This window comes from Cydia splendana, chromosome 2 (genome assembly GCF_910591565.1).
Source record: "Cydia splendana chromosome 2, ilCydSple1.2, whole genome shotgun sequence".
In the NCBI taxonomy this organism is placed as follows: Eukaryota; Metazoa; Arthropoda; class Insecta; order Lepidoptera; family Tortricidae; genus Cydia; species Cydia splendana.
Genome location: NC_085961.1, coordinates 31,178,302 through 31,322,480, shown reverse-complemented (window position 1 = coordinate 31,322,480; position 144,179 = coordinate 31,178,302). Strand labels below are relative to the sequence as shown.

The 144,179-nt window shown below is 40.0% G+C and overlaps 7 protein-coding genes across 7 annotated transcripts; 2 read left to right on the top strand and 5 right to left on the bottom strand.

Moving 5' to 3' along the window:
* Window positions 1-66,856: 66,856 nt before the first annotated feature.
* Window positions 66,857-84,851, bottom strand: LOC134806153 (uncharacterized). Its single transcript, XM_063779439.1, has 9 exons — window positions 84,514-84,851; window positions 81,465-84,311; window positions 79,886-79,986; window positions 79,365-79,600; window positions 78,861-79,003; window positions 70,823-70,962; window positions 70,111-70,248; window positions 69,098-69,353; window positions 66,857-67,377 (listed from the first exon to the last, which is right to left on the bottom strand). The coding sequence occupies exons 2-9, from the start codon at window positions 84,168-84,170 to the stop codon at window positions 66,871-66,873; spliced, it is 4,227 nt and encodes a 1,408-aa protein (XP_063635509.1). The 5' UTR covers window positions 84,171-84,311; window positions 84,514-84,851; the 3' UTR covers window positions 66,857-66,870.
* A 221-nt stretch (window positions 84,852-85,072) lies between these two features.
* On the top strand, window positions 85,073-105,807 carry LOC134806169 (ER membrane protein complex subunit 2-like). The gene is made up of 8 exons (XM_063779459.1): window positions 85,073-85,229; window positions 85,710-85,820; window positions 87,195-87,345; window positions 87,975-88,118; window positions 89,069-89,225; window positions 91,824-91,919; window positions 92,103-92,189; window positions 105,675-105,807. Exons 1-8 carry the CDS (start codon window positions 85,196-85,198, stop codon window positions 105,789-105,791), a joined length of 897 nt encoding a protein of 298 aa, XP_063635529.1. The 5' UTR covers window positions 85,073-85,195; the 3' UTR covers window positions 105,792-105,807.
* On the bottom strand, window positions 98,576-104,976 carry LOC134806164 (tRNA (guanine(10)-N2)-methyltransferase homolog). Its single transcript, XM_063779454.1, has 9 exons — window positions 104,787-104,976; window positions 104,322-104,708; window positions 103,770-103,904; window positions 103,070-103,259; window positions 102,404-102,477; window positions 101,877-102,015; window positions 101,350-101,548; window positions 99,940-100,104; window positions 98,576-99,052 (listed from the first exon to the last, which is right to left on the bottom strand). Exons 1-9 carry the CDS (start codon window positions 104,856-104,858, stop codon window positions 98,938-98,940), a joined length of 1,476 nt encoding a protein of 491 aa, XP_063635524.1. The 5' UTR covers window positions 104,859-104,976; the 3' UTR covers window positions 98,576-98,937.
* Window positions 105,808-106,776: 969 nt separating the features above from the next.
* On the bottom strand, window positions 106,777-110,201 carry LOC134805869 (esterase AGAP003155). Its single transcript, XM_063779070.1, has 3 exons — window positions 109,952-110,201; window positions 107,217-107,414; window positions 106,777-106,943 (listed from the first exon to the last, which is right to left on the bottom strand). Exons 1-3 carry the CDS (start codon window positions 110,199-110,201, stop codon window positions 106,777-106,779), a joined length of 615 nt encoding a protein of 204 aa, XP_063635140.1.
* Window positions 110,202-110,713: 512 nt separating this feature from the next.
* Window positions 110,714-124,209, top strand: LOC134806152 (DNA replication licensing factor Mcm3). Its single transcript, XM_063779438.1, has 14 exons — window positions 110,714-110,888; window positions 110,971-111,248; window positions 113,631-113,805; window positions 113,994-114,232; window positions 114,439-114,678; window positions 115,089-115,253; window positions 115,444-115,642; window positions 116,774-116,922; window positions 117,168-117,258; window positions 117,510-117,725; window positions 119,768-119,908; window positions 120,177-120,278; window positions 123,417-123,565; window positions 123,868-124,209. The coding sequence occupies exons 1-14, from the start codon at window positions 110,817-110,819 to the stop codon at window positions 124,067-124,069; spliced, it is 2,418 nt and encodes an 805-aa protein (XP_063635508.1). The 5' UTR covers window positions 110,714-110,816; the 3' UTR covers window positions 124,070-124,209.
* A 1,149-nt stretch (window positions 124,210-125,358) lies between these two features.
* LOC134806151 (protein Peter pan) lies at window positions 125,359-131,155 on the bottom strand. The gene is made up of 9 exons (XM_063779436.1): window positions 130,821-131,155; window positions 130,060-130,212; window positions 129,432-129,602; window positions 128,846-128,968; window positions 128,659-128,720; window positions 128,420-128,573; window positions 128,031-128,186; window positions 127,182-127,365; window positions 125,359-125,802 (listed from the first exon to the last, which is right to left on the bottom strand). Exons 1-9 carry the CDS (start codon window positions 131,004-131,006, stop codon window positions 125,378-125,380), a joined length of 1,614 nt encoding a protein of 537 aa, XP_063635506.1. The 5' UTR covers window positions 131,007-131,155; the 3' UTR covers window positions 125,359-125,377.
* Window positions 131,156-134,084: 2,929 nt separating this feature from the next.
* On the bottom strand, window positions 134,085-143,880 carry LOC134806150 (elongin-B). The gene is made up of 5 exons (XM_063779435.1): window positions 143,739-143,880; window positions 143,540-143,633; window positions 142,375-142,519; window positions 140,300-140,402; window positions 134,085-137,078 (listed from the first exon to the last, which is right to left on the bottom strand). The coding sequence occupies exons 1-5, from the start codon at window positions 143,739-143,741 to the stop codon at window positions 137,064-137,066; spliced, it is 360 nt and encodes a 119-aa protein (XP_063635505.1). The 5' UTR covers window positions 143,742-143,880; the 3' UTR covers window positions 134,085-137,063.
* Window positions 143,881-144,179: the final 299 nt, after the last annotated feature.

Sequence of the window (144,179 nt, the reverse complement as noted above, 5' to 3'; positions counted from 1 at the left end):
ATCGCCAAATCGAATTAAGTAAGTACCTAAGTATTATTAATATTTTATCAAAATATTTTTGACGATATAAATATTAGTAATTTTATAACCCAAAACTGCTTAGGAAAGAAAATTAAAAGAATAAAAACGATTATCGTTTTAAAAACTTGTTATTTAAATGTACAGCGAATAAAATAATTAAAAAAAAAATTCCGTTACTGATGAAGTTAAAGTGACGTCACAAAGTTTGTGTCTCCCCCCTCCCCCATGTCACAATATGTCACATGTTCTTGACCCCCTCCCTCCCCCTAAACGTGTGACGTAATTAATGGATGACCCCTTAAAATGGGGTTTGAAATTTGGTAATAATTTACTGTTTTTGGGTTAATAATGGTGTCATTTCCTTTAATAGGATAGTAAAATGTAATAAAATTCGTAATCATTTCACATTAAAATGGTGTTATAATTTTGGTGATCATTTATTATTTTAGGGTGGTAAAATAGATTTTTTTGGTAAGTATAAAATTTTACTAAATAGTTAAAACTTTATATGTCAAACAGCTTATCGAGCTATCGCCTCTGTCTGTAACAGTAATCAAATGCACCACGTACGGCACGTATCACCAGATGGAGTAAAATGATTAACTATTATTGCAATACGCAGGTCGTGCTAATGTAATGTGTTACCCAACCAGCGGAAAATTAGCGTAAATCATTTTTTTTTACTGACTGACGCAATATAGGTGCTGCTCAATGTCAGCTCGCTGGAAAAGGTCCGCGGGACGGGGAGGGAGGGGTGGGGTTCGCTTTACTATGGCGGGCTCAGCGGGCTGACATTGAGCAGTCATCGAACCTGGCTTATCGAATTGGGAGGCTATCGGCCACGCGCCAGATAAACCCCGCACCTATATAAGGCGAGATGCTCGCCCACATCTCTAGTACTCATCTAAGAGCCACACTGTTGCAATCACAGCTCAATCGTGCATTCGGCAGATTACCTTAGTGTGTACATTTACAATCCTGCAGCGGGTTGCTTTCATCATCAAAGTGTGTCAACAATAAACAGTATGCGTGCCCTGCATTTCCTCCTGCTGGTGCTGGCAGCCGTGCTGCTGGCGGCGCCGGCCGCGGCGCGCCCCCCCGCGCCGGCCGACACCCACCACGTCCACAAGCGGTCCTCCCTCTGCCTGCTGAAGCTGTGCAGCTTCTCGCTGCCCACCACGAGCAGGAGGGTCTACAAGGTTGGGAAACTGCGGTAGGAGCCACGGGAACGAGCCTGAGCTTTCCAGGAGCGGCGGCTGAGAAGAAAGTACCTGCTGCCAACATCATGACTATCGCCAAAGATACGTCACGCCAGATCTGCGGTAGCAGCCTCCGGCGAGCAAGCTAGTGCCGCGTCACCGCTTGAGAGGCTACACTGGAAAATTGTCAAGCAGCAAGATTGATCAAGAACGCGTCGCGTCGCAAGGGTGACTTTGCAGAAGATGCGACGCCGGCCTGCTGCTAAATTTATACTTATGGAACCTTTTGAAGATAAGGAATAGAAGATTGTGCTATTAGAATATTCTTCGCAGCACTGGCTTACATTAGGCTGCCGCCTAGCAGAAGTATCTGTACTTCATTTATTAGGAAACCTCTAGAGTTGAGCGCCACGTCACCGCGCGCGCAGCTGTTGTGACATTAGATGCGTGCGCAAGGGCATAGCGCTCATTTATTGGTTACCTACTGTAAAACAATATATTAAAACAGCCAATAGTATTCTTATGGAATTAAGTGACTGTCATGGGTTAACATTGTTATAATATTTAAATTACACAAAAAAAAACTTTTTTCTATAAGTACTACCTTAACCTACGTGTATTTCATTTGAGCTCCAATGTTTCCTTTCCTTGTGGCCCTTGTAGGTGCTCAGTAAAAACCTTTTATTTATTCACAGACGAAGATGCAGATAACACTTACTTTTATAAGGAGTTATCAGTTTAAATACTATTATTTAAACAGGTGAAGCTTGTCTCTCTCTTCAATCGGTCCCTCGTTGCTGAGGATCGTGACTCCGTTTGATTCCGTCAACTAGTTGTCTCCATCGGTCCCGTTCTGTAGCTTGGTGGAGTGCGTCGCTGACAGGTATTTTTAGTTCCTCCGCTATTTGGTCCGACCATCGTTTGGGACTTCTACCCCTAGGCCTTTTCCCCTCTATTTTACCGGTCACGATAAGGCGTTCCAAATTGCTGGTATCCCTGCGTGCAACATGGCCAAAGTACCGCAATATTCGTTGCAAACAGGTTGTGGATAGACGTTGAGTCTTTTCTATTTTTAATTGTTTTAGAATAGATATGTTGGTGCGGCGGGCCATCCATGGTATTCTTATTCACAGACGAAGATGCAGATAACACTTACTTTTATAAGGAGTTATCAGTTTAATACTATTATTTAAACAGGTGAAGGCTTGTAAAACACCTAAATTATTACAATAGTAGTAGGTATTATTACAATACAAATAAAATAGGGGAATTAAGGACATCCATATTGCAGTTCAGAGAGCACCGAAATCTCGCAAAATGATTTTAGAAAACATACCTACGCTAGTGTGTTACCGTAGCCCTGCCTACCTGCCACACAGCCTACCCAGTACCCACCAAAACCAGCCAACAGCAAGCCGAGCCACAGTGTTTCGTCTAGAACAAGCTAGGTGGACAAAATTATTTTTTTGTGTTTTTGGGTAGTATTATGGTTAGTATTGTTCAATTAAATATAATTTACTAAAATTTTTAAAATACCATGAAAAAAAGTAAAAAAATTTAAATAAAGTATATATTTAATTTTTATATATATATATTTTACAAATAATTTATTAACACAATAATAAACAAAATTTTACAGTTGATTAGATACATTATTTTTTATACTATTTACTTAAAAATGTACAAAAAAATAAAAATATAATATAGAAAATTAATTTAAACTTAGCTTATTAGGTATTCATAATAAATTAATTATTAATCTGTTAATTATTAATAACCTAATAATCTGTTCTAACTCATGTATTATATCAGAATAATAATTGTTTTCCTTGTTTTGCAAGTTTTTTGAAGTTCTTTGAAGGACAAATAATAATAAGGGCAAATAATGATATGATGAATATTTATGATAATCAGCCTTCATTGACCACTTTTTAGTCTGCTTGTAAGTTTGTATTTGTCGATTTTGACTCAATATAATATGCTAATGCCTCATTAATACTTAGCTGCCTAGAATTTGTGACTGGCCATATGCCTATTACGTAATATTAAGCTCATTTATCAATATAAAACTTACATTTTAGCGGTGAAGGAAAGTTTCCGGGAGCTTCCTTGCCGGTCGTGCGTTTACGTTCCTGATTTTCATTGAAATCTCTAAAAATGGGAACTCGAAGCACTTGATTTCATAGTCTAATCTTTATCACATGTATCCACGTTTAAAATAATTGCTAAATAACTTAGTAAAAACAAAAGAATAACAAGAATTTGCTTAGGAAAACAAATATTGTAAGGTTATTTACGTTGACTTTGACAGGTATGGGCGAGGAGCCATTTAGGTATCGTTTTAAACCGTAAAATTCAAAAAGCATGAGGTAGTTAAAAGGTTACGATAATTAAATAATTAATCTCTTTTATATGTTTAGAAAACATTATTATAAAGGTAAACATGAAATACTTCAGTATGAACGCAATATTTGGAATCATAAAGGGAAAAATGTTAACTCAAACGTACTTTGGTTGTGCATGCGATTACGTAAATACGATTTAAAACTACCCTCATCAGCATTTTATTATTAAAATATGGATCTTAACATGTAGGACATAAGGGTTATGTAGTTGTGTAAGAGATTCATAGATGGCTCAGATTGAGAGCATCATGGTTAATCAAGAGTAAACCTTAAAGTATGAGGAATAGGGACTACATGCGGAAACATGTCATGAGTCGGTATTAAACGTTTCTATTAAATTATCAAACCGAAAATAAGCTTTAAGTCAAGTATGTAAGACTTATACTTTGATAGAGCGAGTGGGTATATTATGGGATGATGGGGTGTCGTCACTGACGTCATTTTTGTCCTTGCCAAGGTCAAAAGTGACAGCACTGACGACAGGGTGAATGACCGAGGACAATGGGATGTCGTCACTGACGCCATCCGTGACAGCAGTGACGACATGGGTAATAGTATATAAGGACTGATGGGGCCGGTCGCGAGTTAGTCTTTTACTGGCGTCCGGACCGACAACTGACTTTGGTTTTAATATAGTACGCGGAGATTATTGGTGAGGGGTGGGAATATTCTGTCCAATTTTTTCTGAGTCGCTGGGTTTTATCGAGATTAAGACGCAAGTCCCAAATCTCATAAGATAGCACTCGGAATTGTGTCTTTGTTTTGGCATAGCGGAAATATGTGTTTCCGTTATGATGAAACTTAGGCATCTTTGGTTAGAGTGTGCCCATTTTACCAATGATTTTCTAAAGGAGATTTTCAATAGAAATGTAGTTGTTTGGAAAGTGCTTACTTGTCCTAAATCTGAAAACTCCTAATTTTTATTTGATTCAAAACCAAATCAGTGCCTAGACATATAGTTTTGTCTAGCCTTTCATCCGCTATCCTAACGGTGACAAACAGCGGATGGAAGGAGGTCTAACTTGTTCCAAGATGAGGGTTGTCTTGGGGTCTGCTTTATATCAACATAGCAGACTTAAAACGTCTCCCTCCCTAGCTTTTCGATGTCCAACTGTAGATGAATAGCAAGGACGTCACGTGCGCGTCATCCGGGGTAACCTGGGCTTGCTTGAAATCTACAGTATTCGAAGGCTTTGTATTTGAAATATATTTATTTATACCAATTATATACACAATAGGGACCTGTCCTATCCATGTGCATCCCTGCCTTTGTGCAAAACGCCATGGAGGGGGGCAATAACTCGAGTTGATAGGTTGCAATCTCGGAGTCACTCGCCGAATGCTTAGCTTATATCTAATAGGGACACACTTGCGTATATTCCAAAGTACCAGGGTCGATGGTAAGTACGAACTGTGCTTTGGTTATACTAAAGTAGGGACAGAGGATAGGGTTAATAGGGTTGAATCGCACACTATTACTAGGGAATTAGGGTTTCTTTAGAGATTTAGGGTCTAAGATTGAAACGGTTGATATTTTTCCTCGTTTAAAACCTTCGAATATGGTTTCTTCATTATAAAATTATGTGGAGTTATCTGTTACTGCTAATGAACTTATAATTTATCTGGGTAAAAGAGTATTCTCTATCTTATTCTAATTTTATCTATTAAAATTCTGGTCGCCTGGAGTAGAGATGAAGTACTGAGTAACATAATCCGGTTTCCAAGGTATTTATAAACAAATTCTAAAATATCAAATTGAGTTGCTAGGAAACGCAGTCTATTCTGAGATGGAATATCAAAGATTAGCTGTTTTAGGGGACCTTTGGCAAGACAAGAGTAAACCAGAGGATACTTTGAGTGGAATAATACTCATTTTGATATTCATAATTCGTTTTCAGTTTCATAGTAGATTTAGTACTTCGTTTATACTACTAAGAGACCAGAAATGTAGCTTATATTTTAGTTTGGGGAATGGAAATGGGATTAATATCCCTTAGCTTTTGAATGTAAAAAAAGATTAATTTTGATGACTGATGAATATTTGGCACTTCTCTTCATAGTCATCTAGATACGCTTAGGTTCCGAAGTGTTGGTAAAAGCCCGTCTGGCTAACAAGTTAGAGTAGGTGTTCCGACTAACCTTGTTGACTGGACTAGGAGCCCCCAATCCTGCATCGAACGTGTGAGTAGCATCTTCGCAAGAAGCTGGTAGTTAATTATAATCTTGAAAGGATAGGGAGTAAATGGGCTTATCCCAGGAATGCTACTCATATGTTATCCCGGAGGCTTAATAGGTGTGGCAGGTTTTTACCAACAAAATTTTTTAAACTCATTTTATCAAGAATATATTACTTTCTTAATATATACTGCATTACCATACCATTCTAATATTTTTAGCTATACCATTCATATTTTACCTTAGAATACGTTGAATATGCTGCGACAATAACTTAATAAAATATTCCTGAAAATTTTCTTTAATAACATAATAAAAATCATTCTCAGTAATAGCATCTCTATTTTATGAACTAGGTAATAATAAAATAAAACAGAGTCCAAAATTTAGCTAGTATTCATTAAAGAACTTAGGTTTCTGCGGTACATTTCGAGGGGTCCTAACTCTAGACTAGACGATCACGTGGCCAAATTTTCTGGAGATAATTTTCAGTAAGGGGGGGTAGAGCTTTAGTTTAAGTGTTATTAAGGGGGGAAGTTACAAATTCATTGAAGTAGGTACCTACTGTTGTCGTAAGAACAAGACTACGTTGGCTTATGTGGACTTTCTCTAATATTTATTAACATTTTTGCCGTGTTCTATTTCCTGCCGATCACGAATCAATCGGGATTTCGGCAGCACTTAAAACATAGGTACGTAATTGTACCAGATCTTTAACTCAGCGTTGTTTTGTTTTAAAAGAGGAACTTTAGAAGTTTAATTTGGCTCTTCCTGCAGGATTAACATTTTCAGACGACGTTGATGCACTTGGTCTAGTTATGTACACTCGTAATTCTATATTTTGGCCATCCAGACCATCACTTTTAAACTTTTCCACAAATTGCTTATTTAATCTTGACGCACTATTCCACTTGGTATTCAGTTTTGATGAATAACTGGTTAAAATATTTTTCAACCGTCTCTCAGACTCTTCTGTGAAATCTCGTAACTCATATTTTACCAATATAAACTGATACAGGTGGACATTTTCGTAATTTTTTCCCTTATTTGTCCATTCTTCAAAAACCCCTTCCTTAAAATAGAGAAAACGTGTTCTGCAAAAAAAAAGAAAAAAAAATGTTATGCAAATTTCTGCAAAATTCAATATATACCATCATAAAATAGAATTATGCAAGTAAATAATATCAAAAATCTAGACCGGTGTCAAGCGGTGTCAAGTATTTGCTAGTCTATCAAAGTTCTAAAATGAAGAAAAAAAACACCACGTTTTTAAGTGCATATTTATTGCTCTATACGAGCATTATTACAACTGATATGAACATGTTTTTAAGAAAAATATAAAGTGCTTACCTTCAGTTATAAGATCCATCACCAAAACTTTTCACAAAATAAAAAAATAAAAAATAAAAATAGTTTTATTTGCCAAAAAGTTTACAAGATATTCTTAACCTATGACTACCACACTAGGCTACGCCTGTCTTGTGGAGTCAGATTGAAAACAATGCTAAATTGAGTTACTTCCTACGCTGAAGTTTTAGTTTTCTAATAAATATCTAGTACTAAATAATATGTTTAATTATAATAACAGGCTTAATCTAACAGGAACAATCACAATTTAGGTAGAGTAAAAAGTTTACATCAATTTATACCATTACCTATCGTAGACAGCAATCATGTGAAGTGAGTGTGTTTGTGGTGTGAGTGTGTGTGTTATATGACGGAGCGAAAATGACGGTTAAATTTCCATTATTAAAAGCCTACCGAGAGGTTAGACCATTGATTTTACCAGTTACCAATCATTTGTCTTCATTAGTTGTTCTGTTTCAATATAAGTAAGTTTTCTATCCAAGAAGTTACTATTATTTTAGCTTACAAAATAACGTTTTACTTGTAAGAGATGTTGTGGAACGCATCACAAAATTGCAACTGATTTAATTGTGCAATTGCACTTACCTCATTAGCTGACTTCTGCACCCTATGACTCATAAAATTAGAAAGTTAGACATAATCTATTAATGGGTTTGGGGGTTTAAACATGTTGTTTATCTTATTTAATGACTCATTAGAGATAATTTGATAACGACTTTTGTCCACCTAGCTTGTTCTAGACAAAACACTGGAGCCATGCCATCCTGCCCCTTCACTCTACCTGCTGCGCAGGTGGGGCGAACTTATATAAAGCCAGCGGACCTCATTGTGGCATTCTCTGTTCGATTACATTAATATAATTGTTAAAATTGAATTAAGTACATAATTAATAAAACTAGTTCAATTATATCTTCAGTTTTATTTTTTGGACGCCGTGTCTGAACTGCACTGCACTGCACACAGTGTCTGAGAGTAATTCTCAAAAAAGTGGCATCTTAACCAGTCATCGAGTTTTTGAATTGAATGTATGTTTATTTGCTCTTTTTCATATGAAACAAAAATGTATCTAGATAAACTAAAACAATGTTAATCGAGGCCAAGTCATTATTTTTATTTAAATTTAATACTTATATTTATAAAAAATAAAGAATAGCACTTTTCACTGTAACCTGTCGAGCTGTCTTGTCCAAAAGCATCGCTTTTCCAGTTTTAGTTATTTCGATTTTATAAGCACCAATTTATGTAAATTAAATTATCATGCTATATAATAACATAAACAATACCTTTTAAAATGTACATTGCACAGGCTTTGTATATATTTTTTACAACAATATTCACGCACGAAGTTTGTCCAAGGATATTTTCACTGTAACCTGTACATCCGCGGTATTGCATCTGACTCATACACAGAACATTTTATATATCATAACTATGGCAAAATATTAGGTATGTATCAAGCTAACCACCGTAGGGTACCATCATGACCCAAGTATCGTAGTTTCATAGAGACAAGTGGTTAAAGGCAGGAATCTGGGGTTTGTAACGGAATGTTAACTTTAACTTGTCTCGATTATTTTGCGAATTTGGTATGGGGCCTAATGTACTCGTAATAATGTCATTTTAATATTGTATGAAGGTTTATTGAGAATTTTTTTCTTGAGAATCACTCTGAATCTGAATGTGAAACCGTCAAAACCCTGCACTCGAGAGCTGCAAGGTGAACGTATTATGCGTACCTATTATGTCACTCTCTATTGACCATTGAATCAATAATCATAATCATAATATCGTTTATTGCACCATGGTAAGAAGTTGTTACAAAAAATACAAAGTATATATATAAGTATCACATGGACCCCAGAAGGGTGTTGCTAACATTTTCTTAATCTAAGTATTAATGAGATTACATACTACTATACGTACTAACTTTGTAACATGAACAAGCCTTATTATAACGCTAGGTATATCAAATAATTTCCATAACGAAAAACACGAGTGCAAAATGTAGAGTTTCTGCTGTGATCAGGATATATTGCACTAACTAAATGACACACTCGAGCGATTATGACTTGGTTCCTAAACCTTATTGCTAGGTAATATGGCCTAGTACTTATAAGAACTAGTAGTAAGTATATAACTATCAATACTCAAAGCACTTTAGCTTGTCACTACTATCCATGTTTGTAATAACCTTTGCTTCAGTTTACATCAATAAAATAAACAGAGCATCTAATCTGAAACAATAAAACATCATCGACATCGTACGATACGCCAAACGTGCTTTGATTTCGCTCTGCACAATCTGCACAATCTGCACAATCTGAAAACGATCTAATTACAAATGCAAAAAGTCGAAACTTAATTGTTGACACTATTAAATAATAAAGCAATGATCAAGATGACTTGTAATTCACATGACGCCCCACCCTCTTTTAAATAGGTACATATAATAATAAGTATATTGTTTTATTACTTATAGCATGTTTCAAAATAATTTACGGGCTTATCTATTTAATTGACCCATCCCATAATTCCCATAACATGTGAAAAGTCTGAAAAGCAGTATGTGTCACACGGTATCAAGATTATTTCGTCTTGGGCGTTAACACTTGAATCCCTCATTACGCTCAGGATTCTACTGTAGAATCCATTTTGTCCCTGTTGTAGAATCCATCGCTTCATTCAGGATTCAATGTACGCCCTTGACGGAAATATATCATTTTGATCCCTTGTAACACAAACTACTATTTCTTATCATCAACATCGTTGGGAAATTGTGCAAGTTTTTCCTTACAAAGATTATTATTTAAATGATCGCTCCTAGCAGGGAAGAAAAGTGCCACTTTGATCCCTCCAAGCGGGGAAGAAAAAGCCCTTTTTCGAATAGGTGATGTGAAAAGAAAGTTGTAACATCTTATAGACTGGCTAAGTAAAACAAGAAAGTCCTTCTTGGGAAATTGTATAAAATTATATCCCAACAAAAACATAAATGTGAAATAAGAGCCAAGTTGAATATTAAGAATATGTGTCATTGTTGACTCGCCGACAAAGGAATTGAGATCTATATGGGTGCCAAATTCTGTGCTGTGTAGAAAATCCTGAAATTATAAAGGATTTGACTTGGCTAGTTTTTGCCAACAAACCCCAGGTTTAGATAAGTAACAACAGACAAATATAATATAGCATAATATACTTATTTGACTTTTTTTTTTACTTTTTTTATTTACATGGAGAACCAACAGCTATAACTATGCTAATAACAACATCAATAGTGACACAGAGCCAATTATAGGATCTCACATATAGCAACATGTTAATATTTAACATTAAGTTAAATAGCACGCACAATGTTACATGGGCACATGCAATAATATGTTGGCAACATTATGTATTAAATACTAAAACTAATTACTTAAGTTGGATCAACTTACACAATACGTAAAAACTAGCCAAGATGAAATATTATGAATTCTATTCACATAGGTGTTTATAGAAACAGAATTAATTTTAGTATAAGGTTTCAATAACTGGCCAGCCTTCAATAACTAATAGCCGCCTTATACTAAAATGAATTAGCTGTTTTATAGGTGAATAGAATTCATTTTTAGTTTAGGGTGACCAATTACTAACAGTGCCCAGTTACTGGCGAATTACCCCATATGCCCTTTATTTAACATAAAAAAAAATAAAGCCCAAATTTACTAAAAAATAAGCGAAACCGAACCCATGGGTAGGGATGTTTGGCAATGATAACTTCCTGCATTAGCAATTTTAGTCTAATGTATCAAATCTCTATATTTATTTATTTATAAAGCTAGCTGCCTATAAAGAAAGTACCTGCTGTAGATAATGTTATTATGATTTTTTTCTAATTCCATATTATTAATCTAAATTGTATTTTTTTTTATTTAATGCATGTTAATTATATTATGTTTTGAAAGATGGTGTCTCACCGAGTTTCTTGCACCGCCTATTTTGGAAATATTGGGTTATCCTTCTACAATTTAGGAGAGATTTAAATCTTCTCGGGTCAGAGGTGTAGAGTTAGATTTAGTTAGACGGCGTAGCTTTATTTGACACAGGTTTATCTCTGCTCTCTTCATAAGCACAAACTGCTTGACCACTGGTTAGGGTGGAGTGCATATTGCCTTTGCACTTAACGCACTCACAAATGCATTACCGTTTGACCTCAGAGTTGGAGTGCAAACCTATTAACCTGGAACTGAATGCACTCAGCAACCACAAATAGCTTTTCGGTGGAGGAAAACATCGTGTGGAAACCGGACTAATCCCAATAAGGCCTAATAGTACTATGTAGTATTAGGTCGCCCCGAACTGAGAACTCGCGGTTCGCCAAAATGATCCATAATTCCGGGACAACGCGAGGAAGAAGAACCACAAATAGCTCCGTGACATGACGTGCATAAATTGCATTTAGATACCATAACAAGTGTCTTCCCCGCCCCGCCCCGCCCCGCCCCGCGCATCTTCTGCATAGAACTACAGAAAAGACGCTTACAACAAGGAGTTTAGTACATTGACCCGCCAGTTGTTATCTCTATAAATTGCACGCGCATAATTATATTGCTGTCATGCTCATAGTGACATTGAGAGCCAGCATCATGGGCTGAGTTGTGCCGTTCTCGAGAACGTTCTCCGATTCCTATGGGAAATATTTTCGAGAGAGAACATTTCCCATACAAAACAGAGAACGTACTCAAGAAAGGCAACCCTGGCCTACAAGGCGGAGGCCTAGAGAGTGCAGATGCAGGTTGGCGGGTGCGCGCGCCCTGGGCCTACGCCATCTGTGTCGGTGCACGAGTACTGCGGTTCGTTTCTAAATAAATAGGTACAGCAGCAGTTTAGAGACCAGTGCAAGTGAACTCGTGTGTTATTATAATTCCAGCGAACGTCATACAACAACAATAATAATAATTTTGACTTAGGTACTTACATTTCACAGAACAGTTAACGTAATGTACCCTACATTTACTTCGTAATCATTAATCGTAATCAATCTAGAAATGGCATTTCCATCCATTAATGAACTTGCGTACATAATTACATAGGTACATGATGCGCCAAGGCAGCGTTGTTTATGCTGCATTGTTTTACATTTATTGGTGCATATTTGAAAAGTTCGCGGTTATCAAAAAGCAGGATTTGTACACCTGCAGCCTGTGGGCCATGCAGCTATACTCAGCGAGCGTACAATGCTCTACGAATACAATTAAACAACGTTTTCAGGATGCTGATGGGGCTGCCACGTCACTGTAGTGCATCCGGAATGTTCGCGGAGGCGCACACGGATAACTTTTTTGCAATTATATGCAACAGATCGGCGTCACTTATGCAGAGACTGTGTGGCAGCAGTACCAATAGAATCCTGAAAACGTTGGCAGGTAAGATAGATGCACCACTGCTCATGCACTGGAATGGACTGCATGTGGCAGCCACAGATGCTGAGAAGTGGTGCATCTAGGTTGCCTAGTTACGCTACGTCTTACGTAGGCGAACAACGCGCGAACGCGGCGCGGCGCGGCGCGGCGCGGTGCGGCTAAATCAATCCTTTGATGCCCTTAGAAGTGTCCTACATAAGCGATCTCGTTGCGAACGCGGCGCGGCGCGATTTGCACGCGAATGTCGGGCGGCGCGGCGCGGCGGCGGCGCGGCGAAACGCGGCACGGAAAAAACAAACCGTTGTTGCATATGGAAGTGTCCTAGGTGAGCGATTTTGACGCGATGGCCAAGCGGCGCGGCGGCGGCGTGGCGCAGCGCGGACCGGGCGCGATCAATCCATTTGATTTTTAGCCGCGAATATGACACGGCTAGAGGCGAGGCGTATATAGAATTACCGGCTTTGATTTGATTAGTCGACTCCCGTTTGATTTATTTATAGGTTTTCCTTAGGCGTCACAAACCCGGTTTCACCGAAATCGAAAAAATCGGAAAAACTGGGTTTACAGCCAATTGAAAAAACCGGGTTTTAACTTTGATAAAACCGGGTTTTTCGAGTTTTTCGATTTTACAGTTTCATATAAATGGTTTAATTATTTTGATGAGCAAAAAGCACTTCAAAGTTTACTATTATATTTAGAACAATACAATACATTATAAGTATGTACGCACTAATTGTATTATACGTAAACAGCTTACTATTTTCACTAAATATCCCTTAATTTCCCTAGTTTAACGTTGTAGTAGTAACGCTCATTGATCTCTAGTTAAAAATGTTTATTGGAGTAATTATAATAAAAGTCAATCTCGCGATATTTACCATGTACAGTTTTCTTCTTCTTTGTCGTATCATCATGCCTGAGGGACGTGAAGACTGTGGACACGATCACCAGTGATTTCTTAGGCGCTCTATCTCGCTTGGGCCCGGTGTCTTTTTGCCCAGTTTTGCAGATAAATAGGCAGGATTTGGTTAGACCGAGCAATCTCCAAAAAAACCAAGATTGGACTGGTGAAGACTTTGGTGTTCTCGATCTTCACTTACGGCGCGGAAACTTGGACCCTGAAAAAGGCCGACAGAGCTCGCATTGATGCGTTTGAGATGTGGTGCTGGAGGCGAATGATTCGAGTGCCATGGACAGCCCACCGCACAAATGTGTCCATCCTACAAGAAGTGGGAGTTACTGTCAGGCTGTCAACCATCTGTCTTCGCAGAATTTTTGAATTCTTTGGACACATAGCCAGAAAGAAAAATGACAACCTGGAAATGCTTCTGGTAACGGGGAAAGTCCAAGGAAGGCGACCACGTGGAAGAAGCCCAATGCGATGGACAGATCAGATCCGCGAAGGCACTAAATCCAAAATCCACGATGCACTGCACACTGCTGAAGATCGCAACAAGTGGAAGGAGTTAGTCCACAAAATAATTCGTGGAGGCCACGACCCTCAGCAATGGGGAACACGACACAAGGAGGGAGGCTGCTTAAGTGCTCCTGGAAGTTGAGGCTTCTATCCTCCGGCTTCGGAGGTATTTAGAAAGGAAGTTGTGGTGGAGAAGATTGCCTCTGAATTTTACTCTCAGCTCCTTAACAGTTTTGAATGATTCCCGGTTATTTTCACTAGACTTATATCGACCGGAATCCCCAGGCTACCCGTGAACAAGATGCATGTAACATGCGTCGAAATATCGGGAGCTCGAAAACAGTGCAAAAGGTAATCACGGTCCATATCCCGGTCGATATAAGTCTCAGCTCCTTGTTGGCCAGTTTCTCGCACAGGTGAAAGCAGGACACTTCGGTCTTGGAAGTGCTGGGGCATAAACGCCACCGACAGAAATAGTCATCTAATAGATATTAGGATTTGGGTCCTTTTCCAGGGTATTTTGTCCCATTTCCAAGCTGCTTCTTGTGTCACAAGGGTCAGGTCATCAGCATAAGCAAACACCCGCGAGGTGGTGTTAGGCGGGATACGACTCAACTATCGGTATTTTCAGACCTATGACAACTAATACTGGGCGGTGTTGAGAATGTGGGAAATCCGCTAGCACGTACCGCTCGGCAGCCACTGGGGTACCGTCTATTGCATTTGTTGTGAAGACTAGATCCGGGTCGTGGTCACTTCTCCATCGACCTCATTTGAACGTTCCTTTGCATTTGTTAGAAACAGCTAAACAAGTGTTGTTCCTATCTGCCCAGTCCATGATCGCCTCCCCGCTGGTATCAGATTTCCTATATCCCCAGCTGGTATGGTAGCTATTCAAGTCTCAAATGTAAAGGGATGGATGTTCCAAGTAAGGAAGGCGTGGAGTAGGCCAGCAGCTACGTGGAGACTTATATATGTTACATATCCTCGTTTCGCCGATTTGAATAATCGTGGTGGCGATGTTGTTGCCATCGATGTCATTTGAAATCACGTTGACCAGGGCAGTTAGAGAAGACTGGGCGTATGTTGTAGTTCTATATTGTTTATGGTGTAATGATTAATACCGCCAAATCAAATCCCGGTATTTTACCTCGTTTAGCGAGTTGGGCATCATCAGCGGTGTGTGTTTCCAGAAGGAGGACTGTGTCAACACCATTGTTATGTCATATTTTACTTAGGCATTCCGTTTTAGAATTGCTTCAAAAACTTTATTGATGGACTTTGATGCTCTTGGTAAAGATAAAGTAAATAGGTACCTAATATTAAAGCATTCATCCTAAAAATACTTGCTTATTTTACAAATTAATACGTAAAATCGAATTCACCGAAAAAACCGGAAACCCGGTTTTGCTGTTCCACAAAAACCGAAAAACCGGTTTTCTAAAATACGCACGGTTTTGTGACCCCTAGTTTTCCTGTAATCTATAGGCACAAAACTAAAAAATATTCAAATTCGCGGAAATTGGCATAAAAGACTTAACTCCAGTAGGTAGCGTCTATGGCACTTACGACTATTCTGAGTTCGCTGTGATAAAGATTCGGCAAAGTAATTATTTTAATTTTTTTTAAGCTAATTGCGAAGTCTACAGCTCACAGAAAAGAGCAACTACTTTTGTTTTTAACCGCCTTAAAAAAGGAGGTTCTCAGTTTGACCCGTATGTATGTATGTAGGTATGTATGTATGTTTGTCCGTGATTTTGATGCGGTTTTCAGTGAGATTGAGAGTGCGAGTGGGAGAGGGAGTGGGAGTGCGAGTGCGAGTGCGAGTGGGTGGGAGTGAGAGTGGGAGTGGGAGTGCGTCCCTGTATTACATGCGCGCAGCAAGATCAACAAATCGTCATAATGAAACAAAAATAAATAAAACCAAAAAAAAGAGTAAAAAATTAAATAAAGTAAATCTATTTAAATAAATAAACATAAAAGCAAAATAACTTAATATAATTTCTTTAAAAAAACCGGCCAAGTGCGAGTCAGACTCGCGTTTCTAGGGTTCCGTACATAATTCCGACTCACGCTTGACTTCACATTTCTAATAGGTTTTCCTGTCATCTATAGATAAATAACTTTTTTGTATTTTTTTTTTCAAAATTTTAGACCCAGTAGTTTTGGAGATAAAGGGGGAGAATGGTCATTTTATGGCTATTTTCTTAAATAACTTCGAACCTATGTATTTTAAAATTATAATAAAAACATGTCCATCTTTAGGTTACTAATGTACATATGTGTACCAAATTTCAACTTAATTGGTCCAGTAGTTTCCGAGAAAATAGGCTGTGACAGACGGACAGCCAAGCCAGACGCACGCGAGTGCATGATCCTATAAGGGTTCCGTTTTTTCCTTTTCAGGTACTTTCAAAAACCCAACCCACTGAAAAGCACAAAATATTTTTTTATATACCCAGACCCCACCCCTATCCTTGTCCAGTCCCTATCCCGTCGTAAAGCCAATTTCTGCCAAAACGTAATTAATACCTAATAATAAGCAAATTAATAACCACCCAGGTAATTGTGTACTTAGTTTTTCAAGGCGGTGCCAAATCAAAATGCCAGTAAACCAAAATTTTAGACAACGAAGAACGCTGCACTTACTTGCATAAAAAGACATAGTTTAATCATAATTTAAATAAGAATTTTCTAATAAACCGTGTCTGCGTGCGGCCATGGCGATCGCGGAGTGTCTCCCTAGTCTAGGGTTGCCATACGTCCCGGTACGCCGGGACATGTCCCGGTTTGAAGCATGGTGTCCCGGTGTCCCGGCCGATAAGCAAATTGTCCCGGTTTTAAAGATCATAGTAACTATTTACTTATCTAGTAGGGGGCTGGACTTGGTAAATATACATATACCAACAGTCCAACAATAAACACGACTAGTCTAACTAGCTAGGCTAATCGTACGTGGATAGAACGATGTAAGCGCTGACACCTGTCCGCTCGAGAAACTGAAATCGGTGAAAAATAGAGATACTACTCCTAAAAATACGTGTGATACCTCATTAGATTCGTAATGTTGTCTAGAAAAATGTATTGGATGCGTTTATTAGCACACAAAAAATATCAAAAGTTATTAAACAAAAAAAGGGGAAAAAAGCAGATATTTCTTATTTCCCCAATATCTCAAAAAGTATTCATATTTAAGAAACCAAATTAATATTATAAAAGTGGAGGATATTCCCTATTAAAAAAGTCTATACTTGCAGAACTCTATCTCCATTATTTATACTTTTTATTCAACGCTGAACACAGACCTCCGCGCCTCATTTTCGGACAACGCGCGCGGCGTGAAAAAGCGCGTACGTAACATTAATAGTTATTTGTACAACAAGAGATCAAAGTTTGATATTTCTTCGAGAGCTTATTTTGAGTCCCGTGCAAGCGAAAGATTCTATAGTAGATCTAATCTAGAATCTAATTTAGAATCTTGAGCGTAGTAAGGGACTCAAAAGTGCACGAGATGTAAATAACTTTGATCTCGTGTAGTACACAAAATTTTTCATCTCAGCAGTGAGAACATACCTATTAGGCAACTTGAAAAATGTAATCCTTCTTCATCACTGCACTTATGTTTTCTAAAGATATATAAACAATTAAGTTTAATTACCGCAATCGAACACAAAAACAAAATTTATAAAACATTTCAGTAAAATAATATGGAAATAACCACCAACTGACACTTCAAACGACAACTTTTTTTTGTAAAAAAAATTGTAGGATACGGTCCGAATTGCGGATACGTACTATTTGTCAACTATGGTAGAAATACTTAAAAGTAAAATAATTAATTTTGCATGATAATCTGTATATTTATTGAGTTAATTATTTTAACTGTACAATAAAATACCTAAAATATAGTATTTTATTAGTTTTTATCAAATCTACAACTTTATTTTTATTAATTTATTATTAAGAATTCATACTCGTACGTGGTTTGGAACGATGCGGTCTGAAGTTTTTCGGGGGTCTATTATAAACCGTCAATATAGCGTTGAATGTCGTTTTAACTTTTTTTGTCTGTTTCTTTTTGCTAACAGTGTGAAAGGGACAGAGATAATAGAACCCAAGTATTTTGATCTTGTATTAGACCCCGCATGTTGAAATGACATTTGACTATAAAGGTCACTTGAATGTCATTTTGTCTCACTCAGAGAGCAAAATCGCATTTTGCTTACTGTTTTTACGAAGCAAAGTACCCTTGTTCGAGCTGCTGAGGTGAAAATATAATTTCAAAGATATTAAATAAGCATAAAAAAAATTGAAAAAAAATATGGTGTATTTTAAACATGTCAGAAAATGTATACCTGTAGAAATTTTTCTTAGTTATTTTTTTAACAAGTTAGGCAATTGTTAAATAACTCTTTATTGAAAACTAAACAAAAATGGTAAAATAAGTATCATATTTTTTTTACTTTCTAAAGCCTTTCTCCCGTAATAAGATCAAAATAAATTTTAGAATAATATTGAAAATCAACAAAAAACTAATAATCAAGGTAAAATATAAAAAATATAACGTGCATTTTCCGCTTTGTAGCGAAAAGCGACTACAAACAGAGAACCCGACTGGCGGGCTGCTGGCATTTGATGACTGTGTTAAAAGTTGTTTCATTGTGTTCAGGCAAGGGCTAAACCTTGTATGTTACCTATTGTTGTTGTAAAAGTTCCTTTTTTTCTACATTTACTACTTTTTAGGGTTTCTTAGTCACCTAGAAACCCTTATAGTTTCGCCATGTCTGTCTGTCTGTCTGTCCGAGGCTTTGCTCCGTGGTCGTTAGTGCTAGAAAGCTGCAATTTGGCATGGCATGGATACATTATTCATGCATTGTGACAGAACGGTAAAAGAAAAACTAAATAAAAAAATTTTTTGGGGTGGGCGCCTCTCATACAAAATGCTTCTTTGAAATTTTATTTTGCTTTGTCCCAATAGTGTGGGGTATCGTTGGATAGGTGTTTCAAAACGAATAAGGGTCTTCAAAAACCATTTTTTGATATAGTAAATATTTTCGGAAATAATCGCTCCGAAAGAAAAAAAAATGTGTGTCCCCCCTCTCTAACTTTTGAGCAATGGGTCCAAAAAATATGAAAAAAAAACGTGAAACAAAAGTTTAATAAATATGTACTTTCAATGAAAACTATATATAAAAATCTTCTTTTCTTAGTAAAAGTACTCCCTTATGCTTGTAATGTACTTACATGATACTTACCTACTATTAGCCCCTATTTGGCTTATTTTGACAGAATGGAAACTACGAAATCCTACACTGAGCATAGCCCGACATGCTCTTGGCCGATTATTCTTTAAATGTCCCGGTCTGAGTCCCCACACTTATGGCAACCCTACCCTAGTCGGACAAGGCCGACGCGCCGCCGCCGCACCGCGCCGCGCCGCTTCGCGTCTAAATCCCAGCCCAGCTGGATCCTCCTCTTGGCCTCCTTCTCGAAAGTGTTTAACTGCAGAATCTGCCCGAGGTACGTGTATTCGGAAACGATTTCAAGAAGGTGACCATTTACGACTATCGGTATTGGATCAATGTGGCCATTGATCATGACTTTGGTTTTATCCAAATTCATGCCAAGACTGATGCGTCGCGAGGCCGCAGCTAGGCCGTCCAGCATCCGTTTCAGCTCCTCTAGCGACTCCGCCATTACGACAATGTCATCTGCGATTCGTAGGTGTGAGATGTAGTCGCCGTTTATTTTTTATTTTTTTTTCAATTTAATTATTAATAAAAGAGAAGTTACATTAATTATTGTTACTTATCTGCCAAACTGCATAGCAGTTTGTTGGCAGAAAACTTATTCTACCCTCCACCATTGTAAAGTAAGTTAATTCTTACTTAATTTATAGCTGTGCGAGTGCGATTTCTTACAAACAGTTGTATACGTAACAGACAGACTTTAATTAAAAACATTTAGATTAGAATAACCATTAATACCATTAACCAGCTAACTAACTAGGTTTACCTATTTAGTCACTCCGTTACTGCATTATCATGTGTAAAAGGTAATTAGGTTTCGTTATGTTAATGCCCTTACCTTTCCAGTCCAGCGTCTTAAACATATCTTCCAACGCGCTTGTGAACAGTTTCGGGGATATAACATCCCCCTGTCTCACTCCTCTGCGCAATTGGATGGGTTTAGACTGCTGACCCTGTACTTGGACACTCATGGTGGCGGCTTCGTAAAGACATCTCAACACCTCGATATAACGATAGTCTATTTGGCATCGCTGTAAGGATTCTAGAACAGCCCAGGTCTCGACAGAGTCAAAGGCCTTCTCATGACGACGTGACCAGCAAGTAATTACCCGGATGATTATTAATTTTCTTATTATTAGGTATTAATTACTTTTAGGCAGAAATTTGCTTTACGACGGGATAGGGACTGGACACGTACAGGGGTGCCATATAAAAAATATTTTGTGCTTTTCAGTGGGCTGGTTTTATGAAGGCGGTTCCCTTTTTTTAAATCATTATTATTATTATTAATATTTGGAGCCTTGCGTGTCCCACTGCTGGGCAAAGGCCTCCCCCCCAATTTTCCACAGATCTCTTTCCGATCCTGTGTCTGGCCACTCCTTCAAAAAGGAGTCTAGTTCATCCCGCCATCGCCGGCGGGGTCTGCCAACTCCCCGATTTGAGTTTTCGGGCTCCCACTCTGTAGCGATTTTGACCCACAACTCATTCGGCATTCGGCAGACGTGACCAGCCCAGTCCTATTTTAGCTTGGCCGCTTTCCGAGCTACATCAACGATTTGGGTTTTAGAGCGCAACGTGGTGTTTTTTAAAAAAAGACATTATTTTAAGTTATTTTATTTTGGTTTTCTTTTTGTTTATTTTTTTTTATTCTTGTTTTTTCTAAATTTGACGAATTTATGTATACAGTTTGTAACAGTGCACAAAAAAGGTAACACTGTCCGCGTAAAGGTGTAGACCCACAAGAATATGCAGGGGCAAACACCCTCAGCACGAACTTAACCACCGGTGTTACTAGGTAATTAGTCTCCAAGCATCTCTAGACAGAAAGTACACAGAGTAGCTGATACTTCGTATAAACAATATTAATAATTAATTACATGCATGCAGCATCATTCCGTGCATGTTGAGTAAGTAGCTGAATTACATTGGCGTTAGGCGAGCTTTTGTAAGATTCATTAAAGAGGATATTTCTTAAGTTAAGATTAAAATCGCGATTTTAATACCCTAAATGGAATCATTTTCCGAATTTTTTTTATTGAATGCCTACAATCCGAAAAAAAAGTATCACTTGCATCGTGGTTGCATAAAACCACACAATTACTTTTTTATATTGGAGCGTCGTCGTCGTATTATGGTATAGGTATGGTCCAAGTATGGTATACTTAGAGGATATAACCAACGGAGACGCCAAGTCTAAAATTTTCGGTACAAAATAGTCTGCCGTTTTTTGCGGGGGAGGGGCAAATCAAATGTATAGGTATTACTGAATCGCGATTAGAAAGGGATTGAGATAGCTGTCAATCCATATTGATTTTGACGTAAGTGTATGGAAATCTGTTATTTCTAATCCCTTTCTGATCGCGGCATGATAATACCTCATGTCAGATAAACGTCAGTCCATACATATGGTTGACCATTGGCCGCCTATTTTCGACAGAGGGGAACGCCTGTTAATGGCGGTTCCATTGTTAATTACTCCGAGATGGTATAAGATAAAATAATAGACATAGGTAAGTATTATGTATCCCCATGTGTAAAGAGGAAGGCGCGAAGGCGGCGGCTCGGGGGGCTCGCATTTACCAAACAAGAGCAATTACCTACAACCGCGCTATTTAGGTACAGTCATCTACTAAATTAATTTATTCTGATATCTAACCAACCCTACCGCCTATACCATGCTGCAAATAAATATTTATATTTCTATATTGATAGAGTCTGTGCGGAAAGCGAAGAGTCGTGAAATGTATGGGATCCAATACATTCTTCGACTTTTCTCTTTCCGTATCAAAGGAAGGTATCAAAGGGACATTTGGTTTGAATAAATATAAGCATTTATGGTTGTTAAAAATGTTTTATCAAAACAATAAAATTTACATTCAATATAATTTATATTCTTGGTTACGACCAATACACAAGTAAAACTCATGTACCTACAGCTTGGTAAAAAAGAGTAGTAATTAAAAAGTGGCAGCACTGTAGTGTCGTCCCTTTCAAACCTATTTATATAAGTAAACGGGACGACACTACAGTGTTGCCACACTTTTTTAATTTCTACTCTTTTTTGCCAAGCTGTACCTACTCAAATATGGAATATTACGCGAAACTCTGCGTAGGAGGCGCCACTACCACTATCCGTCACAATCTGGAGGTCTACCGCGAAACAAGAAAATCGAAATTTCGTTATCTAACCTCTCATGCTTATTCGAGTAATAAAGAGGCAGATAACTAAATTTAGATTTTCGCGTTTCCCGGTAGACCCTTGTTAACAAACCGCCTTGATGCATCAATGTCATATTTTATTGTCTGTGAACACTTGTCAAAAAACAGTTTAAGGCACAGTGTGTATAAGTTACTCTATGGTTTACTAGAGGAGCTAGTGCTGCACTCTGGCGGCAGAACATTGCAGTAATACCCCCTATTGGCAGCAAACTTCAGAAATGGTGGAAAGTGCATCTGGTGGCGTGCGTCCAATCGTGCGTCGCGTGCTGTGCCCTTCAGCCGCGGAATGTCACACAACGCGTATGCGTGACGTCTGCGTTGACGACTCTATATACATGCACCCTACTTTACTATAAGTACCTAACACTACCTATGTACCAATAATACTACATTAATTACAACTTTTTAAGTACGAATAATATGTGCCGTTAGTAAAAATACTACAATAAATAATACATCTTGTAGATATTTCTTAAATAAATACTATTAAACAAAAAACACTTCTCAGCTCTGGCTAAACAGCTCAAGAAGATCAGCAAACTCTGTTGTATCACTAGTACGCGCCAACCACTGTTGTCTCGATGGTTTGTAAAATATTGCAGCTCGTTTGCCACACGTTGACACGACGTCGTTATTTCTCATTATCCTCTCTCCGCCGTGATCTTGTCAAAGGTACTTCTTCCGCCGGACGCAGAGCTCGGGACGCTACGGCTCGCTACCTGAGCCGCTCCACCTTCGGCTCCCAGTTCCAGGTGGGCCAGGAGAAGCCGCACAGCTTGAAGAAGCACGGAGAGGAGCGCTTGCGAATGGGGCCCCCGTTGGCCGGCCGCGCCGCCGCCGACCCAGCCAGCAGCACCATCGACACCAACACCACCAGCAAATGCAGGAGACGCATTGTGACTTAGATAGGTACTGTTGCACAAATTTACTGAAGTGAATGTGTCTACGTAAAAGTCGTGTTTGATGAAAGCGTAGGCTTGGGAGTAGTTGTTAATTGTTTGACGCTCCGATGTATACTGGAGGGTTCGTTGACGTTGCTCGGCTTATATAGAGTCGCGAGATAATCGCGCGCGTGCGATAGCCCCCGAAATTGATAAGGCGCTCGCAGTTCGATGACTGGTCAATGTCAGGTTCTTGCGGAGGAGCGCGCGATGCCGCCGCAGCGCCGGCCGGCGAGCTGTCCACTTCGCTGTTGCGTCAGACACCGGTTAGGTACCGCTCAATTGGGACTTGCGACCACACCTTCGGCAGATGAGATGATACGGTCGGGTAACCCTTATTTACGATAACATTAACTGTCGTAATATTAAATTAATTCGCATAACAGATTTGGCATAACATAATTGTTCATAACATTGAACAGGCAAAGTAATACACACTTATTGCGCATAATTGAAATATGCATAACATTAGAATATGTATAACTTTAACTGTCACAAAATGAATTAGCATAATTTTAGAAAGCGAGCGAATTAGATTGATCAGAGCAAAACCAACTTTGTTAGGTTAGGTTTAGAAGGCTAAGGCGGGAGCAAAGCGAGGTGAAGCTTTTTTTTCTACCAGACAGATATGTAATTAATAGGGTAATTCACATCGTAATTAACTCCTCAGATCTAATTAAATAAATAAAACAATATACTTATATGTACAATCAAAATTAAGTACATTTGTCAGTATTTTATACCTATAACTGCTGAATAGAACCAATACCTATAAGTCGGTAGGATGGAAAAAACCGTCCAAACTAAATTTAAATTAGCTACAATTGCTTCCAAATACCGCTTTTTGTTGACGTTACAATATTTTTTCATCCTTTTATATTTATAACATTCAATAATTATGCAAAGTACCTAACGTTATGCTTATTACATTTATCCCAAGTCATCGTTTAATGTATTTGTGTTATGCGTGTTAACATTATGCGTACCTACTCAGTTTTGCAAAATAATGTTATGCGATTTAAGTAAACGTTATGCGTAATATATGATATGCCAATTTGAATTAGGAGTACTATTTTATGCGAATTAATATAGAGCCGATACAGTCGTCTTACCTTACCCAACTGAAAAATTACTGAGAATCTTACCACAGAAATTTACAATGAGGCAATCCAGATTACTGAAAAGTGGGGCAAATAGGGCTTTCTTCTGAATTATCCTCAGTGCTTGAACTTGTAGGTAGATATAGTTCATAATTTTAGCGATATAATATATATTAGTTAATACTTACTAACTAGCAAGAGCAGCGGAAACGCGACCAGTTTGCCGCTTTGTCACCGACATGCCTGCTGTAAGCCTATTAGAGTTTGTGCGGAAAGAGAAAAGTCGTGGCAGAAACGGGAACTATGTAATGGCTCCTCTACACGATGACCAAGGGACGCATTTATGCGTAGAGGGAGCAAGTGATATTGCTATCTCATTCTACCGCATGGCTGCGTCCCTTGGAGTGGCCGGCGCTGGCCCTTCGTGTAGAGGAGCCATAACATTATCAATTTTATCTGGAAATCAAACCTTTGACACCTGTCTTGTAAAAAAGTAAACAAATTTCTGTCATTATGTATTTTTATTACAAAAACTACAGGTTTTATGTATTAAATACTTTAAAAATATGGTTTTAACCACAAGGAAAATTATAGGTAAAAGCCCACTATCGACTTACTTAATTAGTTCACGTAACGTGTTTCCGCTAAGTATGACGGGTATTTAAGTTGTACATATTTAATATAAAATAATTACCTATTTAATAGGGGGACCCCTTATTCCGGCACATAATCGGTGAGTATATTCATTCAAAATATATTAATTTAATTAAATATGAAGGTCATTCATGATCTTAAAATAACTGACAAATAGTTTTGAAACTTTGCCATTTTAGTCATATTGATATGTATAATTTATTTTCAGGACTGAGTTAAAGTAACCGTAACTCGAATAAAATACTATTTTATTAAATGATTATGCAATTATTTGTAATCCACATGTCAGATTCAAGCACATCCATGCAGCTTAGATGAAGATAGTTCGATGAGTGTCTCTGGTTACTTTGAATCTAGCTCCAATGAGTGTCTCTGGTTATTTTGAATCTAGCTCCAGCATAAGTTAAGTTGAATATTTTGGATTCAGACTTCGATTTTAATGAATAAAAGATTTCAATTAAAATAATTCCTCACTTTTAAATTCGTATTGGCACTAGGTTTTGTTAGCTGCGAAATGTTATTTTATATTTACCAGTGACTATTGACGAAGTATAATACCGTAATCGTAAGAGATCCGAACAATCCTAATAACTAATAAGGCCTACCTACGAGTATGCGCTGCTTTAGGTAGTTAATTAGACCCTAACTTGTTTTGTACTAATACGACTGTTGGTATGGGCAGATTCTTAACCTTTGGGTAGAAGGTGAAATGGCAGTCACTAGTGCCTGTACTAATAATTCATAGGATTAGGTTGCCGAGCCGTCACTGGGCTCCCTTTAGTGAGCCGTGGCAAAAAGCCGAAACAAAGGGATTCAAGTATCATGGTTTTTAGTGTCTTACTATAATTACTTACATCACAGTGTTGTCAGCGTAACAAAAACCATAAAATAGCACTGGCACGCCCTCAAATCCCACGACTCTTCTCTTTCCGCACAGACTCTAGCCTTTCATTACACTCCGTATATTTTTCGTTTCTATAATCATTAACGCTTCGTTGTAATTATTTCGCTATTTGACTTTTGTTCCGCTGGGAACCATCCTCATTTATATACCTACCCGATGACGCCCCCGATATTCGTTAGGATTAAAAGCTAACGCAGTACCTATTCTATGTTAATTTATGCATTTTTGGACGTCTCACTAATTACTATTACTAGACATATTATACTGGTCAGGTAGGTACCTATGCTACCTATAATGAGTCTAATTACCTAGGTAAACATGCCTAAGTATGGTCATAGAGAAAGAAATACATAGAGTGCTAATCCATACATCATGCAGTTTAGTACTTACCTACCAAAACGACTATTATTTTCGTAGTCGACAACTAGCATCGACTAGCGGAATTATTACTTAAGCGGCTATGTGCGAGTCGGACTCGCGTTCCAAGGGAACGCGCATACGGAAGTACATTACCTAATTTTACACAATATGTGAAACGCGAGTGAATTGCCTTTAAAAAACCCGTAAGGGTCGGATCAAAAACTAAGTAATTAGTCCGACTCACGCTTGCCTGCATATTTCTAATAGGTTTTCCTGTCATATTTATGGAAATAACTATTTTGTATATTTTTTTCAAAATTTTAGACCCAGTAGTTTCGGAGATAAAAGGGGGGAATGGTCATTTATTGGATATTTTATTAAATAACTTCTAAATGATTTATTTAAAAAAAAAATTGAGATTCTCAACATGAGCATGTTGATTTAATATGTAACACGATATAGTTTAAAAGACATTATTTTTTAATTTTCTCATTTAACCCCCAAAAGTGACCTTCATGTTTAAAATTCATTTGTTTACGTATAAGATGTCCGTCTTTGGGTCACAAATTTACATATGTGTTCCAAATTTCAACTTAATTGGCCCTGTACTTTTGGAGAAAATGGGCTGTGACAGACGGACCGACAGTCTGTACGCACGAGTGATCCTATAAGGGTTTCGTTTTTTCCTTTTGAAGTACAGAACACTAAAAAGGCCTAAAGTTGCAGGGACCGGCGTAAAATGCCGAATTATGCGGGAAATCGTATTAAACGTGGTCGTATTAAGCAGGTTCTACTGTATTTATTTCTCTATGGTATAGTTTGGTAGATATATTATTACCTACATGTATGATTCGGTCAAGTTATGTTGTAATGTACGGGGAAGACACAAAAATCATAGCCAGCATGAAATGCAGTATAATACCTTTGAGTATGGTGCTTTACGCACACTGGCGTCCCCTCCTCTCCTGACGCAGCTGAAAGGCTTGAATATATTTTTTTAATTTGTAATTTTTTTTTTATACTTGAGAGATAGCGACAACCTCAATTTTTAGTTATACTTATAATGCAGAATATAATATTGCAGTAAACATTTTTTTTTGTAAAATAAATCCATTCGGATAACAACGTAAAAAAAATGTCTCACTAATGCATAAAGGCCGTCCTTATTAAGAATTTTTAGAAGAATTTAAGAAGAATTAAAAAAATATAATTTTTGAAAAATTATAAAAAATATATGTAAATAAATATGTTTGTTTAATACTTAATAACTTATAAATCACACTTACAAATAATGTGAAAATAATTATGTAGGCATGTACTTATATAAAAATCAAAAAAAAAATATTTTTTTGCGGATTTCATACAACGCTGTAGTTGAGAACTACACACTAGTTTAGCTACAACAAAATAAAAACTATATTTTTCCCCGCGTTTGAGTTTAACTTAGACTTCACCCACGGGCAGTATTTCACTATAGGATTGCGGCCAAACCCTTTTAAACAAAAAAGGTTACTTGTATGCATCTTTTTGGTAAGACTCGATATTCGAGTATTAACTTGTTGAAGTTCAATATATATAACTGTAGGTATAACATAGTTATAGGAAGTACTAACAGATATCGTATAGGAAGAACCAGCTCGTTTAACGGCTAAATTTTGTTAAAGTTCATCTAGCTATGCTATAACATAATATGGTGCACCATATAAAAAAAAGTAACCTTTTTTGTTAAAAAAACATACGGATTATTTCTTTAATTGACACTTTTTTTCTAAAATGTATACTTTACGAAATAAAAACTGTCAATCGGGACATATTTTATGCTAAAACAGGGGTTGCGTCAGGGGGAGGGGATGGGATGCTAGTGTGCGTAAAGCACCATACCCTAACCTAAGGTATCGTATCATACAACATTTATTTCAAGCTGGCTATAATTTGATTTTCAAAAAACACACATACATACTTACAGGTACTTAATAAAGAAACTGTAGATAACATTCGAATTAAGTAAGTACATCGAAACGAAAACATATTTCAAACATCAAACAACATTAATTTGATTCTATGATAGGTATCTACTTTGATTTTAATTCTTTTGCGATCGCTGTAGGTTTATCAAACACCAACTATATATATATATATATATATATATAACAGGATGATGCAATGTTGAAAAAAATGTCAAATCATTATAATGAGCCAACGGTGATACTGATTGGTAGTGAAGGTCACACCCTTGGCTTGGCGGGCACCGGGCACCTGCTGACTATCACGGCCCTGGATATTCACGTCGAAAGCCGCATCTAACGGCCTCGGGCAGTTAAGCCGTTTCTAAGCTTTTTGCAAAGGTACCTTTTATTCACTATTTTACTGTTGCTTACAATAATCCAATAGAATAATGAAGGACATAAGTGCTGCTGGTGTTACAGTTTATTTTAATTTGCACTGTTACATTTTATCCGTCGAGAAAAAGAATAATGAGTTCAGAGGTCAGAAAATGTTCAGAGATTCGAGCTGGATCCGGCGCGCTAATTGCGCACTTACTGCGCCGTACTCGCATGTTTTAAATGTTGTCATTTTCGACCGCTGAAATACCTATAGCTCGTGTATAGGATCACAAATTACTTACAGCTACGTTATTAGCTTCTAACGCTGCTCTGTTATGGCAAGACAGCGTACCTAGGTATCTTATTACAGTTATTACATAATATTTCCTATCTAAGAAACGCTACTGTGTTGCCGTAACAGGACAATCCGGTATAAACTTTAAATGCAAGGTGTGTGCGGGTGGTATTCCACTTGTCCAATTTCTTTGTGCAATGTACATTGCGTCTCACTAACTCATTAAGCAAAATGTGAGACGAAAATACACATGAAACATTAAGGAACAAATAAATATTGTATAAAAAGTATAAAAACTAAACGTAACTAAATTATAGTGTTTATCCTAAATTAATAAAAATAAAACATCCCTAAACCTAAACTACGATAAAACTTCACCCTCGCCAAGGGCTTGTGCACAAATCACGCGAGATGTTTTCGGCTACTTTTTGACCCGCCCTCCCCCTTGGTGATATTTGGTGAGGTTTTTGGCTACCCCCCTCCCCCCACACAACGTCACGTGTATTTTTTTGATATTTTTGCATTCGACCTAATTTTAAGATAAATAGTATTGTATATAGAAAATCTAGTTTATTTTTCTATTTTCGTTAAATAGACTCGCTATTTTGAAGTGCAGAGTGAAGATTAATGTTTAACGAAACTGAGAAAAACTATCTACTCATGTGGTAGGTTTTTTTTCTTAGTTTCGTTTCCTGTAGAAAAATACACGTGAGGTTTTCTTAGACCCCCCCTCCCCCAACGTGATCTATCGTGATGTTTTCGTGATCCCCCCTCCCTCTATCGAACCTCACGTGATCTGTGCACAAGCCCCAAGCTGCCGTAGATGCTGTACACTGTACACACAATACACATTAGATACCTATATGGAATACCAACCTAACTTAAAACCTATCGCACGGCTAGAGGAGGCCTATGTGGAGAGCATGAGCATGTATACATACAATGGGCCCTACCTATAGGCTGGTGTGAGGTAATTATGAGGTAAGCCATCAGCCAGCCAGGAGCTAGGTGGTCACAAGTATAGCCATACTGTAATTGCTCTCAAATACTTTTGGGCGATTCTCAGAGATGACCTTCGGTGCCTGACTAGTGACTTCGGGGCCAATTTTTGTTTTAACTTATTTGATATGCGACTTTAGTCCTAAAATCTGGCCTTAATATAAAAAAAATATTGGTAGTGGAGGCCTCCATTAGAACCTTATAGTTTTTAATATATTTGAGATTTAAAAAAAAACACGGAAATCATGTGCAGGCACTGAAATCAATTTGCGTCACCGAATTCAATAATGCTTACTTACTACTAAAATCACATTTCAATTTTATATCTCAATTATTACAATTTAATCATATTTTTCATTCTTATTTGATGATAAGCGATCTAATGATCTCGAAAGCTTACATAAATTTAATAGATATAGACTCAAGATTTTAAAATAACCAAATTACGGCTTGTAAAACATCTCTAGAAGTTATCCCACACTATTTGACTGTCCTCATATAATAGGGCGATATATGGTCCTGGAACGAGTTTCAGCCATATCGACCACAAATTCGCACATTAGTGCCATGAAGGAGAAGATGTTTGTTTCACACAATGCGACCGCACACGCATGAAAAAGAAACTTATGTTACCTACACCCGATAAACAAGAAACTTTCGAGTGGTGTTCAATGCTCAAAAAATATTTAATGCACTTATAAAGCAATGTGATGCAATACGGAAAACAAGTATTTTTGAATAACAGAGTTTTAAAGCGTGAACTCCATCAATTTAAAACTATTTGAAGCGGTTGACTAATGCTTGAAGATCTAACTACCTATTAATTATGATCTCCAGCACCCTCAAACACTTGACCTAAATTGTAACTCCTATATTTAGACATGTAGACATAAGACATTGAGGATTGTTAAAACATTTGCTATGTTCAATTTGTGCCTATGGCTATCCTTTAGAAATATCGATCAGTAGGTACACTCAGTGCCTTTGAAGCGATCTCGACATTAGAAGGCCACTTTATTTTTAATCCCTTGTTCTGTACACCCTGCACCTTACATAGTACTTACATACATAAGTTATTTTATTATCGACGTTATCGACGATTGTTATCGACGACCGGTCTGGCCTAGTGGGTAGTGACCCTGCCTATGAAGCCGATAGTCCCGGGTTCGATACTGGTAAGGGCATTTATTTGTATGATGATACAGATATTTGTTCCTGAGTCATGGTTGTTTTCTATGTATTTAAGTATTTATATATTATATATATCATTATCTGAGTACCCACAACACAAGCTTTCTGAGCTTACCGTGGGGCTTAGTCAATTTGTGTAAGAATGTCCCTATAATATTTATTTATTATTATTTATTTATTTATTATTTTAAAAGAAGTGGGATCTAATTGACTGCATTCATTTAACATGGCTGACGCGTTTAAAGGTATCGAGGTGTAGGGGCTCAGGTGATACAGAGGACAATTAATATAATTTACTTCATTGGTTTGAAGAGAATATCAAGACAGAGAAAGAAACATTGGGTGTACAAGTTTCAACACACGGTCTGATTTAAAAAAACTACTCATAGTAAACTAGTGATTTTGTGTACCTACTATGACTTAATTTACTTCCAAACATAATTTTACGTTTATACAACGTATCTTGCACTTTTTAGGTATGATAAATTCTGCCCTCCTAAGCCGAATAGCGGCATCTCAAAAACAAATGACGTTGAAAATTGAATTTTCAGATAAAGAATGTAAGGTATATGTTTGCATTAAATTTTTATTTGAGATACCGCTAATTGGCTTAGCAGGGCAGAATTAGTACAACAAACTAGTTTACAAAGGAGGCTTTGAATTCAGTGATCACTTTTTTGATATCGGTGGTCAAAAAATCAACCGAAACCAAGCAAATCAACACCAGCGATGTCAAAATTTATTGCTTTTTAGCAATTACAGAAATAGCATGAATGATACAGAGGAGATGTATAATAATGATGGATTTACGTACTTTCGAGGATTTCTTAATCATTTGCATAACGGTAAATACACTAAAAGTTTCGAAGTAAATTGCACCACCGATCTCAAAAAAACATAGGACCAAACCCACCGAAGGACGGAGAAACGTTTAAAAAATCACTATATATTATACCTTTACTTTATTCAACTATGTTTGAGACACTGAGGTCCAGGGCCCCATTTCTCGAACGATATTAGACTAATATTATTAGTTCACGAACTGTCAAATCGTATGGGTTGCCATGACAACACACTAATAATATTAGACTAATATCGTTTGAGAAATGAAATAATGCAAATTACACCGAAATCAGTCACTAGCCCGGGACACATCGTAAATTTGGTTTTATTCAAATGAGTTGAGCAAACACATTATTTTGATATAAGAATAAGAATTGTTTATTGCCACATATTCAATACAAGTACATAGGAAAATAAAATAAAATTACATAACAGAAGAAAAGAAAAACAATTATTAATTTATAAGAGATCTACTAACAACTTATGCTGAGGCGAGCCCATTTCGTGGTAAACAATTTGTAATTATGTTTGTATTAAGCATGTTACTTCTGTATGTACACTAAGTTTATCACAAAAAATAAATAAATAAATGAAATGAATGAACTAAGAATTATATAAGTAAAGACTATAAATAAGTTAACTAATTAATGCGTGAATACCCATAATAACTCCGATATTATGCCCCATCTTGAGTAATAATTTTTTGTTTCATAAAATCTGGGTGCGGGACACTCCCACCGAACATCATTTTTCGCATTTGATTTTTTTTTTCTTGTACTATATAAATAATAAATAAATAATTTGATAGTGTCCCAGACAGAATATAGGCTAAAGATCATGCCTAAATTAATAGAACTGTAAATTCAATGGACACGTAAAAATGGCCCTCCTGAGAAATGCCCTTTTTCAGTTAAAAAGGTGTCAGTTAGTTGTATGTAAGTGAAAGTGTGTATGTGAAGGTATGTGTGTATCATCATAACTCCAATAAAATAATAGGGGTTCAATATGGTTTTTTTCTACAATGGCTAACTTGGTGGCACCTGCCAGTTTCCCGCAACCACTCACAGGTCCACGGAACCCTCGCGTGGTGATAACGCGCGACCGTCTGGGAATGTAACGCGCAATGATAACGCTTGCTTCTTTCATTCAACTGTCAAAATGTAAACCCGTTTACTACGGTGTGTAGGTACCTACTCCTACTCGCCGCGCCGCACGGGCGTGATAACCCGGCTTACGTATCTTCTGGTAGGTATACCTATTATACTTACGTAAGGCTGTTGTAACCGCCACGAACAGGATTCGCTTCAATCATTGATTGCGCTGAAATAATCATCTAATTTGTAGTGCTGAACCCCTCTAGTGTAAATTTCATTCGATACTAGCGTTCGTATTTGCGTTATGTCTATTTTTGTATGGGATTTTGAACAGCGCGCCAAGCGGGACGTTTTGGAAACTCAAAATCCCATACAAAATGACACTTAACACAAACGCGTGCGTCACGTCCACGTCACGACGCTATCGAATGAAATTTACACTACTAGGGGTACCGACTCCAATAGTTTAAAACTAAATAGGTAAGTACACTACTATGTAACAGGCCAATTATTGTAACGTACACTGACATAGTCGAATTTAAACTGTTGAGACATACTATAATATTGAATAATTTTACGGTTTAGACTCACTTTGTTTTTAGACACTAACCGTAAACCGTAAAATTATTCAATGCTACACTGACATAAACATATTTTTATGTCAGTGTACGTTAGAATTGGCCTGTTAGTTAGTGTTTGTTTTGTGGGTAGGTAGAGATTGAATAGGTACTTACTTAGTTTACTTCTGCTCGGACACGAAGAGACTGATAAATAAATAGTACATTGTTAACCAAGGGATGAAAGGCACTCATTTCTGTCGAGATAGTTTGTAATCCGAGGCTGAAATTATGCCTTTCACCCGAGTTAAACACTCTACTTTTCATTTCGAATACGAGGAAAGTAAAATGCTTGTGTTTTTTTAAAAACATGACTACGTATACATTTTTGAGGGTACTTTCAATTAACAATTTAGGCAAAAGTATTGTTATTTATGGAATGGGGAGTCAAATATCAGAATGGAAATTGTATAACAAATCCCATTTATATCCAAATTTCAATTGCCTATCGTAAAACAAATAATAAAATCGTACTTGGAACCTAAAATGCTCTAGTGCAGAAACGTATAATTTTCTGCACACCTTTTAGAACAACAATGACCCTCTTTAAGAGCATGAGCATCTACCTACGTTGTTTTATAATATTTGTCAAGGTTTTTTTTTAAATATATTATGTATGTAGTTTATTTAGTACAAGTTGGCATGAAGAGATGCAATTTAACCGACTAAAAACAATCTCCAATGTTGAGTTCTTGATGTGAGCGAGCGCATTCAAACATGTAATATAGGTACACTTCGTATACAGCTACAATATGGATAACACATTAACCGCATAAAGGATGACTCACGTTAGACCGGGCCGTGTCCGGGCCGGAGCTTCCGTCGCTTACTTTTCTATGAAATGACAGGTGATCACGTGATGCTTTCCATAGAAAACGATGCGCTTGAAGCTCCGGCCCGGACACGGCCCGGTCTAACGTGAGTCATCCTTTAATCGTTTATTAATAAACTATAATTATTTATAAACTTATCACCGTTAATTGTTTTGCCTAATTATAATTACATTAAGTAATTAGCAGCGTTAGGTAAGCCGCCGCCGCCGCCGCGCCGGTTATCGCGCACGCCAAGTCGCCAACATATAATGAGGGGTGTCGTGATGTATTATACATACTAATGTAGAAATGTGCCATGTGCTCAGGCATTAAGATCTACAATTTAGTGGCAGGCTAGGTGATACGTATAATAGTGAGCGGTCGCGTGCTATTCTGATAAAAGTCCTTGTAAAATTTTGGGATGACGTAAAAATGGCACCGATTAAAACAGGTCTAGTGTCACACGTGTTGGACTTATTCAAAATGTGCGTCATGGGTATTTGGTTATTTTGGTTGTAGTAAAACTGATGCGCATTTTGTTTTAGCAAGCGAGGAACTGGCTAGTGGTTTTCCTCAACCTTTTAGAAGCTTGTTAGTAAGTATGTAGTAAGTTAAGTAGAGTCTGTACGGAAAGAGAAGAGTCGTGGAATGTAAATATGGGGCCCAATACATTCCACGACTCTTCTCTTTCCGCACAGACTATACCTATGTAAATGCGCTCTTAACATTGAGCGCCAAAAACCCTAAAAAGCATTAAGAATTTGAGTAGTAATTGTCCATAAAACTCCTTAAGAGCGTTTACACATTGTCCGATCCGATATCGGATCGGATGTCGGAAGGAAGTAAAATGTAAGAAATATGTGTTTCTCTGTATTTATTTACTTATTATTTATTATACATTTAATAAATCATTTATTACATTGAATTTTAAACATGGAGGCCACTTTTGGCGGGTAAATAAGAAAATTAAAAATAATGTTTTTTAAACTATATCGTGTTACATATCAAATGAAAGAGCACATTTTGAGAATCTCAAATATATGAATATATTTTTTGTAATTTAAAATTTTATTAAATAGTTTAGAAGTTATTTAAATTTATATGATTTTCACCAAATTTTAATGAAGTACCTACCTATATGTTAAATTATTTTTTTATTCAAATTCAAATTCAAATTATTAGATATAAGATATAGTTAATTATATATAGATAGATTGCTATGGCCTATTGCCCTAACAGGGTTCATGTCTGATCCAGAAATGAAATACTTTAACACCTTGTAAAAACAAACATGATGATGCAATAAATATACTTAAAACCAAGGACCGGAAAACCCCTCTTTACGCTTAATCCTATCCATTCGGTAACCCAATCGATTCGGTTACCGTATCATTCGGTAACCCTATCATGCTGTTACCTGATTGTAATGGTAAGCTTATTGAAACGGTAACCCTAACCTTTAACCGAGTTAATCTCAAAACCCCATCGCGATAGGGTTTTTGTTAGGGGTTTTTAACAGGTTTTTATTCAGTTATGGTAACCTTTATTATCGGTTGCTTATAGGTTTGCTACATCCGTATTTAGTGATGTGCCGTCAGTAAAATACAAAAAAAAATAGTTCATTTATTAATTGTTAACTTTGTTAATTTTCTTAATTTAGTTTTTTTTTTACTTTTTTTATTAATATTATTTATTTTATTAATGTTATTTATTTTATCAATAATATTCATTTTATTAATGTAGTTTATTTGATTAATAATATTCATTTTATTAATGTTATTTACATTATTTATTTTGTTTATTTTGTTTATTTTGTTTATTTTGTTTATTTTGTTTATTTTGTTTATTTTGTTTATTTTGTTTATTTTGTTTATTTTGTTTATTTTGTTTATTTTGTTTATTTTGTTTATTTTGTTTATTTTGTTTATTTTGTTTATTTTGTTTATTTTGTTTATTTTGTTTATTTTGTTTATTTTGTTTATTTTGTTTATTTTGTTTATTTTGTTTATTTTGTTTATTTTGTTTATTTTGTTTATTTTGTTTATTTTGTTTATTTTGTTTATTTTGTTTATTTTGTTTATTTTGTTTATTTTGTTTATTTTGTTTATTTTGTTTATTTTGTTTATTTTATTTTGTTTATTTTGTTTATTTTGTTTATTTTGTTTATTTTGTTTATTTTGTTTATTTTGTTTATTTTTTTTATTTTGTTTATTTTGTTTATTTTGTTTATTTTGTTTATTTTGTTTATTTTGTTTATTTTGTTTATTTTGTTTATTTTGTTTATTTTGTTTATTTTGTTTATTTTGTTTATTTTGTTTATTTTGTTTATTTTGTTTATTTTGTTTATTTTGTTTATTTTGTTTATTTTGTTTATTTTGTTTATTTTGTTTATTTTGTTTATTTTGTTTATTTTGTTTATTTTGTTTATTTTGTGTATTTTGTTTATTTTGTTTATTTTGTTTATTTTGTTTATTTTGCTTATTTTATTTCTTTTGTTTCTTTTGTTTATTTTATTTATTTTGTTTATTTTATTTTTTATTTTTTTAAATATATTTTTTTTATTTAATTTATTTATTATATTCTGTTTTTAGTATTTGTTGTAACAGCAGCAACAGAAATACATAATCTATGAAAATTTCAACTGCCTAGCTATCACGGTTCATGAGATACAGCCTGGTGACAGACAGACGGACAGCGGAGTCTAAAAAAATACTACATACATTACTACCTACTACTACCTATTTCCTTTTACTCTTTCGGGTTTAAAAAAAATCCCGTGAATTGTAGAAGAAAGTTTTGTTGGAATGTAGAAAGCATACTAAGTTGGGCTAAAATTTACTTGAATACGAAGAAGAATAAACACAGGAATTTTATTCTTAATCCAATAGATTTGAATTAGAATAGTTCTTGCACTCGTTATTTTAGAATAAAATGAAAGTTAATAAATCATGTCACTTTTATTTAAATGAAAAATAAAAAACGGAATATTTATTCCTAATGTAGGATTATTCTAAATAACGTCTTATTAAATTAGAATGTTATACTCAATTAATTTAACTTTTGTAGTACAATGTATAAAATTAGTAAAATGAATTTCACCCCTCTTTTCAACGGTCGGATTGATTTGAATTTTTTTTAGCGTAATAGATTATATTGTGATAGATATGTACATTTTTTTGGAGCCTTCGAAACGGCGATGATAATTTGATAATGAAACTACATATAAAGTAAACTGCGAAATTATAATTATGATGGTTCAATGTATATTCCTTTGCCAATTAAGTATGTCGTATTTTGTTTATTATTCTTATCAGCCTTGAGGTCTTTACGTATGCTATCTCTTTCACACCTACGGAAAGTGAATGAGATAGCAAATTACATCAGGTAAGAAAATAGTCCTACGCTTATCACTAGATTTGCTGAATGTCGCAGATCGCAGCATGAATTGTATTGTATTATTTGCTGTGTTTCCACTTGAGACGGTCATTTATTACTCATTGGCAATAACAATAAGATTAAGTCGTGGCGTGGTGAATTTTTTGTCAGCATTTGATAAACACGTGCGGTAGGCAGTGTGTCAAACGATATTAATACCTATTCATTTCCGTCTAATAATGAGTACAAAAATTTTAAATATCATCAATATCAGCTGAACTTTTAAAAACACAATGAGTCTCGGTAGTAACGCGGACACTGAAACTACATACTAAACATAATTCGAAAACAAAAAATCATGAATACTTTCCCCATTTGTTCCTGCCCAACGTGACCGCCGCGATACATGAGGTGGGGACATATGGGAATGATTTAAATGAAGTGCGTATTCCCATCTGTGCCCGGCGGAGAGAAATAGGAATACACCATATCGAGCTATTCCTTATCATACCTTTAAAAACATATTTTTTAGGGTTCCGTACCCAAAGGGTAAAAACGGGATCCTATTACTAAGACTCGGCTGTCCGTCTGCCTGTCACTAAGCTGTATCTCATGAAGCGTGATAGCTAGGCAGTTGACATTTTCACAGATTATGTATTGCTGTTGCCCCTATTACAACAAATACTAAAAACAGAATATTATAAATATATAAGTTGGGCTCCCATACAACAATCATGATTTATTTGCTGTTTTTTGCGTAATGGTACAGAACCCTTCCTGCGCGAGTCCGACTCTCACTTGGCCGGTATTTTATTTTTTTACATTAAATTAGGCACAGTGAGCCATTGAAGTGTTTCGCTATCCACCATCCGAGCAGATCAGCTGAATTGTACCTGATGATTTAGTTATCAATCATAGTACAAAGACTATGCGGCAGTAAATTAAATTCTTAAGATTTTATTGAATAAAATTAGGTATAAATTAGACAACTATTATTATTTACTTCTATCTATACGGCACCCAGACTACATTTTAATCCAGGAATATTATTAAGAATATAAAATCAAGATTTCATTAACTTGATTAAGAATGAGATTATTCTTATTAAATTTTTTATTTGAATAATTTTGACGGGAATAAATCAACATGATTTTATTCTTAGGAATTCTTATTCAAATAATGATTTTATTCTTGAATGCCCAACACTGCTTACTAAGTATGTATCTATTTAATTTAATCAAAATTATTTCACCTTTCCAATGTTACAGATACTTAATAAATATAATGAATTCTGGTATTAATGAAAGATTTGAAGTATTAAAATAAGGTTATCACTGCTATAGATAATATATATATTTTCTGCTCGCTGCATTAAGCAAAACAAGGTAAATTACGACTTTTAGCTGACACAACTTACCGCATCTGAAAACGTTTAAAAGTAATTGCTTATTATAAAATAAGCTCATTATTAGGTATTATGTCATTTGTCAACAATGGTTAAATATCTACCACAATCCGCTAACACATGTATCTTTATCACAACGACATTTTTTTAATCACTCTATCTAAAGATAAACTATAACTACCAGTAAAATTACTAGTTAGGTTAAATTTTTTCCTTAAATCAATCTTTAATCTGTAGGTACATACCAAGTTTGAACCCGAAAATAGAAAAATAATATCTAAGTAGCATTAAAAATATAACTAAACAATAACAGATATTGCTAGGATAGGATGGTGTTTACTCGCAGGAAGCCCATTTCTAAAAATTCCAAACTAGAACTGCTCCGAAATGAGCAAAAACAATAGGAACACACAGGTATAAAAGTATAAAGATAAACAAAGGAATGGCCGCGCTGCGGCTGTCGCTCCAAAATAATACTGTAATCGCCCAATAATGTTTTCAATTTTAGCTTAAGGAGTCAAAGTACAATATTGTTTGAATTGACAATAAGCGAAGTTACCGACAAAGAAACATGTTTGTGCTGGAGACTTAATAGACCGCCCATGCCAACCACGGTTATTCAATAATAAGTTCAATTTAAGTGTGCGTAAAGATTACAATCGTTTGAACTGGTTCAAAACCTTATTATGAGGTAACTGAATCGACTGGGTTCTTATTTCGGTTACCGGTAACCGAGGTTAACTCGATCTGATACGGTTACCGAATCAAAGTGTTACCTTATCAGACGGTTACCGTTATGGTAGGGGTTTTTATAACCACTTCTAAAATAACCCTATGAAAAACCCCGGTTAAGGTAACCGGTTCCGGTCCCTGCTTAAAACTAAGAAAATAACCATAAAATTACCCTCCCCCCCCCCCCCTTTATCTCCGAAACTACTGGGACAAAAATAAAAAAACTATAGACAAAACAAATAAGCCCCCGAAATACCCGAAAACCCGAAATAGGTAGGTACTATGCGGGAAACATAATACCTATACATATCCCTCAGCCTAGTAAAGGGTTAATATTCATAATAACACTAATAATTACAACATTCATGAAATATTTCGACCATTTCTGGGGTGAACCCCTAAAACCTGGCTACGATGACCGTGCAGGACTCCTAGGTAAATTAAATCATTTTCTACTCATGCTTTTATTAGGTACCGACTGTACCCTTCCTTGTATAAAACTATCCTAACACTTTCGCTGTAGCATTATTGCGTCGATTCGCCCTACGCAAGAATGGTTAAATGCAATAATTAATTTCTATAACGAAAGTGTTGTCAAGTCCAAACTCAATGACATACTTATTTTTATTTTACAAAGCTCCCATGGCTACCTTCGGCCGCCCTTCCGAACTGTAAATAAAAAGAGTGTCATAAGCGCCCTAACCCTCATAAACATATATTTGAAGGAGCCGCGCCGCATGTGACATGACCGCGCTTATCACCTTCACTTCAATGACGCCGCTTATCGCTTATCGCGCCATCCCGCGGGTCACCGTGGGCGACCTAAACTCATCAGCTCATCACCAATAACGCGTCTATAAACAGTATCTTTATGAGATTAACTAAGTACAATAACACAACTATATCACTGATACACTACACAGGGTGAATGTTGCTCGCGCAATCGGTTTCTCGGAATAACTCTGCATGAAGCTGAACATCTTAAATAACAATAGCTTATCAATTCAAGACTGCCTGTTCAATTAAATATGCCTTTAACTTTTTAACAAATAGCTCTTACTTTCAACTTAGAATAAATTTAAAAGTGGAAAAATTACTGTCTTGGGTGAGACTTGAACGCACGGCCTCTGGATCGATACTCCAGCGCTCTGCCATCTGAGCCACCGAGACCTCATCCATAGCTAGCAAATCTTTCCACCATATATGGGTCAAGGGGACCCTAGCAATCTTTATGGCCTAGCTATCGTTTGCAGACGTTTCAGCTGGTTTAAATTAAATCTCTTACTTTCATTACTGAATTGTATGAAAAGTTTGACGGCATACCCAATTCTACTAGACTTTTTCTACTTTAGTGAACAGTGATTCGACGGATCAAAGAGTGACCATGCTCTACTCTACTGTATGCTACGCGGTGAAGAGTGGCACCCCTGCGCGCGCACGTGGAGCTGCGCGGGCGCAGGTGCCGGCGCGGGGGTACGCGCGGTATCGCCTGCGCGTTTCCGGAGGTGTGTCCGCTGACCCGTGGCGTTCGCGCGCGGCGCTGCTGCGGCAGGGCCACTCTCAGAAGTCTCACATACTCTATGAACAAATTAAATTACCATCTATGAAAATATTTTAAGTACAGTACACACTACTATTCCACTATGTAGGGCCACTCTCACAAGTCTCACATACTTTATGAACAAATTAAATTACTTTCTATGAAAATATTTCAATTTGTGTTATTTCAAGTACAGTACACACTACTACTAGTGGCTCTGTGAGCTGTAGACCTCGCGAGCATAGCTTATTGGGACCGTGCACGATGACAGCGCCACACAGCGGTTTGATCAATCAACAATACAAAATTTTTAATTTAATAAAAAAAACGAAGTTTAAGTGAAAAAAAATACAAAAAGTTATGTCTTACTGGGGATCGAACCGAGACTTTCTGTGTGCAAACAAAATAAGCGAATGTTTGCAAAATGCGCCATGATAGTTCTTAGCTAAGCTGACGAAATTCGGATACTCATTCTCGAGTAAAAACTAAATATCTAAATACCGTCTAAACCAGCAATAAATTTTTTCTGCATTTTTTGCCATTTACTATGTAAACAATTAAACATGTCTCAAAAAGAATACACTCTTATGATACCGATACGACTATTTGTATAATCGCGAGCTATCACAACTTTTCCATTTTGAAAAATTTTCAAAAACCGGCTCGACAATAAAATTTTATTGGTTCATAGAATTCGGTTACAAAATTTCACGAGAATCGGTTAAGAATTGCGACCTGTAGAGGAGAACATCCGGACATACAAAACTAAATATCTTAATACCTCCAAAACCAGCGAAATAAATTTTCTGAATTTTTTGACATTTAATCTGTAAACATGTCTCAAAACGAATACACTCTTATAATACCAATACGACTATTTGTATAAGCGCGAGCTATCACAACTTTTCCATTTTGAAACTTTTTTAAAAACCGGCTCGACAAAAAAATTTTATCGGTTCATAGAATTCGGTTACAAAATTTCACGAGAATCGGTTAAGAATTGCGACCTGTAGAGGAGAACATCCGGACATACAAAACTAAATATCTTAATACCTCCAAAACCAGCGAAATAAATTTTCTGAATTTTTTGACATTTAATCTGTAAATATGTGTCAAAAAGAATACACTCTTATGATACCGATACGACTATTTGTATAAGCGCGAGCTATCACAACTTTTCCATTTTGAAAAATATTCAAAAACCGGCTTGACAAAAAAAAATTATCGGTTCATAGAATTCGGTTCCAAAATTTCACGAAAATCGGTTCAGAATTGCGACCTGTAGAGGAGAACATCCGGACATACGAAAGCAAAACGCCCGAGTCAAAACGTAGACCTTCGCTTCGCTTCGGTCAATTATAGCAATGTTTGTAATTTGAAAAACAGACATATGTTATGTATGTATGTATATATATATATATATATATATATGCTCTGCGTATATCTATATATATATAAGGGACCAGGCTAAAATCAGCGCTGGATATATGTATATCACATAACTAGCACAGGCTGAGACTGGTACCCATTGCCTATAACAATGTGAAATTTAAATTAATGTTAGTACCTACCTACCTACTATGTTTAAGGTGTTTATTTACTTCGTACTAATTGTAAGTTTTCTAGTTGTAAGAATGTAAGATTTCTAGTTGTGGCAATAAACTTTTTTTATCTTTATCTTATCTTTATTTAGGCAGTGCAATCTCTCTTCGCTAGCCCGTAATCACCTGAGTTGATTAGGTTAGAATTCATTAGGAGGTCGAAACGCATACTGTTCTAACTTAGGGATGGCCAGGGGGCGCCACAAACCTTCAGGAAATTGTCAAGTACCTACATAAGTACATATACTTGTAAATTTCGACCCAAACGACCGAACGAAGCCTTACATTGCTTAGATTGCTATGCCCTAACAGGTCATGTTTGATCCAGAAATGAAATACCTTAATCCCTTGTAAAAACAACATGAAGATGCAATAAATATACTGAATACTGAATACAAAAGGAGCGGTTTGGGCATCGCATCTGTCGCGTAAACAGAGGACGTTGGTTCGAATCCAGCTCTGCGCACTTCCCTTTGTAGTTATGATATTTATTTAGGTTTAAAGTCTCACATACGACGACACTAGAGATGGGCCGAATATGGACTTTGCTGAATACAAATATTCGGTTCAGCTCATACCGAATATTCGTTTGGACTAAAACGCTCCAAACAAGTTCATTCAGGTCCGCGGTCTGCACTCAACGTGTTTTGACCCTTCTCCTCCCGACCGACCGGGAATGTTTATGAAAAGAAACTGAAACGTCTCATACCTGATCGCGAAGTGCATCCGGGCTAACTAGCGGACACCCTTAAAAAATAGTTTATTCGGTAAATATTCGGCAGTTATGGTGAATTGGGCCTATCTCTAGACGACACACATATTTATTATTTACGCATGTGACTATTAAGACTGTAAGGCCTGCGCAAACCGGCGGAGAGCAGCGCAGATCACTGTTGGTGGCCTCTTTAGAGCTCTTTTGGCCCTGCTGCCCTTGAAAGGGCAGTGCCCTAATAGGATTTCTATAAAGCCAGTCTATGAATTAAATTTTACCCTCACGTTTTTCATTTGAAAAGCATTTTAACCTCTCAGGAGGTTAGGTATAGGCATAAGTAGGTATATTATTTGGAGAATGACCTGGTGTGCGAGAGCAGCGTTTCCAACAGACGTTTCCAACAGACGTCCACGGTCCACGGTTATCTAGATCTTCGTCGTTGATGGTAACGGAATGCTTGTTGCGTTCGCCTCGTTCAACGATTCAGCTAAATTGCGATCTAGCGTTGTTTGCTTATAATTAAAACCCGCTAAGTCGGATAAAACTCCTCGACACAATTGTGCTATATTAAACATCTTATTATATTTGCTAAAATAAAACAGTTAAAAACTTGCTGTAAGTACTTACTTGGGAAAAAATAATAAGTAGAAAAGACAGTAAGTAAGTACATAGGTACCTATTCTAAATTCATGCAGTAATTTCGTTGTACAGTCAGCGTCGTACATAGTAAGTAGGTAATATGTACCATCCAAAGTATTCAAAGAGTTCTATAGTTCTAGTTCCATAGGTACCTCTATTACAAATTATAAGAGATGCCACGAATATTCGGCAACTATTCGGTATTCGGCCTATTCAGCCATTTTGCCGAATATTCGGTATTGGGCCGAATGTTGCCTACTATGGCATATATGTATGGGTCTGATTTGATTGACTCAAACTACAATTACTAGTTCTGAGCAACAAAAGTTAAATTTAGCAAACGTTTTTATACCGAATATTCGTCGCTACGGCCGAGAGAGCTGCCGAATATTCGGTGTTTGGTATTCGGCCAAAACCACTATTCGGGGCATCTCTACAAATTATATCGTGTACCGAATTATTTGAAGTCAATGCGGCCAAATCCTGAAACTAAAAGCGATTGCTGAAAATAAAAGCTATCGCTGCTTTGTCGAGGAAATTACCAATAGTGTACTATTTAGAGAAAAACGCTTGTTGACGGAATTTCCCGTATGACCTGCTAACTACTATATGACGCTGACTGTAGGTAGGTACCTAGTTATTAGCCGAATTCCAAACAAAATTGATCATGCAAGGGTCTTTAAATCTTTTTGTATCAAGGATTGTACCGGTCTGTTTGTGTCGTGTGGTCCACCGTACCGTCGGACGAAGTGTCAATCGGATGATTTTTATTTACAGCTCAAGAGTTACGAGTTTTTTTCAGAATTTGCCTTTGTTTTTTCCTACCAAAAACACAAATGTGAAAGAATGCCGTTAACGGTTTCACTATTAATCTAATAAAAGAAGTGAGATGTAATTGGAATCCAAGTTATTTTAAAGCCCCTCAGACACACAGCTCCTGTCATGCATAACGTTTTTCAATTGCCTAAACTTATTTGTGTGATAATACTCTCTCTTCTTCCTCGCGCTATCCCGGCATTTTGCCACGGCTCATGGGAGCCTGGGGTCCGCTTGACAACTAATCCCAAGAATTGACGTAGGCACTAGTTTTTACGGAAGCGACTGCCATCTGACCTTCCAACCCAGAGGGGAAACTAGGCCTTATTGGGATTAGTCCGGTTTCCTCACGATGTTTGTGTGATAATACTCTATGTAGTCTTTTGTACCGTCAGACCAGAGTCACGCTCCGCCATTTATAGTCCATGGGCCAGCTGGTCAAATTTTTGAAAATGGTATAAATTGGGGGTACCAAGTTTCCTTTTCACAGCAGTTAGATAGGCTTATTATGATGTTAAAAAACCATGATTGCCATCTCAAAATGGTAGCTAACAAAAATGGCCGCCAATCCAAGATGGCGGATATTGAGTTTAAAAAATCAACCGTAACTCGAGAAGTATTCGTCCGATTTCATTGCAATTTTTTTTAAACAAAAGCTCTATATGTGAGCTTAAAATTATGTTTACATATTATATCGATAAAGTCGACCGTGAATTAGTAATTAAAGAAATATTGTAAATTTTCTTTTTTTTTTGTGATACTTTTTTTTTTAATTCAGTTTTTACGAAGTATCTCGTACATTACAAAAAAGTTTTAAATGAGACAAAATAGTGTGTTAAATTAGCTTTAATTTGACGTATTATTTGTATGGAACTGATGACTGAAAACACATGGAAACATGAATTAAATTTTACTTCTGTTGAAATTCACCGTTGACTAAATAACTGCGTACAGAACAAAAAGCTTCAGATAGAAGTTGTAGAGTACAAAAAACATGTTTTTAGTATAGTTTAATAATAATAGCAATCATTTATAATAAAAGTAAAATTATAGTAATAATGGTTTTATTTTTTACAAGTAAAAACTACTTTAAACTCTCGCGTTTTGTATACTTAATTAAATTCATTAATGTTACTAACGGGTCAAACGGGATTAAATTTAATTATTCGCTGAAACGTCGGAAAAAAGGTAAAATAATGAAATTATATCGCGTTAGACCCGTTAGTGACATTAATTAGGTAAAAACTAGTATTCGATTGAAATAGTAATTTCTTCAGTGAACTGCGTACAGAACAAAAAGCGTCAGATAGAAGTTGTAGAGTACAAAAATGATATTTATAGTATAATTTAATAATTTATAATAATAGTAGCAGGGCTCGGAAACCGTTTTATTTTTCAAACCGGTTTCGTTCATAAACCCGGGAACGAAAAGGATTTCGTTTCGGTTACCAGTTAAAGAACTGTTCTATTGAGATACCGTTGAGATGCGTTCGCCTTTCGTTTTTGTGGAACTAAATTAACCGATTAAATTGAAAATGTCGAATTGATCCAAGTAAAAACTGGTATTCGGTATAAATAGAAATGTCTTCAGTGAAAATGTGTTCGGCTACAAATAAAGTGAACTATATATGTGTATAATATGTGGCGAGATAGGCCCTAAAAGACGGACAATCGTGGGCATTGTTATTTAATGCAGCATTAATAAGGAGTTTTGAGGCTATTAGTAACCGACGTGACATACCGGATGAATTTTTAGGTATATAGGTACTGTGAAATATCACTGCCAATATAGAGTCCATTTCACCAATATCACGTCTTTAATAAAATTACAGACAAAAAGACTCCCTACGCTCGTGGTTCGAAAAATGGAATCTTGAGCGTAGCGAGGTTTTCACTACACCAACACGAGGAAAATACTAACTGTAAAATATCAAACAAAATCAAAGCGAATCGATTCAAAATGAATGTTATTAAATGTTAATATTCAAAATCATCATTTAAAAGCCAATTCTACCAGCAAACATAAGAAAACAAATCAAAATTTGCATTTGATTACTTTGCCTCACATGTGAATAAAATGCAACTATCTTATCAGCTTGGAACAATCAAGAGAGCCTTTATCTTTATAGTGAAATGATATTGTAACTGCAGAAGCATGTTATCATAAACCCAAGAGTAAAATCTCAAAATTCTCTATTTACTTGCGAAACTTATTTCTTACTTAGACGACCGGTCTGGCCTAGTGGATAGTGACCCTGTCTGCTAAGCTGATGGTCCTGGGTTCGAATCCCAGTAAGGGCATTTATTTGTGTGATGAACACTAATATTTGTTCCTGAGTCATGGTTGTTTTCTATGTATATAAGTATGTATTTATACGCCTAGTACCCATAGTACAAGCTTTGCTTAGTTTGGGGCTAGGTTTGATCTGTGTAAGATGTCCCCTAATATTTATATTTATTTACTTAATAGAGGATGTCGTCAGCGTAACAGATTCTTCAAATAATTTTTCTTAAATATAACTTAAGTAAAGAGTTTTTATCCGGTACCTATGTCACGTCGTTTAGTAATAGACTCTAGTGGACTCTAGACTGGTATACAATGGCGTCCAAGCTCTGAACCAGCTTGGAAGGCAAAACAGAGTGCAACTGGTATGTATCCCAGGGCACGAGGGATTCATAGGCAATGAAAATGCAGATGAACTTGCCAGAGCTGGATCTTTAGGTAACCTTATAGGTCCGGAACGATTCGTGGGGCTCTCACAGGGAACCATCATAACGGCTATTAAAGACCATACTAAGATCAAACATCAGGAAGAATGGGACAGTCTGACGGGTCTAAAGCACGCAAAGCTCTTTATGCAAGGAGTAGACTCCGGTTGGAGCAAAAAGCTTTGGAAACTTAGCAAAAGACAACTCCAAATCATAACAAGGTGTTTACTGGACATTACGGGGTCAAAGGAATTCTGGCCAAGATGGGACACTCTGACAACACCGATTGTCGTATGTGTGGCGAAGAGAGACAGTAAAACACCTAATTTGTGAATGTCACCCCCTGGCCAGAAAAATAATTAAGGACTTTGGAGCAGGATATCTTGAACCAAAGGACTTTAAAACGCTAACCATGAGCTCTATCATCCGGCACAGGGATATATGGTGGGAAAAGCTCTTGAGTAGTTGACGGATCTTTTCTAGGGGGTAATTGCGCAAAAGATCCCTATGGATCGAAGTGTATCCAAGCAAGGGCCCCCGAAAACAATAAGATAAGAATAGACTCAAAATTCCTTATTAATGCTGCATTAAAATTGAATAATACTGCCTACTGTCCATCTTTTGGGGGAATTGGGGGGGTACTTTACAAAATGGTCTTATTTCACTACATATTATACAAATATCTAGTTCACTTTGCATCATCTTGATTTGTAGCTGAAAAGATTTTCACTGAATAACTAGGTTTTAGCTAATTAATGTTACTAACGGGTCAAACGCGATTAAATTTCATTTTTAACCTTTTTTCCGACGTTTCAATGAATAATGAAATTTAATCGCGTTAGATCTGTTAGTAACATTAATTATGTATACAAAACGCAAGATTTTAAAGTAGTTTTTACTTGTAACAAATAAAACTAATAATACTATCGTTCTAATATTATTATGATCAATTTCTAAAGTTATTAAAATATACTAAAAACATGATTTTTGTACTCTACAACATCTATCCGAAGCTTTTTGTTCTGTATGCAGTGATTTAGTCAACGGTGAATTTCAACGGAAGTAAAACCAAATTTATGTTTCCATGTGTTTTCAGTCATCAGTCCCATACAAATTGTACGTCAAATTAAAGTTAATTTAATACACTATATTGCCTCATTTAAAACTTTTTTGTAATGTTTGAGATATTTTGTAAAAACTTAATTTAGAAAAAAGTATCACAAAAAAATGAGAAGATTTTCAATATTTCTTTAATTACTAATTAATGGTTGACTTTATCGATATAATATATAAACATAATTTTAAGCTCACTTATAGAGCTTTGGTTAAAAAAAAACAGCAACGAAATCGGACGTATATTTCTCGAATTATGGTTGATTTCTTAAAACTCAATATCCGCCATCTTGGATTGGCGGCCATTTTTGTTAGCTACCATTTTGAGATGGCAATCATGGTTTTTTAACATCATAATAAGCCTATCTAACTGCTGTGAAAAGGAAACTTGGTACCCCCAAATTATACCGAAATCTTGCCTGGCCCATGGACTATTAGGGTCCTAGCTAAATTGGTTGTTCAATACTTACCTACTCTATAGAATTTCCTATTTAGCAAGAACCCTTAAATGGCATAGCAATCCCTGTGGTGACTGTACTTAGGTAGGTACACCTACTAGTGGAGTTACCTATGTTGTCATACAATTATGGAATTGTTAATAGTTATTGCTATTGATGCTATATGTGACGTTATCAATAAAAAGGGACCTTATTGTCGATGGCGCTTACGTCATTATTAACGATGCTCCGATATAAATACAACACCGCGCAACGCTGTGCGGCGTAAGCGCCATCGACAATAAGGTCCCTATTCATAGATAATGCCCCATATACACTCCACAGATCAAGTACTTCAAACAAATTACGTTGCATGTCATTGACGTAAGAAGATAGCTTGACCTGAAGATGTGAGTACGTCGCGACACGATCTCGTGAAAGAGCTATAAGTAATAGATGGATGCCCCACACAAACTACTTACTGTCACAGATCTTGTGATCTATTCTGGGCATTCTGGGCATACTGGCCGAACAACTATCGAGACTGAGGCCCGATTTGACTTGAGATAGTGTTAGAAGTGACTTAGCCATAGGTACATTATAGTTACCGTAATGCTACTATCGAAATCAAACTACAATTCCACGGCGTGCAGTCCTGACGATCTACCGCGAACATCCAAAGTCGAAATTACGTTATCTATATAAGTAACCTACCTAAACGTAATGTAGAACGTCGTTGACGTGGATCACTTATGATTCACCAATTATAAACAAAAAAGCGTCCAAGTGAGAGTCGGACTCGCGTTCCAAGGGTTCCGTACATTACACAATTGTTAACAAAGTATTTTTTTATGTGAAACGTGAGTGAAATGTCTTTAAATATAACCGCCGAAAAAAAACTAAAAGGAAATAAAAAAACCGGCACTAACACGAAACGAGTCGACCAACAAAAACAATAGCGCACTGAAAAGAAAAAAATAATTATTTGGCTTCAATAACGCAAGTAAATACCTATGAACTATGTATATACATACTTCTGAAATCAATCACACAAATCTGCGTATTTATATATTTACAATCTGTTATTTTTGGAGTCGGTGCCAGCCTCAAACAAACTTGAGCACCTTAGTGAAGCACCTGCACCGACTCCAAAAATAACAGATTGTAAATATATAAATACGCAGATTTGTGTGATTGATTTCAGAAGTATGTATATACATAGTTCATAGGTATTTACTTGCGTTATTGAAGCCAAATAATTATTTTTTTCTTTTCAGTGCGCTATTGTTTTTGTTGGTCGACTCGTTTCGTGTTAGTGCCGGTTTTTTTATTTCCTTTTAGTTTTTTTTCGGCGGTTATTTTTTTTGTTAAAAAGTTTTTATTTTATAATTTTCTGTGGCTATAATTTATACAAATTATTACATGCTTAATTTTTATTACTTTTAAAATAGCTACCTACCTTGCTTTAGCTATTAACTGTTATATTAATAATCCTACTTTAACTATTATTTTGTTTTGTAATATAAATAAATTACCCCTATTTTCCCACCCTTAGGGTAGGATTTTTTTCCAAATTTTTATTATTATTACGACTACTCTGTAAAAAGTTATGCGTGGTCATACGTTACAATCGGTGAGTGAAAAAATCAATCATCCCCTATTTTCCTTCCCTTAAGGTTGGATTTTTTTTTCCAAATTTATATGGGACCAACTTCGGGGTATACCCTTTCTAATAAAAAAATAATTATCAAAATCGAACATCTCTGTAAAAAGTTATGCGTGGTCATACATAAAAAAAAAAAAAAAAAAATATATATATATATACGCGTCGACTTGTGAACCTCCTCCGTTTTTTTCGTCGGTTGAAAAACCAGTAGGGGTTGGATAAAAAACTGTAATTAAGTCCGACTTACGCTTGACTGCGCATTTCTATAGATTTCCCTGTGAAGGTAAAGAAACTATTTTGTGTATATTTTCTTAATTTTAGACCCAGTAGTTTCGAAGATAATTGGGGGGGGGTCATTTATTGGTTATTTTCTTAAATAACTTCTAAACTATTTATTTTAAAATTACAAATAATTACATCCGAGTTTCTCACATGATTTTCACAATGAGCTCTTTCATTTGATATGTATTGGAACTCGCACGTTGCCTATAATTTTAAAACTTTGTTTTTAATTTTCTCAATAACCTCCCAAAAGTGGCCCCTATGTTTAAAAATCATTTGTTTGAGTTACATGTCCTTCTTTGGGTCACAAACTTACATGTGTGTGTGTACCAAATTTCAAGTTAATTGGTCTAGGTGATCATTTATATACTGGGTCAAGCAGATCTTGTCAGTAGAAAAAGACGGCAAATTTTAAAAATGTATTAGGCGCGAAAGGATATCGTCCCATAGAAAATTTGAATTTCGCGCCTTTTTCTACTGAGAAGATTTGCTTGACCATCAAAGTATAGTAGGTTAGTTTCGGAGAAAATCGGCTGTGACAGACGGACAGACAGACGCACGAGTGATCCTATAAGGGTTCCGTTTTTTCCTTTTGAGGTAAGTACCTACGGAACCCTAAAATATAAATATTTACAATTATTAATAGCTCGATCACGTGCCGCCCATCGGTATATCACCTTGGCGGATCCGGAGCAGACCGGTTGCCCAAACCGAAACCGTGTCACAACTCGTAAGTACGAGTACATATTAGTACATACAGGGTGGCCACATAACAGGTACTTTAGTTTTTGTAATTTTATTCCATGAAATATAAAAATTATTAAGTAGGTATTTCTTGTTAAATATAGTACCTATTTAGGGGGAACGCAGCCAGCTTTATGGGAACCACATGGGAACCTTTCCACAGGGATCGGACCGGACCTGGGTGATCTAGCCTAATATATACCATATTAGATCTTCAATCGTTGTTATACTTGTTAATATTCATCCAACTGTTACAAGAATAATCATAATAATACAATATTAAAACTCAAGTTAAAACTAGAAATAAAATAGAAATACAAACTATAAAATATACTTACCTACAAAACACCAAACCAATTACAGAAAGAACACCCCGTCCAACAGGTCGGACTGCGGCATGGACCCCATGACACTGGCGGCGTTACCTCTCTGTATCGCAAGGGAAATACGTTGAGAGAGGTACGCGCCAGCCCTGGGGTCGCCTGTGGTGTCAACCAGCCGCGCCGACAGCGCTCCCATTAATATTTTCATGTCGATATATACCTAAACCTATTCATATATAAGGTTTACTCGGGTAATTCCGAATGTCGAAAACTGTCGGATAATTCCGATAAGAGACTTTTATTATGATGGAATTAAGGGTGATTTTCATCTGAATTTCGGAATTATCCGACATTCGGTATTACCCGAATACACCTTACCTACATATTGGGCTAGATCGCCCATGTTGTTTTATTGATTTTTTAGGTATTAGTTTTAGTTTTGTAGGTACTTTTAATTTTAGGTTACCTTTTATTGTAAGTTTGATATTAATTATGTTTATGGTCTTATCTTATTGGAAACAATACCTACGAGCGTAAAGTCCGGGCACGAAGGATGGCAACCTGGATAGAAACAACGAATAGGGATGTTTCCTGTACTTAAAATAAATTATTTCAAACCGTGCAGGAAATAAAGCACCAGATAATTATTAGAAAAACATAGATAGCAGCTATTTTTGAACACAATTTGTATTTAATAAATCGGATTGAAATATAAAAAGTAGGTGAGTTTACCGTGACGTCACTATATTTGTTTTCATATAAATTCCATACTAAAAAATCGTTTTGACAGTTCTAAAAAAGAAGCTGATTTGACTAGTAGGAATGTAGATTATTAAAAAAATATAACAAAGAGCAATGTTAAACGGATCATTTTGTAATAGTAGGAGATCCCAAATATGGTCGACCTTCACCAATCTGTCTGACGGATGAAACTATGAAAATATGAAAGAAAATATGTTCCAGAACATAAATAAATAGGGTTGCCTAAAGAAATATGGTCAAGGCTATTTTTAAGAAATTTTTGAAACAAAAATTTTTTCGGCAAATTTCACCGATTTATCTGACGAACGAAATAAGTTTCAATGGAAAGTATACAACTTGTACAACATAAATCAACTAGGTTGCCTATCTTTTTCCGGTCACTATTATGTGGTTGCCGTGTTTAAAGAGGTGATTTTATATCGATAATTGCACTCATCTGTCTGACGCTTGAATTATACATCAAAATGATGGTAATTTTATTGCAAGTACAATGGTATAGGGTTGCCTGCGAAAATCCGGTCACAAATAAGGGTTGCCAGGCTTTTAATTAAAATAAGAAGGGAAGACTTTTAGCGATAACTCATAAACGGCTTAACTGATCAAGTTTGTTTTAATTTTATTTGATTGAGTTTTTTAAGCACTATTTCCATGATTTTTTTTTGTATTTTTTGGACACATGGTTCAAAAGTTAGAAGGAAAAACCTTTTTTTCTTCTTTCTAAACGATTGTCACACATTTTGTTTCTTTCAAAGCGATTATTTCCGAAAATATTCACTTTATCAAAAAATGTTCTTCTAAAACCCCTATTCACTTTGAAAGTCCTTTTCAACAACATCCCACACCATAGGGTAGACACGAAAAAAAAAACTCACGTACATTTTGTTTCTTTCGAGGCGATTATTTCCTAAAATATTCACTTTATCAAAAAATGTTTTTTTGAAAAACCCTATTTATTTTAAAACTCATATCAAATGACATCTTACAACATAGATATCAAACGAACAAAAAGAAAAAAAATGTATGTGACCTTTTTTTTTGCTTCAACCCTATAGTGTGACATGTCGTTGGATAGAACTTTTGAAATAAATACGGTTTTTAGAAAACATTTTTTTGTAAAGTAAATATTTTAGGAAATAATCGGCTCGAAAGAAACAAAATGTACGTGAGGATGTTTTTTTCGTATCAACCCTATAATGTGGGATGTTGTTAGAATGGTCTTTCAAAATGAATAGGGGTTTTAGAAGAACATTTTTTGATAAAGTGAATATTTACGGAAATACTCGCTTTGAAAGAAACAAAATGTGTGTGACAATTTTTTATCGTTTCAACCTTATAGTGTGGAGTGTCGTTGGATAGGCCTTTTAAAATAAATAGGGGTCTTTAAACAACATTTCTTGATAAAGTGAATCATTTCGGAAATAATCGTTTAGAAAGCAAAAAAAATAAGTTTTCCCTTCTAACTTTTGAACCATGTGTCCAAAAAATACAAAATAAATCATGAAAATAGTGCTTAAAAACTCAATCAAATAAAATTAAAACAAACTTGATCAGTTAAGCCGTTTATGAGTTATCGCTAAAAGTCTTCCCTTCTTATTTTAATTAAAAGCCTGGCAACCCTTATTTGTGACCGGATTTTCGCAGGCAACCCTATACCATTGTACTTGCAATAAAATTACCATCATTTTGATGTATAATTCAAGCGTCAGACAGATGAGTGCAATTATCGATATAAAATCACCTCTTTAAACACGGCAACCACATAATAGTGACCGGAAAAAGATAGGCAACCTAGTTGATTTATGTTGTACAAGTTGTATACTTTCCATTGAATCTTATTTCGTTCGTCAGACAAATCGGTGAAATTTGCCGAAAAAAATTTTTTTCAAAAATTTCTTAAAAATAGCCTTGACCATATTTCTTTAGGCAACCCTATTTATTTATGTTCTGGAACATATGTTCTTTCATATGTTCATAGTTTCATCCGTCAGATAGATTGGTGAAGTAGACCATATATGAGGGATCTCCTACTATAAGGTTAATAGGCGCACACGAGCAACTTTTGTCTCGGCAAGTATTTTATCACTTACATCATTAAGTCTATGGGTAGAGTTAGAATTCTACTTTGAAAGTTAAAAAAATAATTGCGGAGATTAAAGTTGCTCGTGCGCGCCTAGCCTAACATACAATTTCTACACTTACACATATTAATGGCAAGTATATACGCGTACTGGCCTGACAGATCGTAAGTAGACGAGACGCTAGCAACATCAGAGTTGTCACATGCGTGTTGTCAAACCTTTAAAGATCTGTAGGTACGTGTACCTAGGTACATATTCTATACTGTATATTATATACACACTCTTTTCTTGTGGAACCCCCTACGTGGTTTGTTAAGACGAAACGGGAGCTGAGCTAAAAGTCAATTTTGAGATTTCAAGCTGAATATACCCGTCGCTCTGACGGGGCGTGAGAGACTGTATTTGTGTGTGTAATGCACGCACACAGATGCGTACGCTTGCACCCGCGCGCGCCTCATTGCCGACAATTTGCAATGTTATTTTTCGTGCGTTACTGCCACGAGGCGTTCACTTATTACTTACTGTGTTGCGATTGAATTTTTTGACCCGGCTTACGTTTACGGAACTCGATAATATTTCTACTACTGTGACTTGGCTTTGTTTACTTGACTTTGCTGATTAGCTTATTGTTTTGGACTCCGTGAGTTGTGGTTACCTATTGGACCGCACGCAAATCATCTACCTTTATTCAAGTAATTAAGCGTAATTAGCCGAAACCTTTATAAGAGTGTAATTCATAAGAAGTACATAAGATATAATTTATGTACTGGTTTGCTGTTAGCTTTTAATTGTATCACTTTACATATATGTTACTCAAATAACTAACACGGTTACACTGTTGTAAGAACATTATTTTTCAGGTAGGCCTTATTATACCTACTATAGGCCTTATTACCTCCTAGTACCTTAGTAGTAGTAGTACTACTACGGAAATTGATTCAAAGACTCAAGACTGACTTAAGTGGCAGTAGGGTGTAGGGTTTTTTCTAGGCTTAATGAGTTCGCTGAAGCTTATTTTTTATACTTAGCGCACAGAACCACTAGTTTAACAGTATCAGCTCTAACCACATGTCACCATTTTGTCCTTTACGTAACAAACTCAGGGGCCCAGAATATCCGATGTACCTATCAAATCAAGGTTCTGTACCAAATAAGGCCCGGTTATTATAGTTCGTTATTTTTTAGCATTAGAAAGAAGGTAAACAATCATGACGTGTCGTTTTATTAATAATTATTGAAAAACGCTTTCAAAAATTAGTTTATATTACTTATGAAAGCAAAAGAATATAAAAAAGTATATGATTAATACATACATACATACATACATACAATCACGCCTATTTCCCGGAGGGGTAGGCAGAGACCACGGATTTCCACTTGCTACGATCCTGACATACCACTTTCGCTTCCTTCACATTCATAACATTCCTCATACACGCTCGCCGGTTTAGGGTGCTCTTGCTCATTAATATGATTAATATGATTTATAATTCTAACATATTTGCTATGACTTATTTTTCAATGGTAATTTTTAATAAGACATGTCAAAATCTGTTACCTTAATGCAAAAAAAACGAACTTTAAGCGTGCTAACTTTCAAAATTTCATTTTTTATAAGATAGTATAAGTAGATGGGCAAAAATTTTGCGTCCATGTCCACCAGTGAGTAAGTGATTGAGATACCTAAACATTTAACTTTATAATGTAAAATGATATAATTTACTAACCTACTCGTTTAATTTCAGGTAGGTTGAATAAGGAACCAAGTAACCATGGGGAGGAGCAGTATTTACTAACATTTTCTTTTTGGGTCTTCAGAGTGTATCGTTTCCTTTTTTTTGCACATATTACACTTAAATATATATTCTCTGTGTAAACCCTTACGTCTTTCAATGACAAAGGCAAGATCAGCAAATGTACAATTTGTATGATCGTGCCTGATATTTGAGATCACAGAAAATAAATATTTTAAATCCACTATTCTGCGACCTTCTAAAATTTTGTTTTATCATGATTCATGATCAAAAAGCTCGGATTCAATAGTCATATCAAACGTCGATTATGCAGTTGATGATGAGCTTGCATTTTCTACCATTGGTGCTGCAAATGCATCAACCGGTGGCGATAAACTTTGCCCTCTTGTAAAACAAATTACTATTGTGATTGTGTCCAGCAAAAGGCCAAAATTCGGTTTACTTTCCTGTTTAAAATATTACTAATTTATTCATATTTCAGATTAGGTACATAGGTAACTGTCTGAATGTTACAATGCCAGCTGGCAAATTCTATCACATTTGTTTGTTTGGTAGTCATGGTAACATTCACTTACATTGATATCCTTATTAAGATCTGTATCTTATTATCCAGACCTAAAAATATTGCCACCGTTGCCCTTTAAAAAAATACTGTTTAAATAATTGGCTACTCAAACAATGCTTCTATAGTATAAATAATGACTACACAAAAATGGGTAGTATTGTACATGACACCGTAAAATTGTGAACCCGTTAGTTTATAATCTAACGTAGGTTAGGTTAGGTTAGATTGTAATCTCCCTACCGTCAGTTTATAATTTAACTAGCGATATTATAAACTGACGAGTGTTTACAATTTTACGGTGACATATATAATGCACGAAATAAGGCCCGATTCTTAAGCGGGTTTAAATTTTGAGGCCATGTCCGCTAATACTATAGACAAAATATCAAGTTTAATAAACACAAAAAAAAACATTGATGGGCCTTATTTTATAATTTAGGCCTTACTTTGTAATTTAAAGTAGAGTTAGGCCAAGAAAAATCTATAGCGATTTTGATAGAACACGCAGTGCAAGTATTATTTCAAACGTCGCTTCTATGAAATTATGACATATAAATAACACTTGCACTGCGTGTGCTATCAAAATTGCTGTAGACTTTTCTTGGTCTGACTCTAAAATATTCTTTATTACACCACAAACATAAAACCAATTAAAAAAAAACCGGCGAAGTGCAAGTCGGACTCGCACACGGAGGGTTCCGTACCATTATTTATAAAAACGGTCACCCATCCAAGTACTGACCCCGCCCGACGTTGCTTAACTTCGGTCAAAAATCACGTTTGTTGTATGGGAGGCCCCACTAAAATTTTTATTTTATCCTGTTTTTAGTATTTGTTGTTATAGCGGCAACAGAAATAAATCATCTGTGAAAATTTCAACTGTACTAACTGTACAACTAGCTATCACGGTTCGTGAGATACAGAGATACAGACGGACGGACGGACAGCGGAATCTTAGTAATAGGGTCCCGTGTTTTACCCTTTGGGTACGGAACCCTAAAACCGATTTACAATGTAGATAAAGGTAGCAACAGGCGGTCTTATCGCTGTTAGTTCTTATTCTTCGTTTGTTTAGCATTAGAGTGAAGGTGACGTGTCTTTTTTAAGCATGCAATCGTATAATTATTATTTACCTTTTTTTGTAATAGTTATGTACTTAGTGGTTAATATTAGTATTTACTATTTTTTTTTTCAATAATGCTTAAAAACGAAGTATAGACATGACAACCAAATATTAACGCCATTGTAGGGCAGGATATACAGAACATGAATCATTTGTACTGTCACGCTCCGTGATTGTTGAGCCATTTAGGGTTCTAGCTAAATTGGACATTCCATAGAGCACGAGTAGGTATGGAACAACCAATTCAGCTAGGACCCTAAATTGCTCGACAATTACGAAGCGTGCCTGTAGGTACCTAAAAATTTTGTTAACCCATTTTAAACATATTTTTGATTTTGATTTCTAATTTGAAATATTAGAATCAAAAAGTTCATAATCGATTGTATATCATAACTACAAAAATGTGTTCCCTACTCTCAACCCAAAACCCCTTGTATCTTAGGATCTAGATATTTTCACACAAGACGGTTTATCGATAACTTCTTACATCACTAGATTATCGACATTAAATGTCGACTATTGCCCATCACTTTTCTGGCTGTGTACGTATTTAGAAACTTGACTCCGCCCCTAAAATTAGTGCGATAGGGACAACTGCAGCTGAGGCGAAAAATCCTGCGTAAAAATGACAAAAATCGAGGTTTCGTAGTCCTCTTTTTCCTCCCCCAAAACTTAACCAATCGTAACCAAATTTGGAAATCTAAATGATTATGAAATTATCTGTGTCGGACCGTTTTGCTTTTTTGGCTAATTGATATCAGTTTTGAATACCACGCCTCTCATTGCGGCATAGTCTATTAGGCCATTTTGGCCGTTTTTGAAGGGCTCTAGCGCCTTAAAAAACAAAAATATCAAAAAAAGCAAAACGGTCCGACACAGATATTGACAATATTAATCTGTGTTGAAAAAATCATTGCTCTAGCTTCAAAAACCACGGAGGAAAACGAGGACTACGTTTGTATGGAGGAATGACCACTCCTGTTGGCTCTTAAAATTACATAATTATTTTTTACAACTTTCCCGGTTGCATCACTTTTGCATCCGAATTATCCGAAAAAGTTCCAGCGATCTTTGAACTACACATATATAATACTATAATACGCCATGGTATAATAAATATACTCCGCCTGTACTCTCTTCCGACCACGTGACTGGCACAAGCTTACGTCATCATGCGACAGCGCTATATGATAATATGCGATAGCGCTATACAAAGTGGTAATGTTATTGTGACGTAGGCTTGTGTCACTCTGGGAAGAGAAGACCATGTTTTATTAGACTATGATCTACGCCCAAGAATTGGCATACCTACACGAGTATTTTTAGGGTTCCGTAGCCAAATGGCAAAAAACGGAACCCTTATGGATTCGTCATGTCTGTCTGTCTGTCTGTCCGTGTATGTCACAGCCACTTTTTTCCGAAACTATAAGAACTATATTGTTGAAACTTGGTAAGTAGATGTATTCTGTGAACCGCATTAAGATTTTCACACAAAAATAGAAAAAAAAAACAATAAATTTTGGGGGTTCCCCATACTTAGAACTGAAACTCAAAAACATTTTTTTCATCAAACCCATACGTGTGGGGTATCTATGGATAGGTATTCAAAGTGATGTTGAGGTTTCTATTATAATTTTTTTCTAAACTGAATAGTTTGCGAGAGACACTTCCAAAGTGGTAAAATGTGTGTCGTTGTCGTCGTCGTCCTCCCCCCCCCTGTAACCTCTAAAATAAGAGAATGATAAAGCGAATAAAAATATACTATGATGTACATTACCATGCAAACTTCCACCGAAAATTGGTTTGAACGAGATCTAGTATAAGTAGTTTTTTTTAATACGTCATAAATCGTAAACCGCAATTTTATTATGTTACTTGCTGCTACGGAACCCTTCATGTGCGAGTCCGACTCGCACTTGGCCGCTTTTTATGAAAGCCACACACATGCCTGCAAGGACGTGAAGGCCATGCCAGAGGTAAGAAATCGGTTTGTAGGTACAAACCTATAAAGGTACCCATATACACTACCTATATTGTTTTAAGTGTTCGTAATGATTGAAGGAGCACAGACCAGAGACCAGTACAGAGAAGAATATGAGCAGACCATTTACACTCCTCCCGGTAAGCTTCTGCTGCTGTCTGCACAAGGCAGGAATTGAACCCATCGGGTACTATAATAATTAAACAGTATTTATTTGAGATATTAATTCCATTGTCCAATTCGCCCATTGTTGAAGATAGCTAAGGCCACGTCATTTCATTTAAGTTATCATACGAGGGAGCGTAGTATCTCGGGGCGAAAGGTGAAAGTCACACAGATTGAGCTGTGCTCCACTTTTTTTTACTCTTACATAGTATTATTAAACAATTTTATTGTTCTAGAAAATAATATGGAAATTGGGATTTAGGTTAAAGGCTGGCTAGTTTCAGCACAGATCAAATGATCGTTATTCTATTGTCATACTTCATGTAATTGTTATCGCAACGATTTTGTTCCATTTTCTTTGATAACGGACACGTGATTTCTGTGAAATTAAATCTTGCTTTACCATGTGATGCGGCAAATTACAAACGGCGCTGTTAAGAGCCAACGGGAGTGGTCATTTCTCCATACAAACGTACTCCTCGTTTGCCTCCGTGGTTTTTGAAGCTAGAGCAATGATTTTTTCAACACAGATTAATATTGCCAATATCTGTGTCGGACCGTTTTGCTTTTTTTGATATTTTTGTTTTTTAAGGCGCTAGAGCCCTTCAAAAATGGCCAAAATGGCCTAATTGACTATGCCGCAATGAGAGGCGTGGCATTCAAAACTGATATCAATTAGCCAAAAAAGCAAAACGGTCCGACACAGATAATTTCATAATCATTTAGATTTCCAAATTTGGTTACGATTGGTTCAGTTTTGGAGGAGGAAACAGAGGAGTACGAAACCTCGATTTTTGAGATTTTTACGCAGGATTTTTCGCCTTGTCCTTATCGCACTACTTTTAGGTGCCGCTTCCGTTAATGAGACGGGTATATTTACCTAAAATATTTAAAACTCAGCTCCTGTTTCGTCTTAATGGCATAAGGTATTTTACATAATGCGGACCACTTATATTATTATACTCTTTGATGCGGACCGTTTACATAGTGCAACGTGGGGGGTAAGTGAGATTTTGTAAGCGAGGTTTTAAACATAAACAAAAATATTACATATAATAATCGTCGGTATTTTAAAAGTAAAACTCCTTTATACCTTGACATTCAACAAAGTATTTTACTTACAACCTACATGGTTCGTATAAATTAGTGACATAATTAAAAAGGAGTTATAGCTTTTTTTTCACAATCCATAACTCTCGCGGAAACAATATAGATAGGCCTTTGTCCCTCAGGACACCTGCTGCGTGGAATAAGGTCTTTTTCTAGCAAGTGTGATGAAAATGCATTTGCGATATGAGTAATTAATGTCGTAATAAGCTAAGCAACAATATAGTTTTCACCTCAGCAGCAAGCACAAGGGTACTTTGCTTCTTAAAAACTAAGTCACTTTGTCTCACTCAGTGAGCAAAATCGCATTTTGCTCACTGAGTGAGACAAAATTAGTGAGCAAAATCGCATTTTGCTCACTGGGTGAGACAAAATGTCATTCAAGTGATCTTTATAGTCAAATGTCATTTCAACATGCGGGGTCTAATACAAGTTCGATATACTTGGGTTCTATTATCTCTGTCCCTCTAGGTATGTTCTCACTGCTTAGGGTGAAAAATTTTGTGTACTACACGAGATCAAAGTTATTTACATCTCGTGCGCTTTTGAATCCCTTACTACGCTCAAGATTCTAAATTAGATTCACTCGCTACGCTCCTGAATCTATTATAGAATCTTTCGCTTGCACGGGACTCAAAATAAGCACTCGAAGAAATATCAAACTTTGATCTCTTGTTGTACAAATAACTATTAAATAAAAGTCTCATATAAGTCCTTACGATAATTTATTGCAGACACAAACCTTTCAGTCCAGTGACCCCGCCCCGCCGAACCGAGTTTTGGTGTACGACCCACGTTACAAAATACACTATATTATTTACAACAATTAAACTATAATTACCATTAACTTACATAAAATAAATAACCAATTTCTCTAAGAACCGAGTACAGAGCGAGTTACAGCTAAATGCTTAATTCAAATTAGAATAATAAAAAAAACATTAACGTTTTATGTAGTTTAAAAAAATACGAGATCATTGTTTTACATGAAATGAAAGAATATGGTGGTGTTTTGACTGAACACAGCTGGCGTGGTGCGCGGCGGGGCCTCGACGTGTCAGCGGCGGCCCCGCCCGTGCCCGGGTACTAGCTACGCGGTTGGCAAACAATTGTATTGAGGTAAGCGAAATTTCTAAATAATTCAATGAATAATGAACATAACATAATTCACCATGAAAATAGGTACTTATCAAAACACCTTAAATAATGTTTACAGTAGGTACAATATGGTCCTACTTTCCGCGCGTATGTCAGAAGTTGAAAGGGCCATATGTACCTTACCTACTGTAAACGTTGTACGATACACGTGCTAATAGGTCATTCGCAACTCGTATCGATTTCCAACACTCTCTTCGGTCGTGTTTTATTTTATCGCCACTCGTTTCGAATTCCCTCTATTCCGCACTTGTATCGTAAATAACTATTGTATCACATAGTGTAATATGACTTATACCTATAACAATTAGGTTAAGGATCTTTGCATTCCGTTATTGTTGGCGCACGTACCTACTTTCTTTAAATTGTGTAAAACTTTTTAACATCTTATATAACCATGTCTCTGGCAAAATAAATAATTTCAATTACAATTTCATTAAATTAAATAAACCGTAATGGATGGGGCATAAAAAAATGCCAACAGGAAAAGTCGATATTTGAGCAATAATGGTTCGAATGAATTATTCATTCGAACAAAATTCATCTCAGTTAATTTATAAATGCAGTGTTCGCTGAGCGCAATACAACTGCCTGCCTCCACCAGTTCAATTTAGGGGGGAAATGTTTGACACGTACATAAAATCGTCAATCGATTGTGATGTTATGGAACTAAAAAAAATAAGATGCCTACTTTAGAGCTCGCTAGGATTCCTCTACCAATCTCTTCAATTACCTACCTATAGCGCATCTTTCTGTTCGAAACTACACGAAATCATTTGTTACTTTTAACTTTAAAGGGCTGTGCATACCGGATGCGTGCAGATGCGTGTTGTACAGACACATCACTTGCGAGACGTGTGCGCATGCGTGGAGCCAACATTATAGCGCAGCCGCACGTCTAGGTATATACGCACTAGCAGCCGGTGTGCCGTGACCTTATAGCTCAAAAATAGGTATGCTATTGATAGTAAGTTTTCAATGTAATTTCAGACTGTGTAATTTAAAATTTTAAACATAACCACATGTTGTAATGTGAAATTTATATCAAATTGAAGTGAAAAACAACAATAAGATCAACAATCATTGCACTTGGCTCCTGCCGGCCGCGGTGCTCTCGCTCGCACTCGCCAACTATCCCGATACCTGTCCCTGTCCCACGTTACATTTATGGGACAAGGAAATATAATACAGTATAAGTACTCCGTATATGTTATCTAAAGGCTTGCTTAAGGCGTAGTTGTATTTATCACATTTGTGTCTTGAATCGCGGTGAGTAAAACACCCGCCATGCATGTCACCGCTGCGCGGGGCTATTCGAACCTCCTTCGGACTATTTGGAAGTATAGGAATCATCATGGGAGTTTCGAATAGCCCCTAGCGACGCTCTCATGTCATGTATGTTTTCACACAACAAAGACACACCATATAACACCTGTTTTTCAACTACCTTTCAAAAAGTATTTTTTTATTATTATGGCGAGTGCAAGAGAGGTGACACATTTATAACCGACTTATAGTGAAAACGAAGGTGTAAATCTAGATCAATCAACTTTTGGCAGCTTCCTTAGAGGATTAAAATAACTTTTAAGAAAAAAGAAGATTTATGTACTTTTAACTGGTACAATTACATGATAGATATTATTATATTTTTTACGGCAGCGCAAGAAATGCAATGCCGACTTGTTTTTGAAGCTCACCAACATATTAGTTGTAATGTTCGCCCACAATCTCACTACTAGTCGGTTTGCATCCGCGGCTTCAATCATACATACAATACTCGAACATGTGTTAACTCTTTCAAAATATCATTATTGAACTAAACAATAAGTAAATTATAATATGACAAAATTAGATAGTATGTACAGTAAATAAAGGTTTGTGCTCCGGCCGGGCCTAGCCTACTTCTGTGAACAGTTTGGGAGGGTGATGTACAAAATGAAGCTTCACAATCGAAAACTACCTATTTACAATATGTCTGAGCTGAGGTATGCTACAGGCAGGAGCGATACAAGCCTTGTTCTACATGCGTCTCATTGCTACGGCAACATTCGTAATATGTACCACACTTGTATCATATCCTCCCTCGTGAGTAATATGATTGTCTCACAGGAGATACAGTCATATTTACTGATATATTTTGGCAAGTATGTTCGTTTCGATAATTCTGCAATGTCATAACTTGAGGTAAATGAACTTCATTTGTCTAAAGTCATTGCTAAAGTCATCATCAGCAATGACTTGATCCTTAAATAAATAACGTTAGTACGAGCGGGGTACCTTACCGAAATGCCCTGATCGGACTAAACATGCCCTACACACGGTCGTCGCACGAGACCGCGGCCGCGCGACGCGACACGACACGACACGACATATGACATAATACAACTGACAACAGTCAGCGCGCGTCGTATCAAGCAACATTCTCCACATTGTTAGTGGCTGACAGGCTATTTGTAATTGCATCTTTATTGCAGCACCACCTTGTTCACAACACAACCGACAATGTGCAGTAAACGTCACAATAATATAACAACTATTAAGATCATTCAACAGTAGTATAGGGTATACCAATAATAAACACAGGTGTAACACACGATAGCCTTCTTTATGATGACATAATTTTTTCCATGACACTTTCATTCTACTTTTTCATAGCTTATTTACTTGGTACACATAAACATAGTACACTCGGATATGTGTCGCGTGATACGTCGCGCGGCCGCTGCGGTGGACTGTACCTACGTAAGTAAAATGCTCCGCCCATGTACACTTGGTCCTGTATTTACAGTTTACAATTCAAATTCAATTTTAACTAGATATTTACAAGCGGCCGGACGTCGCGTCGGTCGGGGGGGGGGACGGTGCTTCAGCGGAGGAACGATCACAAACAACATCGTTACGTCGCGTCGCGTCGGAGCAAAACTCCGCATAAATAGGCAAGAAATGCATACTTTGAGGTAAATCACACCTTAAAAGAATCTGAAAGTGTAATCAACTAAAATAAGGCCACTCTAGCTGGTTCGGTTGATACTGAGCAAAACGTATTTGAGCTCATTCTGTTTTAGAGGTAGCAACCAACAACCAACTGGTAGGTTTTATAAGAATTATTATATTTATTAAATGGAGTCGATATCTACCTACAGACAGGCAGACGAGCCCAACAGCCCAGCATTTCAAGTGTCTCGACTACAACTTATGAATGCGTATTAGTATTTGAGAATATTTTTTTATCTGCGCCGGAAGTTACTTTGACTACAGCATGAACTAACCGATTACTATTTTACTGATTTTGCAACGGAAAAGTTTGACTGATTGATATGATTTATTCCAAAATCAACGCTGAAATCGACTCCTTCTGAGACAGAACATGGGTTCAAAACACTCCTACTTAGTACAAGTTCATCCGTTTGCAAAGCAACGAACCCTGCACTGAAGCAGGTCCCCGTTCCGTGCCGGACGTGTCCGTGGCTCGGCCCCTCGGCCCCTAGGCCCCTAGGCCCCTAGGCCTCGCTGGCGACGGGCTCGCGCGCGTGGTGTATGCGCACGTGCTTGTTGTGGTTGGACTTGTTGCCGGAGAGCTTGCCGCAGACGCCGCACGCGAACGGCCGGGCTCCGCTGTGCACCTTCATGTGCTCGGAGAGGTAGTAGGAGCGGTGGAAGGACTTGCCGCACTCGGCCACCTTGCACACGTACCGCTTGGCGGTCTCGTGCTCGCGCACGTGCCGCTGGCAGTTGTACTTGCGGATGAACTGGCAGCCGCAGTAGTTGCAGGTGTAGGGGCGCACGGCCTTGTGCGCGTTCATGTGGGACACGTACTCCGAGTGGCGGATGAAGGCGCCCTTGCAGAGCGTGCACTTGTACGGCTTGGCGGAGCGCGAGGCGTGCGTCCAGCGGTGCAGCTTCAGGTTCCACTTGGTGGTGAACGCCTTCGAGCACACCACGCACGAGTACGGCCGCTTGCCCGAGTGCGTCAGCAGGTGCGCGCGCAGGTTCGACCGCAGGTACACCTGCACACACACACACACACACATCACTCAACCTTCATGCACATCAATATATTATGTACTTATGGGGATTTCAGTTTCGGTAATTAAAGCAAGTTTTAATTATTTTTTGTTGAATTTATGCTGTCGTGTCATGTTAACTAAATTACTTATAAGTTAATTTTACGGTTTGACTCACGTATTTTTTAGTCCCGAGATATGAAAAGACAGACAAATAATAATAAATATTCTTAAAAAAATGGTTGACGACGCCTGACCTGCTAGCACGAGTTGGGTTCTAGCGCTCGACTCCATACGCTACTCATGCTAGCCGGTCCGGTGCAGGAGCTCGTCGCTCGTGTACGTCACATGCTTGCAGACGGGGCAGGGCACGTTGTGCTGGCGCGGGCGGCGGGTGTCGGTGTAGGCGGGGTCGTGCGCGCGCCGCACGTGGCGGGTGAGGCTGGCCTGGTGCAGGAACTTGTCTATGTTACCTGCTTGCAGACGGGGCAGGGCACGTTGTGCTGGCGCGGGCGGCGGGTGTCGGTGTAGGCGGGGTCGTGCGCGCGCCGCACGTGGCGGGTGAGGCTGGCCTGGTGCAGGAACTTGTCTATGTTACCTGCTTGCAGACGGGGCAGGGCACGTTGTGCTGGCGCGGGCGGCGGGTGTCGGTGTAGGCGGGGTCGTGCGCGCGCCGCACGTGGCGGGTGAGGCTGGCCTGGTGCAGGAACTTGTCTATGTTACCTGCTTGCAGACGGGGCAGGGCACGTTGTGCTGGCGCGGGCGGCGGGTGTCGGTGTAGGCGGGGTCGTGCGCGCGCCGCACGTGGCGGGTGAGGCTGGCCTGGTGCAGGAACTTGTCTATGTTACCTGCTTGCAGACGGGGCAGGGCACGTTGTGCTGGCGCGGGCGGCGGGTGTCGGTGTAGGCGGGGTCGTGCGCGCGCCGCACGTGGCGGGTGAGGCTGGCCTGGTGCAGGAACTTGTCTATGTTACCTGCTTGCAGACGGGGCAGGGCACGTTGTGCTGGCGCGGGCGGCGGGTGTCGGTGTAGGCGGGGTCGTGCGCGCGCCGCACGTGGCGGGTGAGGCTGGCCTGGTGCAGGAACTTGTCTATGTTACCTGCTTGCAGACGGGGCAGGGCACGTTGTGCTGGCGCGGGCGGCGGGTGTCGGTGTAGGCGGGGTCGTGCGCGCGCCGCACGTGGCGGGTGAGGCTGGCCTGGTGCAGGAACTTGTCTATGTTACCTGCTTGCAGACGGGGCAGGGCACGTTGTGCTGGCGCGGGCGGCGGGTGTCGGTGTAGGCGGGGTCGTGCGCGCGCCGCACGTGGCGGGTGAGGCTGGCCTGGTGCAGGAACTTGTCTATGTTACCTGCTTGCAGACGGGGCAGGGCACGTTGTGCTGGCGCGGGCGGCGGGTGTCGGTGTAGGCGGGGTCGTGCGCGCGCCGCACGTGGCGGGTGAGGCTGGCCTGGTGCAGGAACTTGTCTATGTTACCTGCTTGCAGACGGGGCAGGGCACGTTGTGCTGGCGCGGGCGGCGGGTGTCGGTGTAGGCGGGGTCGTGCGCGCGCCGCACGTGGCGGGTGAGGCTGGCCTGGTGCAGGAACTTGTCTATGTTACCTGCTTGCAGACGGGGCAGGGCACGTTGTGCTGGCGCGGGCGGCGGGTGTCGGTGTAGGCGGGGTCGTGCGCGCGCCGCACGTGGCGGGTGAGGCTGGCCTGGTGCAGGAACTTGTCTATGTTACCTGCTTGCAGACGGGGCAGGGCACGTTGTGCTGGCGCGGGCGGCGGGTGTCGGTGTAGGCGGGGTCGTGCGCGCGCCGCACGTGGCGGGTGAGGCTGGCCTGGTGCAGGAACTTGTCGCCGCACGTGGGGCACGCGTGCGGCCGTGCAGCGTGCGTCTCCGCGTGCCAGCGCAGCTTGGCGCGCGAGTGGAACACGGCGCCGCACGCGCACACGAAGTCGCGCACCAGCCGCTTCTTGTGCAGGTGGTGCCGGTCCCTGCGGGGGAGGGGGGAGGGGGTTCAGTCGCGTGCCCGATAATACGAGCGACGAGTGATAATAAGATAGAGAACGAACGCGACTGCTACGAAATAAGTGCATTCAAAACGATACATTTAAAGGTGACGGCTATAATTTTTTGAAGCAAATCGTAATGTTAGTGATAGTTATTTTTAACATTTTTAGAGATGCAGATTACGTACTAAAAACGTTCCAGCCGTGCCCTTCTCATAATAGAAATGTTCGAGGTCGATTTCGAGGTGTTCAGTGGTACAAATGTCGAAAATATGTCCTTTAGGATTCCAAAATGACGAACCTGGATTTTTTTTATGAAAGTCATCACAGTTGTTGAGACTCGAGACGTTATACCGACGGCGGACACAGACGGATCAGCATGCGGTACAGTCACGTTCCGTGATTGTTGAGGTATATTGGGACCTAGCTAAATTGGTTGTTCAATACTTACGAACTACGAAATGTCCAATTTAGGTAGAACCCTAAATTACTCAACAATCACGGAGCGTGACTGTACCAGTGCTGCACCATGTTGGAGCCCCATGGTGTTGTGGTGTTCTTGCAGTTTGATGTGTGTGTGTGTGTGTGTGTGTGTGTGTGTGTGTGTGTGTGTGTGTGTGTGTGTGTGTGTGTGTGTGTGCCTGCGTGCGCGTGCGTGTGTGTGTGTGTGTGTGTGTGTGTGTGTGTGGGTGGGTGGGTGGGTGTGCGTGTGCGTGTGCGTGTGCGTGTGTACAATAATTACCTGTGCTGCACCATGTTGGAGTAGCGGCGGAAGGTCTCGTCGCAGACGGTGCACTTGTAGGGCGCGCGGCCCGTGTGGGTGTTGTGGTGTTCTTGCAGTTTCTGGCGCGTCAGGAAACGCTTCTCACACACCTCGCATCTGTACAATGTCAGATAATTACTACACATAATGATCTTTAGAAATTCAAAGGTGTATGTGAAGTCCCCAATCCGCATTGGGCTAGCGTGGGGACTATAACCCAAGCCCTCTCGCGCATGAGAGGAGGCCTGTGCCCAGCAGTGGGACGTATATAGGCTGAATTATTATTATTTAATGATCTTTAACATATTCAGTACCCGCGCGAGCTACGCGCTACGAGCGTAGCCGATAATACGGGAAAAACTGTATGTAGCGAAAAGCGCCTCATCATCATCATATCAGCCAGAGGACGTCCACTGCTGGACATAGGCCTCCCCCAAAGAGTGCCACAATGACCGGTCTTGCGCCACCCGCATCCAGCGGACTCCCGCGACCTTTACCAGGTCGTCAGTCCACATTGTGGGGGGGTCTACCCACGCTGCGCCTTCCGGTACGTCCAACGGGATTTTATTGGGCAAAATCTGAATTTGTGCCTATGGAACACCACCGGTATCTATGAAGTTGGCAACTACCCAGTTTGCTCAATCCAACTACCTTTTAGTTAAAAATCAGTCAGATCGGAGGGGGGACTCACTTGAAGTTCTTAATGCCCTGGTGAGTCTTGAGATGTAAAGCGAGGTTGGCGCGCCGGAAGAAGCACTTGCCGCACTGCAGGCACTCCAGCGGGTGCTGCTTCAGGTGCGCCGTGAACGCTGCCTCCGAGCCCTGGTCCACCTAGCAAAACATAAAATAAATTAGTGTCATTCTTACAGACATATGTACCTCACCTCAGCTCGTCTCAGGCGAGGTGTCGTTGTGTAGCGCTCATTCGGGCACAAACCGCGCTCGCGTCAACACTTTCATTCTAAATTTAAAACTTCAAGCCCGTTCATATTGTCTTCGTTTACCGCTATAGTTATTATTTTTTTTGTTTATTTAGAAACAAACAGTCTCTTATAGTAATAAATTATTACAATAAAGGGTTATCAGACTTCTAGACCTACAGTTTCCTTAATAAGAATATATAAACCATACAACTTAAATAAGTAGTACTTAAACTAAATGGAATTACAGAGTTGAAATGAAATTAAACTTACAAAAATACTCGATGGAATTTCAAAATTGAAATGAAACTGAAGTTACAAAAAAAATAAAACCGACTTCAAAAAGGATGAAATAAAATATTATCCTTTTTTAAGTCTATGCGTTACCAACTGATATGTTTGAAGTCGGTGCCAAGCCAAATTTTGAAGCATACCATTTTGGTGCGTTTCGATAAGGATGTACCTACGTTGGATTGCCTTACACGACAACAATGAACGTACTTTCTGTAGGTACAGTCGACGTTAAAAATATGTTTACACTTTCCGCCTTATTACAAAGGAGTAAGGTCATCGTCGTCATCATCATCATATCAGCCAGAGGACGTCCACTGCTGGATATAGGCCTCCCCCAAAGAGTGCCACAATGACCGGTCTTGCAATGACAAGGTGCAAAAGTGTAAACATATTATCATTGACAACGACTGTACCTAAGAACACACGATCAAACCTTCTTGGCGCAGTCCGTACCATGTTTGTCGGCACATTAGTGTAAATCCAATGCATTTTTTTGCCGTCGTATTTTTTAAAGAGCATTTCTTACTAATGCACGAACAGTCTATAGCACGCAAGTGTGGGATTGGGACTGAGTTATTTCCCGTTCCTTATCCAGAGGACTACATTTCAAAATATGAATCAATTCAAGGATGTTACCTTCTTACCAAATTTCACCTAAAGCAGTTCAGTTGTTTAGCCATGAAAAGGCGACTAAGAGGCAGACAGAATTACTTACACATTTATAATAGTTATTAGTACAGTTCTAATGGGATTTAAAGCCATAAAGCTGATTATTTTTGACTGGTATTGTTACTACTTGGCTTGGCACCGACTTCAAACATATCAGTTGGTAACGCATAGACTTAAAAAAGGATCATATTTTATTTCATCCTTTTTGAAGTCGGTTTTATTTTTTTTGTAAAAAGTTTATATTTTTGCATTTTTAGTTTTAACGCATTGTTAAGAGCGCGACGCATGAATGAAAAACAAGATCATGTTTAACACTAAATTCGTGTAGTTATTACTTTAATAAATATTAAATATGAAATCAGGAATTTTCTCTATTCCGTCTGGGAAATTATAATTCCTGTCACTACACTAAATCCATCCTCCGCCCCACCACTGACCCAATCCCTCAACCCCCGATCACTCAACCTCACAGCGCATCAACCCCTGATAAAGGAACCCCTCGACCCTGAACCAGCAACCCTTCAACCCCCATTCCCCTCCTTAATCCCTGACCCCTTAACTCCTAACCCCCGATCAGTAGCCTTACCAGCTTACCACGAGTTTGACATTGATATATTCGCTAGCGTGTGTGTAATTTACTTTCTATACATCTCGCTCGTACTAACATATTAGTGCGAGCGAGATGCATAAAAAGTAAGTTACGAAGACGTTAGCGAATATGTCAATGTCAAACTCGTGGTAAGGCTACTGATCGGGGGTAGTGTCAAACTCATAGTAAGGCACTACAAGGTACAGTTGCACTACATCCAATTGGTGGTTTTCGGAAGCAAATGCTCGAGTTACTTTAGAAAACACCGAAATCACTTTACACGGGCCTTTAAAAATTGAGGAGTTCCCTCAATTCCTCATGGATTTCATCATCAGATCAGAACCAAAAATAATACGGAAACACCTTGGAGGTAACTTCTTCCAAACAAAAAAAGAATTACTCAAATCGGATCACAGGTGCCGGAGTAATCGCTGAACATACTACATTAAAAATCATCATCATTATCATCAAAACAATCATCATCATCAGGTCTACTTCATCAAATTGGTGGTTTTCGGGAGAAAATGCTCGAGTTGCTTAAGAAAACACCCAAATCACCATGCATGTGCCTTTAAAAATTGAGGAGTTCCCTCAATTCCTCATGGATCCCATCATCAGAACAGAACCAAATTAATATGGAACCAACTTGGAGGTAGCTCCTTTCAAACAAAAAAAGAATTACTCAAATCGGACTACGGATGTCGGAGTAATCGGTGAACGTACATAGAAAAAAAAAAAGATAGCCACAACCGAATACAGAACCTCCTCCTTCTATGAAATTGAAGTCGGTTAAAAATACTCGTACATCCTAACAAAAACGGATAAATTTTAATAACAAACAAAAAGTGCACTTAGAGTTATAACTATCTAATTAAAGCCTATTAATACACTTCAAGGTCAGTCGTTTGAAACTATATAACTTTTCATTGAAAATATCTAAATTTTGAAAGGCCATAGTCGGTTTTCCATAGTAAGTTGGCCCTTAAATCAATTTGATTCGGGTATTTTTTTGTGAGTACCTCTTATGGTGAAGGATATTTTTGCTGAGTATCAACATCCTACTAGTGACAGTTTTTGACTTATGATTTTTTTTTTTCTTTAATGTATTGGTTTTCGGGATGTATTCAAGCGATTTGCTTAATTTTTTTAAATGGTGTTCTTTATTTAGGTATGCACCGATACTCAAAAAACGAATACCAGTTGTCATATAAAAAAAAAGAAAAATGAAGTAAAAAAAAATAAAACATTTTTTTAATGTCGTTGTGAAGTCGCGACACCTCTAATTTTTTTTCTAATTGTAGGCCAGACATTGGTCTACTACTTGCCTAAATATCAAAATTTTCCAAACGGTACTTCCTGTCAAAAATTAGGAATGTGTGTGGTCAAGTCCTGTACTCAATCGGTGTTTTTCAATGTAGTATACAAACTCTTCGATTATGTTTGCGTTTTCTTATCAGATCTTCGAGCAACACGGAAGGGAGGCGGCATTCGCACTATTTCCCCTCTGCCGAGGTACAAGATTAGCGCGTCAATCTAATCTAGCGCGGGTAATAAAACTAGTTGCACTTGGATTTTTCACTAGACCGAGTCTAGACGCGCGCGTGAACACTGCTGCACAAAAATGCCTGTTTGCTCGGTTTTTTGTTATAAAAAGAGGTCGGGGACATCAAATTTACAAAAAGAAAGTGTTACATTTCACATGTAATATTTTTTTTTACATATCATACGTTTAATTACATTCAAACACAATTATTATACTTTAGTCTCATGTAATTGTTGGATTTATCGATTTTGCTCGCTCAGTACAAATTGCGGATCGGTCGAGCGACAAATCCGACTTCTCATCTCTCAGAATACAATAACATACTTCAACGAAAATGTGTTAGTGTGCGTGTTGTGACACTTGTCACTCGTCCGTACACAAAAACAGATCGAGGTTTGCAAGATTTTGTCTTTGACGTGTGTCATTTTCTATGTATTTGTGTCGTCATTACAGATTGGATTTTGTATGTAAGTGTGTGAGAAGTGCGACTGTGTGCACCTTTCCCCCCACGAAAAATGGCAGAAAGATTTGTACGGTAAGATATCGCTTGGGCCCCTCCCTTCCGATGTGTCGGAAGCCGGTGTTGCTCGAAGTATCAGATTGACGTATCATATATATAAAATTGAAAAACCAGAACGGGATAAAAACGAGAGAAGAAGCGAGATGGCGCCTTACAAATTTCTAAAAAAGTTTTTGACACGTTTCTCAAATACGACAAATGTATGATAAGAAAAAATTGTTCAAATCAATTATCTAAATATGGGAATAGAACTAGAACGTAAAAACTACCGCTTTCGACGCGTATTTAATTTACAAAAAGGAAAATAAATTTTCATAACAATCTTTATTGTATGAACATCGGCTATTTCTCGGCAACTCTCGGTTCGTTTCGTTTCGGCGTAAAGTAATCTAAATTATGTTTGTCATGTTGGTATACAGTTATTCCTACGTGTTTTTATACGAAGTAATATAAAAAGTGATGTCAACCTCAACCTTAGTGTACGCCCATACGAGTGACTTATGCCAAATATGACATCAATCAAATTAATATAATCATATTATTAATAATTTGTATTTTGTTGTTTTAAATTTATTTTGAGTTATATTATTCGGAGTCAATTTGAATTCACAGTCAATCAAGTCAAAAAGAAATTCGACTTCGGCAAACATTGCCATCCGTCCGGAGAACGGGCTGCCGAGATAGGCCAGAAATACAAAGTGGATACGTTAATATGAAGTCCATCAGTTCAAGGGATGACTTTAGAGATAGGTATACTTAATCAATTTGGAAACTGTTTTCTCGCGTAATACGATACGACTCGACCAGGTAAGATTTTTCTTCTTGCTGAAAGTCACCATCAGATATATCGGAGTGGATGAGGTATTCACAAATATCTGAAGTCTGAACAATGTAAATTACAATGTAACTTTAAAGTGCATGTTCAAATATTTTTGAGCGACCTTGGTGGCTACGATATATATCTAATGGCAACTACACTACACATTCATGAAGCCAATGTACAGTCAGTATGAAATAGATCAGGCTAAAGTAGCCAAATATATCGTAATATAACTTTGTTGCCATATAAGGATGTGTTCCGATATATTTGAGTATTGGAGAGACCAAAGCGGCTTAGCTTCAGTGGCTCGGACACAGAGAGAATGGGAGAGGATCTTGCCGTGAAGAGAGTGTACTTGGGACAACGAAATGGGAGACACCCGATTGGACGTCCTAGGTACCGCAGAAACGACGACGTTGCTCAAGATCTGCTGAACCTCGGCCATAGCGACTGGCGAGAGCTATCGCAAGACCGAGAAACATGGCGTGATCTGGTATCGGAGCCCAGAACTCTTTTTGGATCGTTGCGTCACCGTAGTAAGTATTGTTATGTCCAGAAAGGAAAATGGGGACTACCTACGTTTGTATGAAAAGGCGATATATGGGCGGTGGTCGTCCGAATTCGTCTTAAGGCGGAAATTAATCTAATCTAAACATTTTTGCTGACTGGACTGGGCTTATAAAAATAAATCATAATTTAAAAAAAAACAATCTTGCCATCATTTTATCTTATCAAATGACATCATTTATTGAGAAATTTGCGAATTAATTTATCCAAATAACGGTTACAAATAAGAAGTCCCTATCACAGAGTTATGAACACTGGCAGGGTTGAATAGGTACATAATAATGTCGGTAATTAACGAAACATAAGACAAACTCTTTATTTCATTCACGCGAGCGGAGCCGCGGGCCCGCCTAGTTTAAGAATAAAATGCCAATGACAACTTAATGTTTGTATACTACATTGAAAAACACCGGTTGAGTATAGGACTTGACCACACATATTGCAAATTTTTGACAGGAAGTACCGTTTGGAAAAATTTGATATTTAGGCAAGTAGTAGGCCAATGTTTGGCCTACAACTAGAAAAAAAATTAGAGGTGTGACTACTTCACAACGACATTTAAAAAAAAATTTTTTTTTACTTCATTTTTCTTTTTTTTCATATGACAACTGGTATTCGTTTTTTTAGTATCGGTGCATACCTAAATAAAGAACACTATTTAAAAAATTAAAGCAAATCGCTTGAATACATCGCGAAAAACAATACATTCAAGAAAAACATTAATAAAATCATAAGTCAAAAACTGTCACTAGTAGGATGTTGATACTCAGCAAAAATATCCTTCACCATAAGAGGTACTCATTGATATAGAATAAGAACTGGATACCCAATCAGCCGCAAAAAATGGCCCCGCAAAAGTAACGTTAAAACAGATCACGCGTTACTTTTTCGTTTAGTCTTGTATGGACCGCTCAAATGTGAAGTTGTCAACAATGTCGTAAAAATATGCAAAAATAACAATGATAAAACAAGGAAAAAGCATGGAATGTATTTCTTTCGGTTAGTGCTTTGGATAGCATTACATAATTTATGTAATCTGGTGGTAATTTCATGGTTTTGAATAAATTATTTTGTTAGTACCAAAGAAGGGATGTGTAGGAACAAAAATCTAATGAGTCGACGTGAGGTTAATACTTTTTTTTTTTTATGGAATTCGTAACATATAATATTATGTTTAAATTCAAGATTTCCAAGAAAACCTATGCGACGTGCAGAGTGGACTGCTATTATAGCAAGAGATAGGGGTGACGCAGTTTTAAACAAAGGCAAAACGGCACTTGTGTGTTCAGCCCATTTCCTTGTTTCCGACATATACACGACCAATAAGGTCATCGACTAACTGTAAATGCTAAACCTGTCTGAACACAGTGACAACCACAGGATTTTTTGATAAAGACCATAACCAATCAGTACCAGTAGCGACCTAAATGTCCCCGTGCACTATATTGCAAAGAACTAAAGCGCGAAGATTATTATGTAGATCTAAAATACACAGTTATTTAATAAGTTGAATTTATTTCAAGGAAAATAGTATTTAAAGACGAATGCTTACTTATTAAAAATAAATTTGTTTTATGATAACTTACAAGGGTTGTTACCATGAATTAATTTTATTTGAACTCCCGATCAAATTAAATTTGTTTCATTTATTACTTTGATTTTTCTGTACAGTAATACCTATTAAAATGTACCAAAGGGACTCTATTCGTTCATTATTCTCGTTTGACGTTGTTTGACGTAAATACAATGGTGACGTTACGTTTAGTGCCATCGGACTTAAAAGTTTTAACAGTGTTGGTACTAATGTTTACAAATTTGACACTTAATGCTTACGACAGTAAGTTCTTTTCCGTACAAAATATTTATCTTGACTCAAAATTTACGTAAGCGTTTTTATCATCAATGCAAATTTTCCGCTAATGTCATTCTGACCCACATTTTGTTGACGTTTTTGTTCCGCTCTGTGTGTCTATTTCTAATATTAAGTCAGTGGAGGTACTCATAAAAAAAACCGAATCGAATTGATTTAAGGGCCAACTTACTATGGAAAACCGACTATGGCCTTTATTATCGTACGTCCTGCATGCTCTTCCGTTTCTCACGTATGAAGTTCGGCTACGAGGAATATAAAAAAGGTTCTTCTTTCTACATGCTCGCTCACAACGACGGGGTACTCTAAAGGAAAGAGATTTTAACAACTCAGGGGCGTCGATAAAGTTGTTTATGATTTTATAAAGAATTATAGCATCAGTGCATTCACGACGCATGCACAAGGGTTAAATATTATATCTCTTCATAGCGGTAGAGTAATTCTATGTATTTATTTCCAGTGCGATAATCAATTGTTTTTACTAACTTTTTTTTGCACTTTCTCTATTCTATCGCTATGAATTTTATATAGCGGATTCCACACCGCGCTGGCGAATTCCAACCGACTACGGACATAACTATTATACAATATCCTATAAGTCGAAGGTCTCCTGAAATCTTTACCTACGCGCAAGATGAAACCCAACTGAACTATTTATGTTATGAAATGATCACTATTTAAACGGATTAGTGAATTGAGAATACATCCCAACGTTTCAAACCCTTTACAGCGTCCGTGGTCCGTGGTTACAGGGCTTGTAACGTGGCCATTACAAGCCCTGCGAGCTGAGAAGTTATTTACTATTTATTATACGATATTTCTTTGTCGCTTTGCCAATAAAGAGAGACAGGTTAAGCTAGTTACTTTTACTTTTACAAACTTATGATCGATGAAATAGTCTGCAACTGTGTGGCGCCTTACGGCACGGCGACAATACCTTGCACGTGGGGCACGTGTGGTCTCTCCGCCGCCGCCGGGGCTCCTGCTTGATGATGACGGGCTTGGTCTCCAGCCCGCCCGGGTATAAGATGCTCGATGTTAGGGCTTCTTTAGAGTCCGGTAGCAAAAGCGTGTCTGTTTCTGAAAACATTCATATTTGTTTGGCTACTTAATATTGATAAAATGTCAGACAAGAGTCCTCAAGCATCATGTGCTCTGATGGAAAGCCAAGGTCATCCATTATTTACATCACACAAAATTTCGATTTTATAAATCTTCCTTCCTCCTCGTCACATTATTTCAGGGGAAAGAGATCGGTTTTTAATACGTACTGTCACACTCGGCATGACCCCCTCTGTTGCTGTGACGTATTATGCGGTTGAAGCCTAATGCAAGGAGGTGTAGTGAATTTGACATTTGAGGAATAATTTGTTCGTTATCTATTAGTTGCATAGGTATAGGCGGTAGGTGGTACACCACACTACCTTGCCTGGGTGGGTACCTGTCGGCGGCGCGACTGCCGGCTTGTCCTCCTGCTTAATGTTGGGCGCGCGGCGGTAGACGGCGCCGCGCGAGCTGCCCGGCTGCTGGTGCTGGTGCTGGTGCTGGTGCTGGTGCTGGTGCTGGTGCTGGTGCTGGTGCAGCAGCACGCGGTGCGCGCGCAGCTCGGCGCGCGACGCGAACACCGCGCGGCACAGCGCGCACGTCACCGGCCGCGGCGCACTCCGCCCCGTCTCCCTGTCGTAACAGACTAATGTTAAAACCACACCCGACCAACTCCTTACAGAGGTCCATCCGGCGGTCCCGTGCCAATTTACATACTTGCATTTTTAAGCAGAAGTGTCTGTAATTAACTGAATCGTAAAGAAGCGTCCCTTTGTAATATCGGTTACAATTTTATGTACCTAGCTCAGTTTCTTCCCGGTTCCAATCGTGTTTCCTCCTTGAGAGAGTACCCTTGTCCGGTAGCGAACTATTGCAAATATTTAATTTTAATGTAAAGAATACAGAATAAGTACTAACAAACAATCCGTCTTCTCTGCAGAGTGTGTATCCTCGGCATCGGACAGCCAGCTCTCGCGGGCCAGCAGGTCGTAGCCCTCGGCCGCCACCTCGCGGTACATCTGCAATACGACCAGCATTCTGTTACTCCAACTGGACTCCAACGCCTCGATCACGAAGCCGAGGCACCCTGTCTAGTAAAACTCAGGTAGCTCAGTCATGTTATAATTACAGCGAGATCTTGCTTGCCATTCCAGTCCAAAAGGAGCCGATCTTATATAAAAACTTCGCACTGCACCATGATGTCAAATATATGACGGAAGCCTCGCGCTCCATCTTTTAATATGTATACTAAATCTATGCACACAACGACCTTATTACCAAATATATACCATTACGATGACTTAATAGCTGTATTCGCTATTAGAATCATAACAAAAAATACTTATTATGGAACTAACAATGCTCCAGCAAATCAAGTTTACAACATTGAGAAATTAAAACTCAGTTTTAGGGTTCCGTACCCAAAGGGTAAGAACGGGACCCTTTTACTAAGACTCCGCTGTCCGTCCGTCTGTCTGTCACCAGGCTGTATCTAACCACCATGATAGCTAGACAGTTGAAATTTTCAGATGATGTATTTCTGTTGCTGCTACAACAACAAATACTAAAAATAAAATAAAATAAATAATTTATTTAAGTGTATTTATTTATTATTAATTTATTTAATCCCATACAACAAACGTGAATTAGGGTAGATCTGAACGCTGTTTTTTATTTTTTTGGGCATTGGCTATTTAAAATGGAACATTGACTTAATAAAGAAGAGTCTCTAGCAACAACCCTGTCGGAGTTCAGGGACAATTGATACTAGGTATGTAAACTCGATACAGTCGTATCGTATAGGAAGACGGTGAATTGCCATAATAAGGAAATCTGAGAACTGAGAGTGCGTCAGTAACCGCTGACTAATTTTATTCGATGTGGTTGTCCTGGTCCACATTTCGCGGAGCGGCAGCCAGTCTAAATCTCTAAATAACTAGGAAAAAATAAGTTTTTAACTAGCCCAAAGTTTGGGTACTTGGCCAACTTGGGACAAATATCCATGTAACAATTTTTTGTATACTAAAAGTTCAAAATAAATTAAGTTAATAAAGGTACAGTTTGCCATTTAAAATAATTCGATACACGAGCAGTTTACGTAACTACGTTCATTATTATTCAATGCTTTCTCTCGGCCATTGTGGCAGACCCAAAACTTAATGACTGTCTGAGGCCTCGACCCACTTTAGATTCGACTGACTTGAAATGAGACCTAAGGAGAGTTCAACGTGAGAGGCTAGTGTACGGTTTTTAAAGAGTATAAGTACATTTTCAAGTAAGAAACATATTTACGGTGAACGTGTCTAAACTGATTTCGCTTAGGTAATATAAATATGCAGATATGATGTCCTTACAACAGTCTCTATACGTGGCGATATGTTCTAAAGGAACAATGGATTCTGGATTCACTTATCACATGTATTTAATAGCAAAGTGGGGTCCTGCATTTCAAGAGAAGCTCAAATTGTATATAAATGAAGAATGAATGTGTCCTTACCCCAGTCCACGGCGACTCCATGTCGGGGTTGTCGTGCGCGGCGCGACGCTCGTCGCCGACGGCGGCCGGCTTGGCGTCGCGCTCGCGCAGCTCCGCGTAGTCGGCGCCGCTGTCCGCGATCTTGTAGCTCTCGTGGATGAAGGTGGGCAGCACGAACTCGCCGTCACGCTGCCCGGAGCCCCACAGGTACGCGTCCTTCTCGCGCGCCTCGAACGCCTCCCGCTCCGGCGTGAAGTAGTCCGCGTAGATGTTGTCCCCGAAGTAGTTGTCGTTCATCATGCTCACGAACTGCTTGTTCTTCGAGGACGCCTCGAGCTCCAGCAGCTCCTTGTGGTTGGACTCGTCGTCGAACTCGGCCATGGCACCGTAAGCGATCACGTTGATGGGGCGCATGGCTTCGAGCGGCGCGAGCCCGCGGTCGTTGCTGAAGCCACCCTCGTTGCTGGAGTTGATCTCCTCCTTCACCTGCACGGACGAGTGCTGGCTCGAGTCGCGGATGCTGGAGCACGCCACGGGCTCCAGGTCCATCGACTGCTCCTCCGTGTCCGCGTCGAACTCGTGCTGGCTGTCGTTGTCATTATCGTTGCAGACTTCTACAGTGATGGTCTGCAAGGTCTCGGCTCTTTCTTTTTCGCTCGTGTCGATGCTATGAATTTTATTCATGGTGAAGTTCTCGGGCGGGCGCGCCGGCGACGACGGCCCCACTTGCAGGTCTTTACTGCTACACGGCGTCACGGTAAAACACTTGGAATTCTTAATTTCTAAAATCTTTTTATGCTTCTTGACAAAGATATTGTTCAGTCTTAGAGGTGTGTGTCTGAAGGAAGGCTTCAGAGGTGGTTTAGTGGTCTCTATGGGCGGTTCTACGGGAGCTGGCGGCGTTTCAGGCTTCGGTGAAATGGAAATTCTGTCGGTGGAGTTATCCCCGCTCTCCGAGAGCTCGCTGCACGGCGATATCGACGGCTTTTCGTTGCAAATGAGATCGGGCATGGGGCAGCTATCAGAAAATTCGTTATCAATTTTATTATCTACAACAGAAGACTTGGAAACTGAGTCTTTGTACGAGGGAGGGTTCCCAACGTTTTTTATCACAGAGAATGTATTTGAAACTATGCTATCGTTACTAGTGGTGGGCTGCAGACAGTCCCCGGACAGGCTATGGTGGTTGTCCTCAAAGTCAGGCAGGATCCGCTCGGGAGAGGCGGCTCGCTCAGAGTATTCAGGCTCCTGGGTTCCTGTGAGGTCTACAATGGTATTGAGCAAATTTTTGTGATGCTGTACTGGTACTTCCACCTTAATATTGCTAAGAATTTTTAGTCCTTTAGTAGATCCAGGTGTGTCATTCCTTTCTACTTGTTTCTCTGGGCCAGGTGTGGTGGCAATGTCTGTAACTGTCTGAGAAGCTTGCGAGGTGCTCGTGTTAGTGCTGGTGGTGCACACTTCTACCGGCGGCCCCACTATGGGGCCCACTTCAATTATCAATGTTTTATTGGATTCATTATTAATATTGCTAGGATTAGACAGTGATTTCTCCAGGTTATTCATGGACACTTCGCTATACACTGGTGGATTGCATTGCTTGGACAGAATCTGCTGAGGTGTGGTGTACATACAAGATGTGTTGCCAAACTGATCCACAACCATGACATTCTGGTACATAGAGCTAGTGGCGGCTACATTAGTCACATTGTCATGGCCGCTGAGCACTGCGGGCATGCTAGAAATGAAAGGTTTCCCATCTATATTGTGTACCATTTCCCTGTAGATAATCTGTGAGTTCTGGGTGACCACTGTAGTGCCTGGAGTAAAAGTGCCCGTTGACAACTGGTTAAATGTACTAGTGCTGCTGGCTAGTGGTGGCGCTACAGACTTGGGCTCCATGATCTGGCTGGTGGGTATACTGCCTGACACAATCATATTGTTTTGAACACTCTTCTGTACAAATGTAGGTGCAGTGGGCACTACCAGGTGCATGGGCTTCACTCCAGGTGTAATATATTGCACTCCTCCCACATTGGCCTTAACAAGTATATTATTAGGTTTAGGAAGTAACTTTACAAGGTCATTATTTCTGCGGCAGCCTGAGCCTGCAGGCATCAGGGCCGCCTGTAGCTTAGGCGCCGGGGCCACAGATGGCATGTTATATGTAAACACATTACTAGTGTTGTCTATGGCACTGTACTCAGCACTGCGTGAATACTTGATCTCCTTGTCCTCCTGCTGGTCCGGGTAGTACACATATTGTGGATCAAACTCTGGCCCGGGTACATTCTGCAAGAAGGGCTGACTAGACTTGTCAGGCTTCATAAATGACATAGCTGGGTAAGGGCTAGATGTTGCATTATTGGAATTATTTTCAAAGTTGATGTCACCCATTTGCATATCTGATGGTGTTGCATTTCTAGCAATACTGGATGCAGGGGTCTTGGAACTCCTGCTGGGGGTCCGTCGCCAGTATCTCTCATTGTCGATGCTGCGGCCACTCCACCGAGGGCTGTCCTCCGCGGGAGTCCTTGACCTGCTCCTGTAGGAGCGTTCCGAGTGAGCGGGTGTGGAAGTCCGGCTTCCAAACCCGACATTGTTAGCAGATAGGTTGCACAGGGCTTTGATAACTTGGTCTTTAGGGTGGGTATCGAGGTGAGACTCCAGGGACATGCCATTGTGGAGAAAGAGGGTGCACACGGGGCACTGCACGAGTTGCTCCATGTTGTCAGACGCGCGCTCGCGGCGGGGGCTCGCGCGCTGTCAGACCGTCGCGGCGGCCTTCACGCGCATCGCCCACTACACGCGAGCCGAGCATACGGCCGAGACCTTCTCCAATCTCGCACAGCTCTTCTTCTTATCGATCTGTCACAAAATAACTTTATATAAATACCACGATCGCGATCACCGATTTCGGGTTACACAAACTCGTTTAAAGTGCAAACAGAGGACAAAAGAAAACAAAACCCCGAGATAAAGGCCACTGAGACATAAAAAGTCGAGCATTATGAACGAGGAAGAAAGAAATGAATACATTGTATTGTTAACGCGCAGTAACGGGACTTACCTCGGATTATTGATTGTCAAATATCTTGCATACTGTCGATTATACTAAAATAAACCTTTGAATTAGTTTTATACACGAGTACTAAGCTAAGCTTAATCTAAAAATATTTCCAAATAGTCCGACATATTGCAGACGTCTCGTTCTATTGCTTGCAGTCACAAAACTTTTGTATTCCGATGTACGTATTCAAACGTCGATAACACGCTTCGTGGCATAGTCCTATAATCGGATTTCTATACATTCTCGACAGATAAAAAAAACTGTATTGAACGCAATATGCGTTGAATGAATTTATTTTCTATCATAGACAAGAAAATATTTGCTTGTGTTACCATACCACCCAGCAATGGCAATATCACACAATATAAAGTAGTGATATTAAATATAAAATTTAAATGAGCAGCGTTTTGTTTATTTTTCATTTCAATGAATGTATGATTTTCTTATGTATATCTTCTTCAATTCAATGAGACTCTTGACTTATTTTCATCTATTGTCTTTGACAACCAATCATCAATCATCGAATTTTCTGACAATGACAACTGTCTGACGTGACTTAACTATAAATGACTGCATGAGTTTTCCGAGTTTTCCGACAACATTACTGAAATTATATATATTTTATTACTTATTTGGTTAATATAAGATTGTTTATTGCTTTAGTAAATAAAACAAGATAAATATGTCTTACAATTACGAAGATCTCAGCATTGGAGGTTTGTTTGTATACATACATCAAAATTATTTTCATATATATATATACCATGAGAAAAGTTTCTCTTGTAGTTAACTGAATAAAGAAAAACCTATGTTAATGCTACATATTCAGGATTAAATAAAAATATCTTGCCTTGAATATATATTCACACCAAATATAATTTTTGCTTATGATCGTTTACAATGTTTTAAATCCTTTTATTTTCAATGATAACTTCACGTTTCAAGCAAACAACGAAAGAACAGTTGGTAATAAACACTACCTTTAGCAAATGTTCACTAAAACTTGTTTGGATTTACATGATTTGTTGTAGTATTATATGTATTAGGGTGTATTCCACCTATCCAATTTCTTTGTCCAATGTTGTATTGCGTCTCACATTTTGCTTTAATGAGAGAGTGAGACGCACTGACATTGGACAGGTGGAATACGACCCTTAACTATTCATTAGTATATTATAAGCTCAAGCTTCTTTCAGAAATAAAAGACTTGATGCGGCAATGGCGGGAGAACAACGAGCGGCGCAGCGAGGACGTGATGGAGTTCTGGGTCACCATCATGGACGACATCAACAAGCTCGGCAATGAGAGTGAGCACTCAACTCATCATACTAAAATTAATTGTTATTTAATACAAAAGTAACATGTAACACAACACTTGCCGAATAGTGGAGTAAATAAAGGTAGTGGACCCCGCAGTAATTCCTCAGCCAGAAAAAACTTTACAGTACGATAAAGTATCAATAAATAAAAAGTATTGTATAAATTTCCAAAGAATAATAATAATAGAATTAAAGTAAATACCTAAAGTCTTAAATCGTTAATATCTTTTTACGGAAAAATGCTCCGTTCAAACTTTCTTCACCAGACATATTCATGTAACGTATTGCAACAATATATGAAATATCAAAAAAATATCCCAGCAGAAATACCAGTATTAATAAAATAAAATTTTTTGGCGTGTCTTGGACCGGAAAATTGCTCAGTCTAATTTTTTCACTGGAATGCCATTTTATTGCCGTTTTATACCTACAAAATGAAAATCTAAAAATTTTCCACTCTCAGTTTTTAATAGTTCTATAATACATTACATTTCGATACGCATTTTTTTTTGGATTTTTTTACCCACTGCGACAAATTATATTCTAAGATCATATAAGAAGAAAAAAATGACAGAGCAATTTTCCGATGAAAATGAGCGTCAAAAAAAGGAAGTATCATAAAAAAATATTCTCATGTTTGACAAAACTTTTAGATTTTTTCTAGTATCACATACTGATACAAATAACTTATTTTGTAAAATAATTTTGGACTGAGGTATTACTCGGTTCAATATATAATCAGATTTGTGTTTTTACCTAACTTAGGAGTGTTTTTTTTTTGGATATTTATAATGTTAGTCTCGGCTCATACTATACAATAACCAAGCTTTTCATCGACTGAGAAATTAATGCATGGGTCTCCATACAACAACTTGCTTCATTTACTACACTAGAATACCAAAACTTATTGCTAATACATGAATAGTGCGAGACCGAGCTTTACTCTGGAAACATATAAAAACTTAAAAAATGCGCTAAATTGTTAGAGCCGTTTCCAAGATCGCCGAAATATATACATTCATATGCAAGAATTGCTTGTTTAAAGTTATAAGAATAATAGGGGATAGATGCCTGACAGAGGTCTGTCATGCATATTCAAGCGATTTTTGTGGTAGGCCTCTGTAAACAAACTGCCTTGATGTATCAATGTCATAAGGGTCAATGCACTAGATAATTTTCGTCCACTTGATGCAGTAGCAAATAATATTTTAATTTGCTACTTTATACTATATTAAATACTATTTGAAATATAATTTTTATGTAAATAAATAGATATTTTATTATGTTAACTAAATATTATCCAATAAGATGGCCATTTTCATAGTTGGTTTGCACAACTTACACAGCATGTTTACTGCACAGAGTACGTGATCCTGGAGCAAGTGCTGTACGCGGCCCTGGACACCCACACGTACAGCGTATCCAAGCAGTGCATCTCCCTGTTGAAGCAGGAGTTCCCGGGCAGCATGCGGGTCCTGCGCTACAAGGCGGCACAGCTGGAGGCGGAGGAGAGGTCACTTCTAGTCCTAGTGGCCTTTATGCCATCTCTCTTTGCCTTGTAAAGGGTGGTTGTTTAGTTAGGTTATCCTCTTATGCAATGGGACTGCATGTAACAGAAAAGAAGAAGCCTCTTCTTCTTCTTCTTCTTCGCGTTATCCCAGCATTTTGCCACGGCTCATGGGAGCCTAGGGTCCGCTGGACAACGAATCCGAATAATTGACGTAGGTTAAAGAAGAAGCCAAGCAACAATATATTCATTGTCTATTTGTGTAACAGTGGGCCCCTGGCAACTATGCTGGGTGAACAAATTTCAATTTTTACATCCACAATTATTACAATTGGTTAAATCAGAATAAAATTCATATTTCCATGCCTGCTTAATATGATCATTGTAATTGTAAACTAAAGTAATGGTCACCGTGTGGCGGATAGGTACGCAACTACCCACTTTGAGTTGAATGTCATGTAATACAGTTTCACTATTTAACCTAATATCTTTCAGCAGACAAAGAATTTAACAAGATTTGTTTTTTGGTTTAATGAATTGTATTTATTTTTTAAGTCAACAAAAAAAACATAGAAAGACATTAATGCCATCATCATTATCTGCCATCAATGTTTGGGATTATTTTGATGCTGCAGGTATGAGGAAGCCCTGGAGCTGCTGGACGTGATCATCAAGGCGGACGAGACGAACGCGGCCGCGCGCAAGCGCAGAGTCGCCATCCTCAAGGCGCAGGGGCTTATAGTCGAGGCCATCAAGGAGCTCGTCGACTACCTGAAGAAGTAAGTCCTTGTGCTGCTAGATGTTAACTGCTGGATGTTCAGTGAGGAGTCGCCATCCTCAAGGCGCAGGGACTTATAGTCGAGGCCATCAAGGAGCTCGTCGACTACCTGAAGAATTAAGTCCTTGTGCTGCTAGATGTTAACTGCTGGACGGTTAGTGAGGAGTCGCCATCCTCAAGGCGCAGGGACTTATAGTCGAGGCCATCAAGGAGCTCGTCGACTACCTGAAGAAGTAAGTCCTTGTGCTGCTAGATGTTAACTGCTGGATGTTCAGTGAGGAGTCGCCATCCTCAAGGCGCAGGGACTTATAGTCGAGGCCATCAAGGAGCTCGTCGACTACCTGAAGAATTAAGTCCTTGTGCTGCTAGATGTTCACTGCTGGACGGTCAGTGAGGAGTCGCCATCCTCAAGGCGCAGGGACTTATAGTCGAGGCCATCAAGGAGCTCGTCGACTACCTGAAGAAGTAAGTCCTTGTGCTGCTAGATGTTAACTGCTGGACGGTCAGTGAGGAGTCGCCATCCTCAAGGCGCAGGGACTTATAGTCGAGGCCATCAAGGAGCTCGTCGACTACATGAAGAAGTAAGTCCTTGTTCCACTACTGCTGGATGCTAACTGCTGGACGGTCAGTGAGGAGTCGCCATCCTCAAGGCGCAGGTTCTTATAGTCCAGGCCATCAAGGAGCTGGTCGGCGACTACCTGAAGAAGTAAGTCCTCGTTCCACTACTGCTGGATGCTAACTGCTGGACGCTAACTGCTGGACGGTCAGTGAGGAGTGGCCATCCTCAAGGCGCAGGGACTTATAGTCGAGGCCATCAAGGAGCTCGTCGTCGACTACCTGAAGAAGTAAGTAGGTAGCTTTGTAGTATATTGCCTGCGATTATTTAATAATTTTAAGTTTACTTAGTGCAACTGTAGTGAGTGAAGCTAACTTATCTGAATGTCCTTCCAGGTTCATGTCAGATGTGGAGGCGTGGCAGGAGCTATGCGAGCTGTACCTGCAGAGCGGCGAGTACGCGCGGGCGGCCTTCTGTGGCGAGGAGCTGCTGCTGCACCAGCCGCACAGCCACCTGCACCTGCAGCGGCTGGCCGATATCCGGTACACCATGGTGAGCTCACAGTGTGGCGAGTACGCGCGGGCGGCGTTCTGCGCGGAGGAGCTGCTGCTGCACCAGCCGCACAGCCACCTGCACCTGCAGCGGCTGGCCGACGTCCGGTACACCATGGTGATGGTGAGCTCACAGTGTGGCAAGTACGCGCGGGCGGCGTTCTGCGCGGAGGAGCTGCTGCTGCACCAGCCGCACAGCCACCTGCACCTGCAGCGGCTGGCCGACATCCGGTACACCATGGTGATGGTGAGCTCACAGTGTGGCGAGTACGCGCGGGCGGCGTTCTGCGCGGAGGAGCTGCTGCTGCACCAGCCGCACAGCCACCTGCACCTGCAGCGGCTGGCCGACATCCGGTACACCATGGTGATGGTGAGCTCACAGTGTGGCGAGTACGCGCGGGCGGCGTTCTGCGCGGAGGAGCTGCTGCTGCACCAGCCGCACAGCCACCTGCACCTGCAGCGGCTGGCCGACATCCGGTACACCATGGTGATGGTGAGCTCACAGTGTGGCGAGTACGCGCGGGCGGCGTTCTGCGCGGAGGAGCTGCTGCTGCACCAGCCGCACAGCCACCTGCACCTGCAGCGGGTGGCCGACATCCGGTACACCATGGTGAGCTCACAGTGTGGCGAGTACGCGCGGGCGGCGTTCTGCGCGGAGGAGCTGCTGCTGCACCAGCCGCACAGCCACCTGCACCTGCAGCGGCTGGCCGACATCCGGTACACCATGGTGAGCTCACAGTGTGGCGAGTACGCGCGGGCGGCCTTCTGCGCGGAGGAGCTGCTGCTGCACCAGCCGCACAGCCACCTGCACCTGCAGCGGGTGGCCGACATCCGGTACACCATGGTGAGCTCACAGTGTGGCGAGTACGCGCGGGCGGCCTTCTGCGCGGAGGAGCTGCTGCTGCACCAGCCGCACAGCCACCTGCACCTGCAGCGGCTGGCCGACATCCGGTACACCATGATGAGCTCACAGTGTGGCGAGTACGCGCGGGCGGCCTTCTGCGCGGAGGAGCTGCTGCTGCACCAGCCGCACAGCCACCTGCACCTGCAGCGGCTGGCCGACATCCGGTACACCATGGTGAGCTCACAGTGTGGCGAGTACGCGCGGGCGGCCTTCTGCGCGGAGGAGCTGCTGCTGCACCAGCCGCACAGCCACCTGCACCTGCAGCGGCTGGCCGACATCCGGTACACCATGGTGAGCTCACAGTGTGGCGAGTACGCGCGGGCGGCCTTCTGCGCGGAGGAGCTGCTGCTGCACCAGCCGCACAGCCACCTGCACCTGCAGCGGCTGGCCGACATCCGGTACACCATGGTGAGCTGTTTGTTAAACGTTTTCTGAATCGGTGGTGTGTTGCCATCTGTCTCGAGTCGGGGATAGATAGAGTCAGACCAAGCTAAGTTGGCAGCGATTTTGATAGCACAGGCTGTGCAAATGTTAATTTAAACGTCAAACTTCTATGAAATTATGATGTTTATAGGTGAACCAGGATCTATTGAGGGTGCGCCATGTTACGGAAATTTGTTGGTACTAATTTCTAGCAATGGCAACAACTTTAATAATAGACAACATCTACCCTCTATGATAGTTGTCAATATTGACAATGTAAACATTGCTTTGTCTAGTTTCGTGTGAATTATTATTAGACTGCAATAATCATGCCGAAAGTTTTAGATTTTACAGAGAAAAAGTTGTAAACAGTGTAATTTATATAGTTATTTATTGAAGAAAAAAAACGTGCGGGAGAGAAATTTCTTCCATTAGAAAACATAACAAAGTTACCACCTGAATTGACGGGTAAGTTTCGAACTTATGGACAAATGTCACTATAGTCAGGTCGTCACGATTTGGTTGGTGTCTTGTAATAATTTGATTTGTGTATTAGGTGTATCGCATGCATCGGTATCACGGATTGCTAGCGAAGGGCGTAAGGGCGGAATTAAACGACCAAACCTAAAAAAAAGAAAATAGATTTGGATGATTTTGATTTATGTGTCATACGTCGTAAAATTCACAAATTTTATAGCGTAAAAACCGAAGAAATATCCAAACATCAAACTTCGCACTTATTAAAGTTGTCGGAATAAAACAAAAATCATCTGCCAATTTCCATTGTCCCCACTATACAAATTGTTGCTATATAAAATTCAAAACGAGCGCCCTCTTGACAATACTCCCAAAGTTCTGGTTTACCTATACTTAGCACTTGCCCTGTCTGTCTAAAATCGCTACCAACTTAGCTTGTTCTGACTAGATACCAGATTGACAGAATACTTTTTATTGCACACCTCAGTTGTCTCAGTAAAAGATACAGCTTCAGGAAATACAATTCTCAAAAGATAGGAATATTTTCTTTTATATTTTTTTGCATTAGGTCATTGGCCTCATTGAGTACCTATGAGCTAATGACCAATATACATTAAATTGTTGCTACAACACCAAAAACTTTTTTAGCAAACATGGAATGTTTCTTCGTGTCTTCATTGACTGTTTGTTACTACTAATTCCAATGACAAAACGTTTACATTTGACTAACATAGTTTACACAGTAGGTACATATGTTGTTTGTGTATTGTTGTATGTATAAGATGTTTGTTCCAGGGCGGCATGGAGAACATGGAGCTGGCCAAGACGTATTACTGCCAGGCCGTGAAGCTCAACCCGGACAACATGCGGGCGCTGCTTGGACTGTTTCTGGTACGCCACCAAAAACATTTACCTATAGCGGGCGACTAAAATAGATTTATTTTAATCGAGGGCATACAATAATTATAATTAAGGGTGTTACAAGACACAAAGATCAGTTTTCAATTGTCTCATGTCTTACTTGGGTTACATGTCCTTACAGTGCCGTAAGAATAATTAGTTTATTTTTGGCAGGCGACCAACAACTTACTGAACTGCTACAAGTCCTCCGGTAATAGCAGCAAGCGGCAGGAGGTGCTCAAGCTGTGCCAGTGGTCGCAGGTGTGTTGGAACTTTGATTATTAATGCCCACGTGGATTCATTATTTCTTGTCGTTATTCTGTCCCGTTAGGTTTATAGGGGGGAATATAGTTGCATATGCATAGTTTGTTACAAGAAATTATACCAAGATGTTATATTATACCAAGTTCTATTAACATGATCGTTCTTTTTTCGGTCTACCCTCGTTTTAAAGTGCACTTGTGTTTTACTAACGATCTCTTAGAATATTAGATTAAAATACAATAAGTGCTGTTGTTTTGCAGTATGTTAGGAGTATTGTGTTTGGTATAATACAAAAACGAAGTGGAAGTGTTATCTCGCAAATATTTTCGTCCTAAAATAACTAATTGACAATTTTTTAATATCTAACCTCAAAGTGCATTGTTTAACTGTGTCCAAAATGCCGATGTGTCTTAAATGCGACAAGGAAATACCAAAAGTGGATGAAAAAAACCCGAGAATTAAATGTCATGGTTGTGAAAGATTTATATGTGTTAAATGTAGTGGGTTGTTAGCCACGGAGTTGAGAGTTGTAGTGCTACAATCTCCTACACTTAAATATTTGTGTCCTGACTGTGAACTAGGGGTACGGCAGTTGCCAGCTTTAATGAATATAGTGACCCAGCTGAAAACTGAAATTGAGGCCCTGAAAAGCAAACAAAGTGAAGGTTCAAGCATGGAGTGCATTTTGGCAGAGTTAGCAGAGAGGAAAAAACGCAGTGCGAACGTTATTATGTTTGGTATTGGTGAGTGTTCGCGACAGACTGGCGACGTCGCCCGGGACAAGGAGGTACGTGTTGCACATGATTTATCGCAGGTCCAAGCAGCTCTCTCAGGCGTGCCGGAGGCAGAGGTGCCGGTGGCCGTAATCCGTCTAGGCAAACCCAGAGCTGACGCCGTGGCTCGCCCACTCAAAGTCGTTTTCACCAATAAAAGAGCTGCCCTTAAGGTTTTGAAAAATAACAGTAAGCTTCCGAGTAACGTGTCCGCCAAAAATGATCAAACACCATATCAGCGGGCTATTTGAAAAAGTTGCGTGAAGAATTACAACGCAGAATCGATAGTGGTGAAACCGACTTGACTTTGAAATATGTGAATAATTCCCCAAAGATTGTTAGTTCAAAAAAGTTATAACTAACGATACTGGGATATTAGAATTTACATTCTTATACACGAACTTGGCATCCCTAACGGCTAAACGAGATTTGCTTATTATAGAAGTTAACAGATTGAAACCAACTTGTATCATCATTACTGAAACACACTTAAAACCATCGATAGGTGATAGTTTAGTAGATATTAAAGGATATGCTTTATACAGACATGACAGAATTAAAGGAACGGGCTGGGGAGGAGTCGCTATATACATATCTCATATGCTTTACGGCAGACCTATACAAGTAATCCCGCACCCGATTTATAACTCTCACCCCCAGGTCGAGGCATTGTGGCTAAACTTGAAATATGAAAGTTATACAATTACAATTGCAGGAATATATCGCCCAACACATTACACGTTTGAAGATACTGATAGAATATTATTTGAAACAATTAATAAAGCTGCTATGGATCCCAACCCCCTGATAATAATGGGTGATTTTAACTTGCCTGACCTCAAGTGGCCGTTGGATGACGTTGATACCGATAAGTACAACACACTTCATGCTAGCTTTCTCGATATGTTTGTAAACAGTAACCTAAACCAACTAGTGACTGAAATAACAAGGAAGCGGAATAGTGAGGAATCTTTACTTGACCTAATTATGTGCAACGAAGAAAACCTTTGTACTAAAGTACAATACTACCCTAACATAGGAAAAAGCGACCACCTAGTACTCCTAGCAACATTACAGACTGAGCTAAAATCAAACAGAAGTACCTGTACGCAAGAAGTAAGAAGAAACTTTTTTAAAGCTGATTTTCAGGAAATTATGAACACCATTTCAACAAACACAACCGATTTCACAGACACCGTTAACATTGATGAAGCTTGGAAACTATTTAAGACGAAATCACACACTGCTATCGAGACCCATGTACCATTGACAACTAAAAATAAAAAGTTAAATGTAAATAAACCATGGATAACAAAACAAGTACTAGAAAAGGTAGAAAATAAATTAAAACTTTGGAAAGAGTATAAATCAAATGGCTGTGAAAAATCATATAAAGCATATAGAACTGAAAATAATAAACTGGTGACACTAGTCAGAAAATTAAGAGCTGAATTTGAAAGAGGAATAGTGAACTGCGGTCCAAAATCGTTTTATAGTTACATTCGTAAGCAGCTATCCTCTGAGGTATCCGTACCTCCTTCACTGAGAGATGAGAAGGGGGATATCACGAACGATCAGAAAAATGTCGCCGAACTTTTTGCTCATCAATTTGAGAAATCCTTTGTTTGTGAACCAGCACACACGAACATTCCGGACGTTCAGATGCCTCGTGTAGAAAATTCAATCGAATCAGTATGCTTCACTCCTGAGAACGTGGCAAAAACGTTAGCAGCATTTAGCGACTCCACCTCAATGGGACCGGATACTCTTCCCTCTGTTTTTCTTAAAAAGTGCAGTAGCGTGCTTGTCCATGACCTGGCTCCAATTTCACCACGGTGACAGGTGCGACAATTGTAAAACATCACTGTTGCTGACGTCACAGGCATCCATGGGCTACGGTTACCGCTTACCATCGGGCGGGCCGTATTCCTGTTTGCCACCATCATTGTTTTATTAAAAAAAAACTTTATTATATCGGAAAAAAAACAGATATTTCTTTTGCGAAGTTTCTGACAATTGTCAAGATTTAGAAGAATTGTAGGTAATTCTTGACAGGTAATGAGTTATATGTCGGAATTTCGTGACAATTGTAGTGTTTCTTGTGACAATTGTCATAAACTTAGAAAGAGAAATATCTGTTTTTTTCCGATATAATAAAGTTTTTTTTAATAAAACAATGATGGTGGCAAACAGGAATACGGCCCGCCCGATGGTAAGCGGTAACCGTAGCCCATGGATGCCTGTGACGTCAGCAACAGTGATGTTTTACAATTGTCGCACCTGTCACCGTGGTGAAATTGGGCACTGGCTTTTATAATGAATTTATCCCTCAAGAATGGAACCCTACCTCGAGAATGACTGACATATATAAAAAAGGTGATAAGTTTGTTGCTGCTAACTATCGTCCAATCAGCCTCACAAGTATAGTCTGCAAAACTATGGAAAAAATTATAGTCACTGAATTGCGAAATTTCATAAGTAGGGAGAATGTAATTATCAATGAGCAGCATGGCTTCATACCGAAAAGATCCACAGTGACGAATCTTCTTGTGTGTCTTGAGAAGTGGACACGTGACTGGGACAATCGTCAGCCTACGGACGTCATATACCTAGACTACGAAAAGGCATTTGATCGTGTACCTATTCGAAGGCTTATTGCTAAATTGGAGCACTTTGGAATTAGTGGTCAGCTCCTTGAATGGATATCGGACTTTCTAACCCACAGGATATTTAAAGTAAGAGTAGGGAAAACTCTATCGAATGCACACAACGTCTATAGTGGTGTTCCTCAGGGATCAGTCCTTGGACCAATCCTGTTTGGCATATTTATAACAGATCTGAAGAGTGTAGTACATTCGGAACTGTCAATATTTGCTGATGATACCAAAGTTATGGGTAATCCATTAGTAACTCATAATATTATCCAAAGTGATTTAGATCGCATAATTCAGTGGACTAAAGACTGGCTCATATCACTAAATGCTGACAAGTGCACAGTTCTACACATAGGGAAAACAAACCCTAAACTAAATTACCACATTGACTCTGTTCCCCTACAAGCTGTAGCTAGTCAAAGAGACCTGGGCATCACTGTTTCACATAACTTGAAATGGGACACACATATCACCAAAATCACCAAGAGAGCAAATTCTATGCTGTATATGATCCGGAAAGCATTCCATGTTATTACTAAGGAACTATTTATTAGAATATACAAGTCATATCTTCGTCCTTTACTTGAGTATGCTTTTCAGATATGGTCCCCCTACTTTAAAAAGGATATCACATTACTGGAAAAAGTTCAGCGAAGAGCAACTAAAATGGTTGCTTCATTGAAAGACATACCATATGAAGAACGGCTTCAAGAATTAGGTCTTACAACATTGGAGGACAGAAGGAAGCGAGGCGATCTTATTGAGACTTACAAAATCTTGTCCGGTCACTACAATGTTCCAAATATTAAAGACCTATACACATCGAGTCAGAATGTAAGGTTGAGAGGACACTCTAAAAAACTTGTCAAACCTCCGTGTGCTAGTAACCCTAGAAAACACTTCTTGCCGAATCGTGTGGTAAATGTGTGGAACTCTCTACCAGAAACTGTTGTTAGTGCACCGTCGGTCAACACTTTTAAAAATAGACTGGATACACATTTTAGAACTTTAAAAAGTGCAAAATAAAATACAAGTGCTTCGATATACACGCATCAGCTCTAAGAGCTGCTAGTGTATCAAATAAAATAATAAAATAATAATAATAAATGATTAGTTAATTTCCCATTACGGAAAGGGCTCGTAATCATGATAAAAATGCGTGTTTTGTTAATTCATTTGCTTTAAAACCAGGTTTTTAAGAGTGACCCAAGAAAACTTAATCAAGGCAAGTCACAAGAGAGAGTCGAATTTACGATAAAATAGTCGGAACGGTTAAAAGATGAATGAAACAGATAAAAAGCATTCGTTTCGTTCACCACGTCGGCGGGAAGTGGTGTACGTGGGAGGTACGGTCGGTCGGGAAGGAATGTCATGAGCCATTGTTCAGAATCCGTGATGTGTTGTTGCAGAGTGAAGCCGCCAGGAGGCAGAAGGAAGCCCTCGGCGCCGCGCCCGCGCACGCGCACGCGCCGCTCGCGTGCATGCTCGCCGCGCTCGCCATCGCCGACTAGCTCCACACACACACACACACACACACACACACACACACACACACACGGCTGCACAATCTACTCGATCAAACTGCCATATTACTATGTGCAATATACCAGTTTACGAGCTAAAACATACTATACTCAGGCTCATCTTTGTACAGTCGATGTTTAATTATATACGTTTGTACATTGCGAGCGGATTTACATAGTCTCATGTTTTACTAAAATTAACAAATGTGCTTGCAAGATCGGCTTTATGTTAAGTATGTCAGATGTATTTCCACTTGTCCCCACCCGACGTAACCGAGGGGGGACAGGCGGGAATAAATCCCTTCCCATCTTTCCCCGGGGACATATAAATGGAACAGTTTGATCCCAGCCACCTAGGCGTCACAAACCCGGTTTCACCGAAATCGAAAAAACCGACTAAACCGGGTTTACAGCCAATTGCAAAAACCGGGTTTTCACTTTGATAAAACCGGCTTTTTCGAGTTTTTCGATTTTACAGTTTTATATAAGTACATTATTGAGAAAGAGCAAATTAAAAAAAAAATACATGATACGCACTAATTGTATAAATAAACAGCTCTTTAGTCTCCAACGTTATATCTATTTGCGCAGTTTTGCAGATAGGCTGCTTAGGTGCTCCTTGAAGTTGAGGCTTCAATCCAGGATGCTTCGAAGATTTAGGAAGGAAGTTGTGTCGGAGAAGATTGCCCCTGAATTTTACTTTCAGCTCCTTGTTGGCCAGTTTGTTACACAGGTGAAAGCAGGACACCTCGATCTTGGAAGTACTGGGGCACAAACGCCACCGAGAGAAATAGTCATCTAATAGATTCAGGCCCTTTTCCAGGATATTTTTTCCCATTTCCAAGCTGTCTTCTTGTGTCACATACAAGGGCCAGGTCATTAGCATAAGCAAACTTCCGCGAGGTGGTGTTAGGCAGGATACGACTCAACCATCGCTATTTTCAGACCTATGACAACTGTATTCTGATTAGATCGTTCCTTTGCCTTTGTTAGAAACGGCTAAAACAGTGTTGTTTCTGGGCGTTTTCAGAAATAAATATCGAAAACCCGATTATCACAGATCCCGGTGTTTTTGGGTTCTTTCAACTCAGAATCACTAGCATATTCAATTTTGATGATAAAATAAAATGTCCCAAAAATTTGTATGAAAATTGTACATTCCACTACGTCACGCACATACAAGGAAAATGTTTTTCATACTAAAACGTGACGTAATGGAATGGACATATTGGGACATCTTTTTTTAATGGTGGGATGGAGAATGCTGTCGATTCTGAGTAGAATGAGCCCAAGAACGTCCAGATGTGAAAGAATCAGGTTTTCAATATTTATTTCTGAAAACGCCCTTCTATCTGCCTAGTCCATGAGCGCCTCCCCGTTGGCGTCAGATTTCCTATATCCCCAGCTGGTATTGTGTATATGTTGATGAAACTTACTGAAACAAATTGTAATCATCAACAGTATAAAATCTGGACATATGCTACAGGAGTCCCGATATTAACTATACATAGTATAAATTAATTAATGTCGCATTTTGTATGCGAATTCGGGTATATATGTATGTACCTATAGTAAATATAACAAAAAAATATATTATAAGAAAAACCTAGAAATCGATGGACTCGCATCACTACTGCCAGATTTTCACTATCAGAATTGAACAAACAACTCCCAGTCAAGGAGCCGACACTTTTTTTGTCACTAAAACTTGTGGATTCCATCGATTTCCTGGACTGTTGGTAGAAAATAAGTTGCAACATAAATATATGTAACAGTATATTAAACAATAAAGTTGTTAAGTGACATGTACATTTTGATTTGCTTTCTGCCTCAAGTAGGCGGCCAGCTCCTCCGCTCTGCGCTCCTTCCTGGCGCGACGCGTTTCTTCGCCAGAGTTGAAGTACTTTTCCCTGTGAAAAAATGAGATTGGTGTTAAACAATACCTTCAAAAATGTACAATTATTACAGACAGCTGAGCCGATAGACAACTAATCAAAAACATTAAGTTTTATTAGGCTAACTATTGTACTTACATTTTTATAGATAAATAGATAGATAGATGGTGTCATAGAAACTACAGTCTACTTCCCGAAGTCTTAGATTAGAAGACTGAAATTTGGCATGTAGAGTGGGTTGGGTTTTTATGCAAACACATCTTGTGACCAGAAATCTAACTTTCGCCCTGCGACCCCTTAAAATGGGGGTACCTAAAAATGCCTATGTCATTTCTAGCTGGTATATCAACTGTCACAATAAAGAATGAATTCCCGCCAAAAACATTTTATGTAAAGTGTTACCAAGACTCAAAGCTTTTACATTAAAAAGTTATCAGATCCCGTAGTAGGTTAGGTACCAAGACCTTTACTCTGTAAGTCCTAACTTTTATAAGCTCCAACCCACTTATTCATAAACGTTTACTAAAGTAAGCAAGCCGATAATAATCGCTTGTCCCTTTCCATCATACCAATACATCGGAAAGGGACAAACGATTATTATCGGCCTGTCAACTTTAGTAAACGTTTATGATTAAGGGGGTAGCTGTATAAAGCCAACATCTTAGTCAAACGGTACGGCTTGGCCATTTTGTCGCATTCACATAGACCCTCTCTCGGTGGACTTGTTGTAGGTACAAAGTAGTGACAGGTCTATCAAATTCTGAAAGTGTCATTAGGGTGTCCATAAATATGACAGCAACGGTCGGGCTCTCGTATCTTCTCAAATGAGAAGCCTTTGGCAGTGTAGTTGTAGACCTCCTGTCACGGTAATACCGACCTTACGCCCCCCACACAAGGCTCACCTGAAGTTGTGGACTCCTCCGTCGGCCGCGACGTCCCCGTCGGGCTCCCGTCTCTTCTCGTAAGTGAGTAATCTCCTCGCAGTGAGCCGAGACAGGACTTGCTCGGAGTTGGCCACCAGCTCGAGGCACGGGTGGGACGGCAGCTGGTCGGGGCTGTATTCCGCTCTGAAATTGTAAATTAACCATTTGTTCGAAGTAGGTAATGGTAGGGGAGCCCAAGAGGGGATTTTTGTGTTTACTCGAGCGCGTCAGGTTAAGATATGAATGATATCTTGCTACCCCGCGTAGTCTACCTTTACCCCTTTTAGCCATCTATGTTGAGCCCTTGGTTGGTGGGGGGTTGGTGGGGGGTTCAACAAATTGTTAAGCAGATTGTGGATTTGGTCATATTAGTCCAAATTAACGCTATAATTGTGCTATTACTAAATCTGATGCAAATATGCACGCATTTCCTTAATCTGACGGTTACAATGTAAAAAATTAGGCGTCAAACTTGTGTTCGTCAGATTAAGAAAATGCCTACAAATAAGTGTTATATTAAGTTATAGAAAAAATATAGCATTAAAGTGGACAAAAACGACCAATCCCACAAACTGCTATAACGATTTTTAACCCTCCACCAACCTCCCGAAACTTAAAAAAAAATGTAGACGCTTTCCGGCTCATTGAAAAAAAAAAACTTTATATAACTTATTTTCTTCTTATCATCTAATATTTCGATTCCAATAGGTCTGTGTGACGCTCGAGTAAATCTCGATTTAGCATCGTGGGCTCCCCTACTATAAATATGTATGTATGTACCTACTTTATCATACATATAATGTGGAAGGGGAAGTCTGGGGGAAGTAAGAAAACCGGGCAAGTGCGAGTCGGACTCGCGCACGAAGGGTTCCGTACCATAATGCAACAAAAAACGGCAAAAAAAACGGTCACCCATCCAAGTACGCCCCCGCCCGACGTTGCTTAACTTCGGTCAAAAATCACGTTTGTTGTATGGGAGCCCCACTTAAATCTTTATTTTATTCTGTTTTTAGTATTTGTTGTTATAGCGGCAACAGAAATACATCATCTGTGAAAATTTCAACTGTCTATCACGGTTCGTGAGATACAGCCTGGTGACAGACGGACGGACGGACGGACGGACGGACGGACGGTCGGACGGACAGCGGAGTCTTATTAATAGGGTCCCGTTTTACCCTTTGGGTACGGAACCTTAAAAATGACCCTGTAAGGACCGTCCGAATTGTGGTCTAAATCGAGAACCAGGCGTAGGGAGAGAAAGATAATTTGATTTTCAATTATTGACATGATAAGAAAGAGAAATTTAATGCTCTCTACTCATCAAACCATGCTTTTAATCTACCCGATATGCCGGGATCAGTTTAGCCAAAGGTTTAGCTTTAACATTACCTGAGCAGCGGATACCAGGTGACGAGGCGGCGGCCGGGCGCCAGCAGCCGCGCGGCCGCGCCCAGCAGGTCGCGGTACAGTTGGGTGAGTGCGTATTCCACTTTAGCGGGCACGTGCTGGGCTAAATGCTGCTCGGATAGAGTGTAGTTATCCTTCTCTATGCCTACGCGTTCTGTTGGCTCGCGAATTCCGTATGGGGCTGAAAGAAGGAAATGGGGCTGTCCATAAATTACGTCATCTATTTTTGACCCCCCCTCCCCTAAAATCATCCAAAAATCGTGCTTCGAATGACCCAGTTTCCTCCTACATCATGCTACCATCATCCGATATCCAGACCCCCCCCCCCCCTAATTTGAAATGACGTAATTTATGAATAGCCCCAATGTATAATGGGTTAATGGGTACCTAACATAAAACATTTTCGTTGGGCGACACGGAGCCGAGTATAACTAGATTCTATTCGGTCCGCGGTTTCTTCACCATGTTTTCCTGACTGATGCTGAGTTAGAAACTTTTGAAGTACTTACGGTCGGTAATGACAGCGTCTACGTTCCACCCGGGACGCCACAGCGGCCGCGAGGAGTCGCTCACCACCACGTCCAGAAACCGCGCGCCGATGCCGTACTGCTGCATATTCGCGCGGATGCTCTCCTCTTTCTTGCGGACCTGGAGGTAAAATCAATGCTTTATAGTTTATATGATTTCCAGCCCTCATCCACTTCAGATGATAGCTACATAAATCGGCAGTGACACAAAATACATGCATCCTCTACTAGGTATTCCTACTGCTTGCTTTTATTATAACTTTTCATCAATTCCTTTTCTTTTCAACCCCAGATTATTTTAGGCCGTATTATAAAATCGTCTACTGCTGAACATAGGAGCTAAAGCTATAAAACTATTATAGGCAGTAAAAAATGTTTGACTCTAACATCCCTGCAATCAAGACCTACTTGGTAAGTAGTAAAATTAACTACATACTTGACAGTATAAACTATACATTGAAAATACATAAATTATACGAGTACATTGGTAAGGTGGTTGCCATAAATACCTTTTGTCCGACGCGCGTGGGCCTCGTCCGCGCGTGTAGCATGAGGTAGTCGATGTCTGTTCCGCACACATACGCTGCAACATATTGCTAATGAGCCATGTATAAACAATGGTTTAGCAATAATGGTTTAGTTACACTAAAATGACACTGCATGGACCAATGGGACAGATGGGAGAACAAGGCATATAGATCCCAATCCAGGTACGAATTCCGTCAAGCACTTACTACTGGGCGATAACTTGAAGTGATTAAGAGGGATGTATCATAAAGCCTCAATTGCCGATCCTTTGATGCTTTGAGAAGTTGTACCCTATACACTTCATGACAGAAACTTTGTGAAACCTGATTTGTAAATAATTATTATTCTTATTATATAATTTTAGGCGAGCAGCTATTTAGCTGATGAGCCAATGTCACACAGTGCCCAGTATTATATAGTTCAACGTTTAAAGTCATATGAGTCATATCACATCACTAATAACATCACTCTAACTTATTGTTTAAAAGCCCCTTGTCCAATCTGTTTTTAAACACATGGACCTACGGAGCAGTCACAACACTATCCGGTAAACGGTTCCAAGTCGCCACGACGATGATGACGATGATGACGATAATGAAGCGAGTATTTTTACAGTATATTAGGGTATGTGTGCATATGTATAGTACCTCCAAAATGAGCTGCAGCAACCAGCAGAGAGCCAGAACCGACAAAAGGGTCGAGCACTATATCTCCATCTAGGACTTGTGCCTGGTTGGCAGCTAGCAATGCCAGCGCAGGATCCATGCTGGTGTTGCCGATGAATGTGCGCTTCTTTAAGGAGTGCTGCTGGATCAGGTCACGCTGCCCATCTGCTACCTTGATAAAAGTGTACTACAGTCAATAGTTATAATTATAATCAAATTTAATTTGTTCTTAACACATTCGTTGCCACCCAGCCAAACAAGACGTCCGCGCCAGGCCACTGTAATTTCGTCTTAAAAAACAATAGTACCACGATCCCGACTATCGGGTTGTTCGGCCTGGGAACGAAATCATAAAATACCCGATAGTCGGGTTTTTGGCACTGAATGTGTTAAATTTATTTTTATTTTTAAAAACAGCCAGGTGCATAGAACTATGATTTAGAAATGATTTCTGTTGCCTTTTATTTGTGTTTATCGCGATTGTCACATGTTATGGATGCTTTAACTTACTTTAAACAAATTAATTTAAGTAAGTATTCCAAGACAATTTAAGCCTTATTGAGCCAATACCGGCAATACCTCAATCTATTTGTTTAATCTTGTCCCATAATTATAATTAATTATCAAGTGCTTGGTTTTGAAGTAGTTAAGTGCATTTGTGACTATGTAGAAAGAAACTTACCCATCTCCCAAAGAACAAGTGTTCTGGCTCCTCGGGCACATTGTTGGGGTCCAGTCCATAGAACTCTATGTAGCTCAGCAGTATGTCTGGGTTCTTCAGCTTCACTGGGCCATTAAATGCGAGGTAATCAAATTTCTGAAATAGTCTCATTCAATTTTAGTAAAATAGTTTGGTTTAAATGGTTTGTCTGTAGATTATATTTGAAATTTTATTAAATGAAGTTTTAATCATTTCAATATGTTAGATTTGATAAAAACACTATGTTTTAAGCAAACTGACTATTTATTTTCACATCATCAGGAGATTTGTATTTATTTATAAATATCTGATAGACCAAGCTTTTCTCGGAAAGCATATAAATGCTCGAAAATACGCGTTTTCTCAGAGATAAGACTTAGACTAGATCAATTAACACCCCCGAAAACCCCCATATAGCAAATTTCATCGAAATCGTTAGAGCCGTTTCCGCGATCCCCGAAATATATTTATAAATAAATAAACAAGAATTGCTCGTTTAAAGGTATTAGATTAAAAAGGTAGTTTTGTACAAACCTCAATTTTCTCAACTTTCTCCTTCATACTAAAATGCTTGCAGAAGGTCTCAACTTCCACTTTGAAAGACTTGTCCACCGGCCGACACGCGTCTATCAAGCCACTGGGGCAAATATCTTGATCACTGACTCCATTCTCGGAACCCTCTGAAGTAATCCACTGGTCTGTGCTGTTCTGCATTGCTCGCTTCAAGTTTTGATGCAGCTGCGCCTCGGTTTTGGCCCTCGACCATAATTCTATACAGTTTTTAAGAAGCACAGAGCGCGATGCAAGTTTTCTGACGCACTCTTCCGAGGGCACTTCAACTACCCAGTAAGGTTTTACTTCACATGGTTTTTCGACATATCTGATCGGAATATTGAACATGGACAGCAAACTTTGCATTTCCTGTAATATATTGCAAAGGTATTAACTGAGATCGGCAATACAAATAAAATGTTTTTAAACAAAGGTAAAATAACTTACAGCATGCCGAAAATCGACGTGTTCCTGAGCGAACCATAACAAATACCGCGGCCACATTTTTCTTAAATGCATTCGTAACTTCTTTTTAGCATAAAACACTCCTTCAGCTACATTCTATGCACGTAAATAATTATTTTTTATTAATAAAAGTAAGTTTACCCAACACGACTCACGAATCAAAACATAACCTACAAAACTTTGACATTGACGTTCCAGAAGCATGTTTTCGGGGAACGCTTTCTTCACCTAAAAAGTTTACACTCGGAGCATGTATTTTGCGCAAAAACATTAACTCAAAATCCATATATTAGTTGATCATACCAATTTGTCAGTCAATAAGAACCAGGAAAATTATACTCATCCTTTTTCTTTTGGGTGCTAGTACTAGTGTAAGACAAAGATAGTATGATTATCTCTGGCTATGATTGAAATGAGACAGTCCTCTGACAAACTATATATTGCCTCTTATACTTATAACTAGCGACCCGCCCCTGCCTCGCACGGGTTAACCTTCCTCAAGAATCACTTTATTGATATAGTTTGTCAAAAGACTGTTTTTCATTTCAAACATAGACAGACAGAATCATACTATATCTGTCTTTCACTAGTACTAGCACCCAAAAGAAAAGGATGAGTATAGTTTTTTTGTTCTTAATTACTGACAAACTTCGTTTTATAAGGTCTAGTCCAATGTCAATTTCTGTATTGGTCAGATTGGCCATACAAATTACAATCAATAAAGACAGCTGAAACTCTTAACGCATTAAATTAAATACAAACATCGCTCCACAAATTTATTAAAAATAAACTATAACTATTTAAGAATAGGTCCTATCGCGTATCTTCCTCCTCCTTCGTTAGTATATTATCGGGTTCCTCCTCGAGCAGGTCCTGGCAGCGGTCGTGCAGGAAGTCCTGGTAGGCGTCCTTGATGGAGCCCGAGCACGCCACGTAGTGCCCGCCCGAGTGCTCCGCCACCACCGGCTTCGTGAACAGGCTTATTAGGGACTCGCTCATTTCTATAAAAATGAGAGGTTGTTGTCAAGTTTAAATGGAATGAAGCACAAGTGTTCGACCTTTGGAATACTGTACAGTCAACTGTAAAAATATGGTTGTACAAATCATCTCAAAACTATGTCCCATAACTCTTCTCTTATGTCAGTGAATTGTCTCTGTGTCTCTTATGTCAAACAGTCTGTTGCAACGTTACTGCTGCAGTACTGTCAACTTCCGTGATAAAATGATGTGACTGATTTCCATACTAAAAGTAAAAATGTACAACTGTCTGTCTGTCTGTCTGTGTGTGTTGCGTTTTTATATCGAAAAATTTCCGCGCTCGCTTCGCTCGCGTTTCTATTACTTTCTACGCTATGATAAAGGTGACATTCGGGTGGCGACTGCAACAGCATTAGGTACTCTGTTGCAACATTACTGCTGCGGCACTGTCAATTTTCGTGATAAAATGATGTGACTGATTTCCATTCTCAGCTGTAATGCGGCAATGAACTTCTCTCAATTTACCAAAAAATCAATGTAATCTTGATGACCCTAGGGAGAGGGGGCACCTAGAAATGCTTAGGGCATCAAAATATCTTAATCCGGCACTGATTGTTAAAAATTGTGTAATATACGGAACCCTTGGAACGCGAGTCCGACTCGCACTTGGCCGGTTTTTATAAAACGAATTTGATTGACAGTTTATTTTTGACGCTATTATCAAAGGATCTAATAATAAGGTACCTAATGCACACATAAACACGCCCCTACCAGGGCCGTCTTTAACTATGCTGGGGCCCCTGGGCACATAAGAATTTGGGACCCTTTTGGAAAGTAAAGAAAGCGAATTAAACTAACATTTTTCTACTATGATCTTCTATTTATTATGGGTAATCAAATATACTGTTACTGTCTGTCCTTCGGGGCCCCCCGAGGATGGGGGCCCTGCAGGCCTCGTGTGCCCTTATGGTAAGACGGTACTAGCCCCTACTTGTCAGCTTATGAAAAATAATATGTTACCCTTTGGGATGATCGAGTCTCCCTCGCCGTACACATGTAACGAGGGGAGATTAATCTCCTCGTCGTAGAAGCCCTTATGCACCAGGCTGCCGGAACGGAAGCCGGATGCGAAGATTGCGAAGTTGAATGTGTATGGTAAATCTGAAAACATTACAAAATCATGAATGAAATATCTCCCTAATGACCCTTACAAAAAAACTACGAAAACCAGTAAAAATTACGGGCCAACATATCGCACATAGCGTTCCATCATTATCATCGCCCTGCGAGAAGCCCATTAACCCGTGGAAGGGGCCGTGCTCGGCTACGGCGCGCTCCACCGCCCGCTGAGTGGCCTTGAAGGGCCTTCAAGCCCAGCGCCGACCCGCCCAGGCACTTGCTACTCTGTATAGAAGTGTATAGAGGTGTCCTTACATCCCTTCTGCTGCATGGCGGCCAGCAGCCCCACGAGGCAGGCGCCCTGCGAGAAGCCCATGAACCCGTGGAAGGGGCCGTGGTCGGCCACGGCGCGCTCCACCACCCTGAGGGTAGCCTCGAAGCCCAGCGCCGGCCCGCCCAGACACTTGCCGCTGAATGTGTTGTCTTCTGCGTTGAACCACCATGACCGCGAGTCTGCGTATAGGGATGACACATGATGAATTTTATAAAATAATCTAGTTGTGGGTAGAAAATTAGCAACATCATAAATATCATAATAAGGTAGAAACTAAAAAAAATATAATATATTATGTATCATTAAAAAAATCGAAATAAAAATATAAAAAAATTAAGTTTTTTGAAGTAAAAACTTCTTTAGTGGCGCTGAGCACTTTTTGTGATGGGGAAAAAATGTTAAACTCGCGACAGGTAAGATTCGTAAGACGTGACGTCACGTGTGACGGACACTGTTAAGCCCCGTCTCCATATTGCGCGGCAAGCTATCGAACATTGGCTCGCGCGGCAGCCGCCCGCAATGGATACCGGGCTGGCTCGCGAGCCAACTCCATCATTGGCTCGCTCGAACGTGCCGCGCGACGAAACATTCATTGTCGGTGTTTCGACGCGCGGCAAAGGAATGTTCGCGCGCAGTTGGGACTGGGACGGGTGTGAATATATTTCAGTTGGCTCGCGCGGCAGCATACATAATGAAGAGTGTCGTACTTTAATTAAATTATACGGCACTAGTTAAACAGTTTCTAGGGAACAGTAAATGGAGTGATTATCGCAACAGATCATTTTTCTATTTGCTATACTTCGTTCCGAATAATTAATTTTTCGGATCGCCTGCCGCGCGCTGCCGCCGCGCATAAGTTCAAGATGGCTCGCGAGCCAAAATACAGGTTTGACGCGGTCGAACATTGCTCGCGCGGCCGCCGCGCGATATCGAGACGGGCCTTTACAGTGTCATTGAGTCTGTCACTAAATTAGAAAATCTCTTATATTCTAATTTAGTCTGTAGAAATCGATTACATTTAAATTATGATTATAATTTTATTTAGAAAATTGTGACATTGACATTGTTCCTAATTCCATAATTATTCGGCATTGTACTTACATATAATTTAAGTTTTAATTAATTCCAATTTTATCTCATTGTATTTATTGCAGTTAATGCATGTTAGGTACTAAGTAATACCAATACCAATACCAATTAGCACGTAAGGTTTATCTGTAAGTCCTGATTGATTGAAGTTAATAAATGAAATGAAATGAAAAAAAAAGAGTTTTTCTTTTTTGATTTAAATGCCATCTAATAGTGAGTTTCCCTCAAACTGGCACTAATATAACTCGAGTACTAACAGTGATGTGCTTAGGGGTTTCAAGTAATGCGATGAAATAACGCTAGATGGCGTTAACCTCAATTATAGTGCTGCAGACATTTTGCACTAGATGGCGCTGTTATTAATATTTTGAGTTACAATGTCATTGAGTTTTCACTTCTGCCGGCACTCCCGGAGTGCAACCCGTTGTTCTTTTAAATTTAACTTCTGAAATGTATAGAAACGTAATGACGAGTTGTCACACGGATAATTTTATTGGTATAGCAGCCGTGCGCGTTGGAGGGCCTGTCATCTTGTGGCCTGAATCGGAAACATATGTTACATTGCCAAAGCAAGTGCTACCATCTACCGTTCTCGTTGGTACGTTTCGTACGTACTCGTACGTACCGTAGGCCACTTATTGGTGTCAAATAGAGCTGAAATTTGGCATAAATAAAAAATAAAAATAAAAAAGCCTTGTTTCCAAATTTCCGATTTTTTTTACATTACAAGTTTCTGCGTTGGTTAGTAAGTTTCTTATAACTAGTAGTTAGTGTTAAGTTTATGTATATTATTTACTATTTATTTATTTTATTTGGACCCCTCTTTGAGTGTAGGCCTCCTACTGTCTCCATTTTTGCCTGTCTTTTGATTGGATGCCAGGTATACTTAAGAGAAACTGGTGACAATGTAATACACTCATGGACAAAGAGGAATGCGAAAAAAAAGGTTAATTACTTATTTTGAAATTATAGTGCGACATTAAAATAGTAAAAATTAAATAAAATGGAACTAAAATATTTCCATACTAAATTGTTGCCATGTTTAAGCATTTTACAAAATGAGACAGTCCTTTGACAAACTATACATAAGAAGTAGCGCCCGCAATAATTTTCTACAATTTCTTGTACTATACTTTAGGTGCTTTGCTGGAGTCCAGTAATTAAACCGTTTTTTTACGTTCCTCTAAATTTGTCCATGAGTATATTATGATTATGATGGCACTGAGCTGATTTAATAATGGAGAATGGAAATAGCTATCAGAACAGAACTCCTAAACTTTTTTGCAAAGATATAGGGTCCACCAGTCAGCTAGCAGTGTTGTAAACAACTACCTTTTTCTTTCTTTTCCTTAAACAACTTCTCAGCAATAATTCTCAAATTTTTCTGTAGTCATTTGCAAGCAATAAAGTTTTTCAGCAGCATTTTCTTTATGCACAGCTTCACATCACATTCAACATCAAACCATTAGTTTGGTGAGAGTGTGGATAGTTTAGTGGGTGCATGGTTTAGTGATATATTCAGGTATTCCAGATTAGTAGGACAAAGTGACACTATTGGGTTCTCTTTTATGTGCAGCAATACAACAAAATACTAATTTTGCATGGGTTTTGCGTATCGACTTGTTACCTTCCTCTCCTGCCCCCTCTTCGTGCAGCACGCGGTGCGGCGCCGACAGGAACGTGAGCTGCGCGTACTTGGCTACGGCCTTACGGAACGAGCCGATCTTGGCGCGGAACACGGCGCCGTTCTGCCGGTACCCGTGGAACGCCAGGATCTTCAGCCTCTTCCGCTCTTTCGAGTTCTCTTTAGCCTTCTCTGTTAGCACTTCACTCATGTTGGAATTGGAGTTCTCTTCGGACACTTGCTCTTGAGACATCGTACGTTTTGTGGTTAGAAGCCGCTTAACGTACAGGTTATTTAGTTTCAGAAAGAAACTGATGCGGGTGCTGTAATAAAGTGCAATGATCGCTCAAATTAAGTATTTAATTGAATAAAACCAAATAAGATTAAGCGTAGCCTGAGCAAATCTTGTCACTGTTTTGTAGGAACTGGAATTCCTTTTGCTTCTACAAAATAATCTCTATTCGCTCGATATAAGGCTCAAAATGATTTTCCAATACATCAAACAAATCCTCAACCTCCAAAGCACGGCTTGACGTTTCTGAATACGTTTAGAAATAAGTAGTATTTATAATAATTAAATTTATTATAAAATAAGATTTAAAAATTCTATACTTTCATTAATTTAATTTAAAATCCTCTTTAGAATTTAAACATTATTTCAATAATTCAACAATTGATTTATTATACTTTAAATATGCTTCAAATTACCAAACACTTTTTTTTATGAACGCAACTTTAAACTCGCGCAATGATTTGGCGCCAAATCGCGTCAACTGTCAAACAATCGTTCATAGTTGTTGATCGCGTTTGTAAACGCGTTTATTTCTCTGTTATTTCATTTAACAAGTTTATTTTATACTCCATAAAAATGGAAGATGGTGAATTTGATCAAAGGTTGCGTGACTTACAAAGAGAGTACCTCGAGTTCTTGGACGATGAAGTGAGTACGATACTAAAGTAACCTCAAATGTATTGTTTGGCATCATTATTCTAAAATGGTCGTGGTTTTCGTACATTTCTAGGAAGACCAGGGTATTTACATGGAAAAGGTGAAGCAGATGATAGCGGACAAGTCGAAACGGCTGGTCGTAAACATAAATGACTTGCGGCGCAAGAGCCCGGAGCGCGCGAAGAACTTGTTAGAGAACGCGTTCGAGGAGCAGATCGCGTTCCAGAAGGCGCTGAAGGAGTACGTGTCGTCGATGGACCCGACCTACGCGAAGGTGCAGGAAGAGTTCTTTGTGGCCTTCTCGGGCAGCTTCGGTACCAAACATGTCACACCTAGGAGTTTGACTTCCAGGTAGGTGCTTTTCATTTTTTTTATGGCTTTAAATCTGCAATCGGCTGTTCCAGCCATAAGAAGATGGTTGAGTTAGTTATTGGATTATTATTAGATTTAAGATTGTATATTAGTTTAGGGGTAGTGGTATTATTGTCTCTTATGGGATTTAATAAACTGGTGCTTAGAAAGTAGTTGAAATCATGATCACTATTTCAATATCCTATATCAATTTTGGCAAAATATTTAGAATTTTTATGATCATGAAAGGCCATAGTCGGTTTTCCGTAGTAAGTTGGCCCTTTAGTCAATTTGATTTGGGTTTTTTTTGTGAGTACCTCTTATGGTGAAGGATATTTTTGCTGAGTATCAACATCCTACTAGTGACAGTTTTTGACTTATGATTTTATTTTATTTTTTCTTTAATGTATTGTTTTTCGGGATGTACTCAAGCAATTTGCTTCAATTTTTTAAATAATGTTCTTTATTTAGGTATGCATCGATACTCAAAAAACGAATACCAGTTGTCATATCAAAAAAAAGGAAAAAAATAAAACAAAAATAAAACATTTTTTTTTTATGTTGTGGTGAAGCAGTGACACCTCTAATTTTTTTTCTAGTTGTAGGCCAGACATTGGCCTACTACTTGCCTAAAACTCAAAATTTTCCAAACGGTACTTCCTGTCAAAAATTAGCAATGTGTGTGGTCAAGTTCTGTACTCCATCGGTGTTTTTCAATGTAGTATACAAACATTAAGTTGTCATTGGCATTTTACTCTTAAATACGACAACCTAATAAAAAATCGCAAACAGAATCGAAGAGTTTACATATTTTGGTTTGTAATGTAATTTAATTTTCATCACACTTCCTCGAAAAATACCTTATTTCATGCACACAGTACATGGGAAGAATATAGGCCTATGCCTATATTGTTCCTGCAGGAGTTATGGATTGTGGAAAAAAAAAGCTAAAATTCCCTAGGGACTTATAACTTTTTTAATTATCAATCAATCAATCAAATTTATTTCAGGCAAAAAAAAATATATACCCATACAAAATATTAAAATTAAACTTATTAAAATTATTACTTTTCTGTACATGTGTTTGTTTGTCTGTCATTTTCATTTGTCTACTCTCAATTGCTCAAAGGTTGACTGGAAGAGATCCCTTATAGGGATAAGTTCGCCTTTGTACATTGTATACTTTCTTTTAATTGTATCTTAACCTGTCTTATGTACAATAAAGTGTTTACATACATACATACATTAAAATATTATCATATAAACTATATATAAACTATAAGTCTATTACTAGAAGAATGTTACTCTATATACTTATCTGTTTTATAAGACTGTTTGTTTCTTAATAAATTAAAAAATATATATATATATATATATATATATAAAAATTTAAATTAAAAATAAACTTAAAAAACATGTCAACAAAAATTACATTAAAATTAAATTTAAATCTACATATATATTCACATTAAATTATACACTATGCCTCTGGATCCCATATGTAGGTCATTCCAGTGCCTCCAGAGTGTACCAGCAGGATCTCCAGGAATGAGCTGAAGCAGACTGTTGGAACTGTCACGTACTCGGCGCATGAGGGAGGCAGTGCGTTTACGGATTATCGCAATGAAAGAGTCCACTCTAGCCTCCGCAAACATCCCCGAGGCGCTACAGTAACGTGGCAGTCCCATCAGCATGCGGAAACCATTATTGTATTGGACATGCAGGGCATTGAGGGTCTTTTTTGTGTAATTTGTCCATAGGCTGCACGCATAAAAGGACTCGCAAAAAGCCTTAAAAAGGGTCTTTTTGACATCCCTGTCACACCGTGCAAACCTACGTGACAGCATGTTGCACCTTACTGACAATGCCCTGCGCTCCCTTTCTATGTCAGCATCATCCTGGAGGTCCTCCGTGACCCAGTGCCCGAGGTACTTGAACCGTGAAACTCTATTTAGAGGAACACCACATAAATATACGGCAGGAACTGACGTATACTCCTTTTTGCCTGCCTTGAAAACGAGTAGTTTGCTCTTCTTGGTGTTGTACATCAGGCCATGGGTCACCGCATACTCCTCACAGAACTTCAACAGTTTCCAGTAGGTGCAGCTAATTCAATACAATTATTTAAAAAAATGCATAGGGTGACTGCTGTCATAGTAATTGGCTGCTCTTAACAATAAGGTTTCAATTGGTTTGTTTCTTTCTGATTTGTTAGGAGCCAAAACTATAAAAAAATTTTTTTGCGGTCTGTTATTCTGCGAATTTTTCAGAAATAGCAGTCAACCTAGCATTTAATTAATTCAGAAATCCTAAAAAAATAATTTAAATCAATTTTTTCAGTTAAGGAAATTCAATGCTTCACAGTAGAGTTTGTTGGTGCAGGTACTTAGGTAACCTGATCTGCGTGGAGGGCATCGTGACGCGCGTGTCGCTGGTGCACCCCAAGGTGGTGCGCAGCGTGCACTACTGCCCCGCCACCAAGAAGGTTATGGAGCGCAAATACACCGACCTCACGTCCTTCGAGGCTTTCCCCACCACAGCCATATACCCCACCAAGGTACCAGCGCCATGGATTGACACGGCATTTTACCGAGTCGGGATTCAATTATAACATCCAATGTTTTTTTTTGTCAAAATTCTGCATATCTTCTTTTTGTTTATGTACTATGTTCTGGCATTAAATAAATGTATTATATTTCAAAAGCGACGTCTTTACGAAACGATTAAAAGACGGATTTATTCCAGGATGACGAGGGCAACCCCCTCGAGACGGAGTACGGGCTGTCGCGCTACAAGGACCACCAGACGCTGACGGTGCAGGAGATGCCGGAGCGCGCGCCGGCGGGCCAGCTGCCGCGCGCCGTGGACGTGGTGTGCGACGACGACCTGGTGGACCGCTGCAAGCCCGGCGACCGCGTGCAGGTCGTCGGCAACTACCGCTGCCTGCCCAGCAAGCAGGGCAGCTTCACAGCTGGGACGTTCAGGTTGGTTGGTTCAACTGATGTTGATGTTCTATTTGGGCTTTATTTTATCTGTAGAATGCTAGGATACCAATATGTGCCCTTATTTTTCTTGGGCCATTATATGTAAAGGCGCCTCTAGCTGGATTTCCACGACACCTGACTGATGCACCTGATGTTCGTCTTCCCTGGTTTGAATTTGCATATTTACACATCATATTCCTTTACAGAACCATCTTAATAGCCAACAATGTGACCCAGATCAACAAGGGCATGGATCTGGCCATCACCCTCGACGACATCAAGCTTTGCAAGCGCATGGCCAAGAGGAAGACGGAAGATATGTTCGAACTGCTGGCCAAGTCACTGGCTCCATCCATCCATGGCCACGAGTACATCAAGAAGGCTATCCTCTGCTTACTGCTCGGTGGCATGGAGAAGGTGCTGGCAAATGGCACCAGGCTACGAGGGTGAGTAGATCAGATCTATTTTAGTTATTCACTTCCACACAGAAAGAGCTGCCTCGCGAGGAAGTTGCTGCGTAAAGCAGCTGGCGCTCGATCCGTGAAGACGTGAGTAGGGCATATTCCAGTTTTTTGCTGCATGAATAGCAGAAAGCTTGTCTTGTTTGAGGTATCGTAGCTGCACCGTGGAGGTCGAGGTATGTCTACACAGACCGAGCTACTTCGCGCGGCAGGTTCCTCGATATTGTTCGACTGTTCGTTTTTAGTCGGTCCGGCTGTTTACCAAAACGCGAGTTATATCAACTAAGAGACATGAAGGCGATCGAATTTCCAATTAACCCGCAGCATTGTTCCTTATGCTACGAAATCTCTCTTTAGTTGATGTTCATTATCTCTAACCCGAGTTATTCTTCCAGAGACATCAACATCCTGCTGATCGGCGACCCGTCCGTGGCCAAGTCGCAGTTGCTCCGCTACGTCCTGCTCACGGCGCCGCGGGCGATCACCACCACCGGGCGAGGCTCCTCCGGCGTGGGTCTGACGGCCGCCGTCACCACCGACCCCGACACGGGCGACCGCAGGTATAGGGACATGCGAATTTTTTAGAAATAGATATTTGATGAATCGGAACTGCTCATGAAGAGCATACATTCATGGTGTACTATTTTGTGAAGTCGGATTTTCTATTCTTATTAAGTCATTTAGGTCTTTTTTGTGGCATCAGGCGACATTTTTTTTTATCATTATACTGAGTCGTATTTGTACATCCAGGCTGGAGGCGGGCGCCATGGTGCTAGCGGACCGCGGCGTGGTGTGCATCGACGAGTTCGACAAGATGTCGGACATCGACCGCACCGCCATCCACGAGGTGATGGAGCAGGGCCGCGTCACCATCGCCAAGGCGGGCGTGCACGCCGCGCTCAACGCACGCTGCTCCGTGCTGGCCGCCGCCAACCCTGTGTACGGCCGGGTGAGTACAAGATGTCGGACATCGACCGCACCGCCATCCACGAGGTGATGGAGCAGGGCCGCGTCACCATCGCCAAGGCGGGCGTGCACGCCGCGCTCAACGCACGCTGCTCCGTGCTGGCCGCCGCCAACCCTGTGTACGGCCGGGTGAGTACAAGATGTCGGACATCGACCGCACCGCCATCCACGAGGTGATGGAGCAGGGCCGCGTCACCATCGCCAAGGCGGGCGTGCACGCCGCGCTCAACGCGCGCTGCTCCGTGCTGGCCGCCGCCAACCCTGTGTACGGCCGGGTGAGTACAAGATGTCGGACATCGACCGCACCGCCATCCACGAGGTGATGGAGCAGGGCCGCGTCACCATCGCCAAGGCGGGCGTGCACGCCGCGCTCAACGCGCGCTGCTCCGTGCTGGCCGCCGCCAACCCTGTGTACGGCCGGGTGAGTACAAGATGTCGGACATCGACCGCACCGCCATCCACGAGGTGATGGAGCAGGGCCGCGTCACCATCGCCAAGGCGGGCGTGCACGCCGCGCTCAACGCGCGCTGCTCCGTGCTGGCCGCCGCCAACCCTGTGTACGGCCGGGTGAGTACAAGATCACCCTACTGATCATGCCATTAAACTATTTAGCTACAGGACAGGAACGAATGGCGTAATCTAGTGTCGGATGCCGAGAGCCACTGCGGGTCGCTGAGCCAATGAAGTAAGTAGTAATTAAAGGGAGAGTAGTCTACGCGCGCGAGTCTCTAGGCGAAATAACTACTCCATAGAGCGACTGGTCGTACAAGGAAGAGTGGAGGGAACCAGATCGCGCGGCAGATCACCTATGCGCTGGACTGACCAAATAAAATCCGCAGTGGGAAACCGCGTATCTGATTGTGCCAGACAGTCTGCCAACAGAGAGAGATGGCGGGAGGACATGCGAAGAGCTGTGTCCGCCTCTACTATCGATGCGCTCGCCTCAACGTGACCACGATCGTTCTGTCAAGAGCGATACGATAGAGAAGAGAGTCTATAGAGAATAGAGATACTATCGCGGTGCTCCAGTGGTAAGGCTCCTGTAACAAACTACCTAAAGATTAGACCTTAACCTATACCACATGCATGATGGAATGTTTTGTTTGTCCCCCAGTATGACCAGTACAAGACACCCATGGAAAACATCGGCCTCCAAGACTCGCTTCTCTCTCGTTTCGACCTTCTGTTCGTGATGCTGGACCTGGCCGACGCCGACCACGACAGCCGCATCTCCGAGCACGTCCTCCGGATGCACCGCTACAGGTAAACCGTCAAACTGTGAAAACAATTCATAATTCTATATCCCGTTACGATTTCACGTATTTTTAACAATTTTGTCCGCCTTCAAGTTTCTGAATTAATTATCAACAAAATCTATGAAGCACACCAATTTTTAAGAGAAGTAACATATTATTAATTCGACTCTGATGATTATCCATATGGACTCAAATAATGAATTGATAATTAAGCGCAATCCTACTTGTCTTAAAAAATGTACCGTTGTGCAGAAATCCGAAAGAGCAAGACGGAGAAGTGCTGCCGATGGGCTCGTCCGTGGAGATGCTGTCCACTGACAACCCCGACAACGATGAGGTTGAGGTAAGAGGAAAAACCTCAGAACCCAATTATTCTCACTTTGCGTTGTCTAAAGCTTTATTAAATTATTATACATTTTTTTAAACAAAACAACAGTACAATAACAAAAACAAATCAACACACATGTTTCTAATTTTAGTACGGTGCGAAATGGCGGTAGGTGACTAAGGTGACGCCTCCTCACGTGACTTCCGTCCCAATAAGTGTCAACACATAGTCATGCTAGCCGCACATAATGGTTCTGTTATTTGTAGGACGCGCAGGATTCAATCTACGAGAAATACGACCCGCTACTGCACGGCAACACGCGCAGCAAGAAGGAGCGCATCCTCTCCACCAAGTTCATGCGCAAGTTCCTGCACATAGCCCGCCTCATGAAGCCCAAGCTCACGCAGGAGGCCTCCGACGCCATCGCTGACGAGTACGCCAGGCTGAGGAGTCAGGACACCATGGACAGTGATGTTGCCAGGGTAAGTTCCTGCACATAGCCCGCCTCATGAAGCCCAAGCTCACGCAGGAGGCCTCCGACGCCATCGCTGACGAGTACGCCAGGCTGAGGAGTCAGGACACCATGGACAGTGATGTTGCCAGGGTAAGTTGCTGCACATAGCCCGCCTCATGATGCCCAAGCTCACACAGGAGGCCTCCGACGCCATCGCTGACGAGTACGCCAGGCTGAGGAGTCAGGACACCATGGACAGTGATGTTGCCAGGGTAAGTTGCTGCACATAGCCCGCCTCATGATGCCCAAGCTCACACAGGAGGCCTCCGACGCCATCGCTGACGAGTACGCCAGGCTGAGGAGTCAGGACACCATGGACAGTGATGTTGCCAGGGTAAGTTGCTGCACATAGCCCGCCTCATGATGCCCAAGCTCACACAGGAGGCCTCCGACGCCATCGCTGACGAGTACGCCAGGTTGAGGAGTCAGGACACCATGGACAGTGATGTTACCAGGGTAAGTTGCTGCACATAGCCCGCCTCATGAAGCCCAAGCTCACACAGGAGGCCTCCGACGCCATCGCTGACGAGTACGCCAGGCTGAGGAGTCAGGACACCATGGACAGTGATGTTGCCAGGGTAAGTTCCTGCACATAGCCCGCCTCATGAAGACCAAGCTCACGCAGGAGGCCTCCGACGCCATCGCTGACGAATACGCCAGGCTGAGGAGTCAGGACACCATGGACAGTGATGTTGCCAGGGTAAGTTGCTGCACATAGCCCGCCTCATGAAGCCCAAGCTCACGCAGGAGGCCTCCGACGCCATCGCTGACGAGTACGCCAGGCTGAGGAGTCAGGACACCACGGACAGTGATGTTGCCAGTGTAAGTTGCTGCACATAGCCCGCCTCATGATGCCCAAGCTCACACAGGAGGCCACCGACGCCATCGCTGACGAGTACGCCAGGCTGAGGAGTCAGGACACCATGGACAGTGATGTTGCCAGGGTAAGTTGCTGCACATAGCCCGCCTCATGAAGCCCAAGCTCACGCAGGAGGCCTCCGACGCCATCGCTGACGAGTACGCCAGGCTGAGGAGTCAGGACACCATGGACAGTGATGTTGCCAGGGTAAGTTGCTGCACATAGCCCGCCTCATGAAGCCCAAGCTCACGCAGGAGGCCTCCGACGCCATCGCTGACGAGTACGCCAGGCTGAGGAGTCAGGACACCATGGACAGTGATGTTGCCAGGGTAAGTTGCTGCACATAGCCCGCCTCATGAAGCCCAAGCTCACACCATGGACAGTGATGTTGCCAGGGTAAGTTCCTGCACATAGCCCGCCTCATGATGCCCAAGCTCACACCATGGACAGTGATGTGACAAGGGTAAGTTTCAAGGTCAGAATCCTACATCGCCCTATCGAAGTTTAACGACCGCGAAGGCGGCCAGACGGCGAAGGAATAAATATGTCGTGCCCCGGACGTCAGGCGATCGCGATTATTTCAGCGACATCAACTTTACGGAGTCCTAGCTTACGCCTTCCTATCGCACAGCCTCGCTCCAGTTCAGTCCAGCTGCATGTAACTCGCTTTCGACGGACCGTCGTCATGAGTGTATATAATAATAATTCAGCCTATATACGTCCCACTGCTGGGCACAGGCCTCCTCTCATGCGAGAGAGGGCTTGGGCTATAGTCCCCACGCTAGCCCAATGCGGGGACTTCACATACACCTTTGAATTTCTTCGCAGGTTTCCTCACGAAGTTTTCCTTCACCGAAAAGCTAGTGGTAAATATCAAATGATATTTCGTACATAAGTTCCGAAAAACTCATTGGTACGAGCCAGGATTTGATCCCGCGACCTCCGGATTGAAAGTCCGACTTCATATAGTTCATATCCACTCGGCCACCACCGCTTCCTCCGAGTGTCCGAGGAAATTCCGTCTACGATTTCTATTTCTTGTAATAGTTTCAGACTTCAAAATGTTATACTGTGTATTGTAGAACCTCAGATAATGTTTGTTGTAATAAAAAGCTGTTGGTGCTAGTTAATGGTGTTACTCTTGCACACAGACGCAGCCAGTTACCGCCCGCACCCTGGAGACTCTGATCCGCCTGGCCACGGCCCACGCCAAGTGTCGTCTCAGCTTCGAGGTCACCGCCGACGACGCACACTCTGCGATAGAGCTCGTGCAGTATGCTTACTTTAAGAAGGTAAGCTTTTTACTTCAACTACAACCTTTTTCTTTTAATTTATGATAAGTCAGTTTATATATAAATATATATATATATAGTCCTCCTCGCCGTGTCCGACGATGGCGACTCCTCTAAATGTTTTTAATTAGGAACATGGAACGCTCTAATATGACTTGCGAAGCCAAACTTAGTTATGAAAATGCGATTGCATGGTGCGCAATGAAGTTTATGGTAATCATGATACAATGATTAAGTTAATTTACTAACCGTTTTGTGTCGTAAACAGGTGCTGACGAAAGAGAAGCGTCGCAAGCGGCGCGCGTCCGTCGACGAGGACGAGGAGGAGGCCGAGCCCAGCCAGCCGCGGGCCAAGCGCACCCGCCGCACGGTAACAATGCTGCTTCTATACCAGGGGTCTCCAACCCAGCCAGCCGCGGGCCAAGCGCACCCGCCGCACGGTAACAATGCTGCTTCTATACCAGGGGTCTCCAACCCAGCCAGCCGCGGGCCAAGCGCACCCGCCGCACGGTAACAATGCTGCTTCTATACCAGGGGTCTCCAACCCAGCCAGCCGCGGGCCAAGCGCACCCGCCGCACGGTAACAATGCTGCTTCTATACCAGGGGTCTCCAACCCAGCCAGCCGCGGGCCAAGCGCACCCGCCGCACGGTAACAATGCTGCTTCTATACCAGGGGTCTCCAACCCAGCCAGCCGCGGGCCAAGCGCACCCGCCGCACGGTAACAATGCTGCTTCTATACCAGGGGTCTCCAACCCAGCCAGCCGCGGGCCAAGCGCACCCGCCGCACGGTAACAATGCTGCTTCTATACCAGGGGTCTCCAACCCAGCCAGCCGCGGGCCAAGCGCACCCGCCGCACGGTAACAATGCTGCTTCTATACCAGGGGTCTCCAACCCAGCCAGCCGCGGGCCAAGCGCACCCGCCGCACGGTAACAATGCTGCTTCTATACCAGGGGTCTCCAACCCAGCCAGCCGCGGGCCAAGCGCACCCGCCGCACGGTAACAATGCTGCTTCTATACCAGGGGTCTCCAACCCAGCCAGCCGCGGGCCAAGCGCACCCGCCGCACGGTAACAATGCTGCTTCTATACCAGGGGTCTCCAACCCAGCCAGCCGCGGGCCAAGCGCACCCGCCGCACGGTAACAATGCTGCTTCTATACCAGGGGTCTCCAACCCAGCCAGCCGCGGGCCAAGCGCACCCGCCGCACGGTAACAATGCTGCTTCTATACCAGGGGTCTCCAACCCAGCCAGCCGCGGGCCAAGCGCACCCGCCGCACGGTAACAATGCTGCTTCTATACCAGGGGTCTCCAACCCAGCCAGCCGCGGGCCAAGCGCACCCGCCGCACGGTAACAATGCTGCTTCTATACCAGGGGTCTCCAACCCAGCCAGCCGCGGGCCAAGCGCACCCGCCGCACGGTAACAATGCTGCTTCTATACCAGGGGTCTCCAACCCAGCCAGCCGCGGGCCAAGCGCACCCGCCGCACGGTAACAATGCTGCTTCTATACCAGGGGTCTCCAACCCAGCCAGCCGCGGGCCAAGCGCACCCGCCGCACGGTAACAATGCTGCTTCTATACCAGGGGTCTCCAACCCAGCCAGCCGCGGGCCAAGCGCACCCGCCGCACGGTAACAATGCTGCTTCTATACCAGGGGTCTCCAACCCAGCCAGCCGCGGGCCAAGCGCACCCGCCGCACGGTAACTATGCTGCTTCTATACCAGGGGTCTCCAACCCAGCCAGCCGCGGGCCAAGCGCACCCGCCGCACGGTAACTATGCTGCTTCTATACCAGGGGTCTCCAACCCAGCCAGCCGCGGGCCAAGCGCACCCGCCGCACGGTAACTATGCTGCTTCTATACCAGGGGTCTCCAACCCAGCCAGCCGCGGGCCAAGCGCACCCGCCGCACGGTAACTATGCTGCTTCTATACCAGGGGTCTCCAACCCAGCCAGCCGCGGGCCAAGCGCACCCGCCGCACGGTAACTATGCTGCTTCTATACCAGAGGTCTCCAACCCAGCCAGCCGCGGGCCAAGCGCACCCGCCGCACGGTAACTATGCTGCTTCTATACCAGGGGTCTCCAACTCAGCCAGCCGCGGGCCAAGCGCACCCGCCGCACGGTAACTATGCTGCTTCTATACCAGGGGTCTCCAACCCAGCCAGCCGCGGGCCAAGCGTACCCGGCGCACGGTAACTATGCTGCTTCTATACCAGGGGTCTCCAACCCAGCCAGCCGTGGGCCAAGCGCACCCGCCGCACGGTAACTATGCTGCTTCTATACCAGGGGTCTCCAACCCAGCCAGCCGCGGGCCAAGCGCACCCGCCGCACGGTAACTATGCTGCTTCTATACCAGGGGTCTCCAACCCAGCCAGCCGCGGGCCAAGCGCACCCGCCGCACGGTAACTATGCTGCTTCTATACCAGGGGTCTCCAACCCAGCCAGCCGCGGGCCAAGCGCACCCGCCGCACGGTAACTATGCTGCTTCTATACCAGGGGTCTCCAACCCAGCCAGCCGCGGGCCAAGCGCACCCGCCGCACGGTAACTATGCTGCTTCTATACCAGGGGTCTCCAACCCAGCCAGCCGCGGGCCAAGCGCACCCGCCGCACGGTAACTATGCTGCTTCTATACCAGGGGTCTCCAACCCAGCCAGCCGCGGGCCAAGCGCACCCGCCGCACGGTAACTATGCTGCTTCTATACCAGAGGTCTCCAACCCAGCCAGCCGCGGGCCAAGCGCACCCGCCGCACGGTAACTATGCTGCTTCTATACCAGAGGTCTCCAACCCAGCCAGCCGCGGGCCAAGCGCACCCGCCGCACGGTAACTATGCTGCTTCTATACCAGGGGTCTCCAACTCAGCCAGCCGCGGGCCAAGCGCACCCGCCGCACGGTAACTATGCTGCTTCTATACCAGGGGTCTCCAACCCAGCCAGCCGCGGGCCAAGCGTACCCGGCGCACGGTAACTATGCTGCTTCTATACCAGGGGTCTCCGACTCCCGGCCCGCGGACTCGCGGACACCCACCGCGAGAGCCCACGGTCCGGCCGCGGGAGGCAGGTGCAAGGGTCCGCATTCATTGAGACTGGAACTGTTCCTAATAAACAGCAGCAACCAGCGCCCTCCCTGGCGCAAAAATCGACGGTGGCCCGTGCGAAAGTTTCTGAGGTGCAATATGGCCTCAGGTAAGAAGTTTGGAGACCCCTGTTCTATACTATTACTCGTATATATCAGTTACACGACTACGCATGTCATAAAACATATCCACCATCATCAGGACACGTCTTCCGACTTGTGGGCAAAGTAGAGTGTGGGAATCGGGCGCCACATAATGTAAGACGCCACGTTAGATCTTGACGGAGACGGCGATGATGAAAGACTTGGACAAGAACGAAGAATAAGAGAGATGCTATTGTCCGGCGCGGTGGGGGCGGGGGGACACTGGGCTTGTGAATAAAAAAAGCCCCAAAATATCAACTCACTCAAAATATCTATGATAATAATATTTCAGAACGGCGCCGCGGGCGAGGACCCATACACGTTCTCGTCCGACGAGGAGGCGGCGCCGGCGCTCCTCCTCCGCGCCGCGCGGGACAGCCGGCCCGAGCCCAGCACCCGGGTCACGAGCTCACAAGAGCCTACTTCTATCGATGCTAACAGGTAACTTCTTCATTTTCAACTCGAGCCACAAATAAAAACTTGTATATTTGTACAATTTTCATTTGTGAAAACGAAGACTTTAATTACATGGAAGATCTTTTTTTAGGGCGGCTAGAAGCTATAAGTAACCCGCATTACTGTGAATATTGTGTTATGGCTCTTGATTAAAATTCTAAAGACGATGTACAATTTTAAGCTACTGATTTGATTCCATTTTTTACTATCAGCAATCGTAGCATAAACAATCGAATATTTTAATGTCGAGCGACATGTTATAAAATAATTGTGTTGTTTATTCGCAGACTGGCGCAGTTCAAAACGGCCCTGCACGAGTTGTTCCGGTCGGAGCGCGCCAACTCGCTGCCGCTGGCGCGCATCGCCGCCTTCGTCAACGAGAAGTTCTCGCACGCAGAGTTCTCGGCCGGCGAGATCCACGCCGCCCTAGACAAGATGACGGCCGACAACCACGTCATGGTCGCCGACGACATCATCTTCCTCATCTAACTGCAGCCCACAGTTCTCGGCCGGCGAGATCCACGCCGCCCTAGACAAGATGACGGCCGACAACCACGTCATGGTCGCCGACGACATCATCTTCCTCATCTAACTGCAGCCCACAGTTCTCGGCCGGCGACGACTTCTTAATCGTAGTTAACTGATCCGCTCGAAGCTCACTCGTTCACTCGCACCGGTGTGATCGTTTTGTCGGCGTGGCTATTCGCGTTAGCGACTTATTTTGTATGGGAAAATACATGCTCCTAAACCGACCCGAATTCATTGCTTTTGAGCTTAATATCAGTAAACAAGATCAATTGAAAGAAATTAACGAAGTGCAGTTTTTTCACCTTGTTTAAGTGATCTGTTTTTACTCTTTAATTTAATGAAATGTATTCAAATATCTAAACATTTTATTTCGAAACTATATAGTTTGTAACGCACTTACCTCAAATGATCTAGAAATTTGATTCATCTTAATGAAAGTGTTAAATAACGAATGTGAAAATCATGTAAAATTTATTAGATATCATCGTTATTGATGGTAAAGTTGACGAAATAAAAAGTGAGCTGATTTAATCGATATTAAACTTTCGTGAGACATGTTTTAAATTGTTTATACGACAACGGTTTCACTCACTTGAATTTTTAGTCGCTATTGGCGACATGTTGTTGTGTGCACGAGTTGCAGCCGCCGCGAGCACTCGAGCCTGAGGAAGGACCCCCGACGGGCCCGAAACATGTCGCCAATAGCGACTAAAAATTCAAGTGAGTGAAACCGTTGTCGTATAAACAATTTGAGCTGATTTAGTTGGCTGCCCCCGTACCGCGCAGGCGAGGTCTCCGTTAAGCGCGAGGTCTATATAATAATCCCTCGAACAACTTTGAACTAAATCAGCTCACTTTATATTTCGTCAACCTTAACAGCAGTGCCTTAAAATAAGTACAAATCATCAGCTCATCACAATATTCACAATGTATTGATTGATGAATACCGCCTGTAAAAGTGTAAAATATAGGTAAATTAGTGCATTTTGAGAATGCCTCTATTCGTTAATGTTACGTGTTACCTATTAAGTTTGTGTTTACTACATTACGTTAATCGTAAGTTTTGTAATAAAAAAAATCTGAATAAACCGATTTTTTGTAACGTACTTATTTGTTTTTTTTTTATATAAAAGTTATTATTCACGCTATGATAAATTTATAATTTAATTGAGTAGGTACAGGGTGCTACAGGGACACTATTAGACAGTCCATCTTGTTCTAGTTTCTTTACTAATAAAAAACCAAAAAATCTAAAACATCCATTTATTGTCATTTCCGGCCCTTCTTGCCCTGTTTACCAGACTTGAACTTATTCACTTTCCCCCCGAACACCTTCTTAGGTTTGTTGGAACCTTTATCCCTTCCTTTGCCTTTATTTCCTTGGAAATTCCTTCCGTCCTGGTTTTTGTCGAACTTCCGTCCGCCATCTCTATTATTTTGGAACCCACCTTCTCTCTTGTTATGGAATTTCCTTCCGCCCCCTTCCCTGTCGTCTTTATTCCTATGGAACTTCCTACCGCCGTCTTTGTTTTGGAACTGCCTGTCCTTATTCTGGAAGCGTCCGTCCTTGTTTTGCGAGCCGCCCTTCTGACTGGGGTCATATTTCTTCTGCAGTTTCTTGTCGAGTCTTAACTTCTTGAAACCACGTACGGAGTCGTCGCCGGCCTTTCGTTTCCGCGGAGCACTGAATAAATCTGAAATAAACAAGACACTTTTATAACTTTAATTATTATTAAAGCCGTGTAAAATGTACGTGTGTTACGGGCCTTACGGCTTTTACATATGTTATTGAACTCATGCTATTACGTTTTGCGAAGAGTCCGTCAACTTTGGTATATTATGACTGAACTAAAAGACTGTACATGCATCGGTGAACCTTACGGGTTTGCAATAAGGTGTACGACAGTGTGGAAAATAGCTTTACACATTTTGGAAGTGAAAACTTCTTTAGCGGCGCTGCACGCTGTGCACTTTTGGTGATGGGGAAAAAATGTTAAACTCGCAAACAGGTGTCACGTGACCGTAAGACGTAAGACGGACACGTGACCTGATCGGAAAACTGTTACTATGTCATTGAGTTTTTCTTTATTGCCATTTTATTAAATGCCATCTAGTGACTTTCCTTGTAACTGGTACTAATATAACTCGAGTACTAACAGTGATGTGCTTAGGGGTTTCAAGTAATGCGACGAAATAACGCTAGATGGCGTTAATCTCAATTATACATAGTGCTGCAGACATTTTGCACTAGATGGCGCTGTTATTAATATTTTGACGTAAGACGGACACGTGACCTGATCGAAAAACTGTTACAATGTCATTGAGTTTTCACTTCCGCCGACACTCCCGTAGTGCAACCCGTTGTTTTTTTTCTCGTCTATTTGAGTGTCCCACTGCTAGCTGGTTTGTTACTGCACACCGTTACGATTGTATTTTTTGTTTTCAGATTCCTGCTACACTTTAAAAAAAAATTGGTAATTATGAAAAAATCAAAAATACGTTTTTTAGTCTTTTCTACTTTATGCTTTTTTTTTGTTAGAAAGTGCATTGTTTTTGTTCCAAAACTAGATTCCTCATCCTTAATTTATTCGAAAATGATATATTACATGCCCTAATAGGTACAGTTTTAGAGAAATGTTGCTCCAAGTCAAGCGCGGCGGCGTCGAACTTCCCCCCCTCCCCCCCACTAAATGAGACGTGGCTCTCGAGGTCTCCCGGTCTGTATCTGCTCATGACCAGCTAAGAATCAACTGTGCCAAGTTTCAGCGCATAGTCACAAAGTGCAAGGTGTCGTGCACTAACAAACTAGCTATGCTGGGCAAACACGACTCCCGATTTGGTGTTTCCTCCGGCCAGTTGTTCAGGAAGCTGTCCAGGTCATCCCGCCATCTCCGTTTGGGCCTGCCGCGGCCACGTCCCTCTACCGGCATCCACTTACCGAATTTTATTTTACCGAAATTTAATTCGATTTGTATTTGGCTATATAAAAATATACAACGATCTTTTCAAAACTCAAATTAGCTACAGTCGCAGAAAAAATTGTTAAAATCAAAAGAATGATAATATTAGTTACCTTGGTCGGGCTCGGCGCCGACGGCCTCGCGGTAGTACTGAGCATCATCATCATCATCGCCGCGGTCGGCGGCGGCGCCCTGCGACTCCGCGTTGGCGAGCTCCATCAGCCGCTGGCTCTCTGTCACCTCCCGCTTCTTCTTGATGCCTTCCAGCGCCTTCTGCTTCAGCTCCTCCTTCTCCCTCTGATACAATGGAAAATATTCAATCAAAAGCGTCCAATTACCGCTAATATGGTATAGGCCGTAGGCAGATTTTGATGGATCCAATCTAAAAATGTAATTGTAAGAGATTCCATATTGCTATGCCATTCCCATGGCATGGTACAGTAGGAGGTCGTTCACCCGAACACCGACTTCTCTCGGAACTAGTCACGGTCCTAATTGGCTCGGGTAGTGGAGGTTGTACTTATAACGGCACGGCGGTTTCACGCTAACGGATTTATTAAAGTGTTTCATGATGTAAACGTAATGAAATGAAATGAAAATTATTAAAATTAGCAATATATCGAAATTATTATTAACAATGAGAATGTAGTCTATATCGGTACATTGATATTTTAATATTTCTAGAGACAGTATAGTCTGACACAAAAGAGTAGAAATTAAAAAGTGGCAATCTGTCGTGTCGTCCCTTTTAAATCAATTTATATAAGAAAACGGGACGACACTACAGTATTGCCACTTTTCTACTCTTTTTTGTCAGAATGTAGGTGCCCTCAATGGCCCATTTGAAAATTCATTTCCATCAATTATAAAATCGTTAATAAAATAAATAATGATGTAAAGTCATACAGGTATAAAATTTGAAGTCAAATCGAAATAAGAGAATAATAGATAATAAAAATGACCTGTTTCCGCTTGACGTTCTGGTCCTGCTGCGCCTTGCGGCTCTCCTTCTGCTTCTTCTTGGCGTCCCGCTTCTTCTTGATGGCCGCCTTCTGCTCCTCGGTCTTCTCGACCAGCTCGTGGAACAGCACCTCGCCGTCCATCAACCCGTCCTCCACCTGAAACATGTTCATTACATTTTGTGCCAGCCGAGCCGCCAGGGTGTGAACACATCTAAAGGTAACAGACATCGCAAGATCGCAGTAAGACGCGACGCCTCATGATGTGAAGGGAGCGATGAGGTAGGACTACTTTTGACACTGCGTTGGCTCATTGAATTGTGTCTTGACACAACATAGTGTCAGTGACCATTGATAGACTTTGCCTCGTTGCAATAAGGTTGAACTTGTACCTTGATGAGCTGTAGAGATATCCTCGGGCCGAGCTCGTAGAGCCGCAAGGCCGACCGGGAGTCCTGCGCGGCGCCGCGCGAGGCGAGCGCCTGCGGGAGCAGCACGTGCGACGCCGGGTCGTCCTCGAACTCGCTCTCGGAGAGAAGGGCCGCTCTGTAAATGCAAATGTGTAGAGCGTTATAAGAAGCTTCTTCAAAGCTTATATACAGAAATATGTATAAAACAAAAAGATGCTTACTTGTCAAAGAATTCTGACATATCCTTGCAGCGATTTAAATTGGGTATTTTGCCTTGAACCACCTGAAAAATAAATTATTAACATATTATTAAAAATGTAAATTCTAAGGTCTACTCATATTGAATAGGTCGCAGTTGTCACTAGACATATGTGAAGCAATACATGAGTAATTTTTCGAGGATTGTACCTTCTTGGTGCCCTTATTGAGTCCGACAGGCGTGGCGCGGATGACGTAGTGCCGCAGGTCGATTATCTTTGTCGAGGGGTTGTAGTTCATCAACACGCAACGCCGGATATTCTTTAATTTCACCTGAAATTAACAAAAATAAATATAGATTTTTTAAAAATGACGACTTACCTTTTCTTTCTAAGATGTAGAAAACATAGTGGAAAAATTACTGTCTTGGGGTGTTTGGGTTGGGTTGGGTTAATAGCATCGTTCGCAGACGTTTCTGATTGATAAAAAATTAAACCGAAGAAAACATGTTCAAGTTTCTGAAATTTAAACAAGCCGGTACGAATCGAGTCCTAGGGGAGCTCCGCCACTGATGCTTGCAGAAATTAGTCAGATAGATTTTTCAGAACATTCAGATCAAAATCCCTTTTTGGTCACTGCTGAAAAACATTGTTAGGAAACCAAACTAATCTCAATAAGGCCTATCCCCTCTGGTTTGGAAGATCTGACAGTGGCCGTTTTCCTAAAAACTGGTTCCTGTGTCAATCCTTGGGCTCCTTTAGGATGCAACTGGGAAAGCGCTAAGATGAGGACATACCGTGGTGATGTTGATGGTGGGGAACATGTTCTGGAACATGGTGGCCATGAGCTTCATGTGCATGCCCTCGCCGGAGAAGGAGTTGAGCACGATGAGCGGCGCGTGCTGGAAGGCCTTCATCATGACGTACTGCTTGCGGAGCGAGGACACCACGTCTCGCGCGAGGCTGTACTGGAATTACAACAATTTATTTAACATTTATCATAAACATCATAATTATATTATCTGCCAAAATATGTCCACCTACTGGACAAAGACATCGCTTCCACTGTCCCCCAGGATCATTAACAAGGATACATTATATCCACTTCAGTACATTCACATATCAAATAGTTTATGAGTGGCAATAAGAAATTTTACGTGAACCTAAAAGATCCAACTGATAGGGTGTGTCCAAATCTAGCAACAATTAATTATCTTTCACACCTGCATTCACCGCAAAAAATGTAAGGGTGTGTAGTTTTTAGTTTAAATCACAGTGGGTTTTCTAATTTTCTCATGTTAAAGCTACATACAAAAATGTATAACAGAAAACGTAAACTAAGTTGTGACTTGTGACAGAGTTGTCATACACAAGGCAAAGAATCCAATTTTGACCTATGTAAAACTATTTTTGAATAATACTTACATTATGTATTTTGAAGGTAAGCGTGGGTCCGCGCGGCAGGCGCGCGAGCCGCATGTAGGAGCCCTGCTCGGTCTCCGTGAACACCATCATGTGGGACACATGCAGGTAGCCCGACACTGACAGGAAGTCCTTGATTGTGTTCTTTTTCCTTTCCTGAATCATCATTTGTATTTAGTTAACCCAAATAAAATAAAAAACCGGACAAGTTCGAGTCGGACTCGCCCACCGAGGGTTCCGTACTTATTAGTATTTGTTGTTATAGTTACAACAGAAATACATCATCTGTAAAAATTTCAACACGGTTCATGAAATACAGCCCGGTGACAGACGGACAGTGGAGTCTTAGTAATAGGGTCCCGTTTTTACCCTTTGGGTAAAAAGCTCCTACTTATTAGAATTGGTACAAGAGAAAGCCTGTAAACTCCAGGATTTCTGAGGTATATATGGGTTAACATGTTTTTTATACAATTTCAAACATTGATCTCTCTCTGTGGTCGCTCCCTCGTGACTGACGATTGTGGTCATCGGTGAGTGTTGATGCTTCATCATAAACAGAACATTAATACTGCTTTATTATATTTATAATATGGTACTGGTTGTTATGATTTCAGTACACAAACTCTAGGTATTTACACAAACATTACATATTCAACGAGAAACAACCGCAGCGTAGCAAAAAGCGCAGGTGGCTTTGAATAGATTTACCCCAAAATTCGTTCCCAAATAATTCATAAAGAGTAAACAAAAAAATTAAAACTAACTTTAAGCTGTGACGCTGTGAACGGCTCCATAATCTTGCGAAAGTCCTTGGTGAGGTCGATGAGGTCCTTGCCACAGTGCCCGCGGTGGATCACGAACGAGTGCGGTGCCTTCACCAGGGTCTCTGGCTCCAGGCTTTGCTTGGTCGTGCTGTTTTTCTTCGCACATTTTCCTTTACGCTTACCCATCGTATACGTGTATTTACAGCAATAAATAAAACTAAACGCGGAAGTTTATTCGTAGATTTCACTTAATGTAAATTACATATTGTTTAGATTTGTGGAGAAAACCATCTGATCCTCTTAATTTTGAGGTTATTTTATGCAAAGCACACGAGTTTGACAACTGACGGTAGATTGACAGTAAATATCAGTGTTTTTCTCTCTGGGAATCTTCAGGAGCAAAACTGTTGGACCAAGCGCAAGTTTATAAGGGTGGTATTCCATCTATCCAATGTGTATAGGGAATATTAGGCAAAGCTCTGTGTAGGTGGCGCCACTAGACATACAGTAAACAAAGCTCTATATCTCTATGGAAAGCTAGTTGACATCATCAATGACACATCATGTCATGGTGTCATGTTGTCATGTCATAAACAAATAATTAGTAAAAGTGAAAAGTAATTAAATTATTATAATAGGTACTTACATAATTTTAATAATAATATTTAATTACTTTTACTGTGAATATGGCGCCCTACGGACATTTAAAGGTCGAAGAACTTAAAAAGCTGCTTCGGGAACGCAAACCTAAAAGGAAATAAATTAATAGTTTAAAAGAACACTAGAAAAACACGCTTGATGCCTGATCGTGTTCAAAGTCCATTACGTGACCGTTCTCACAAGTGCAAACACGACTATGATAATATTCCATCATGGAATGCCAGTCGCTTTATCATCAGACCTTGAAACCTAATCGTGGTAAAAGTTCATTTCAAGACTTTTCTAACAAATCCAAACACAGCTATGATACGATGTTCCAACATGAAGTTCCAGTTCATATCTTCCGGCTCCATCATCAAATCAGTTCGACAGTACCATATTATTGTATTGTCATCAGAACTACATACAGCTGCCAATTTTCATGGCGCTACGATCCTTCGAAGATGGTTAAATTAGATTCCATTACATAGTTACATACAGGTCGACGGTCGACCAAAAGCGTGTTAATTACTTACTTAATCATATTTAAACCTATTTAATTCCAATTTTCAGAATGTAATTTTTACTTGTCTTGTTCCAGGCTTACCCTATACGACGAACATAATAACTTTGGTAGCATAAAAAGTGGTTACACAGGTTACACTGAAGGCAACAGCTCAAAATCTTTATTCACGCCATTGCCGGATAAATTTAAAGACATCAATTCTAGCTCAGATTTACACTGACGACCTACACTTTATATAGAGTCCTTACAAAGATAATACCTACTGTTAAAACCTGTGTGTGTCTAACTATCCAGTTGGCGACCTGCAGTGTAATCACTTATTGTACTACAAAAGTTATTGTTTTCATAAGCCTTGAAACAAGTAGTTTTCGTCGACTCATTAGTCTAGTCTAGTTTTTTTTTTGTAACGCCATTATAATATGCTACTGTTACATTGTTAACTTATAAATGAATAAATGATTATAAGTGTTATGTTTCCGAATCATTTCAAACTTTATTATATACAAATTATTACTTTATCAATAAACAAAGGAGTCGTCATAACTAGTCGTGCCCACAGAGCCGAGGACAATTGGTCATAGACTTTCTTGGGCCACAGCTTCTTCAAGATAATGAACACCACAATCGAATGCTGCCGTCTCATACGAAGCGATGTTGTTGTATTAAAACCAGGCATATAGTTTTGCAACTGTGGGTTATATACACTATTTTCTTGCGCCACAACATAATCAACACCACAATCGAATGTTGCTGTCTCGGATGAACATTTAGAAAGGGAGCTAAGTCATCAGAGTTCTCAACATGTGTAACCATTAATTTTCATTTCGCCTCACTCGCTTCAGCCTGTTCTCGCCTTTGATTAGTTATTATAACTTCCGTTTTAGTCCACTGTCAGATGGAAGGCCCAGGTTCCCTTCTTTAAAACGCGCCTGGTATCATATAATCCTGAAAATAATAACAAGAGGTTTAGGTTATGCTCAGAATAAAAATGGGTAGTAAATGTGACGGTTATTCTATTATTTCGAAATTCTTACCTGATAAGTTTTCAGATGCAATGAAATCTTCGGATTTAAAATGTGCTGAACATATCTTTGAGGTTTTTTTTTGCTTTACGACGTACTACCGCTTCCCACAGCTTTCATACACTTTGGTCTTTCGGAAATGAATGATTCCCTTGATTTCTACAGCCAAATACGCAGCACTGATGCATTATTGTATTAACATATCTTGTAAGTATTAACCTTATTTTAAACTCAAATTATATTAATATATTTAGCAATTTTATTTTAATCCCGTTTTGAAAGACTTGTCAAAATTGTCAAAAAACTGTTTACTATATGGATCGGTCATGCCCTCTGGCTGAAGAACAATGCAGTAATATTCCCTATTTTGTCTCACATTTTGTGGTAGAGTGAGACGCAATGACATTTTGGGACAGGTGGAATACCACCCTAAAGGCCGTAACACACTATCACACCGCACCAAGGTCATTGTGCGACGCACCGGTAAGTAAGAGCGAGAAAGAGATGTCGCTTTCTCGCTCTTACTTATGGGTACGTCGCACAATGATCTTGGTGCGGTGCGATAGTGTGTTACACGTGTTACCACTATAAGACAAGGCTGTTTATGGGTAGAAAAATACATATTTTCATCAGTGTTGCTAGAACTTTCAAAAATACTTATAGTTTGTCAAAGGACTGTGTCATTTCAATCATAGACAGAGAGAATCATACTATCTTTGACTTACACTAGTACTAGCACCCAAAAGAAAAGGATGAGTATAGTTTTCCTGGTTCTTACTGATTGACAAATTGGTTTGACCAACTATTTTTTATATGAAGATGTAGGTACTTTATTAAAATTATTAATGTGTAATATGTGATATTATCAATGTGAAAGTAACACTGCTTGTTACGTTTACATCGCGAAACTACTGCGCTGATCTTAATGAAATGTATGAATTGTAGATGTAATGTTATGAAATCCAACCCCTGGGGCTGGGAGTAGAAATGGCAGACCAAATCCCACGCAAGCGCGGCCGTGATCATACATGCAAACATCTTGAACAAACAAATAGGGACAAAATTAAAACACCGAAAACAAATCAAAACAGCTTTATTTCCTGCTGGTTCATTTAATTGTAGACTTCCATACGCGCACATGAAATACTACGCTATTTCATACATACTCTAGTCTCGTTGTGTCTCTAGTTGAATCATTACTAATGCATAATGCAGGTACAGCCATAGCAAAGAACCGACGCGTACAAAAGGTGTAATTTCCACTACATTTTCTAAAAATATTTAAATTAAAAACTTCTATACTGGACGAAATAAGGACTACTAAAAAATCATAGTGATGCCAGCACCTAATTTTTAGAAGCGAAATATTTTGGCAATCGGTTCTTTGTCTGCCTCTACTCACAAGAGACTCTGAATAAATAATTACACTGATTATGTGACTTATCCATCAGCGAACGGGGTTGTACGAGAGGATATAATGACTAACCACTAAGGTTACCTACCCGGGGAACCAATATTGAATGACACCATCATGGTTCTATACTGGTTAATCAAGAAATCTTGAAATTTTACGCGTGGTACTGGCACAGCTTTGTGTCTTCATACAAAATTGAAATATTGAATTTATCAGCCAACAAGTATTCATACAGCTGATAGGACCATCTCAGACACATAAGAAATGTAGTCGCGTCTGTATAGTGACCGATAGCTTGGTTTTTATGTGCTTGTATCTTGTATGATTCTAGTTAGGTACCAACTCTAGATTCACCTACCTGTGGGCTGTGTGTAGATGTTACCACGACGTGACATTACATTTTTGTATGAAGAAATTTTTCCTAAGTGGCCATGGTGAACGATAGTTTGATTATCTATCCTATGTTATAGTACAATAAAGTGCAATATCGTTTAATACCCAACTATTCTAACTTGGATTAGATCTGAAAGTAACCTCGCCGACCCGTGGGTCATATTAGCTAGCTATGCACCTAAATTGACCAACTCGAGATAAATACAATCGGTGCTTAATAAAGTTCCCGTTAAAAAAGTAAATAGCGATCCGTCATGGACTGGCGACGGGAGTTATATTAGTTATTATTAAATCACAATAGAGGGCGCAGCAGCCCCGTGATGAAAAGCTCCTATTTACTCCCTATTACAAGTATCAGCTATCAACTATGCTAGTTAAATATTTTATCATAAAAAAAGATGTACAATGGACAATGGTCTGTTGGTTATATCTGTCGAGCAAACTTAATATACAGGACTTGAAATCATAAATTCGTAACAAATATGTATACAAAAATAAAGTTTTAGAATCAGTTGAAGGGCTGTGCTAAGTAAGAAAACATGGGACCCATTCCATTTAATTAATATCTAAAAAAATTAAGGTCCTTGACTTTCATACATTAAAAACAACACTTCAACCATTTTAATTTCAAGAAATGCATTGTCAATTCGTATAACGTCGTTATGTATCACAAATCATTAATTTAAACCTTAATTACGCTAAGAAAATAAATCAACTTATTGGAGCATCTAACAGTGGCGCAGCTGGCAACACTTTAGTACTGTTTTATGCCGTGCCACTTGATGGCGCTAGTATCGGCTGCCACAGCCACACATTTTAAGAGCAAGGATTATGCGCACTTCACGTAAAATACAGGCATGACGTCAATATCCTAAAAAGGCCTTATTGTTTCGTAATAATGGCTATGCTAGTGCACCCGACGTGACAGAGACAGATATAAGCAACAGAGAAGTTAGGCTAGTGAGGTGATTGCGCCCCCCACGGAAGGGGGTGGGGGGCTGAGCGGGGCTCGCCGCTGGTTGTTCGTTGAAATAGAAAAAAAAAAACAACATAAAAGTGTTAATAAATAATGACGGAATACTGATAAGTTTGTTACACAGGAGCCAAATAAACGTTATCAGTTTTATTTAGTAAGTACTAAAATAGTAAAAAGCATAAGATATACAAATTAACATCTCAGTATCACCCAAATTAGTTCATCAAGATATTATTTAATTAGTAGTTCTCTTCCATGGCAACGCGATGAAAAACGCATATGAATCCACCCTTCTAATTTACGTTAGACTGTCACATATTACAGTTACAACGAACCATCAAATACCTAACCAAGTTGATACTCGTATTACCCCTACCCCTTTTAATAAAATGATAAAAAAAGTAGTTACATTTAAATTACTTTTACTGGCTAGATTTTACTGCGAGGGAAAAGCAAAGTAGTAAATAAAAAGCCCATTTACTACCTATACTACAAAGTTCATATGGTCACTAAAGTGCCATTTACTATGTCAAAAGTTTTCATATACACTGAAAAATTTTTTTTACAGTTTAGACAGTAAAAGGTCTCTTTCATTTTGAACTAGCGTTTAGAGATTGAGCGAAACAATGCAATGATTGTATGAACCTACCATGGAGCCATCATTTAAAGGAAATAGTTCCTTGAATGTAAGATTGCCGTGCCATTCGGCAGGCCCCGCCCTACTGAGCAAGCTACCGTATAGTTGCAGCGGTATACAAAAAGTATTGTTTAGTGCAAACATGAGAGGCACGAATGTTATATTCGGAAAAACTTGAAAGATTTAAACAAGATGTCATGGCTTAGGTCTGAGGCGATGATGCTGCTCGGTATAATATTATTTTAGTTGATTAATATGCTGATTGATATTGTAATTAAATAATAATGAATTTAAATTACAGCATCACGCGAAATATTTCGCCAAAAGCCTTTTATGAGTGAAAATCATGTTCTGATACATTTGCTAGAAACTTCCACGGCTAGATCCACATAATATACAATGGATACATACAATAAAGTGTCGAGTTTTGATCCTTGGCGTGCCGTGGAAGCTGCCAGCATCTTGTCCCGCACCGAATAAAAACGTCATCCGTTACAAAGCATCACAAAAAGACTACAAACAAACGTGTAGCAACAGAATTGTTAAAATCGAGCAAAAATCGATAAATGATTAACAAAATAAGTATGTTTATAATATATGCGGTGTGGCGGCGCGGGCGCTGTCCGGTCGGGCGGCCTAGTGCTGGTCCATCTGCAAGCAAACCGTGCCGTCAGCCAGGTCACCAGGGGGCGGGGTATTGAGCAGTTTCAAGCAGTACATGGCTGTGTAGATTAGCGTGTAAGCGAATTGAAGGAATAAATCACGAATTCATTGTCTACAAATCGGAAGACGTAACTGAGAATTATAGCTCCATCTCGTCTGTTGTCGAGAATAGCGAGAAAGAGATAGTAGTATCTCACGCTATTACTGCTCACGTTACGTTTTGTTGATTTTAGTGTTTTATTTTTGGTTATTTATTCCTTGTATAAATGAAACAAGCGCTTATATTTACCAGCGTGCACGCTTTTCTACACTGCGATGCCGAATGAGATTTGTCGATAATGTATGATTTAAAACTTATTATAATTATTTAATACGAAAGTAACATTACATATTATAAAATAATATTATACTTATTTATTATTTATCGAATGTCAAAAATCATTAGCAAAACCCAAAGCATCAGATCCTAGAAAAACAGGTTGTTATGAATAAGCTCATTTCTAGTAAATAACTAATCCAGAATGTATAAGTATTTTGTACAACACAAAACCAACCTTATCTAGCAAGGTTTGTACATTGTAAATTTTTAACAATCCTGATAAAGTTTATAGCTAAAAAAAAAACGATTGTGAAAAGAATTCAAAATCACTAATCAACCATTTTCAGTATCCGATAGTTTGAGCAATTTGTGAGAAGTATTGTTGTAAGATGCTCAGAGCACCCAGCGCCACACGGCGCGCTTGAAGCGGACCACCGCGGACAGTTCGCCGCCCCCTCGCAGCGAACACCCGGACAGGGGCCGTGCCCGAGCCGGGCTCGACGGCTGCGAGACCGACAGAGGCCGACGCGGACTCCATTGCTTACACTCGCCTGAGTCAAATGCCTTAGGATCCTAAGATAAATTTTTGTACTTAGCAGAAGTTGTCTGCTAGCGAAATAACATTCATTGAAATAATGGAAATCATCACCTCAAAGTGCAAATCGCAGTCTGTGAGGTTTCGAGGATAGACTGACTGAGATTTGCATTCTCTTGAAATTGTCTGGCGTTTCAAAAACTATCCTTAGGTTGAGTTTATTGGATTTCAACTTTTAACTCTACCTATACTCTGTATCTTTAGGTATTTAAATAAAAGTAAACAAAATCTACCCTCAAATGGCACCTTAGGCCAGTTGAGGGTAGATGAAAACATTACATGATCAAATAATGTAGGTTAAACTCAGGTCGTTCTCGTTCAGTGACTGATCCAGGCCGTTTTGTATTTGGTTGGTTAACCAATAAATGTTATAGCTAACGACCCGAAAATGTACAAATTGTTTGTATACTTTTTTAAATACCTAAAAATACAGACTATAAGCGTAGATTATTGACAAAAGGATTTGGTAGGAACTTATTTTTATGCTGAAGAATCTGTGAATGTTCTAGTATCAAGTTTCTTTGGCAAAAATTACAATTTCAATAACCTCCTGCTGCCCAGAATTTTTTCCTCAAAGATGGGGTACAAGCCCAGAGGCCTTTTTTTAGGTTCACATGGTTCCGGCCCAAGACTTCGACGTATGATTACATTGTCATAGCATTGTATTATGGGTGTGAGATTTTTTTAGCATCATAAGTGGCATCTATCAGTAGATGGTTAAGAAACCAAAGAAACACCGAATTTCGATGTCTTTTTTATAGGACTCTGGGCCGCTACCTCAACAAAGTTGTTTTACTTAGATTGTGTATTTCTGAATTTATTCAAATAATTAATGTACCATTACGTTGATTTACCCCGCTTCTGTAACATATTTTAAATATATCAGAATTAAATAACGCATTTCATGTAAAATATTATTACAAAAAAAAATACCTACCTTTGCCACATGCTAACAATAATATTACCCACAAGCAGCATATTATCTTACTTTGACTATTAGATTATAGAAATACAGTGAATATTCAATTCTACACAAGCAGTGGGAAACTAATAAACTGGGAAAATTACCTAAATAATAGGCACTAAACTCGAGCATATCGATTTTTTCATAAAAATAGGGTAACCGCCCGCAGACCTATTAAAATCCTATAGCTACTAATTACTGCCATCTTATTTTAATTTATGAATTTTTAAATATTTTTGCCAAAACTAACTATAAAGCTTTTCAAAAAGACATTAAACATTTAATACTTTATTAAATTCAAATTTTAATCGTTAAACGAACAGCATATCCAATGCAAATCAACCCAATATAGCGGTTAAAGCCCGTAGACCTATAAAAAACATTAAATATATTACGACCCACATGCCTTCCTATAGGTCTTCCAAATGTTAATTGTTGTATTTACATGAATATTGATTAAAAGTAAAAAATAAATGTGGTAAAACAAAGACGAACATATTAGACATCATTTACAACAAAAATACACAAGGAATCTGCTGAGATAGCAAAGAAATCATCGATTAAATTACGACGTCCTCGACCTCTCGTCATTGTTTTGGATATTACTTCAAAACTTACATATCATGTTACACAGATTGACATCTATTGAAAACGTCAAATATGGTGTGTTCATTCAGAACTGATCTGAATTCAATACGCGATAAATTTGAATTTTTATGACAGGTTAAAGTTGTAGACCTTTTAAAAGGTAATTGAGCGCGTATAAGTTAAAAGTGTAATTAGGCTTGGGCCGGAACCACTACTCAGTCGGAGACCTTTTAATAGGTCTTTGGGCGGCAGGAGGATAACAAAAGGCTCATAATTCAAGTCACCAAGACATACAATCTAGAAGTGTATCTTAGATGACTTCACCTGTCTACAGGCATATGTAGATCGGTGTGTTAGGTCGTAAGATAGTTTGTGGAATTACCTATGAAATTGGATGTATTTCAGCATTTTCTGCACAGTATATATAAACGCACGAAAATTCAAAGTATCAAAGCAGAGGCCCATTGGGATTTTAACCTTTTTTCAGGCCACACTAATCTTCGTAGAATAGTGCAGCTTGGGAAATCCCAAGAAATGCAAATATATTCTAATTAATGGGGCATTAATGTAATGATTCATATTCATTATGAGAACAAGTCACACTTCCAAGTCCAATCTAATTTAAACCTTAAATCAGATTGCTATTAGGTTGAATTTCTATTGGCGCGTTATGGCCGATAAATCGTTCATACTATGCCTGGAAAAGGGTTAAAACCCATTTTGAATGTGACATGTTATGTTACCTGCTCCTGTCCGTTGGCTTCCTGTGACTTCATGACGTCGGGCAGGTCCGGGGGGGAAGAGTACGGGGTCAGATCCAGAGCTTCAAATTCGCCGCTTTCCTTTCTGTTAACACAAAATAGCAAACTGTTAATTACTTTCATGCCTTCAGGCAAAAGAGTCGCCATTATGTTACCTCGCAACAACGGCAGGCTAAGGTTGTTAGCTGAGCACCTCATCTGCCCGCTCTCTAAGTAGTGGGATGAGGGAGTTCAACAGTTTGAAGATATTATGCATCAGTTTAAATTTTGGGTGAAGTTGCATTTGTTTTCCAGATACCTCAGAAAATTATTATTGACCGAGCGTTAGCGTTACAGGTCGCAATTCTCATCCGATTCTCGTGAAATTTTTAGAAGTGGGTAGTTCGCGCGCGGTTCGAGACGCGGTTTTACGAGCTTAGGGCCGATACAGACGTACTGCAACCCGACTGCAATTTGTATGGGAATTGGGAACTGCACGCTGGCTGCACGCCAACTGCAACGTCGGCGTGCAGTCCCCATACAAGTTGGAGTCGCTCGGGTCGTGTTGCAGTCCGTCTGTACGGGACCTTGGGTTTAAACAAATCAAGTTGTGATGTTGGTAAGTAGAACGGCCGGTTGGCTGCCTTTGATCGACTTTTATTGTAAAATCCAGTGATGGAGAACAGGGTTATATTGTTCACATGAAAAAAACAAAACCGTTATCTAAACATTTGATTATTGGTATTTCAAATAAAAAAATAAATTAATTGATTTGATTCCCGCAACCTTTGAACACAACATATGATGCATATATCCGTAGGTGACGTGGCGACATGTATTCGTTACTGCACGTATTAACCGCTATCTTATCTTTGGGCGAATCGGTGAATTATTGCGGATCTACATTATCATTAATTCTAGAACACCTGTGTTTGTCATATATGAATGTATTAAATTAATAGGGTAATGAATGATTATGCAATCAATGTATGTATGTTTGTTTGTGTCGTGTGTCGATTCGATTCATTGTTGTGATGCAGGCGGCTTATATGATGTACCATAGACTACGTTTTAACAAACTGTTTATTAACATTATTTTAAATACCTTAAAGCCGGGTATTCATTAGGCAACTTTTGTTAATAAACACTGTTTAATGACTGTTTATAAACAGTGTTGCACGATGTTTCATCACATCTGTAAAGATGTTTATAAACAAGGATGATGAAATATTGTTGCATAAACATGTTGCTGTGTTCCACTCTAGGTGGAGAACAAGACGAAACATTCAGTTTATAAACGTTTATAAACAGATGTCATCGAGTGTGGACGTGTGTGACGCAAGTTTAGAAACATGGAAATGGTACTACCTCCTCGGGCGACATCCTAGCAACAACTAAACTAGTGTGGACTGCTAAGTTTCAGAAACAGTGTTTACGGTAAACTTGTTGCAAAACATGGTGATGAAATTCATAAACAGTTTATTAACAAATGTTGCCTAATGAATACCCGACTTAACCCTTTTTTTATACGCCACAAAGAACACATTATAGTACAAAGTTGGTTCAAAAGCAGGATAAAAATCAAATAGTAAATTATCTAAAAATAAAAACCTGGCTCGTTGTCGTCAGATAGGTATCAATAATGTTGTCATGGAAGTGTTGGTCCGGCTAGGCATCTCAGGCTATCCTAGGGCAGGCGGTGCTTTCTTTGCCCAGAGGCTGTCTGGTGGTGCAGAGGGGTTTGCTACGACCATGCCACAAGGGGGTGATTGCGGAGAAGTCTTTTATATTTTGTTTTGTTATTAAGTTTAAATTTTACTTGTCTTCTCGTCCTGCATGAGGTGGCCGTCCTTGTTGAACAGCATCTGGGTCAGGGGAGGAGTCGTTGAGAAGATAACCAGATTTACACACCTTAGAGAAAGTCCAATGGGTGCCGGGCACTGAGCTTTAGCTGTAGCCAAGGTGAGTCCGTTCCGTACTCCGCTAGGGTCTTCTCGTCTTCCATGAGCTGGCTGTCCTTGTTGAACAGCATCTGACTCTGGGGAGGAGTCTTTGAGAAGATAACCAGATTTACACACCTTAGAGCAAGTCCGATGGGTGCCGGGCACTGAGCTTTAGCTGTAGCCGAGGTGAGTCCATACTCCGCTAGGGTCTTCTCATCTTCCATGAGCTGGCTGTCCTTGTTGAACAGCATCTGACTCTGGGGAGGAGTCTTTAAGATGCCTGCCAACGTAAACATCACTATGTTTCAATATTACAGGACACAATAATATTTTTAAGGTAACAGGTAATCAAAAATACTAAACACCAAATTAAAAATGTTTCATATGAGTAATCTATAAAAATATTTTTATTTTACATTTCCAAACTAGCTTTTACCATAAAAGGCTCAATAATTAAAGACCATGAAACCATGACTGTAACAACTCATTATAGGGACAGTATAATTTGCATGTGGGTTCTGTGTAATAAAAAAAACTGGCCAAGTGCAAGTCGGACTCGCGTTCCAAGGGTTCCATACATTAAGTCTGACTCACCCTTGACTGCACATTTATAATAGGTTTTCCTGACATCTATAGGTAAAAAACTATTTTGTGTATATTTTTTCTGGCTCCCCACACACACAACTTTACTAATAGTAGTGATACAGACATAAAGAGACACAAGCATTACCAATAGTTATACTAGTTCATCATAGCATTGGAAATAACATCTTCAACCTTGGATAAAATGCATGAAAGTAACAATGTAAGTTGATTGGCTACTGTTGTTTTCTACCCATTTTAAACAAGCTGTAAGTGTAAGCACTAATGTAACACAGGAACTGAGGTTTACAAATTACAACCAATCATTACAATATTTTAAATCTTAGTTTAGGTGTTTTGCTTGTTTAATTTATAAAGATATGCCGTCTAAAAATATTCTAAGGAAGTACTCTTACAAAACATGGCACAAGAACAAATTTTATATTTTAGCGCCAATATAATAAAACATGTTATCGATGTTTGTATTATTACAAACATGGTGTTTTTCAGTGTTTTGAATTCAAGATATGGTTCCCTGAAAAAGACCTACGGTGCCAAGTTGGTATATACAGTATTAAAGTTTGTCAGCTGATTCCGTTCCAGTCCAGGCTTTCGAGAAAAAATGAGGCAGTAAACATAGTATAAATCGAACGCTAACCGACTGACATTGTCCAAGACTAAAAATAGACCTATCTCAAATCATTCGAGACGCACTCACCTTCAATCATTTTCTTTAATTCCAGTACCGTTGTCGTGTCTTTAGCGTCCGTGAAGATGGTTAATTTTTTTCGCCTAATCATTAGAAAGACATCCTGAAAATAATTTTATTTTTGAGGTTACATGTCTAGTCGAAGTAATATATATGACTTTACAGTTGAAATAGATGCCTGGTATCGTATTATATTGCATGAGCTTACCATTTTTGAGATTATATTTAGTAAGTATTAACCATTTATTTTAAAAACGCTACCCTTTGAGGCGTAGGTACGAAACTCAATTGACTGGAGTTTCGATTCTCATTTGTTGAATTCGACAACTTTGCTTAGGTGCTGATTGGCAGTAATGTGAAGCGCCTGGTATATGATTGGTGGAAAAAGTATTGAAGGATATTATTCAACCAATGAAGTCACTAGATATGCACTAGATGATGACGACATTTCTTTTTTGTATGACATATCTGACCCGGATGTTTGTTAATTTAGCCGAAGGTATATTTTTTTTCTAAACAAGAGGGACTACCGCGAAAAGCGGAATTCGCATATTTTGGGGAATTTTCTCTTTTACTCCAATGAAGGCGTAATTAGGCCGACAGAAAAAGATGCCTGCAATTTGCGAACTTCGATTTTCGCGAATGTAGC

Coding starts and splice junctions, on each gene's coding strand:
- LOC134806153 (XM_063779439.1), bottom strand. CDS start 84,170: ATGGAGCAACTCGTGCAGTGCCCCGTGTGCACCCTCTTTCTCCACAAT. Junction 79,987..81,464: donor TGGAGTCGCCGTGGACTGGG/GTAAGGACACAT, acceptor GTCGTATTGCAG/ATGTACCGCGAGGTGGCGGC. Junction 79,004..79,364: donor GGCAGTCGCGCCGCCGACAG/GTACCCACCCAG, acceptor GAATGTTTTCAG/AAACAGACACGCTTTTGCTA.
- LOC134806169 (XM_063779459.1), top strand. CDS start 85,196: ATGTCTTACAATTACGAAGATCTCAGCATTGGAG. Junction 88,119..89,068: donor CTCGTCGACTACCTGAAGAA/GTAAGTCCTTGT, acceptor ATGTCCTTCCAG/GTTCATGTCAGATGTGGAGG. Junction 89,226..91,823: donor CCGATATCCGGTACACCATG/GTGAGCTCACAG, acceptor TGTTTGTTCCAG/GGCGGCATGGAGAACATGGA.
- LOC134806164 (XM_063779454.1), bottom strand. CDS start 104,858: ATGCATTTAAGAAAAATGTGGCCGCGGTATTTGTTATGGTTCGCTCAG. Junction 104,709..104,786: donor ACGTCGATTTTCGGCATGCT/GTAAGTTATTTT, acceptor AATATATTACAG/GAAATGCAAAGTTTGCTGTC. Junction 102,478..103,069: donor TGCTGCAGCTCATTTTGGAG/GTACTATACATA, acceptor AATATGTTGCAG/CGTATGTGTGCGGAACAGAC.
- LOC134805869 (XM_063779070.1), bottom strand. CDS start 110,201: ATGTCTCAAGAGCAAGTGTCCGAAGAGAACTCCAATTCCAACATGAGT. Junction 107,415..109,951: donor AGAGGGGGCAGGAGAGGAAG/GTAACAAGTCGA, acceptor CCCTATACGCAG/ACTCGCGGTCATGGTGGTTC. Junction 106,944..107,216: donor CGCCATGCAGCAGAAGGGAT/GTAAGGACACCT, acceptor TAATGTTTTCAG/ATTTACCATACACATTCAAC.
- LOC134806152 (XM_063779438.1), top strand. CDS start 110,817: ATGGAAGATGGTGAATTTGATCAAAGGTTGCGTGACTTACAAAGAGAG. Junction 114,233..114,438: donor TTCACAGCTGGGACGTTCAG/GTTGGTTGGTTC, acceptor ATTCCTTTACAG/AACCATCTTAATAGCCAACA. Junction 115,254..115,443: donor CCCGACACGGGCGACCGCAG/GTATAGGGACAT, acceptor TTGTACATCCAG/GCTGGAGGCGGGCGCCATGG.
- LOC134806151 (XM_063779436.1), bottom strand. CDS start 131,006: ATGGGTAAGCGTAAAGGAAAATGTGCGAAGAAAAACAGCACGACCAAG. Junction 128,721..128,845: donor TCAATAAGGGCACCAAGAAG/GTACAATCCTCG, acceptor TTTATTTTTCAG/GTGGTTCAAGGCAAAATACC. Junction 125,803..127,181: donor CGGCGCCGAGCCCGACCAAG/GTAACTAATATT, acceptor TGTTTATTTCAG/ATTTATTCAGTGCTCCGCGG.
- LOC134806150 (XM_063779435.1), bottom strand. Junction 142,520..143,539: donor ATTAAAGAAAATGATTGAAG/GTGAGTGCGTCT, acceptor TTACGTTGGCAG/GCATCTTAAAGACTCCTCCC. Junction 140,403..142,374: donor CCCATCGGACTTGCTCTAAG/GTGTGTAAATCT, acceptor TTGTGTTAACAG/AAAGGAAAGCGGCGAATTTG.